This window comes from Labrus bergylta, chromosome 20, assembly GCF_963930695.1.
Source record: "Labrus bergylta chromosome 20, fLabBer1.1, whole genome shotgun sequence".
Lineage (NCBI taxonomy): Eukaryota > Metazoa > Chordata > Actinopteri > Labriformes > Labridae > Labrus > Labrus bergylta.
In genome coordinates this window covers 15,966,220-16,110,398 of record NC_089214.1, presented here as the reverse complement: position 1 = coordinate 16,110,398, position 144,179 = coordinate 15,966,220, and the positions used below count along the sequence as shown (strand labels likewise).

Here is a 144,179-nt window from a genome sequence, read left to right as displayed (position 1 = left end):
AAGGGGGGAGGGGGGGCGGTTGTTGCAGGGCTAAAGTACTTGACTCTAGTTTCCACTTTTCTGCCTTATTTTCACTTGAATGACAGTATTTTACACTAAGGTCTACAAATGTCCTCAAATATGGAGATTTGAGTTTTTTTCTCGCTCCCCTTCTTCAGTTTCCTGGGTCCTCTCATGTAAAAACATGTGGATGTGATGTTCCTCGAGCCTCAGGGTCATTATGGTCTGAGTGCTAACAGGTAATCTGCTGTTTAAAAAAAAAAATACAAAAAAGAGATTGGGGCCAAGATTTGCACGAAGGATTGACGGCACTATCAGGCCTGTGCGATACTTAACACCACAGATCCAGTCATTGTTTGCAGAGTTGAACTTTAACCCACTCCTTGTAAGACATGTAAAATATACAAAATCTTAAATGAACACAAGTGAACAATTTTGCAAAATGGCTACTCTAGATTTGTGCTACTTAAAGTAAATATTTTTTAATTGACAGCATTTTTTATCAGTTATTTGTTACTTTTTTTTAATATTTTTTGGGACGGGGGGGGGGGGGGGGGGGGTACATGTTTGGTACCCAGGTGATCTGACTTTGAAAGGACTAACAGAGCATGGGGGGGGGGGGGGGGTCACGCAAATCAATGGAGCAATGTGCTAGGTGACCAAAATGATAGTCGGGGAAATAGCTCGGAAAGTAGCTTCTGCCACAGCAAAATGCAGGAAACCGTGAACTTTCTTTTGCTGAGGAGGATAAGAAGTGTCTAAATCTACCTTGACATCTCTCCGATGTCAAGGTAGGTCTTTTATACTAGAGCTCAGGAAAATGGGACACCGTTTGTTGTGATCCGATCTACCCTTCTATTGGACGCGCGGTGACATCACACAGCGCCCAAGTTAAAAATGTTTTAACTTCCACGCAGCACACAAGGACGGTAAGAGCGACCTTCGCTTGTGCCACACAACACATAGACAATGAGTGGACTTGAGTGTGGTGCACGGTGCCCTCCGCATCCTATCTGCAAGACCCTTTATAGGATTCAAAAAAACCACGGCAGTGATAAAGATAACTTGACCCAATTAGATAAAGCAAAAAATGACATCAATAAAAATAAGTAAGTGGAGGTAGAATAAATCCAACCAGCCTAGCTCTCCCTGGAAGGAATTTATCGGAGAGCTGAAATCAGAAAAGGCGAAGACGTTGCATCCTTCTACCTTCAGTCAACATCTCTCTGATATTACCTTTGAACATTCGGCTTCTCCAGGTTTAGATTTCATCTCTAAACTATCAGATTGACGTGTGACTTTTGCTGATTCTTATTCTTCCACATTAGCACTGAATGGCATGCCGGCTGTGATAAAAAGGAGAATCTGATACGGGCAAAGTCATTAAGGATTAGCCCTGCAGTGAAATTAGATTTTTTTTTTCTTCCAGCACTATGTTTTTAGGACATCAAATGGAAGTGCCACAGAGCTGATCTGCTTGTATCAAAATCTTATCTGGACTGAAATGTTTGCTTAAGTCTGTGGTGGGGAAAAAAACAAAAAAAACCTTCAAATACAAAAATAAAGTCTTTCTTTCTTGCTGTTGATAAAATGTTCCCCACACACCTCTTTACTCACAGGTTCCTGCAATCAAAACAAGCAGGACGGGTGAAGAAAGCAGACAAACAGTCTGACTAATAAACCGACAGGAAGGACAGAAGACCGGCTGGCAGAAACCATCAAGTTTGATTATCAGACTCTTAGCCCTGATGCCCTTTACCTCTTCCCTGCCATTCGTCTGCGGTGTTTTCTTAATGAAAAGCCGGCGGCTGGGCCAATTCCGGATCTATCTGTAGGAGAGGAGTCCAAGCCAGCGAACACTGACGCTGATCAATAGCCTGCTGAGACGACAGGCAGAGCCCCGGACTCTCAGGGCTTAATGGGAGGGAATGGGACGTGAAGCAGAAAGAGCAGAGGTGTGCTTTTAAAGGCCGGACCAGTAATCTTGGCAGAGATTTAAAAAAAAAAAAAAAAAAAACCCTCAGTGAGACGAGAGGAGTGTTGGTGCAGGCAGAGAGTGGGGGATTGAGGGGAAAATGATGTTTAAATGAGACTAAATGGTTTGCTAAAGGTTGCTGGTTGTAGCTCAGAGGGTTTGACCCGGAGACATGCTGTTTTTATGAGAAACACACTGCCTATTGACTTCTGACTCTCGGAACATAAATCCTGGATTTAGTGGGAAGCTAAATATATGTTTTATGGTAGTACTCCAGAAGAGAAGATTTGAAACCTTGTGAGAATTTAAATCAGAACACAAACTGTTCAAGAATGTAAAGCTCTCACTATTTCTTTTGGAGAATTGAACCAGGAATACGGTCCACCTGCAGGCATTGAGATTTGGATTCTTTTAAAATGCTCGACTGTTATTTTGCTTTGTTGATTAGATCAAATCTGTCTGACCACTGTAACCTGTTAGTTACCTCTTATTGTTGCTGGGATAGAATTCAGCAAGCATTACTTCAGGTGAAAATGAAAAGGTATGGACTTCTATCTGTGGTGGATTCATGTACATTTAGTGCTTTGGTGAGGATTCCTGTTATTAAAAATCTGTTTTGTGAGATTAAGAATAAAAAAAAACTACAGTACAGCCAGTGCCTTTTCATGCACAGGTACTGTCCTTGTCCTAGTATCCAGGCAACCGGGTATAATCTTTATATTGATGGAAGTACGTCAGGCTCTGACTGTTTTCTCCCCGGCTTTCTTCTAGGCATCTATGCTGTTCGCCAGCAGGTCAAAGCCAAACACAGGAACTTTGGAGCATGCTCAAAATGTCTGTGCCAGTTTGGGTGTGACTAAGGTGTATGCAATAGTAAATCCACCCCAAACTACATTATCTAGCTGTGACAGTCCAACTTTGAGAACTTGGACTTGGCACGATTTCATTCAGACCAACATGTTAACGTGTATTTTTAAAAGTCCAGTTTTAGTCGGATAATCTTCTTTTTCTAACATCAGGTAAACATACTTTTGGTGTGTTTGTGCCTGAATGCCATAGTGCTTTGTGAACCAGACCTTAAGAGGGAGGAGATAGCAGGAGAAAATTAGCTATTGGAGCTATTAGCAGTCATTATTCATTCATTCTTAGTGAATCAGGCCCCTGAGTGTGTGTCCAGAAAGCAAATGTCACAGTGCAACACTGTGAATCAGTGATCTGGATGCTCTGTCCTTTCTCAATATTATATTTATCCAATCAGCAAATCAGTCATGGACCAAAAAGAGTATTTACATCCTTGTTAAATAAACGTGTCTGTTCCTCTTTTTGTGTGTTGCTCGTGTTACGAGCAGCAGCTCCCCCTCTCACCAGATGACTCGGGTTTCCTGCTGGGAGGCTCAGGCAGCCTCCTGCAGAGCGCACGGCCAGGAGTCTTTGAAGCCTTTCATAACCCATTTGTTGTGTGGGAAAGCCTTAAATGTCACTAATAGTATTATTATAATTATTAGGATTAATATAGTTATTCTTGTCAATAGTAGTTGAAGTAGTTTCCCAGTTGAGCTGTTTTCCACAGTAATTTATTCTGGATACTTGAATTTTGCTGTTTCAGTCAATTCAAATTTTCGCGCAGGCTTTTTCAGCACCTCGTGTCAGACACTATTTATAGACCCTGTAACTTTTTTTCATAAAGTGCTAAATAAATGGATAACAAAATATGAAGATTTCCCCACTCTAGTTTAGTGATGTCTACATAAAACAGTTCCAATCCAAAAATCCATTTTACAGAGCCAATTCAGCCAACACTAGCAACTGAACCCTGGTCTGTATAGCCACATGTCAGTCATACAGCAGTCTGAGTGAGAGACTTAAAGTAAATGTTAAAGCTGATGGGTCCAGGGAAAAGCCCTGGGGTGTTCTTACCTTCATTTAACAGGGTGTTAGGCGTCTGACACCAACAAAATGCCCCTCTGACTGGACAGAGCTCTTCTCAAGCTGTCAGGAAAATGGCCGCAGACGAGACTCAATCCCTTCCCCGAAGACTTCCACAGCATGGTAAGTCTTGAAGCCTACCAGAAGGATTAAGAAAAGTCCATCAGTCCTTTTCCAGCAGAGCTGTTTGGTAAGAAATGGGGGGGGGGAGTCATGCATCGAATAGTGAAGGGTGGAGGAATATGTCACACTTTATTCCCCTATACTTGGCAGTTCTTTATTAACTCAGCTCACAGGTAAAGTGAGGAGGGATTGTTTGTACATGTTTAACATGTCATTCTTCATGTGTCCATGATCTCTGAGAGTCTAATCAGTGATGAGAGCATGCAGACTCTCCCCTCACCAATATCAGCTGAAGAAAAGACAAGCCGTAAAGCACAGTGTCTTTTAAGAGATTTGGGAGAATGGTGACAATACAGTTTTTTGTCTGGCTGTTTCTTAATTCTAGTGTTTCATTTGTTTCTCTGAATTGAGGAATTCCAGTATTTTAAAAATAATGTTCATCAAGAGGATAGACATTTAAAAGAGCAACAGGAACAGGAACACAACTTTACCCTCTGAGCATTCAGTTACTATTTGACTCACTTGGCACTGATTTTGACAACATTCTGTAAACACAGCTGGACAGAAAGGATTCTTACCATCTAATTAGGTGTAATCTTATGACCCATAGTTTTTCAGAACCTCTTTGATGACATGCCCAAGGCAACTTACTACTTTCATGTAGTATTTCTTTTGTGCTGTTGATTAAAAGCACTGTGTCATGACGCAGCAGCAGGAGGGATATGTGTGTTTTATATACAGTCTCTGACTCTGGAGTGGATGTCGCTAACATGCTGTGATTTGAAACGGGGATGGGGACAGCATTAAGTCTCAACTCTGCTTCCTTGAAAGTCATGTTGAGATATTTTCACACTTTTAACCTTTCTTACAAGAATCTGCACTTGTGGCTTATGTGCATTGAAGAAAACTGAGTAAGCCCATTAGATTGTTTTTGGTACAGTTATCTCAGGGCAGTGGTATAAAGGTTATAGGTATAAAGCTTTTATTGTAGCATGCTTTTACCGTTTGGAAATCTGTATTTGTATGAAAGTAAAGTGAAGCATGAGTTCAGCGGGTGGCTGAGGTGGTTTGCTTTGTTGAGTGGTTTGCCTGCGATGGCAGAGTCAACCAGAGCTGGAACATTGGGAGAGGGATGACCAATAGTTTTAGAGGCATTGGGTTCTACATGGGTTCTAACGTTGTTTTCAAAAAGTTGATAGATGAGAGCGTCTGTTGGCAGCTTTAACGCATTGTAAAATCACACACACTGGGACGCCACTATCAAACAGTGGTGTGGGTCAACAAAGGCGTCGTGGAAAGGTGGAATCTCAAAGTGAAAAGGGCTTAAGTCTTTGTGAAAATTGGCTGTAGACGATTCTCTGTGTCATATGAATATTCGACACACTGCCCCCCCACATAAATAGATGTTTGAATGGTACTGTAGGTTGGCTGTAGGATTTTTCCGTTAGTGTACTTAAGGCTGTGCTTTAATTGCTTTCTGGCTCCAGATGTAGCTGGCAGTGTTTGCCCTGTGGGTGTATACTGGAGATTAGTGTCCTCACAAAGCTGCAAATACATAAAGCTCTGTAGAGAGGGAAAAATTATAAAAATTTCAAACGCAGACTTCGTGATGGCTAAAAAAGTAGAAAAATAAGACGAACTGGAATTAACCTTTTTGCCCTATTCAGACTTCTTAGGGACCTGCTGATACTCAGGAGAGGCTGGGAGGTAAAACACAAAGCGAGAGAGAGACAGAATGAGATTAATTGTAAAAGAAAGAGCAGCACACAGAGAGACCTTGACAGGCAGCAACATTAAAGGTTCAGTCAATGTGTGTGCCTCATTGCTGTAGCAATTAAAGCTAAGACTTTTGTCTGTTCAGAGGAAAAGGAAGAGACAGAATTGATCGGCAAGCCCTCGAGCAACAAGTTAGAGCTTCAGAAATGCCAAAAACAAACACAATATTCTTTCAGCCCAGACACACACACACACACACAGACACACACACACACACACACACACACACACACACACACACTCAGGAAGAGAGAGCCATGAAAAGTGTCCTCTTTCCAGCAAACCTGGCACGCCATGACCTCCCTTTGGAAGTGTCACACGGCGAGAGTGGAGGGTTTAATAAGACAGACATTTCAACAATATGGTTTCATTGTCCCTCAGTTCAGTTGAATTACAGAACAACATTCTTTTCTTTTTTATCTCCAATAAAGAACTGATGTCAATCAATAAAAGGAGGAGTCCATAGTCTTTGTTGTATTTCTAAAGATCACTTATAGTTACTTTTAGGGTGCTCACAATTTTTAAACAAACTATCTTCAATATCAAAAAATGAGGCCAACTTGAAGCTGGATTTAAAAGCCCTTTATACAGCAGAATCAAAGATGTTTGTAGCCTGGTATAAATAGTGATGTAAGTATATTTTTTCTGTATAGCACATTTCACAGATACACATCACAAAGTGCTTTACATTAAAAAAAAACAAGCACACAATGAAACAATATAAAATGGCAGAGATCAATAAAAGCCAGGCAACAACCTCCGGTCTTGGAAAATGAAGCCAATGCGGAAGTGCAAATCCTGCAGTACGTGGAGTGTCCGCTTGAGGCTGTCTCCAGGATCACCAGAAGTCACATACACGTGACTGCAGTATAACCAAATATTGAAGAGTTATTTGGAAATCATTTCAAAAGGTCATTGAAACTATATCGATGGAGATGCCGGTTTAGCTTAATAAGTAGAGGAGATGCCCTAAATACAGAGGCTGCAGTCCTCGACTCAACTAAAAGCAAAAAGGCACCAAAAGGTGGTAGTAGGCGCTCTTATCCTAAGTCCTCGTTCTTATCCAGTTACTTGTAACACATTAGCAGAGTGAGTGACGTCATTAGCAGAGAAGCTAGCAGAAACAGTTTATTGAAGGCTAGCTGTTTTGGCGCCAGCGGAAAGTTTTTTCAAAAGGCCAGGTATAAAATGGCTTTTTGTCAATGGCCCTCAGAATCACACACTCCCCACTTGCCTTACCCTAAACCAAACACTCCCTGCTGTGAGCAAGCTTTCTAGCTACCTCGCTAACTAGCTCAATGGACTAAGGATTAATGCTGCCACAATTCACGGAAAATGGTTTACAACTCATTTGCCATTTTGCATCTTTAAGTTTGTGGTGCGATGAGCTATTTCTGGTCCATCACCTAGTGCACCCAAATTAATGTGTTCCCATTTATGTACATTAAAGATGTTTGCAAATCAAGGGATACGTTTTGTGAGGTAAACCTCCCAGAAAGATATCTTGAAAAGTCAGTTTTTAAATTGTTGTGTTCTAGTCTGCAAAAATTAATTCACCAAAAAAAAAGAAATCAAAAGTTATGTATCAATCATTAGCCAATGAGGTATGAAGGTGGGGTTAGAAGACACACTGGTGCACTTGCTCTACAAGTGATGTGATGCAGAAGCTATTTAGAAAATGTGGATAATTCTGTGAGACATTTTGGCTTCATGAGCCACTGAGCAGCTCTCATAGAAATGAAGAGCTCCCTGCCTCCAATTCTGTATCCAGTTCTTCACATACATGAATTGGACATTGGAAACAGAAAATAAGTCAGGAGGGGAAATGAGTGAGAGAGCAAAGAAAAGGAGGGGAGAGAACCTGTCGAGTGCAGGAGAGGAAGCAGGAAAGAAAAGGCAAGAGCGGGAGGAGAGATTATAAGAGGAGTGAGAATTGAGTGATAAGTAGAAGCTAAGAGAGGGAGAGAGGAGAACAATGTGAGATGAGGAGCCCGAGGAGGAGAGGAAGGGAGGATTGGTGAGAAAAGGACAAAGATGGAGGTGGAAGTCTGAATTTGAGGAGTGAGGAAGAAAGACAAAAGTGAGGAGATGAATGGAAAATGAGATGTGGAAATTTAAGGAGAAAGCAGATGAAGATGCATAGGAAGAGAAAGCAGATGAAGATGTGTAGGAAGAATAGGTCAAAATGTGTTGAGGATAAAGGAGTGCAGAACAGAGTGGGAAAGGAGAGAAAATGCACACTAGGAGATGCATTTCATCTTTTTGCAGCCGAAGTTTCTGATCAGAAACTCTAAAGCACCAATATGTTTGATATCTAACGAATTAAATGACCTTACCGTAACATCAGACTGAGGAAGTTAGTTTCATGTTTACACAGTTAGAGAACATTAGATTCAACAGATGATCTGTGGGGATGCAGGTTAAACCAATAGCGGTTTTAGCAAGCACCCAAAAGCAAAGTGGCCGCCCTGGGTTTGAATCCGAGCTTCAACATTTGATGATGTCATCCCCAACTCTCTTCTCCTATTATTTCCTGTCTCTCATCACTGTCCTATCTAACTAAAGACATGAAGGGCCCAAAAAGGATTTTAAAATAACTTACAATGTGTTCTTTACAGGAGTAAGATAATTTATTCAGCTACTATTGTGTCTGAGTTTTTTTCTTATCTCAAGTAGCTTAAAAATAGTCTATAGCTGCCAGAAAATGAAAAAAATCTATTGGTAGGGCATGAACCTACAACATGTTTAGGCTAAACCCCCAATGTTTGCAACATTTAGCTACGCCCCTGGAGTCTGGTCGAGTTTATACAGGAATTACAACCGATCAATGCAGACATTCAAAAAACATTCTCTCTTCTTTGCTTTCTTTTGTGATTATTAAATACTTTGGAACTATGATTTTAAAACGAGTGCTCAATAAATTGAGTTATGCTGATTTTAAAAGCCTGACTGATTGAACCAGTCCCAATTTTTTTGTCTTCAATGAATCCCTGATTTTAGTTTTCTTGTAATTCTTCACATCAGTTATCGCCCTATTACTGATACTTCTGTTGTTTGTATTATGTTATCTTTCCACACTCACATGAAGGTCTGTCTTTGTAGAAATTTTATTTTCTAAGAACTTTAAGGACTTCCAAATCATGTGAACTTAAAAGCCAGTGTTTTAAATCAGTTCTAAAGCTTTTGAACAGCAGCTAATAAAAAATTGTTTCTCAGCCTTTTATTTTTTATATTACTTCTTGTTTTTTTTTATTTCAGTGTCCTGACAGAAAGCAAGTTTGCGCCTTCCTCTCTCTGTCCACCTGTCTTTCTAACTGCGCACACCAACACTGACACATCCTCCCTCTGTATAAGCAGCCATTGTCCCGCCCCGATGTCTGCCTGGTCCGTATCCTGCAACTATGGTACTTATATCTATGTAAAACTCACTTTTATCCTAAGGTGCTGGAGAAAGACTGCGGCAAACTATTTGTGACAAACCTATCATGCAGAGATATGCACTAGAAGCTGAGGATGAACATGCTAATTTAATTTTTGATTCATGTCATTTTTGTTCCATTTAAAACTGACTTGTTTGTATGCCCCTGCAGCAGCCAGCAAACACATAAGACAAATAACCTGAGCGTCCTGAGACAATTAAGCCCTCAATAGCCTTGTTAATAAAGTTCATTTGCAAATTACGTGATACACAAATATGTAGGGACAAGAAAAGCACCTACAGGGATTGCATATTCTAAAACGAGGTGAGGCACATAAAAGCAACAGATCAATAAGAAGTGCAGCGTACTTCGGCTCACATTATGTTTAAAGAGATTGCTCCATGTTCTTATAATGCTTCTATTATTCTCGTTTATGCTCTTACCTTTCCTTACTATTGCTGCAGCAACAACACAACGTCCCCACAGGGAAATTAAGTTGTTCAGAACAAACCGATATGCACAAACACACAGAGCAATTGTGCCTGCTTGTGTGCTTGTGTGTGTGTGTGTGTGTGTGTGTGTGACAAACATATGGCAACAAACAGGTTATCACACACCGATGCAAGGGAACATGTGCTGTGAGTACACTGTCAGTTCACAACCATGCACACACACTCACTGTCAGCGGAACACAAATGTCCCAGTGTTATTTAAAGAAGTCCAATTAAATGTAATGCTCGACATAATCTCTCTCTCCACTTTCATTAACTTGCGTTTCTATAGAAAGGGAGGCAGAGATGAGCGCTGACAGGGACCTCCCACGCCTCTTGACGGCTCCGGCCAATCACAGCTCCTGCGCAGTGCAACAGCAGCCTCTAGTGGCGAAAAAGACGCTCCGGAGCTGCAGAGTCTGTATTTGGACTGGATTCATCTTGAATCAGGGGGTCAAACATATAGCCCAGCTCTGTGTCAGAGGTTAATTTCACTCTGGTCAAACTTTTTTTTATATATATTTTTTTTTATTTGAAGTCTTTTAAGATGTCAGGAAGGAGCAATCAACTCCACAAATAACTCAGTGTTTGATTTAACAACACAGAGAGGAGCCAAGCACTAGCACTGAAAGGGTTAAGGGTTTTGTTACCAACCAGATGAATTCTAAAACGGATATTTAGAGCTATCAGAGCAACATATTACAGAAACAGTGCTGAGGGTTCTTCATTTATTGTGGAAGATCACAGATTAAAACGACTATTCAACAGTTGGTTACACTAAATTGTTTTGTTCTTGATTTGATTTTGACCGGGTTGATTAATATGGTTTTCATACCGCTGGTTTGTTACTTTTTTTTTTTGCATGCGATTCTCACAGTCTAGTCATGCAGCGCTCATTGGCAACCTCTCTCTTACGTCTGTAATTTGTGAGCAGATAAAGCACTGAGAGATGTACCTTTTGATCATTGATTTGTCAAACAGCTAAAGGCAGGGCGGCTCAGTTGGTAGAGTCCGTCGTCTTCTAACTGGACGGTCGGGGGTTCGATCCCCAGCGCCTGCAGCCACATGTCCGATGTGTCTTTGGGTCAGACACTTTACCCCAAGTTGCTGCTGCTGCTTCTCTGGTGGCGTATGAATGTGTACAAATGGGATTAGTTACATAATTTGTGATAACATGGGATAATCGCTGTGACTGAATTTTGTATTTTAGATATTTAGGTACTTCTATTTTAGAAGCCAATTGTCTTTTAGAAAATTACCTCCATCTTGAGACTTTGACCGAGCACACTCTGACTAATAGAAGGTCAATTCAAAGACTTGATTTAATTAAATAGAGAACTCTTTTGTTTTTCACAAGCTGCTGTCAGATACGAAACTTTGTCTTGAACGATGTCTGACTTCATGTTTGGTTTCTTGTGTAAGCGTACACCACACAGCAGAGTCCGACGTGTAATCCGTGGTGAGGTTGTGTCTGTGCAAGTTCATTTTTATTTGAGTTTAACACATTGAAAGCTTTTTGAAAAGTAAAATCATTCAATACAGCTGTGTGCTTTAGGAAATGGGCAGTAATGGAAAAAATGAGGGAAGCAATAGAAAAATGATTTTCAGAGGACCAAAACTTTTCTCCTTATAGACTCAACACAAATACAACTGAACAAATTCACCAAGATGAAATGCTTGCCTGAAAGTACTTTTCACTTTTTCAGAGCCGGCACCAAATAAAATTTTTCATGGAAACATTACGGTTATTGACGTGTCTTTATGACTGTAGTGCTGTCAATCAATGTAAAAATGTAATCATAGGAGGCTGGGATTAATCATGATTAACTGGCTGCTAACGTTAGCCACACCTGGCTACAAAATTACATTGTTTAACCGCTGACCTTTTTCTTTTTTTATGCCTTTTAATAGTGATACATTTGAGAGCTTCTGTTACCAGTATTTTTAAAAGGTATAATTTAGAAATCAGGGAGAGAGCAGGTTATGACATGCGGGACAGGAGCCACAGGTGGGATTCAAGCTGCGTCGCCCGCTTGGAGGAGCAAAGCTTCCATTCATTAGGCGCGCGCACTAACCACAGCACCACCAGGGCCACAATTGTGCTAATGTTTGACTGTTTTCTGAGTGTTTTATCTAATGTTTAGACTTACCAGTTAAACTCTCTCTTTAGATGAATCTCATGCGTTAACATGTTAACGTTGACACCCCTACACTTTATGCATTCCTGCACCCAAACCTTTCCAATCCTGCAGGTATGCAGACCCAGCAATGGATTTGCGATGGCTCTGTTACAGCCCAACTTCATTTTCCATCCAAGCTTTCATGTGTATATCAAAGCTCTTCATTAAAAATGAATGATTCGCTCTCGAAACTATACACCAAAAAATACAACAAGGTAGCCCTCATTGAAATGTGTAAGCTTAGCAGAGAGCAAAAAGCCAGCGACATGGCTCTGCGGGAAAATAATATTAATGAAGGCCTGAGAGAGCCGTGTGTGTGCGCGTGGTGCTGACCCTGTGTCAGTCCACTCTGATTGACCCCACTGGAAGCTGGCTCAGGACCAGAAGCGCTTCAGTTCATCAGCTCAAAGCATCCTAAACAACACAGGACTGAGGTGGAGGAGGTGTGGGCTGAGCAGCTTGCCTTTCAAATTAACTGCATTGCTGGTCTCAATATTGACTCAACTCCAGATCTGTGTGCTGCTGATTTACTACAACTTTTTATGTGTAGCTTCAGCCAAAGTAATTAGTGAGACCTGGAAACAGAACCTAGGAACAGGTTGTAAATAAGCAAAGAGTGAATGATCTGTACATTCTGCAATAACAATAATGAGGGTCAAATTTTGGCACAAGTGTACTTACATCTGGTTGGAAAGAGAGCATGCTAGATGCTATGATGAATGCCTGGTTTATCTATACAGCGTTTAAGAAACACCTCACTTTCACATTCATCAAGCTAAATGCATTATGCACAATGGCAAATATTCTGCTGTTTTGCAAGTGTGTTTGCCATCTTTACCATGTATTTTAAAGGCATTAGTATGCACACATTATCTTAAATAAAGTTGTGACACTGCAGCTGCTGGGTACTTCATTATTGCTGGTATGTGTCCATAAAACACAACATTGAACAAATACTTTTTTACCTGTCTATCGCACTGGAGGACATGTGAAGTGGTCAACTTGGTTGGGTGGCTGTAGCTCAGTTGGTAGAGTCGGTCGTCTCTCAACTAAAGTGTTTGGGGTTTGATCCCCAGTTCCTGCAGCAAAGTATTCAATGTGTCCTTGGGCAAGACACTTAATCTCAAATTAGTCAGCGGTTTATGAATGTGATTAGTTACTTCTGATGGACAACTTACATAGCATCCACTGCCATCAGTGTGTGAATGTGTAGGTGTGATATTCTGTGTAAAAGCGCTTTGAGTAGTCAGAAGGCTAGAAAAGCGCTACAAGCTCAAGTCAATTTACCATTTACAAAAGTGATTGCATTTCAATTGTTGTAATATTTCATTCTGATATAATTAGTGAGATGACTGACATCTTTCTTTTTTACAGCTAACTGCTAACGTGGATAAAAATGGTGCCAAGCATTGATAGGAGATTTACAATGCCAGCCTCGGCTTGTGTATGCTTCCATTTTATGCAAAATTTTCATTTATTGGATGAAATGGGTTGTAGCAACACTCACATTGTGAGAGGGACTAAAATGGCTATGTGATGATATGTCTCCCATTGTGATGAAGAACTTTATTGATCAATTGGCAATCAGGGGCATACATGAATCCAAACCAAGTTGGGCTTGAAAGCTGTTTGTTGTACTGTTTTGGAAGAAACTAAGTAAAAAAAAATCCAGCTTCCTTCATGAGATGTAATTCACGTCAGCTTCAACCGTCTGATTGCAAATCTGAATGATTCTGTGATCTCAGGGATGAGAGAGGCGTTTTAATTTCCCGGTATAAAGTGTTTAAAAGCATCATTATGCAGCTATCAACCTTAAAATAACAGCTTTAAAACAATTTGATGCTACACTAACATGTATTTGAAGTGTCTCTTTGATTCTCACTTTACATTGAAAAACCTGTTGTTGCAGGTATGATCACGACGTGTGAGGTGCAACACACTCTTTGGGAAGGCTCTCTTGCAGAAACGACTGAAGGCAAATATTAGAGCAAAGAAAAAGAGAAGAGGTGAGTAAATCTCAGACCGATTTTTTTGTTCCTACTGATCAAGGCGGATGGCTTTCCTACTTAGAGCTCATTGAGCATGATGTTACGACCTTGCAGAGGGAAATTTTCTTTGCTTGCTAAAAGTGGAATATTTGGTCCCTGAAAATATCAGAGTACTGTCTCCTCTATATGAAATCAATGTGATCAAAATGTATATTTCTGATGGATTAGATTGACGTGGAGCTGTAGGCTCTTGATATTAAAGGCTGGCCTGTCTTACTGATGCATGCTGTAACTGTCCTTCCTGACAACACTGACATAAACAACCCGGACAGCATAACATGAAAGTCATTTTAATCTGCAATAAAACAGGTTCATTCTTCATGATATTACCCAGTGTGTCACTGAATAGGTGCTGCCCGAGGCCACTCTGCTTGAAGTAGATGCTTGTCATTTTTGATGCTGCAAAGAATACATTTTTAACAGTCAAGTTATACTTTGTAAACACTCAATATTTGCATGTATACAGCATGCAAATTCACAGTTATAGACACAAAGCAATGGCATTTTGCACATGCATATGACTAGCTCCAGATGCCATCAATTGAAAATTATCTGTACTGTCTTCTACTTTCAGTAATTCTCTGCAGCAGACACAGTCAACCTTTTTGATTTAATTGCAAAGCTTTAAATTTTTGGCACGGAACAACCATTTTAGTTCAATCAAGGCAGTGTTGTGTTTTCTCCTCCGTTATTTTTGAGCATGTGGTGCCGCATGCTAATGAGCTAAAGCAGTACTGCTGCAACTGCAATTATGAGCATGTATAGCAGCTAATCCAGGGAAGTGGTGGCTAGCATTTAGGGCTAATAGAACCAGTGCCTTTTAGGTTTGCTCTCCGTAGGCTGCAAGACGGGGAGGGCTGGTAACATCGACAGGTGTACTCATTGTTACAGAATATTATTTCTCTAAGTTGAAGTCTGTTCAAAATGCATTACACAGAAGGAAAGCAAGAACCAAAGAGGAAAATATTCATCCATCTCTGTTTCATTATTTTTGACTGTATTCTGTTGTCCTTTCCCCCCTCCCCTTCTCAATCTTCTTTTATGAACACATCCCCCCACCCCATTACACTGCACCTACATTCTCATATTTGCTGCTGTAGCATGCCAGTCTATCACAGCAAATGGCTGTTTTTATTTCAATTTCACAAAATTGGATTTTAATGAATTCTGCAATGAAAAACCAAGCAAGAAATTATTTTCCAATATCCTCCCATGATATTCCACCATCCCTCTGTATTAGTGGAATTAATACTTGGAGCGTGCTGGAGATGCTGCATCAGGTGATGCAGGATTTGATTACGACTTTAAAGTTTTCAGCAAATCAGGTGTGGGGAGGGGGGAGCACATTCATGTTTTATTTTTTATGTTTTAATCTAGGAAAAAATCCCTCAAGCAGCAGTGTTGCTAGAATTTGATTAGCATACTGGGCAAGTGCCTTTGCCATTTCCTCTCATGTCTGAAGCACTTAATACACAAGCAGCATGTCTGTCTTTGATGGTGGCAGAGCATCTAACATTTGCAGCGTGTAAAGTTGAACTGAATTGCGGCCATTGTTGCTTGTCCTTTCAAGAACCGTTTCTGAAGGTATTGCTCCCTGATTGTTCCACAGTCTGCTGTGACAAGATAAAAGCCAAGTAGTGTGCATAGAAAAAGCAAACAGAGAGCATAAAGCACACGGCCATTTTAACCCTGTGTCTGGTTAGCTTGCTTAGAGTGCTCTGTGTACATACTACATATTTACATTGCTCGATTTCAACAAGATGGTGAAGCGCTCTCTCTATAGGTGTTAAACTTTGGGTTGGATTCACAAATTACATCCCCATCAATAGTAATACCAAGACATCTAAAACAAATGCGGTCTAATAAGTAAGTCCTGACATTGCCCCTGCCTTCATGATTACTCCATATGTTTAGATTTTGTTGACTCTGTTTGAAGTGTGAATGTAAAAAAAGATGTAGATGTTAATTTTGCAAAGGGGCACACAAATCAAAATGCCTCTGGGTACAACTGGATAGACCTACAACCATAATGAGTGACATCATACATGTAGGTAAGCTGTGGTCCTCCAGGGGGACGGCCCGGGTTCGGGGTCCGACCTGTGGCTTATTTCCTGCATGTCACTTCCTGCTCTCTCTCCTCGATTTCAGAATCTATCCACTTTCCTATCGCTCGATAAAGACATCAACGCCCAAAATAAACCTAGACAATATATGTAAATTACACAGTAAAAGCTGGATATTATTGAAGCGACCTTTAGCAAAAGCGTCTCAGAGAGGAGCTGCAGATCAAAGCTGGCGTTGAGCGCGAGGTGGGGACACACCCTGGACATGACGCCGGTAAATCACACGGCTCACAAACTGAGATGGAAACCCAGGTTGCTCTAACCTGCTTGTTGTCACACTTTGGCGAAAAAGGTCTCGATCTTCTGTCTGAAACCTAAAACCATCTCGCTGTAAAGGTCAACAGTGTGGGATGCCCCTGTAGTGTCATCGGGTCGGGTCTGCACTGTTGTCATCTTGGAGGTGTGTCGTTTCATTTCATTTCAAGATGCTTTATAGGCATGAATGGTAACAACTGTTATTGCCAAAGCAAGAACGATTAAAACAATCAACAATAATATAACATCTAAAACACTTAATATGTACATTTTTTAATAATATACTACATATACATAAATATTTGCAAAGATACATTCAATATAATAAAATCAAGTCAATTAAATTATTACCAAAATAGAAAAATAAAGTGAACTAATTGTCTGTTTGGCTCATATATTGGCGATTATTTACATATTGTGCACCTGAATGTATAAATTGTGTCTTTTACCTGTGGATTCCTTGCAGCTCACTAATTAGAGTAACTTCAGAACACCTGGGCCCAGTGCTGCAGTCTCACCCCCCCACACACACACACACACATACATACATACACACACACACACACACACACACACACACACACACACACACACACACACACACACACACACACACACACACACACACACACACACACACACACACACACACACACACACACACACACACACACACACACACACACACGCACACACACTCGCACACACACTCGCTCTCACTCACACTCACACTCTCTCTCTCTCTCTGCTCTGACCCTCACCACAGCTATATTGCATTTTGGTTTGAGCATGTTAGACTAAGGGCTGACACACGCTAAAAGATTTTAAAATCGATATTGAAAATGTCAGACACCCCACACACGACGAAAAATCATGACGGATTAAACAGTTCAGAGTCTCGATCGAAACATGAGATCTCGCGCGGTCAAACGTAACTTCAGGGTAAACAAACATGATGGTCAAGCTAAATGTGGCTAGCTGTTAGCTGGTACAACCACTACGGTAAACATTTTGGTCCAACTCCTTTCCTTGTCAGTTGGATTGTGGCTTTTTTAACATCACATGTTGTATATAACTCGTGTTGTTGCCACAAATCAACAAGTTGGTCCTGAATTTATGACACCCATTTAACTTTATCCTTCACAATTCCTGTTGTTCGCCATGGTGATGTTTGTCGTGCTTCCTGCTTCAGTCAGCTAGCTTCCTGAATGGCTATTGATCTGTTCCATGTGACAGTTCACAGAGGCCGTGCTCGGCCGTCTTCGGTGTTCTCCCCACACAACAGGATTTCTGATCGTAAATATTTAACTCGTTTCACATTTACAATTTGAAATGAGAGCGGCCCTGATCGTCTTCTGAGCAGATCGGGGAGTTTAAAACCAAACCACAGAAGAATCTGGCAAGATAATCTGACTTTTGTCGGAAGGTGGTAATCGGGCCCGAAATCGGCTCGATAATCTTGTAGTGTGTATTGAGTTGACCTTTTGTGATGTTTGCATTGCACACATTTAACTCCACTCATGCACGTCACACACCACTGACTTTACAGACTTCCACCCCTCATGTTGGGTTAATAAAGAGTTGTTTGACTCATTTGGTCTCGGTGTGTTGATAAGGAATTGTTCTGTTATATCATTCGGTCTGATTTGGATGAATGAAGAACTATGTCAACCTTAAACTTTGTGTTCAACATCCCAACCAAGCTGCTCTCTTTACACATAAATCAATAAGAACAGGGAAAATGAATGATTTCATAAAATGACTGGACCGGACATCTCTTATATGACCAGATTGATAAAACTGAAGGTATAAAAAAGAGATATTTCAAGGGGATATAGTCATGGTTTACATCCCCCCCCCCACACACACACACACCTTATTCACCAATAAGTATCTTAGCTCTCTCCAAACAAAGAGGCAGGGCGTCGAGGTCACCTCTCCTTTCTCTTTCTGAGGGCTCCATTTCTTTCATTGCCTCTCGTCGTAATCAAGGATGTAATTAGTGCTTGCCAGACAAGCACTTTCTTCTTGAGAAGAAACAATGGCTAACTGTGATGTGAAAGGATGCTGGGTGAATACACAACTCATCATGCATGCATAGGGAGAGAAGAGGGGTCAGAGTGACAGCAAATTATAATATGAAGAAAAATAGAGCTGTGTGCAAAGGGGTATACATTTTGTGTATTATCTTGTCTTTTCAAATGCTGCTGCTATTGTTCACTGGGACATTGAGATGTAGAGATGTACAAAAAAAAATCTATATTTTTAATTTAGGCAGCCATATTGTAAACATGTCAAGGACTCACTTTTCCTTGTAAGGGTCTCTTTGCCATGTCATCGAGTTTGTCACAAACCGTCAAGTTACAGTACCTAAGGTCATGTTCTGTTCCTCTCCTTTTATTTGAGTATTATTGTTATTTCCTGTTTTATTTTGTACCTACCCTGGTCTTTCAGATCCTGCACCTCGTGTTTCCCCCCTTGTGCGTCCCTGCGCTGATTGTTCTCGCCTGTATCTCGTTAGCCCCTGATTGTCTCTGAATCTATGCTGCATTCAAGTGCTGCTCGGGTGGTCCAACTTTCCATGTCTGGAAGTCGTATTTTCTGACTTCAGTGTGTTCACATGATTTCAGTTTGGAAAGTCAGAATGTTGTAACAACAGTCGATCTAACGAAGAAGATCAGTGAAATGTAACTGTTATAAGTTAAGTTATATTTCAGCAAAGAGTTGATGTGCAATATGTGAATTAAAAAGAAAGGATGTTAACATTAACAAAACATATTTTGCCCCCCAGGTGATGACGAGTCTGACGTCAAGTCGGGCACCTAATTCTTTTCAGAGTTTCAGGCGTTCACGTGCAATTCACAACTCTGAAACTCGTTTTTTTCCTATGTGTACAACACCACATGTATGCACCAATAATCCTTGCGCATGTTTCCTCCCTCTTTTTTACCAGTTTATTCCATGTTCACTCGTTCCAGCACTCTTTTCTCATGAGTTTTTTGACCAGAGCCTGCCCCTCCTGGATTTGTTTGTTTTAGTGTTTTTGAGTTACCTGCATACCGATCTGGACTTTTTAATGAACTGTACCCTGTAATCAACTTCATCAACTTTATTATTATCCCGAAGGAAGTCCGATCTGCAAGAAGACACGACAGATACACCAAAAACATACAGAAGATCCACAGAACAAGTGAAAAATAGGAACTCCAACCACACCGAGCCAGAGGCTGAAACAGTTCAGACACAGCACAGAAACGTGCATTAAGTCAAATAAAGTGCTGTGAAGTCGGTAAAATAAACAGTGACATAGTGAATAATCAAGCTAAAATCGGTATGAGAAGAATGAACCAGGACCAGCAGGAAGGAGACCAAACTCAAAAATAAGAGGGTGTTCAGGACAGTTCATGATATGTTGAGTCTTACTGATCACACTCTTAATTTAAATGTCCTGCAGCTGAGCTTGCTGCACGCAGATCACCTTGCTTCACATTTCGACCAGCTTTGCTCGTCTGTTTTTGCTGGACATTGTGAGACAACCAATCCATGTCACAGTGGTTATTGTACCCTGCTCTGTTTGAGCCTGCATTTCTGGGTCCTTTTATCCGTTTGGTTCTGTTATAGTTGATTGGGTAAAACATTTCCCGGATGAAATTGACAACAAAGGTATCCATGACAGTTGAAATGTATCAGTAAGTCTCAAAGACACAATCAGAATTTTGGACAGAAGTTTTGTACAAATGCTGTGCGACATTGCAACTCCAACATTTCGATGCAGCAGTATTTCAGATTTTCTAATTAAATTTGATTAAAACAAACTTCCTTCTGGGGGGTTCCAATCAACATACATACTTAACATCAGATGTTTCTGATTCTGTGAACAGTGCAATGTTCAAAATGATCCAATCATTTATTTCAGATGATCATTTATTTCAGGTTCTGGATGTCATGCAGTTATTCTTAACGTTCGAGTGTCTTTTCCCTGCATGTTCTCCTTCTCCTCCTTACCTTTTTTATCGTATGGTCTCATTGCACTGCACTTTATCAACAGTTTTCCCTGAGAAGAATCACAGGAAATCCCCAAGCTAAATGTTCCTTCCTTTTTTTTTCCTTGCCTTACCCACCTGTTCAGCCATTCATCCGCATATAAAGGCCTCTTCCCGTCCTCCCTCAGTGAAGGCAGAATCAAGTGAGATTAAGTGACTTTGTAAGTCATCAAGGCCATGTCTTGTAATATTGATCTGGTATACAGGATGAAATAGGGTGATCATTGGAGAAGTAATTATAAAGGGCCTCAGCTCCTGTCTTCCTCCTCACTGTTTATCGGCGCGCTCATTAAAAGACATTGGCAGACAGATGGGGCCTATCTCTCCATTTGCCAGTCGACCACACCGTAAAAGTCGGGAGGGGGGGCGAGGGGGGTGGGGGGGGTCATGGCTCCCGGTAGTGCGATAAGCGGTGTACGCCAAATTGGAGGAGGACTGATTACGTCCCTGAGGAGATGTGTGATGAAGCTATCGGCTCCATTTGAGCCGTCTTCTTCTATTTCATCGAGCACTCCGTCTCTTTTTGTTTACCTCCATCACCGCTCGGTTAACTCTGCCTTCACTGTGTCTGCCACCGTGTTTGGATGTCGGTGTTCTCTCGATCTTACTCTGACAATTTTCTTTTTCATTAATCTGATGGCTTTCAACCAGCTAGGTGAATGCTACCCTTTGATTGGCTCAGCTGAATAAGTGCCATTTAGTGTGACAGGAAGGCTCTGACTTGCCTGAATACCAACAACCTGACATGTTTCCTTCCAGAGGCTAGTTTTATTGCTTCATCGCTTAATCTCTTAATTCAATTCATTTAACCCTTATTGAGCTCTCTTTGTGATTTAAAGAGGACATTTTGTCACCCTTTTCTTCCTTTTCAAACAGTCCCCTGTGGTCTAAATGTAACATCTGTGCTGTGCTTTGGTCAAAATATAACATGAATCATGCACCAGAGGAGGTTTGTGACCCTGTATAAACCAGCTCTCTCAGAACGCTCCGTTTTGGTGTGTGTGTCTCTTTAAATGTAATGAGCCCCCCCCCCCCCCCTGAGTTTTCCTGGTAGACATCACTCCTTTGTAGCAAGAAAGAAAATGGCAGACCTGCACAAACGTTTTGTTCTAGGCTGGGGATGGAGTCCGTGGGTGGAGATACCAGGGGAGGGGAGTTTTTTTTGTTGTTTTTTTTTTACCAGAATCCCACTGTGATGTCGCAAGGAGAGCACATTAGAAACAGACAAAAGTTTGTGGGACTTTTGTCACTCTTAGTTTGCAGTCCTGCGAGAAAGGAAAAATAAACCACCAGAGCCTCAGTGATATAAAGGAGGATTCAGACTTAACTAGCATCAAAGATGACAGAGAGTCCTTCTACTGTCAGACCCTGCCGCTCCTTAATAATGTAGCTGCACCACCTACAGTGGACGCAGTGCTGAGTTGGGTCCCATTTCTTAGCTGGCCACAAAACCCCACACAATATGCCTCAGGGCACTTCAGAAAAAAAGTATCAATTAAACAAGGATGAATTCTCATGGCCTTCGTAGCAAAGCTTCAACACAGAAGTGTTTTCCTTCATAGCAAAATATGGCCACAGGGCATGAAGCCACATGCAGTGACGCAGGCCAAGGAAGTGATGAGGTGGACTTAGTCAATGCAGGACACCGAGCCTGGAAGAAAGTCAACAATGTGAAAACATTTTCAATAAATGTGCAAGATGTCAGAATATGTAAAAAAAAAAATTAATAATGCAATTTTATTATACCACCTGATTAATAAAAATAAGTAATCTCTCATTAATAAAGGGCAAATTAGCGCACAAAATTCAAACATTATATATCTTCAGTGTTGAGAGAAACTCCTACCAGCTGCATGAACGGCTGTTTGACCTCTGACCTTTTCTTTTGGAGGTGGACACGCACATAGACTGTAAAAATAAATAGACGAAGCCTGAGTGACGTCACCCATCTGTTTCTGCAGGGGGATCCGGAGGCTCATCGGCGGCCGCCACCAAAGCCTAACTTTCATTCAACCTGACAACAGGCTAAAAGCTGGAGCTGAGGCCAGTTTTAAGCCTCCTAATAAACCGCTACACCCCCACCCCTCTGTCAATCAGGTCAACTACATGCCTAACTATGCATAACTGGTATCGTTCAAAAAAACCAAAACGGATGTACCCCCACCCTACAGTGTGTGCCCATGAGACTAATCTTTTTTTTTGGCTGTGGTGAGTATGTGACTTCTGGGGCTCTTGGAGCCAGCCTCAAGCAGAGGGGCAACGATGCGGAACCAGGCAAACGAGGTCAGCTACACAACACTTTATATCAATGCTATGTCCAGTTTGACATATTCACAGAATCCAAGATCTTGTAGAAGAACATAATGGAATGCAGTAATAATTAAGCAGATTAATTATGTGCAAAGAGATGGCATTGGTTGTGTGCTACAGTCTATGGTCTTATGTCAATGAATGTCATCACCCCATCCCACTTGCTTGCTCCTGATTTCTACTTATATCTTGCTGCATTCACACATCAGCTCACTCAGTCTTTCTGCGGAAAAATAGGAAGCCGGCAGAAGAAAACCTGGATAAAGTCAGAGTGAAAAAAATTGCCAATTTGCATTCACACATGCAGCTCACCCCAGAACCTTCAGGGCCCGTATTCACAAACAGTCTGAGAATCCTCTCAGAGAGCTCCTAACTTAGCTTAAAAAATCCCATCAAGGAGTCTTAGCTCAGGAGTGATTTAGGAACAATCTCAGAGCAACTCTGAGCAAGGAATGGACAGAAACTTTTATCTTGGAGGAGGCGTGGTTGACCCCGTTGCTAGGTATGACGCATTTTTTCAGAAGCTGTGATTGGTTAACCAAAAAAAACATTGAGCTAAAAAGTAAAATATAGAATCCATCAGACATTGTGCAATTATAAACACTATGAAATTTGCATCTGTGTGATAGACATACTTTAAAAGTATAGAGCCTACAAGGTGTTTGAAATCACATGCTAACTTGTGCAGCAGCTTCATGCTGGTCATTACATCATCAGGTAATGGGTCTCAATTAGTGATTGGATGCACCTGTGGAGGTAACCACATGTAGAAAAACTCAACATGCATGTCTCACTTTGCACTGAATAATGTCATAGATGGATCAAAATGTCTGCATGAATCATTTTTGTCTGTTGGGCTGTCTTTGACTCAAAAAGAGTATTCCTCTTGTCATGTTTGGAGAACATTTTTCCATTTTCTCTTCAGCTTGAGAAACTCTTGAGTCTGTTAAAAGTCCTCCTCACTACTCCTAACAGTTTTACACCTTAGGAGCTCTCTTAAGGGCTAAGATGCTTTGTGAAAAATGTTCATCTTTACAAGGATCTAGTCCTAACTTTAAGGGGAAATTCCTGATTCTAAGCTGTTTTTTCCAGTTCCGATCTGACTCGAGGGACATTCAACAGCAACTGCTTTGACAAACTTTGTCAAAGCAACCGCTTTGAGAAATGTATGAGTTATGTTAAGTATGAGGGTAATTTTTATGTGAGAGCTTTATAAATAAAAAGATGACAATGCATATGACATCGTTCTGTGAGAGAGGACCATCCAACCTTGTTGTACAAGATACAATGATGTGTATCATAGGGGTCACCAGTAATAAATCTTAACACAGAATGGTAGACAGAGTCGAGACGTTTGAGCGTTGTGGCAGGTGCATGCCTATAGATAACATCACCATAGTCCAAGACTGACATAAAAACAGACTCCTCTTCCTATAAGATTATTCATGTGAAAGTTGAATGTCAGTTTTTCATTAATCCACTTGCCCAGATATTTGTATTCTGTGACTCTCTCTATCATTAGCCCATTCCTGGCAACAATCTTGGTATTGTTTTCATACATCTCTGTAGCTCTGGAGAAAAGCATCAATTTGGTTTTGTCAGCATGAAGTACTCGCCGCAGGTCTATTAGGGTATCCTGCAGTACAATAAAAGACTGCTGCAAAGAGTACGTTCTAGACTTTCTTTTTGTCAAGTGTCTTGATATAAGTAAAATTGAGTTGATTGAAAATTGATTGTACCTGCAGCACCCTGGCCATCTGCTGCTGCTGTAAAGGTGACTCCATGGCTAAACAAACCTGTTTGCTCTCTTTTTTTAAAGGATGATAGTTTCCTTCACTGGTGGTGTCTTCTTAGGAGTAGATTGTCTCTAGCCAACATGAACTACTAGTCAGGTCTCAAAGCAATCATTTCCACAATACAGGTCCTGAATATGGACAACTTGGAATGCATGTCCCCCAGGGATGCACAAGTAATTCTACCAGCAGAGGGAGATAAATAGGTATAGTTCAGGGGTCTCAGTCAGACAATCCCATGCAGCTCCCCCTGGGAGCCTCCCCTACCCATTGGATCCAACTCATCACCAAATCACATCTGCACCATACAGCTGAAAATGTGATAATATGAACGCATGCTGGTTTTTTCCCGGTGACTTACTGTCAAGTAGAGCCATCCTGTTCTCCAAGGAACACTCCAACAAAGGATAACCACTCAGTGGTTCATATTCCAACACATGACTGGTGCATCTCACCTATACTGTAACTCTGGAGAAGTTAGGCTCCTTTCCTCAAGTTTCAGAACCAGTGCTGAGTCCCTCCATCACAAAAAAAGGGGATGCTTGAGGCTGAAGATGTCTTTTGCATGTTTAAAATGAAGGACTTTTACCTGTCAAAGATGAAGGGATTATCACAGTGCATCATCATTTATTTAAAGCCCTTATGTGGAGTTTTTATCTGCGTATGAAACAGACTGAAATTAATACTGATGTCTCCTTGTGACCTACAAAAGCAAACAAGACCATGAGCGACAAGATTGACAATTTTTACAAGTTAATTTTAAATGCCTGTAAACGCTGCGGCTGGATCGGTATCAGACTAGACAGTTTACAGCACACTGCACAAACAGCCTTTTCTTACATTTTAGACAGCTCATTTTTACAACAAAACCAGGATGAGAATTGACACGTGCAGGACAAGATCAGCAAAGAGATAAGAAGTACCACTAAGTCCACAGGGGGGCGCCAAAATCGAAACAAACTGAAAGTCCCTCACAGGAGCTTTAAAGGAAATAATAATCTGTATAAGTGAGTTGATGATATTTCTATGGCTCTATATGAGTTGTTGCTGGGATAATTGTTGCTTCAGGTTCCTCTCACTAGAACTGTCACTCTTCCTCTGTTTGAATTGAAGCCACAGATCTGGTCCCAAGACTCCACCAGCTTCATGATTCACATTTATGAGCATTTACAAATCGTAACATCTGAGATTAACCGGAAAGCAAATGTTGGTCGCTCCTCTTTGAGCTGTTTCAAATCAATACAGAGCTTTGTAATAGCTCAAACAAGAAACATTTTAAAATAGACTCGACAATACCATGCCCCACACACAAACACAAAGACAGCTGAATGATTGCATATTCACACTGATTAGCACATAAACTGGTAAACACACCCTGTTGACAGAGAAGCCTTCCTCTCTAACAAGATGATGTCTGAGGCTGATAGTGAGCAGACTTGTGGACAGAGCAGGGTAATGGTGGGGTAGTGGATGGCTGGTGGCAGACATGGGGCTTGAAAGGCCCTTCTTTGGTATGGAAATGTTGACTGCAGAGAGGAGATATGTTAAAATATCTGACTTTCACATGGAATGCCAGGGGCTGTTTGGACATCTGCTGTGTGCTTTGCAGCTATCTGGCCTTCCTGAAACACTTGGGAAATCAACATGCACACATTATTTCGGGCAGCATAAGCATGGCTCTGTTGTCGACCCACACAGTCGCATGTTTAAAGGCGGAATCCACCCCAAAAACAGCGACAGGCGATGAACGATGCATCCTCGAACCATTCTGTTCTTGTTCCCACTGATGACTGGCCAATTATAGCTGATGAGATGTCACGACGAGTCATCATGTTGTCTTCAGAATGGACTGTAAATATCAGGTGTCAGTCCCTTTTAGATTTTAAAGACAGATGTTTTCCGTCTGCGCTGACATTCAACAATCATACAGGCAGGAATCCATCAGTCAAGAGGCAGACAGACCTGCTTCTCCACTGACAGGAGCCTTAATAGACCAGAATGCAATGCAGCAGCCACAAGACATGTTGTGTTTGCCGCCCTCGCTATCCTTACAGCTCTCGCTCTATCCACCTACATGAATAACCCACAGCTGATCAGAAATTCAGTGCAGCCATATGTGCACTATGGACAAAAGGCATGTGAGAACAGAAAGCTGAACTGACTGAACCTGTGTCAGTCATTTTTCAATAAGTGAAGACATTTCATTATCCATGGGCAGAAACTATGTCTTAAAGGAATATTTAATATTTTAACATATTTAAATTCCCTGCATTGAAAGCAGGGGAAACAAAGGTAACAAAATGCATTTACAAACACCGCTATACCTCACTAATCAACACATCATGTCTCATTTGCTTGAGCCATCAAAACCCTGCCTTCAGTTTATCTTTGCCTGGAGCAGTTGCCAGGTAATCAGCAGGAGACTCCAAGAGGTCAGCTCACTGTCAGGTCCTCACTTCTCACTTCTTTTTTTCCCCCTGTAAATTACAAGCTTTAATAATGAGTTTAATTTCTAGAAAATAAATTAGGGGCGCAGATGGCCTAGCAGTTAGATTGCGCCCTGCGTATGGAGGCAATAGTCCTCCAAGCAGGCGGCCTTAGGTTCAAGTCCAACCTGCGGCTCGTTTCCTTCCTTCTCACCCCCTCTTGACTTCTTACTCTATCCACTGTCCTGTCCAAATCCAGGCCAAGGCCCCCCCAACAAAAATCATCTTTAAAAAATGAGAAAGAAAGAATAAAGAAATGCCATTTGGTGTAAATAAGAAGAAAGTACAGGAACATTGCTTAAAGTATTTAAAATTCCAAAAGTGACAATGATTGGTTTTTAATTTTAAGGTTTTGAAGTTTATTTCATGGCATAAGATTAACATTTGATCATGTGGGAGTTATTTTATTTGTGCTGGTTCTCTACAAATCAGTGACATCAATTCTAGTGAAATACCTCCCTCTTTTGTTCAGCATAAGAAATGCATCAAGGCGTAGAGAAAAAGTGTGATTGTGCATGTGTGTGTGCATGTGTATTAAAGTTTAATACCAAAATCCTATTACTGTTGTTTTGAAGTCAATGCAAATCATCAACTGTCTTGCATTCAAATAAATTGTTAAGGGTTCTTTTTTGATACTCTAATTTAATGTTATTTATGTACTATTGCCTCATACATATTAGCACATCTCTGGCTATACACTGTCTACATTATGACAAGTCGACTTCTACCTCTTTGTCTTTTGACTTGTTGGTAACAACCTTGTGTTCATTTGTACTGGTATGTTAACTCAAAGTGAACCCACGTAAAGTGTAATGCTCTGTGGCTTTGAATATTATAGTTATAATTACACACACAGGACTTGATGTCCCAGGTCTGTGTTTCAAAGTTTTATTTGTAAATGGGTTAATATTGGTTAAGTATGCAGTAAAGCTATGTCAATATGGTTACATAGGCACAGCTGTAATGTTGCATACGTCCAGCAGATGGCGCTAAAAGCCACCTCTATGGAGAGTGTAATATCCAGCTGGCCTCTGGTATGCTCAACAAAGGGTTCATGAGTAAATTCATCCAGATGTCAGCGGTTTGTTGGTCCCTTCTGTATGTTACGTGTTCCCCTTCTCCCTTTAGCCAGCTCCATGAGAAAATGGTAATCCAAGTTTGTTAAGGAAAGACTAAATCAGCCAGCACAGAGGTTTAACTTAAACAAATCCAGTTCACTTGAGGTGAAGACCCACTGTGAGCCAGGTCTATTGTGCATTATAATTGCTGATCCATCCATGCCAGGTGTTGGCCATGTTCTGATGCAGAAGTAGACACCTCCAAGAGACAAAGATTCAGAGGAAGAAGGTATCCAGCTTTATTGATAGTTAACCACCAGAGCTGGTGAAATAGTTTTTAGATCCAACAACACTGTATCTGGGAACAAAAGCATCAAGATTTTGTACACAGAACGTGTACACTCAGTCATCAAAAATAAATAGAAAACAAGATAACCGTAGAACAGAAGAAAAAAAATGCTACAGCTGAAACATAGAATGAGGACAGTAGAAGCTGGAGATGAAATGTTCCACTGTAAATGTCTTAAACAATGCAAGAGCAAATGTAGATTTAAACAAATGCACATCTGATGAACACCATCTGAAATTAACTGTTAACATTTTTATTGAGAATCAGAAAACTAAAACAGTATATGATGTGTCCAGAACAAGAGAATTTTTGAAATTGATAGCCAGCTATTAATTTACCTCAACACAAGCTTCTATCATCTGCTCCTCCTACAGAACAAACAGCAAGTCTAATCATCCTTGTCCTTTTTAAAAGAAATATATAACTATGTATCCTGGCGGTCCGCCCGTATCCATATAAGACAAACACACTCATAACCCGCTCCACAATCATCAAGGAAAAGTGGCAAACCCATCCTCGCCAGTTAGAATAATCATCCTTGGTGAAACAAAAACCCTTCGATATGTGGGAAGTATGACATATCTGATGACGTTCTTGGGAGGGTGCACCAGAGATAAGTCATACAAGTCTACTCAACTCAAAGCTCGGCCCTCTGAACATCCTCAGTCTCCATAGCGGAACATTTATCCGATTTATCCCCCCAAAAATAACATACTAGGCTCTGTTCACGTCGATAAGCCAGTTACCAGGTTACATTGTCTGTGTCTGGTTTGTCTGACATCACCAACAGTTATATTTTCATGGAATTATGTATGTATGAATTAACTGTAAGTGAATAAAATCTACTTTAAGTAATTTGTTTAGAGGTCAGAGTTTGCTCCAAAAGATCTACTTGTATATTTAAAGCTGCCATGAGATGTAGAAACAGGGAATTCGGCAGCACAGCAGCCTCAATCTCTCAAGTTAAGGGGATCTCCTGCTTATATAGTATTGCATTTCCATAAATGAACCGTTAAGAGTAGAAGGGATGCTAAAAAAAAGAAGAGAAATCAGGAGATGCTTGTGTATCCTGACTATTAGTACCAGTTAGAAAAAGGGTACAGAAACGCTTGATTTCACATTTCCTCCACTGCATGTCAATCACATCTTTCTTTTGACTCTCTTACTGCTAAATTCCACCAGATACGTGTTTCGCTGTGTGTCCCCTCTACCACGGTAGCAGAGCTGAAAGGTTCTTACTTTATTCAATGTTCGAGTTTCCGCTGGCTCCGCTGCGCTGCGTCTCACAGCAGATCTGCCAAGGCTTCTATTTTTTTTGCCAGGTGCCGGAGCACGACGCATCAATTTACCAGCGAGCAGAACGAGCGGGACAGGAAGTCACACACCGAAACAAGATTAAAACATCCGGTTTATTTTCAGAACGTTGTGTTTATAAGGGGTTTTAGACCACATGCATTGTATTATCTCATGCTTTCGGGATGATTTTGTCACAGCGGGAATTTCTTGAGTTGACACGCAACGCGCACACATATCTGGTGGATGGTTATGCAAACTTATCTGTATTCATTAGGTAGTTTGCTGATTCCAGTCCTAAAAACTAAGACAAGTCTGTCATCACTTTTCTTTTTCTCTGACTTGACAAAGCTCTACTTTTTTGACATGGAGAGATAACTCCTGAAGTCAATTCTGTACAAAAGTCGGAGTGTTCCTTCAAGTAAATTCTTTATTTATTTTATGTAGAGGCATGTTCAGAGGCAGGGAGCCACATGTGACCTGTTTGACGAACACCTCCACTAGCTTAGATGCACATGCTGTAAGTGAAATATGTGAACAGCAATGTGAAACAAATAGTTTTAATCGATCAATATGATGAGCAGATGAAGCTTCCTTCAGCCTTACTGAATGAGGTTCTGCTAAAAGGAACATGTCATTTACTTTTTCTTCATGAGTCTTGAGTAAGGTATCTTCTCACACCACGTCGAGAGCAGAAAGGAGTTTCACAGTCCTTGAATGTGTGACCTATGTATTTGTGTGTGTGTGTGTGTGTGTGTGTGTGTGTGTGTGTGTGTGTGTGTGTGTGTGTGTGTGTGTGTGTGTGTGTGTGTGTGTGTGTGTGTGTGTGTGTGTGTGTGTGTGTGTGTGTGTGTGTGTGTGTGTGTCCTTTAGGAGGTCCAGCGCCACCACGCCACCTTCATGCGGTCCCAGACGGCGTCTACGGAGTCAAAGGCGGGACGTACATCCAGGATGGAGAACTTGTAGGTTTCCTGGTTGATTTCGCCGTCATAGTAGTCGATGATGTAGCGCACCTCCTTCCCACAGCGGTCAACGATCCAGTCGTGGCGGTCAAAAGGCAACTCGTAGCTAAGAACGAGGAGAAGCAACAGCTGTTAATGTCTGAACTGGACGCTGGTATGCGCTTCTTTGAAGCAGCAATGGAAGCTATAACTAATGGGACTGTATGAAAAGGATTATACAATTTAAATGTCGGAAAGGAACTGTAGAAAAAGAAAGTCACTTCATCTGAGTTGTGACAGCGCTGACTTTATTTATTTTTTTTATTGGTGGTAAAACGTCAAACCAAATGTGCAGGAGGCACGATTTGGGGTACGTGTGTGGCAATTAACTAATATGTTGGGTGTGTGTGTGTGATTTGTATTTTACTGTTGCCATCGTTTGCCAAGGGAGACCGATGGAAATTAGCTAGTTAGCTAAACCTGCTACAAAGCTTCTCTTCTCTTCTGAGACTAATGTTTTTGTACACTGTCCCTGATCAAATAAACTAATAATTAATTTAAATAAATAAAATGATGTTTTAATGATGCACACAGCAGCAGCAGCATTTCAATCACAGTGAAATAACACTAAAACATGTTTGACTGTGAGATCTCCATTGAACATCACAGGATGTTTTTATCTGAACAATCTTGCCCGGTGAAGTATCAGATCTGTATAGAAGGTACATATAATGTTTCTATGCTTGAAAACTGGGTTTAAGGAAAGGAGAAGAAGAACAGGAAGTAGAACATTCAAACTTTTCTTCAATAAATGATGTCTAAACATCTAACATCCTGCTTCAAGTGGATTAAAGGTTTAAACGTAAACAAAAATAGTTTTAAGTTTAATGTCTTCGTGTTAATACAAAAGGAATGAAGACACAAATTAACTGTTTCTGAACGTCTTAGTTTTGGGGATTAAAATCAAGGCTGATGTAGTTTGAAGGAGCTCACCCCATCCAGTGACGGACGCGAGCTCTGGGAGAAAACTCTTTGGCTTTTCCACCAAACCTCTTCAAAGACGGCCCACATGGACATTCCCTGCGATCAAAAAAAAAAAAGAAACCATCATTAACTAACGGTCAATACTTCAGGCAGATCATGTACACACTGAGGTTGTGATGTTGTTATGTTTGTTTGATGCTACGATTGATTCTTCCATTGGACATAGTTGTTTGAAAACAGTGAGGGTAATAATAAGAAAGCTCTTGTTGTCGAGGGCCAGTTGTTGTTGACTCACTTTGCATGCATGGCCTCCCATTTCAGGATCTCCTCCCAGGCCTGCTCATTGTTCGTATTGTGGATTTTAATGATGTTGGTCATGTCCTTAGCAGCAAGGTCATCCTCCCGCCAGCGCCACCTGCAGCCCAAACAAGAGAGTGGATCATCATTTATGGCTTTACTGACAAAATGCAACGCCATGGCTCGTTTTATTGTAAATGTCGTGACCATGATCTTCAAGGCCTTGATCCTTTAACGCAACAATCCCACAACAACAGGTATTCAAATTTCAGACTAATATTACTTGTTACACTCAAAAGTAACCCAATATAAGCATCAGTTTCTTCAGGGAAAAAAAAAGATCACATCTCTCTCAATGATCTCTTCTCATCATCTTCATGTGGGTTGCTCCGTCTGTATCTGTCAAAACTCAGACTTTGACTTTGATATTTTCTTATTTTGCCGTGTCTTGGAGGGCGTCAACATTTAGAAAGTGGTTTTGTAGCCTCCAGCTAATAACATCCTGCACCGTTTGAGGTCAAAAACTATAAAAAATATTTGACGGATGGTATACAGGTTTTTAAGCTAAGCTTTTGGTGTCGTGAGGCGGGATGGGGGTTAAAGTTCTGTTCTCAAACCGCAATAGATGAATCTTTTTCATACTGCCTTTAAGATAAACAGACAAATGTTTTGTTTTTTTAAATAATTTTAAATGACGTTACAAACTGGGGGTATGTTTCTGTAAACACCTGCAGTGATGAGCTGACATAAGAAAGGCTGATTAAGGACTGACCCTTTCCGCAGCATGGCGTTCCAAAACATCTGTTCAGAAGGGTAAACCCAGTTCTTCTCAGCGTTGTGGCGAGGTATTTGGGACTCCTCTCTGTTGACAGACAGGCTGAAAGGTTGGTCAGGAGCTGGTGATTGGTTTGGAGGAGGCATCTGAATAACAGAGCAAAACAGAACAAAACAGGATTTAGACGCAGGACCGCATAGTTTAAAGACATACGTAGCTTATCCAGGAGAAAATAAATTCAGTCTGCAAGTAACAGCACAAAAAGGTATGGCCATGATTACTGCTTGGAGAGATTAAAAAAATATGTTTGATGATTTAACATTTATTCCTGATTTGCTTGTCCTCTCACTCTCACTCCCCTTCCCTGTCCCTCAACCCCCCCCCCCCCCCCTTTCATACACCATACTGGTAAAGGTACCATGTTTGCAGGGTTGATGTCGCTGTTCGCGCCTTCTGCACCTTTCATTGGACACTCGACGAACTCATAGGCCCGGTCTTGGTGAGCTGGACCGGCTTCCGCTTTGTGCATTGGACACTCTGGCGGAGGAGTAACTGAAGGGACACAAAAGCAACTGGTTCAGACTTAAGAGGGGACCAAAAAAAAAAAAAAAACTCCAACCATATTAGGCCACAGCTTTAATTAACTGGTAAAGCATTTAAAAAATGAACTTTGAAACAAAACAAATGTGTTGTGACAAAAATAATGAAGAGGCCTGCATGTCATCTGATCTTATAACTGTTACCTTTCACAGGCTGCGATTGATGCATGGGACACTCAGAAGGGGGAGACACTGTGAAAGTAAGATACAAACACATAAAACAACATTATTACATGATGTAATACAGTAACATCATGACGTAATGCTAGTTAGGAGTCTCATAAAGCCACCTTTGACAGGCTTGGCTTCTTGGTGCATGGGGCAGCCCTGAGGTGGGGTGGCCATCATGGCCTCTGCCTGGACTGTAGGGGCAGCTGGTGTAGACATGGAGGCTCCCATCCTGCCTTGTTCTGAAACAAAAACACACAACATTTAGGCTGTCCACACACAATTCACCTAAGATATGCTGGGGTGGAAAACCAGTTAAATCTCTTATCTAAGTTGCAATAGCGAAAATAATGCTCAGCCCCTTAGACACCCAAGAAAGAGCATTTTATTACACAGCATCTATCGTTAGCCTGTTGTTATGTGTCTTTGAGACCTGAGTTCATATGGCTAATGTAATCGTCACATGTTTGGCTGCATTGAGAAGTGTATCCTCAGATAACCTCAATGATTCAGCCTGGAAGCTTCTACACTCAAGCTTTAACAGGCTAGTAAACTCCGGCTACTAGCCTGGCAACAGTGGTAATAAACAATTACACACCCAAACACTGTGATTACAATAAGTAAAAGAAACGAAATGCATAAATCAGCCTGCTATTCACGCTAAGCATTTACCCACATTTACTAATTTTATCCACAGAAAGTCAGGCTACCTAGCGGCTATGCTAACGTTAGCTGATAGGTTGACTACATTCTTTTAAAGATTTAACCTCCTTCTAAAAGTCATACTTCAAAATTACATTTGGGACACCTCTTTCAGTATCCGTCTGACAGGTTTTCAACATGAGGACGACTATGTAACGAGAGCGAGAGAAATAAAGGAAACTCACCTTTGGGAGAAAGTCAGATGAGAAGTGTTTTCTGTCCGGTTACTATCCCCAATGTCAACGTGCAGGACAGACGACGTCACCCAGAAGAAGTTGCACAACTGAGCGTATGTACGTCATCACGTCGTCGTCGACGCTATGTAACGCCCATAATATTTAAATAAATAAAACTGGTTCTCGCACTTTTTCGTTTCAAAGACCCCACAAGAATTAGACTACCGCCCCGTTATGATATTATATTATCCCGGGGATCAAACATATTTTATAGATTTGTGTTTATATAGTCTATATTTACATAAAGTGTACACCTATGCTAGGCTACCCGCAAACGTGTCATTCTGTTAGCCTACTTGGGGATGGAATCAGCCTTTTTCTTCCACAAAGTTTTGTAATACTTTGTGACTACAATGACTCTGATAACATATTTACCCTTCTTTTATACATGTATAAATATAACAGGTTCAAAACGTAAGTTAAGCATTTGGCTTTGTTTTACTCTTATAACAATCTCTTTTTGCCATCAGTTTTGCCAACAATGGAGTGCACTGTAGGATTTAAACCAACTTTCCCATCAGTGTTAAAAGTCCTATTGACATTGTTTACCAAACACGTTCGCACTAATTTGTCCCTGATTTGTCCCTTCACAAGGTTTTCCTGTAGTATATTGGCAAGTCACTAGAGGGAGCCAGAACCATATATAGGTAAAATGTGTGTAGTCTCCACAGTGGCACTGTATCAAATCATGCTGAAGGGTACACTACAGTCCTTCTTACTTAAGGACTTTTTTTTTAAAGAACATTTTGCCAGGTTAATGTAAAAAAAAAAAAAAGTACTATTTTTCCTTAACAAGCATCTCTGCATCAGTGGTTCTCAACCTTTGTTCATATGAGCCCCTCAGGACCCACATGAAAAAAAGTGATACCTTGCTGTTTTAAATGTTTTTATTGAAAATCTCCAAACAGAATAGTCCTACACACAACTTTTCTTACTGAAAGACCAAACTTTCCAGTATGTGTTTTATCATTATTTCAGTTAATACTGTATGTGCATATAGCCTATCATTTGACAACGTCTGAGCCTTGCCGGGAGTCAGTACTGAATGATTATGTTTTAACCACAACTACTAATGAAACAGTAGTGGTACTTTTTGGAAATATATTTCAGTATTTGTAGCCACAAAGCTAATGATTAATTGTTGGCTTCAATAGGGCTTCATCACTATATTCATAATATTGAAAATATGTGTTCTTAAATCAACCATTCAACATTTAATCTACCATTAACTTGGACTGAATTTTGCATAACATGCGACCTTTAAGCCGCATTTGGGTAAATGTTCAACTCATGTAGCTAATAATCAGAAAACTTAATGTCGACGCAGGGCTTCAGCCTACCATAAAAATAAGGGGTTACATGAAGAGTTGTCTGTGCAGGTGAGTTTTTAGTTGCTTCTTGATACTGTTCAAACATTCTTCCGATCTGAAGGTTCTAAAGGACCTAAGTCTAAAAAAGTCCCAGTTATACAAACCTAGTGGCTTAAAAACATGGCACAGTTTTGCTAACCTTTTTTCTGTGACCAAAGCTTAAATTTTCCATTTGTTTTATACAGGTTAAGGAAAGTTTATTAAGCCCCTAAAAATACATTTTCTAAGCATGTATGGTAAGCAAGTTCATAACATTACAATCAACTCACAAGTTTATTCAGAACAATTATCCAGTTGATCCTTGACTTTTTTTTTTATCTACTTTGCACTGTTAAAAGAATTTCCCTCAAACAGCATACTGTTAAAAGTGTGAGTAAAGTAAAGCCCTATTATGCTTGAAGTTTTTGTGGTTGTGAACGCCCACATTGGAAAAAAAGACATTGGGACATTACTTGGACACCAATGGATATTGCTTTGGGTTTGGCTCCATTATTTGTTTGCTTGAGTAATTAATCCGAGTCCTTGCTGTGCCTGGAATGAGAACACAAACTCAGCTCACAGTAACGCTCTCCTCCGAAGTGTTCTGCAGGGAGAATTTGTTAAAGCTGTTTGTGTTAATACAAAACCGTGATCTTGCATAAAGTTGTAATGTTTTATATTCAGTATCAATAAGTGTCAGCTGTCTTAATATTGCAAATCCTTCTCTAAAGCAATAGTTGTAGCTTTGATAACGTGACCTTCCTCTCTTTAGAGAATGAACATTTGCGCCACAGACCAAACCTCTGCAAACCCTGCAGACCGCAATTATTGAGAATTATGTGAAACTTAACACCAGTCACACTGATTAGAACACGGCTGTTCACACAAGTCGCTTCACCCATGTTGAACAGATTGAGGAAGAGTTTCCTAATTTCTTTCAGAAAAATGGAGCAACAGTTCCAGCAGTGCCATGAATGAGACTCTTATCTAATAGTGCCACTTCAATTCATGGAGACTCAATATATGCAAACTTGTGTCTGACCTGTTGTCAATTAGTACTTGTTCACACATTAGGTGTTCAACTCGCTCATGTCGCTGTAGGACACTTCATGTTTGATTCACTGATGTTACAGTCGGCGCTCAACGAGTGTTGAAACTGGTTGACGTTCATATTTGGCCTGTCCCTGTATGTGCAGTGTATCTGTTCTTCTTCTTCTCTCCTTTCGTTAGCTGCTATTGTTTGTTATGTTTGTCAGTGTCTTGTAAGCCCATATGGGCTCGGCAACCTTTGGTGTATGGCACGTTGAAATAAATTAATTAACTTAATAAAACAGCTGTATGTCTATCTGAGGGTTATAGAGATATATCCTGATGAATTGAATCTATTTGTGGATGATGTGTTTTTTTTATAGACTCAATGTGATTGTGATTTCCCCACAGCTGTGATGCATACTACGAAGTTGTTGCAGTAAAAGTTTTATACCCCAAACACACAACCAGCGTTCACTTACAGACATCTGTCATCTGATGATGTGTGTCTCAGGCAAAAAAACAGCTTTTGGACTAACACATACCAAATGGTAAATGGACCTGAGCTTGTAAAGGGCTTTTCTAGTCTTCTGACTACTCAAAGCACTTTTACACCATCAGAAGGAACTAATCACTTCATACCCATTAATACGAGGAGCGGGAGCAATTAGGGGTTAAGTGTCTTGCCCAAGGACACATCGGACATGTTGCTGCAGGAGCTGGGGATTGAACCCTCGACCTTCGGCTTTGATTTGATTCCAGAATCAAATCAAAGCATCTGTTACATGACATGGAGTAGAACATGCAGGAGGTTCACAATGATTAGGTGTCAGCGTATTCGTTTGGACGCATGTAACAAGACTTGGACACGTCACGCTCAAATCAAAAATCAAATGACTTGAGACTCAACCTACAAATTGAATTTGTCTCATTTTTGTTTGCCCTCATTGTCCTCACCTGTGTTTGATTGCCCCCTTTGTTTCCTCCCGTCTGTGTCAGGTGATTGTCACATTTACCCCGTGTTTGTGTGATAGAGTTTCAGCGTGGCTGTTGGTTTTCTATTCTGGAAAAGTGAGCTTTATTTTTTGCATGTTTGCCTGTTTGTTCAAATGAATCATCAGTTTGAATCTGGACTTGGGTTTACCTTTTTTTTTTACCTTTATTTCTGGCTCTTGTGACATAACTGGGGCTTTTTGATCTTGAAATTTAGACTTTTCACATTTCATAAAATTGATAGCAAACTAATACCCATTTAAATTATGTCATTCCACTGTGATGACCCCTGACTTTCAGTGCTCCTCCTGCTTCCTTGTAATTGTGCTGCATTCATGTGGTGTCGGACAAATTGGAAAAACCAGTTTCCGAGTTTTAAAATGCACATGAACACCTGCTCAAGTTGGAACAACAACTCGGAAACTCGGAAAAGAATGAGCTGTCCGACTTCCCGACTTGACGTCATAATCGTCATCAAATGAGGGGCAAAATATGTTTTGTTAATGTTAACATTCTTTTAATTAATTCCGGTATTGCACATCAACTTTTTGCTCAAATATAACTTTTAACAGTTACATTTCACTGACCTTCTTCGTACCATCAACGCTGTTTTGTGTTATTGTTACAACATTCAGACTTTCTGAACTGAAATCATGTGAACACACTGAAGTCGGAAGAACGACTTCCAAACTCGGAACCTTGGACCACCCGAGCATCACATGAATGCAGCATTTCTCCCCACTTAGGTTGCCTTCAGGTAGAGAGGGGCGGAACCGCTTAATTTGATATTGTGCACCTGGGTGGTGCACCTCAGTATTTAAGCTTGCTTCTCATGCTTTAATTTTTCTCTCTTGTCAACTCTTCACACATTCGCCTTTACAACCACCACTGATTTACAGATTGCATATTCTTTGATCAGAATGATTTGCCTTAGTTTGCAATAAATAATATCTTATATAACTTAAAAACTGTGTGCTCTCCCTGTTTGTCCAGCTCACTTGTGACACCACACTCTCGCTCCACTGTCCTATCTGAATAAAGGCCATAAAAGCCCCATTTATTTATTAAACATGTTTTTTTATCCATTATTCATATATCAAAAAAGTGGATTGGATCCTTAATAAGTGTATTGCTTGAACATGGCAGTCTTAGCAGTTTTTACTCTTACCCTGCCACTCAAAACCAACAGATTGCATAATGCTGACAGATCAGGTGTATTTGTGAATTGTCACAGTGTTTAAACCCAGTCTGTAAACAAAGAGGGATTTAGCTGAAGTAAAACAGGCCTCTTCGGGCCTGCATCGCAGACTTTGTTCCTGCTTTGTAGTCCTGATTAATTCCAGTCCATCTACAGCTGGGACTGAAACGATGATGAATGTGTTATTTTCAGCTCGCTGTTTTGAGATGTTTCCTTCACTGGGCCTTTTTATCTGTTTTCATTTCCACTAACTCTGCCTTTGATCAGGCACATGGGGGGACAAGCACGTCTGTTTCTCCTGGACAAACTCGACTGGAGCCTCTATTTACACTATCTGGCCCTTTGGAGGGAGCTCTCATGTGTAGGAGCACAGTTGTGAAGAAAATGACATGCTTTATCTTTACATATTTATGCAGAGTGAACGCCAGAAAGGCCAACATCTGAAGGCAACATTGTTTTATATTTATTCCTTGCCTTAAGACATTATTCGTCTTAACTGGTTTATTTAAATGTGATCATACATTAATGTTGATGGCATTATTCATGTATCAACACTTAGGTTGCCTAATCGAACAATGAAAATATGTTTTCCCAAAAAACATGTTCTCGATTCAGGCTATTTGCCAAATCTTAATCCATAGTTTAGATAAACATTGCCATCCTTCAGTTTAAATTAAAACTGACATCTGGAAACCCATATTTCCTTGAAAAATCGTGATTTATCATAAATGATGTGCACTCAATGGGCGATGACAATTCCAAAATATGATTCCCTGACAGCAAAGTCTAGGGTGTGTAATACAATGTGCTGGGTTGTGGTTACACAAAGTTAATAGCAACGCATTTTTCAATAATTAGCTAATGACTTGATCAATGCAAGGGATGAACTGGGGAGTTCCCATCATGAAATGTTCTGCATTGACTAGCAGAAGAATATTATATATCTCCAAATAGGATGACAAAAGACCAACCAATACCAAAGGTATTAACCATTTACATGTCTCTGATTTCACTTTGAAATTAACTTCATAATGTTTGCATTATAACTTGAATAAATTCATGGAGTTTGCATGACTCTACTTTGTCATTCCTGTTGCTTTTTTAGGTTCTCCGCTGTCTTTTGGAGACATAATAAACATTTCATCCCCTTAGGTGCTGTCCCTTATCAAGCTATGTGACAGCTTAAAAATATTCAGCTGTTGGGGTGCTGGTGGTGCAGTGGTTAGTGCGGTGCCCCATGTATGGGGGCTGTCATCTCAAGCGGGCGGCCCGAGTTTGCTTCCAGCCTGTGGTCTCTTTCCTGCATGTCATTCCCCACTCTCTCTCTCCCTGATTTATGACTGTATCCACTGTCCTCTCAATCCATTAAAGGCACAAAAAGCCCAAAAATAAATCTTTAAAAAAAAAAAAAAAAAAAAATGTTCAGCTGTTTTTATGTTTAAAAAAAATCTATTTCTATTTAAAAAAATGTTGCTAAAGGTTAATAAATATGTGAGAAGGCATGAGACTGTGCCTACTCTGGGCATCAAATAAATGACACTTGGATGCGTCGGTAGTCCTACTGGAGAAGACTTCACACCAATTCCACTGGGCTAAAAAAAACACAAAAAAGTCCACAGGTCAAAAATATGGGTGAAACAGTACAAAAAGGTGGAAGAATTAGCAGCTAACATTTCAGTCCTTCACTATTATCAGAGCTAACTGACATGAGCGTTTACCAAGCGGCAGAATCTCGAACAAAATCTACAGCACATTAAGATTTAAAGTCAAATTGATAGCTTGACTTCCCCACTGAGTGGAACATGTTCTCCTAAGTAAGATAAGATATCAATCAAAATGCCTGAAATCATCCACAGAACAAATAAGGGGACATTTTCATCCTGGTAGAAAGTAACAACACATTTCTTTTGGCTGCAAAGTATGTATCTGCCTGCCACAACCAAAGAGAAGACATATGTGTCTCCTCCCCTAAGCTAGAGCTCTGCTCAGTCATTTTGTGTTTGTTATAGACTTTTGCATTTTGTTATATTGCTTTCTTGTGGGTGTAATGTAATTATCCAATTACATTTACTTTAGCCTTGCCCATTATGTGACTTCAACATTCACGCCAAGGCGCTGACTTGATCTTGACTTTCTTGAAGCAGAAGAGAGCAGCGCTCTATTTGTTGAAGTAAACATGCAGCATTGGTTTTGGTTTATCTTTTTGTTGTTTGTGATGCTAGACTACATCTTCCAGACAAAGCATAGCAATCAACATCATTGTAAAGAGTCCTTTTCTCAGCATGCGGCCTGCAGGAAAAATTATCCCAGCATCAGCAACAAAGGAGAGCACAAATAAAACTCCCTGCTGTGAGGCTCCGCAGCTGCCACTTACCTCAGCTTCAGAGGAGAAGCTGCTTCATAGTGGACCGTCTGTCACGACGAGTGACGGATGAGTGAGAGGAGAATGGGGCTTGAAGGACACCTCCTGCCAAAGGGGGAAAGACGCAGAGGGGCAAACAAAATAACAAATGTCACTAGCACAGAAATCTGGAGACACAGATGTTAGGGCTGTTGTGCAAAAAAAAAAGGCTCATATGAAAGTATGTGAGTGAGCCATGAGGCAGTTACAATACCGCAAGTATAAAGTGCGAAATAAAATGCCTGCCAATAATAACTTCCAATCTTACCCAGGTATCATTGATATTGTCACACTTCTTCTTTTTATTGTCACGCCTTTTTTTTATGATTTGTAAAATCTTTAACCCGTTTTTTGATAACTTATTACACAAATATTAGAACAAATTTAGTCAGTCACGTTGTTGATGTCTGATACATGAGTTACATGAGACATAGAATGAACAAGGTGAGTTCAGTTCTGTAGGTGACATTGTTTGTGATTGACGTTAAATGCAGGGTTGGTCATTTTTTCCAGATACACTTTTTTAAAATTTGGTTGAAATTGTCTTTGGGTCCTGACAGAAATTAATAATTCATGTGCTCTGAAAAAGGATCAAAGAAAATCCATTATCTGTATCAGTTGTAAGCCTGTAAAGACTTTGGCCAATGTCTGCCACGAGGTACCAATCTGATGAACCAATCAGACGCCTCCCTGTCTCCCTGCTCATTCTCTACCCCATGCATGCACAAGCCCACACTCAAAGCATGAGCTGAGGTCCGCTTCTGGACCAATGGCGCTTGAGCATGTTAGTGAGGGGCGTGGCTTTTGAGACATTACCAGCTCAGGCTTGTAGCCTACTGCTTGTCTAAGCGTAAGTGTGAGGGAACTTTCTGCTCTGTGAGATTGCTGAGAGAATCAACTCCCTGCAGTCAGGTGTGTGTGTGACTGATTGGCCTTGATTAAGTTCAGGTGTGGGGAGCTTATATATACTCTTGGACTCCAGTGCTCTGTGCTGACTTATTATCTCACCTTCAGAGGTAGTGAGAGGTTCTCCCTGTGTTTTCTCTTGTGTAAGTCTGGATAAACAGAAACCAACCCTTTCTTTCTTTGCTCTCTGTTGCCAGTCTCTAAGAGTAAACTTCAGGTGCTGGATTTTTTTACTTCTCCAGCCTTTTGTGTTCACTTTTAAGGTCTGCCTGGCAGCCTTTGCATATTGTTTAGTGTTTTCTGGGTGTCTTGGACAATTTTGGTTTTGAGTCAGCTGCTTGGCAGCAGTGTTTTAGTTTATTTTCTGGCATTATTTAGATTCAGATGCTTGTTTTGGCACGGTACGATTAAGGTATTTTCCCCCTCTCCAATCTATTGCTTCAGATTTTTGTGGTTATGCTTCTGGGAAAGCTTTGAGACACCCCTGGGTTTGCAGGGTTCGTTGACCTTTGAGTCTAGTCAACGGTGAATTTCTGTCCCTGACAATAAATGTAAACGCCTGTCCAATATTTGTTCGAGCATTGCTTCTTACTCAGTCACTCTCTCTTTTTCTCTTCTTAGCTTCAGCTGTCACTATCGTCTTTTGTCTCTTAGCCTCAGTAATTTTATCAAACATTAAGATATGCCGTACTAGTTTCTTTTGGCTGAAGGCTGGTGCGTGTCCTGGTGCCATGAAGCCATACGTACTTCTCGCGAGAAAACTTTGGCCACTGCCAAAGTTAGTGCTGAAAAGAGGCGACCGTGATGCTCTGTGGATGGGATGGACACCATTCTCTCTCGTGCTTGAAACTACTATTTTTAAGGTGGAGCGTTACATATTGTTGCTTTAACATGGAGTTAGTATTTTCACATTAAACTCAATCTACTGGATTAATACCTTTTTTTATTTTATTTATATTTTTGGTGCTAACCATACAAGCACAGAACCTTGTGGTACCCCCTCTGATATAGGTTGGTTCGCTGTACAGATCGCCATTGCTCTGCCAGACCAACATTAAATATTCTCCCAGAATGGTCATCAAATACTGACTAAGACCATTTTTTGTATTGTGTACTTTTTTGTCTTCCTTATTCAAAGATTTATCCAGTCCCTTACCAGTTTTAAATTGTTTTACAGCCTTAAACCTAAGGATTCATTCATCAAACATGACTGTTTCATTGTACCGATAACTGCAAACTCTCACGTTATAGTTTATCTATACTCTCAAAAATCTATGTCCTTTTATAAATGTGCTTTGTGCATCATTTTAAGTTCAGTGATGCTGACTGACAGCCGCTTGTATATGTGGCCATCTGATTTGGCTGAAATACATTCACCTTCATGTTGGCAGCTTGCAGTTTAAACATCAGTTTTCTATTCATTTTCAAATGCAGCCTTGAATGCATCTCAGTTAAATATGATGCTGCTAAAAAAAGAAATCCAGTTGTCCAAAATATGCATTCCACCAAATGACCTCCACTGAGAACAAACAAAAGAAGAACAGAAACAGAAAAATACAATTTGTCTAAATCAAGTCTTGGCTTATTTCTGGGTTAGAGCGGCATGGCACAGCCTCATTCCACAAGCTTAGTGCTGGTTTAAATATGCTTTTTTTTCCTTTTACTGCGGTTTGTATCATTCCAGTTTTAGCTCGAAATTACAGTTTATGTGCTGCCAGTGGATGGCAACCCTGAGGACAAGGGTTTGGCAAAGATGCAGTGGTACACAAGCATCAGAGTAACTGTGAGGCATACCTACACTAGTGTGGAAATATAGTCACAGCTATAGTGCATTTTAGAAGAAAACATCAGTCAAATTACACCCCCACAAACCAACAGCTCTGTGAAAGACTGTCAATGTTAGGTTGCAGATTTTGCTGCCAGTAGATACTTTGAATATACACAAATCAATTTGTTAATAATATACAATATTTATAAGACTCCTCGTCATATAAAAGTTGTAACTTGTCGTGTGCATAGCTACAAAATTAGCACCTTTTAGCTCTTTGTTTCAGGGCTTTTAATGATAAAGGGTCCTGTTTTTTTCAGTCTCAGTGAACTCATTAACCCATTTTGAGCAGAGTTAGTCAGCTGCTTCTAAAAAAAAAAAAAAAAAAATTAGCTGCGTCAACAAAAAAAAGGAGACAAACCCCCTGTGCACTAATATGTTAGACAAAGCTAGCAAGTTAACATTTAACATTAAGCAGCTGAAGAGATATTTTATGAGGCACAAGGGCGCAAAGCAGTTGGATTTGGTCCCTTGATTATATGATGGCTACATATGCTTATAGTGTAAAATGAATCAAAGCAATCACAGGGTGCCATCCCACGTTCCCTTTAAGAGCCAGGTGTGCCTGCAGGCTGGCGGGTCGCTATTTACATCATGTCGGATTGAATAACAAGATGGCTGGAGACGAGGAAAACAAAATGCCAAATGTATATATTTTATTTTGTAGCTCTTTTAGCAGATGCATGTTTCCATACCTCTACAGAAAATATGTTTGTATTTTTTTACCTACTCTGCTGTATAGCCCACAAAACACTGGATTTAAGGAATCATTTTAGAGGCAAGGAGTATATACATAGACATTAATCTTGTGCCATCCACACACTGTGCTAGAATGTCTTCCACACAGACGTGCAGCCAGATGTATCCACCCTATTCATACAGTTAGCGTGCTAAATATAGCCACATACAGAGCAGAGAACTGGTAATTGCTGCCATAAAAGTGTCTTTTTATAGATGTTTTCAAAAAGAGGGTGAAGACTCTGTGGCAAGAATTAGTTGCTGCACTGAATGTATATAACACATGCTGCTGATGTCATCTGTTATGATAAAGCTGTAACCGTTTTTTAGGGCTTGAAGGCTAATCCAAGCACCGCTTTGAACCACCTGAATGGATTACAGACACCGCTATGTTTTAGTTAGCTTCAAAGAAAAGGCATGGTACTAGTCATGATACACATCTAAGACCCATCATTCCTCATCAAATGTCAATGGCTGTAGGATAGGAGTCAAAATACAAAATCAAAGTCATTGATATTGTGTTATTTGTGTTTTAGTTTTGGTGATATTAAAGATGAATTAATTAATTTGTTAAATTATATGGCACATCATTTAATCACAACATAACTGAAATCAATTAGGAACATTTTTCACCAACTTTAATTTTTCAGTGACTTTTTTTGACGAACGTTTTGGATATCTCTGCCACCGCTTTTTTTTTGGGGGGATTTTTAGATCACTGTCATTCTGTGTCAATTTGCATATCATCTGAGCTTCCATTAGCCAGCTAACAAACAAGGACAACTTTGTACGGCGCTTGTGCCTAACGGGGCTCAATTATGTTGCGATCCAATTAATAACTCCTTCATGTGAACGCCAGGGGAGGGAGGTTGAAGGTGTGTTGCTGGAGGAGAGCGGAGGCTTCAGTATGGCGGAAGTGTCACCAAACAGCAGTTTGTTTTGGTTTCTTGCTGGTGCGCAAGGGAGACATCTCCTGGATCAAAAAGTCGCACATTCTTCCTTTTAAATTACAAAATCTCAGAAACGGTTGGAAGATAACTTCTAATACTTTTAGAGAGTTGATATTATGTACACAAGATGATGAATTACATAGTTAGAAGCTGTTTGTGGATTTAGGTTTCCAGGGGCTTTTAGGGGTCATCAGTGAGCTACACTTTTTGGAACCATGAATCAAGTATTTTTATAACTCAGGCTACTATAACCTCCAGCTCTTGTATTCATCGCTGGTGTATTGCATAACAGTTTACGATTCCATGCAGTTCATCTCTGTAAATAGAATAAAGCAGTGGACGGCCTCTGATCCCAACAGTCGCCTCAGTTTGAATGAGGGCCATGTGTACGTACATATGTGCTGCCCACATTGCTGTTTTGGAGAGCTGCACGCACATGAAAGGAGGTATTTATTAACGGTGCATACCACACACACACTCACACACACACACATTAGCAGATGTGGGCCTCAGAACATTCAATCCCTCTACATGATGTTCAGTATGCTTAGAGGTTTTCCTGAGAGTTATGATGCTTTGGACCTGCTGGAAACAGTCAAGCAAAGAGGACGATTACCTTTTTCTTTTCTTTTTTTAACACGCTCCTCATGTGTTTTTGCTCGGTTTGAAATCATCCATTAAAGTAGTGTCATTGAAGCTAGCAAGACATTGAGATGGGTAATTCTTTAGTTGAATAACGGAGGCTAGGGTTGTATCTCCACCAGTGGAGCTCAAAATTATAAATAGAGGAGAGACAAACAATACATCCAAGAAGATGATCAGGAATTTGAAAATAGGCCAAACACATGGAAATTACAGGTGAGTAACAAAGGACAGATAGCAACTGGGTGGTAAAGTATAGATTACTCTTTCGTATTTGGAAGAAAATCTCAAAACTTGAATCACTGACTTAAAAGTCCTGTAATTTCAATTTCATCTAGAAGATTGATAAACAAGTTATTAGATCATTTACGTTTGAATGTTAACTTCGGGCGCACTTACACTTAGCCCAGTTGCCCTGTAACTGAACCTCCCTCCCCAGCCCCCAGGTGGCTCACATTGCTGTAAATACGCCATCGCCTCATAATACTGGATAGTCCCAGATTTTCCCTAAAGACCTCAGAGTTCTTGTGGGTATATCCAACGTGAACCCTTCCTACTATGCCACTATTGTTTAAAATGAGTTGACAAGAGGAACGATTAGGATATTCAAATGTCCATGTTGAATCACACCTCTTCCAACTGTGCCAGGGCAAAGGAAGTGTACCCGAGCACTCCCACTAGTCAAACAAACTGGACTTTGCGTGTCCAATGCTGTAGGTCACGATACGGATTGCCTAGGGTTAGTGCGCCCTGAAAGCTTCTGTGACAAACTTTTGTTTTTCTGCAATCTTGGTGAACCCTGTAGCCAGCTGTAAATCTTGTCTCATTTCCCATCATGGCATTGTAGTAAATGGTAGATGGACTTGAGCTTGTATAGCCCTTTTCTAGTCTTCTGACTACTCAAAGCGCTTTTTACACCGCATGTCACACCTACACATTCCCACCGATTCACGCACTTATGGCAGAGGCTGCTATGTTGAGCATCAGAAGTAACTTATCCCGTTCACACACATTCATACACTGTTGATAAAGCAGCGTGAGCAATATGGGGTTAAGTGTCTTTCCCAAAGACACATTGGACATGTGGCTGCAGGAGCTGGGGATCAAATATTTATATGTTGGACACTTACTGGCTGGCAGCTGTAAGCACCATTGTCTTAAACCCTGTTAAATAATAGTAAGTTTAATTTCAGGTGGTTTTATGTCCTTTTGAAGTGAAAAGCTGTTTGTTAGACCTCTAACCTGTCAATTATGACACATTTTTTGTCATATTTACCCTAATGTGGAACCACTCATAATCAACCCAAAACCATTTCTGATTTCAGAAGAAATCAGAAAAGATATTTGGCAGGGTATATTCCATGTAATTTCATAAGGAATTACATCCTTTTGAAAGATCTACACTTTTGGCAGAAGTTTGTCAGAGATTATATTCAGATCACTTCACACAGACGTAAAACAGAAACACTGCAGCTGCTGGAACCAGAACTTATTTTTGAGTGTGTTTTTCCTCTGGGATCAGCTGAATGTCAACTGACAGGGCCCACAAAGAGGGTTAGCCACTTGTTTTTCTGCTCTCAGTGAATGTAATGTGGTCCACATTTTTGGCTGTCTTTCATGAGCCCTCAATGTTTTCAACCCAGCTTCATTAAAAAAAACAAGAAATAGAGACAGTGAAAACAAACATTTGATGGCCCTAATTTTATAATACGATATCACTAATGTATATTTTTGGAGACTCCTGTTTGCTCTCTATTGTTTGTATTTGCGCCATCAACAAAGGTAAGGCATGAGTTTAACTGCAGTGATGTCACAGCAGGTGTTGAGCTGATGGAAAACACCTTCTGTGATGTCATTGACTGGCTTGTCGCCAGCAGTGATGCATGCTGGGTAATCAGCATGTACATAGCAGATCAACAGCTGGGATCTCTGAGTTTAGCTTTGATCATCTGTGAACAAAGTGACAAGTCATTCTTAGACTTTATTTTGTAAACGTTAACTAAGATGGCCTACAGTTGTTTGTTGACTTCTCATTTGCTTATCTCATTTGCTTAGTAGTGATGTTATTGTCATTAGCCTGACAAGTTGTTTTTTTTTACATTTTTTATCAGGCTTTTTGCATTTATCACATCACATCTGTGTGTCGTCCTGTGTCTGCTAGTGATCTTACACAATATAGTTGACTGTGTGTTTTTCTGATGATGTAGCACATTGTGATTGGCTGTTTGTCAGAGAGTTTACAGATGTAGTTTTCACTGGTCTACAGACGGAAAATATGGATGAATGCTATGAATCTTTGGAAAATTTGTAACGTGTCAAAACTGGTGCAAACTGTCATGTGTTTAGGACACAACAAAAAATTAGAGCACATAGTGTACATATGAACCAGGGCCGCCTGCCTGTAGGACCACAGCCTCCCACATGGGTCGCGACCCAACCGCTAGGCCATCTGCACCCCAAAATGAATTATTTTTTAAAGCTCATTGGCTAATGGAGCCCTGCGTTAGTTCAGGCGGAATACGGTAGTCCTGCCTGCGAGCGGCCATCAACTGACATGAGAACTGCCCCAATGCCAACCAATCATTATCACACTCTGACAACGGCGGTCTATTTAAACCATTCTTGCATCACATCCACTCTGCTGCTAGACACTGCTGTGAAATTCTCCTTCCACCACCCATACCTCCACCAGCTTCAGTCAGCACATTTTATACTCTAGGATGAATTGTTCGCTTGTTATGTCTGCAAGATGTCAGTATCATTACATGCGCATTCAGGTTCTGTTCTGCATGTCCCCATGGGGGGAATTAAAGGTTTGCACTCTCAGCAAAATCTGTGGCACTGATACTGCTGAGAGCTAAGAGCAGAACCAATACCGCCAAATAAAACTGTACAAACCATAAGTGCAATAAATGGTTAAATCTAAGGCGAGAGTATTCCTGACTGGAACACATTAATTCATGATAGACACACTGATGGTGTGTAAGTGTTCAGGGAGAGAGAGGAAGGAAATCCCAATAAGCGTATCATGTTGCTTACAGATGTCCTTCTATAATTATCACAGTGCCAGATACCAATAAATGTCACAGGCAGAATTATAAAGTGTTTGAGAAAAAAAAAAGATGGTTTGTCTTATCTAGCAACATTCAGTAAGATGTCACTGATATCATTGTTTTCTTCCTAACTTAAATTCTGCATTCTTGAAGCTGAAGCACAAACTAATAAAACGGAGGGAGACATGCTTTATTTATTAAATTGTCTTTCAACCACATCATTAGTGACGTGTCAGCTGGGAACCGCAAAAGACATCAAATCAAAGGTTAATACATCCCAAATAAGACCATAAACAGGAAGCTGGTGCACATGTGAGTAGACCTTCCATTCACTCTTGCATCAGATGAAATGAGACTCAGTCACAAAGTTCCGGTTCATTTATTGGCATCCTGTAACCACAAAGTACAGAGGCCGTATTATGGTCTGTGGGCGTGGGCGGGCTATACCTGTGTTTGTGTGTGCACGTCTGCGTGGCATTTTTGAGCACATTTGGTTCACATATGGCCTCAAGGTGTGCACCCCCCCACACACACACACACACACACACACACACACACACACACACACACACACACACACACACACACACACACACACACACACACACACACACACACACACTGCAAAACACATGCAAACTTTACCCACATGCATCTCCCTGTGATTAAAGTGGGGAGTTTGAAGTATAAATAGCTCTGCTGAGCCTTTCTTTTTTGTTACCACTAATTTATAGAAATGAACCTTGCCAATCAATAAATACAATATTATAGGTGTAATGTGATAGGTGTCACAGGCAGCATTAGAGAACGATATGCTGATAGACCCATGCTGACTCCACTGTTAGCAGTAAGCTCAATTGGTGGTGCAAAAAACAGATTTCACATGTCAACAGGTGATGGGTTTGCATCATTCAGGTTGCTGAAACTTGACTTCACCCCGACGATAAAAAATTTCCAGATTGGATGGTATAGAAATCTGCCAACAGAGAAAGCTATGGAGGCTTCTATAGCGAGGGATTCCATTGTTATACCGCAAATCTTCAAAACCAGCTAAAGTCCAACATTTACTCTTCAGATGTTTGACTCTGTTTGGCCCAACTCTGGGAACATTTGCATCTCATTAGAAGCTAAATTGCATGCTTTCTATGAGATGTTTTTGGGGGAACAAAATGAAACCCTAATGGACCAATATGGTTCAAATATCCAATTTAAATCAAATATATTTTTACAAATAAATGCACCCTGTCTTTGTTTATTTCAGTGAAGGAAGCACCTCTCGGACTAGCAAGGCGTGTAATTAAAATATAAAATCCAGCTCTAACCTGGAGTGGGAATAACAGGAAAGAGGTGGACATTGGAAAGAAGGGGGCCTGATTTCCTTAAGGTGCGTTGCATTTATCTCAGAGCTGATAATGACGTCTCAGCTGAGTTGACTGCTTTCCAGTTGCAAGTTGGCAAACAAGTTGGACAAGCAACATGGACGCCTCCGGGAGCACCTTTGTTTTGTTTGCTAAAACCTGGCTATAACAACACAATACATGAACATGTCAACAGATAGAACTCGCACGATAATATCGGTATCTCACACCTGGGCGCTAATGCTGACGCAAGCTCATTTCCTTTTTAAGGATAGGAGCACTGGATGTTAAAATGATAACTTTGTCAGGAGGAATTTAGGAATGACACTTGCGCTGCGTGCCAAGAAACTTTGCTCCGGGTTTGTGACAGGGCCCAGTGTTGGTTCAAATGCATTCCCTTTTTAACCTTATTGTTTCTCTAAATCAATCATTTCTTTGTGTGTCTATCCATTTTCACAATTTCCCTCTTTAGTTCTGGAATACGTTTAACACATAACACCCTCAGCTTACGGTCTTTGCTCCATGGCAGACCACAGGTGGCTCATGTTATTTTCCCTTGCTCAATGGCATTGTATGTCATGGTCTAGCTCAGCCATGTCAAACTCAGCGCCTCGAAACCAAGCAAACAGCCCAATAGTGAAAGAGGATTTAGTGAGTAACAATAGCAAACCATATGTTCCTGTTTCCCATCCATCATGGCTGACACCAAACACTGACAGGGCCCCCCTTCTTTTCTTTTTCTCTGCTTTTTCTCCCTCTCTGACATGCGAGGGGACCTCAGAGGTTTTACTGTGTGAGTGTGTGTGTGTGTGTGTGTGTGTGTGTGTGTGTGTGTGTGTGTGTGTGTGTGTGTGTGTGTGTGTGTGTGTGTGTGTGTGTGTGTGTGTGTGTGTCTTTGTGTGCCTCATCAACCATGGAGCTAACACGAGGACATACTGTACATGGGGAGCTATCGTGTGAACCTGACAGATGTTGTTTTTGCTTGGGTAAATGCAGGGTTCCGATTCACACCTTTGCTGTAACCCGGGCCTGAGTGCGTGTTAGTGTTTGTGTGTGTGTGTGTGTGTGTGTGTGTGTGTGTGTGTGTTTGTGTTTCCACGTACTGACAGGTGGTGAAAAGCCATCTAATGCTGCCTGGGGGATGGACACAAAAAACATATCTCTAGAAGCTCGTCTGCACCACCACACACATGCACACACATATCTGTCCTTTAATCGCCTTAGTTACTGTACAGGTGTGAATGGAAACCCCACACACCACCACGTCATGAGGAGTATCGCTGTTGACAAGAGAGAAAATGAGGCTTCCTTCACCATCACTCAAACAAGCCTTCACAAGTCAACACACAGGATGTTACTGAGGTGTTTCAATGGCATTACAAAAAGGACTAATGGAGGGCTTTAGTTGATGGATACACCCTTTAGAGGTCATATTGGCGATCCTCAGCTCTTGTGCAATATGGCTGTGAAAACACAGACAGTAAAATATTGTTTAGGACCGGGGGACAGTTTTTTCGGCATGTGGTTTATTTGAAGGTGAATGTTGTGTTGGAAACCAGAGCATGACAAGTTCAGCATTATGGACTGTTTAAAGTGAAGGACCATCTGTCGGGGGATGATTTGAAGTTGGGAACTTGGAAAGTGAATTTAGCCAGAAAATATATTGTACAGTATGTGTGATGCCTGAGAAACCTGCCTTTTTATTTTGAAACATCCCAATACACAAACTCTCAGATTAATGTCTCTCCATTAGGACACAACCGGGTGCGAGGTTATAAACTAATAAGAACTGAGTTTATCCCCTAATGAGTCTCACTTAAGCCAAGAGAAAAAAACAAACATTTTCATCAGTGGCGCATTAAGGTTAAAACTACAGAATAAACCAATGTGGTTAATTTGACCTCAGTATTCATTCGACTTAAAAACAGAAACAGTTGTTAGCCTGCAGCTTACAAATCGTTTTGTATCTGAAGCCATTGTCACACATTCACTCAGGACAACCTGCGCCTGAAGACGTCTCCAATCCACTAAATCAAATACGTCCCTCACACAGTAGTTTTCCCTGTCGGACCAGAGATGTGGGCGTCTAAGAAGGTAGGACATGACATTGAAAAGATGCTGTGGAAATCCAAGATAGAGGGCGTAGTGAAAGAGTCTGTCACTGTTATGACATTGGTTGTGTTTATATCAGTGCTCTGTGTAATTGGATTTAATGACAGCGTCACTAAATGATTCGAAAAGGACATAAAAGGATATTAAACAGCTTCATTATATCACTCACCGGTCACATGATATCAACATCATCACCCCTCGCGCTCACAGACTTTTCCTGAATATTTCTTTCTGCATAATGATACTGAAGATATTCAGGAGTTAAACCCATAACTGACTGCAATAGCCTTTACACCTGTAACTCTGAGTCCTTCTGCGTCTTCTGTTACTTGACATGAGTTGTGGAAGATGACATTTCAGACCACAACTTTGATATTGTGGTTTTTATGTTGAACTAAGACTTTTTTTTAGAATTTCTCGTCAAAATCCTCAATGTTACATTTTGGTTATTTATACACTGGAAAAAAAAATGTTCTCAAGATCTTTTTATGAATTGACTTATTTGCATTCTCTCTGCTTTGTTCTCTTTTTTTCCTCAAATCACATTTTATTTTGGAGCATGTATTACAGGGTGCAGATTCTTTTTAAATGTGTTTATTCAAATGTTCTGTCATATCTCAAACAGTTCTTTGTTCCATATACATCCTCACATTCACTTAGACACATGAACCATCCTTTTTTTCACTGTCCCAAAGAAATTGATCACAGGTCATTTATATATTAAGCTCCTTCAGATTGGAATAATCTTCCCCCCTCTCTGAAATCCATCACTTCATTTATTTTCTTTCCTTAGGTTCCTTAGATTTGATTACTTATTTATTTATTTATTTGTTATTTTTCCTGTACTACTACTATAATTCAAAGACAAAGCGCTCTATTGCTACACCTTAAATATGTTGTACTTTATTTCTTTACCTGGTCTTGTTCAGCAGCTGAGAGCTGGGGTGGGGTGGGAGAGGCTGAGAGAGAGCTATGAGTGTATTACTTTGTTTTTGTGTTAGGACCCCCCTTGAAAATGAGATAATACATCTCAAGGGGCTATCCCACTAAATACATTCAAATTCAAATATGTGCACTCTGGAAGAAGTCATATAAAGTCGATTTGTACAGACAGACAGACACTTTGTTGATCCTGATTTGAATTCTAGTTTCCTTTCTTGTTACGTTTCTTGAAATAAGATCTTGATCTCATTTTCAGATAACTATCAAGTACATCTTGCTTGATGCTATGGCAGCCAGTTTTACTCAGTACAAACAATTCAGGCCTGATTGTTTTTGCTTGTAAAATCTTAAAATCTGGACTTTTCATGTGAATGTGGCTTTTGTGAAGTGCAATCAGATATTTTTGTATAAAAATTAGACAGAGACATTTGGTAAGATATGAGATTTTGCAGTGCATTTCTGCTGAAAGATAAGTAAATAGAAAATGTTTATTTTTAGTCAAATTGAAATGCTACACCACCACTTTTGATGTATCTATAAGTAGAGCAGAAATGAGATCCTGAAACTGTGAAGGGAAGTTATTGTTTGTTCCATCAGTGATCTGTGTGCAAGCAGGCTGAGCCTCACATTGCTGAGCTCTTGACTTTGAAAATGTGTTTCCTTTATCATTTAGGACTTTAACTCTTTCCCACTCATGAGATTCATTTCACAATATTCTCTTGCCCTACTGACACCTTGTCAGGGGTTGTGTTACACAGATGCTTATATTTTAAATACAATATAATCAAAAAATCATGAAATTATATAAACCACTGCCCCAACAACAGACATTAAGATGAACCAGTGGTGTATTTTTTGAAGGCCTTTCTTAGTTTTTAGAGGTTTAATATGGGGTGGTTTAATAATATAAAATATTTAATATGGCCTAGTGGTTTCCGTGCTCCATGAAAGGAGGCTATAGAAGTCTTCGCTGACTGTCTGGATTTGGGTCCAATCGGTGAATACTTTCAAACATGTAATTCCCAAATGTCTCTCTCAAAAGTTCCTGCTGTATCCACTGTCCTTTCTGAATGAAGGCAAAAAGCCCCAAAAAATAAATCTTTAAAAGAAAGTGTAAGAAGTTTAATAATGATATTTTGACACGGTTCATCAAGTTACCTAAGGTAATATTTTTAGTTTTTGTTTTAGAAGAATTTGGGGCATTTTGGGGGGCTTTAGTGGCAATAAAGGACAGTGGACAGGGATGGAAATTAGGGAGAGAGAGAGAGTGAGGAATGACATGCCAGAAAGAAGCCACAGGTCAGATTTGAACCCCGGGCCACCCGCTTGGAGGACGTTAGCCTCCATACATGGAGTGTGCACTAACCACTGCGTAACCAACGCCCAATGTCTTTTTGTTTTGTCTATTTATTTTGGTTTCATTGATTCATTTTGTACTTACCCTTGTTTCCGTCTTCTAGATCCTGCGCCTCATGTTTTACCGCCTAAGTGTCCTCACCTGCCTTTCATCATCCCGTGATTTTCTGTGTAATCCCTGTGTGTCCTCCTTCCTGTTGCCAGTTTGTTATGCGTTCCATAGTGTTGTTCAGTCAGTACTTATTGTAGGATTCACTAATGGATGACCTATAGCCTTTTTTTGTACCATTGCCATTTTGCATGCACTAATCTGGGCCATGAAATAAACTCACATCTCCCAATCTCTTATCGAACTCTGCCCTGCAGTTTTGGGTCCGTCATTCTTTTTGGTTCTGACGTATATATACATATATGCATATTTTCATTCACGTACATGGCATGAAAGACATCCAAAGGGATCTTTCAAAGGACGCCTTTGAGTTATTTATTAGTTTTATGACCAAGAAGAAAACGTGTAAGTTGTTTTACAGCAGGAAATGAAGTAGTAAGTACTCTCTTCTGACTGTTTAATAAATGAACACATTTCATCAATTAGCTGTTACAGAAAGTAAACATGACTTTTATCACAGATGGTGTTTGTATCAATGAACATGTGGTGTTTTAAACTGCTTGGCTTGGACAAGATAATACTCTTTCAACAAATTCTTAATTTCAAAGGCCAACTTCTACAATATGATAAAAATCCAATTTCCGCTTGGTACATGTTAATTCAGACACCCACACAGTCCACACACACACAGTCACACTTAAGGCAGACATCTGTGGACATCAGGGATCTGCTATACACGTAATAACTGAAATTAAGCATCTGGTTAGCGAGGACAGGCACAGAACTAATGGAAAACAACAACACTGAGTTTATCATGATGTCTAACTACATCTGCCTTGACAATGGAGCTCTGTGCTGAAGCTGGGAGCCAGTTGGGCAGTCAGTGACGGATGGAGCCTCAGGGTTTGTACTGTAGGTCTGACTGCAAACAAGAGACTCTCTCTTCTGCAGACACTTTATTCTTCCAGGATGCCGTGTCTCTGAGCGACTGCTGTAGGCACAAGTGTGCCGGGCCTTTACTGTTTGTAGTGATTTTAAAATCAGGGAGAAACACAACATATTGACATACAAATACATTTAAAAAAAATGCAACAACAAAAGACCCCGCTGCAATTAAGTAAATATTCTTGAATATACAAAGCAAAGCAAAGAACCAGAGCTGTTTAAGACTGAGTGGTGGTGGTGGTGAAGCGTCAAAGAGGGGAATTCCTCTTTTAAAATAATTTCAAAACTTTCGCCAAACCTTAAAAATGCTGTGGTAGTACAATGACATGAGTACTGCAGGCTCAACTGAGCCATGTCCTCCTCCACCCATGAGTTGGAGTGATGTTGGACTGGTAGCTTTCCATATGAAACACAATCATCTGGCTGGGCATCAGGACGAGGTCATGGACTCTTCTAGATGACTTGAAACAAGGAATATGAGTAATATCGCACTACACTTAACTGCAATTTATCACAGTATGTGTTATTGGAGGGTTTTATTTTCAAGATATCATAAGCTTAGTTTTTATATGCATTGACGGAGAATAAGTAAATGTCTGTATTATATTTTTCCATATTTTTTATTGCATCAATAAAGTAATGATGCAGTCAACATGAGACTGAACTTCATCTTGCATCACTTCGACTCCCTGGGGACCTATGCTAGGATCCTGTTTGTGGCTCGGCGTTCAACACCATCATCCCAGATATCCTCCACCAGAAACTCACCCAGCTCACAGTTCTGGCCTCCACCTGTCAGTGTATCACCAAATTCCTGACTGACAGGAGGCAGCAGGTGAGGCTGTGGGGCATCACATTCAGCACCCAGACAATCAGTGCCGGTGCTCCCCAGGGGTGTGTTCTCTCCCCACTGCTCTTCTCCCTAACGACTTGGTGGATTTTGATTCTGAAGACCCTCAGAGAACATTAAAGCTGATTATTATATTATATTTGATAAATAAATAACCTGTCATGTCACAGTTAAGTAGGAAATTAATGTGTTTTATTGGGAAAATGGGAAAATACATTTTATTTTTTAAGTCACGTCAAGTCAAAGTTTACTCAAAGATGTGTGTTTTAAGCAGTGGTTTAAAAGTTTCAGTGAATGTAGCGGTTCTGATATTCACAGGTGAACTGTTCCACAAGTTAGGAACAGCTGCCAACATAGTGGAACATCCAAAAGCATCTGGTGAGTTGACCACATTGCTCTGACTGGATCATGCTAGTAATCTAAATGACATGTTTATAACATGTGAGGAAACAGTATATTGTTTTGAGTTCATACACTTAATTACATCAGAGTATAAAACTTTGTACTACAACTGTGTTACATCAAAATAAAATGTAGTATTTAGGATATAATGTCATATGTTTGAGCTCAAAGGACTATCTATGTATCCCAGATGACCTCAGTGCATCTGTGTGAATAAATGATTCATTCTCCTGCTCTCTGCCAGTGCATGGGCCCTCCTCCCTCGTGGCCCCTCACTATTCATTCCTGTCGACAGAATGATGTAGCCACATGGGGCCAAAGTGCTGACTCCATCCCCTGACATCCTCCTCACTCAGGACCTTTGACCCGTTACAAGAGAGGATGTCTCCCTGGACAGAAATTTTCCTGCTGTTTGACGGCTGTGTGGCAAAAAAAGCCGCCTGGCCCTGTTGACACGGGCATTATGAGGGACAATGAGGGGACAGACTGGGAGCCCCCCCCCCCTTGGAAATCAACACTTCCTGTCACTAGATGAATGTATCAGAAAAATCACCATATCATTCGTATGATTCGTATGATGGTTATCTTCTCAAGCTGTTTTTTTTTTCGCCTTTCACCAAAATAAAATAACTTTTTAACTTTGTTGGCTGATAGTTGAGTGAATTAATTGCATAGATTAATCATTCATTCAGAGAGAGATTTGTGTTTCCTAAGTCCTTTTCGAATATGAACTCCGAACAATTACAAGATCATTTCTAGAAATTAAGGCCCTGACACTATTTGGACTTTTCCCTTTTAGATATGTTCCACACAGCAGGGAATTATCTGTTTTGGATCTGTTCTCTCTTCTGGTAATACTCCAATGGTTTAGGTAAGGGGGCATACTGGGTAAAGTTTTTTTGAGAAAGAGGAATTTTCCGTTACTGTAACTGAAGTATACACAATTTAACCCTAGAATACTAACTAACAGTTTTGTAACACCATCACTAATGTAGTGTATATTTTACCCGATAGAATATACCCAACAAAACATACTTCACATCAAAATGTATTGAAGTACAATAATACATGGCACATTTAAGTTATTTTATTTCCCCCTATTCAAAGTCCAATAAAACGAAAAATAAGTTATCATGGGGGGACCCTATAACAGGTCTCTAAAATTAATGAAAAATTAGGGAATTGTTAATGAAAATTTCCTAAGAAAATAAATAATGGTCCACTTGTTCCTGGGACAAGTGAGCCTTGTCTGGTGAAGTATTACGTCTCTCACTGCATTACTGACAAGTGTGGGAAATATTTGACTCACTATCACTAACGTCGGGTGAAAATCATGGGAACAGGTGCCTGTTGAAAATAAACCAGGGATTGGAGCAGGGAAACATGCCTACCTTCAATGAAGTCAAGGGTCAGCCTGAACCTACCCAAAGACCCACACAACTCAGACAGCAGCAACACAATGACATTCACCTGACCACAGTCGCATGGGTGAAAATAACATTAGTGTTCTAAGGTTAAACGCAATAGTGGAAAAGCAACTTCTGGAAAATTGATGAGAGCATTAAATAAAATAAAACTTAATGCCCACGTCACGCAAAACGACACCTCCAACAGGAAAACTGTGTCAAGTTCAAGCAGATTGGCATTTTGACATGAAGCCTACATGAATAATATCTGGGTTATTGACTCTTTTACACCAGCTGAACATGACCCTATTGTTTATATTTGAGCAGTTATAAGTTCAGAGCTTTAGCACAAGAAGGGCAAAGGTTGAAAACTGGATGAATACTTTATAATCATATAAATGATTATATTATAAATATATCCTACGGATAATTCCTCTTCATTTTCCTTGGTTGACTTTCATTGACAAATTTTGGTTTTCACAGCAATAATTCATAAATGATTTGCAAGGCAACAAGAGTGAATGGTTTTAATCGGGGTCCCCTTAGGGAGATTTCCTACTGTCATTGAAAAATGTGCACATTTTGGGTCACTGCTGTGGTTTACAGACCTACTGGTCTGGGGTCCCCAAGCAGTTGCCTGCGCTACCTGTTGACAAGCAGCGCTTCTGGGTACAACACACTGATCCTTTGATTTGTTAAGGCAGCAAAACATTCATAATAATGTCTCATTGTTGCATTATTCAAAGTAGATTTGTGCCAGTGTGTGATGACACCCAAAATACTCTCTGAAGTCTGATTCAGACTGATTCATGGGCAATCTTCAAGAAAAGAACAGAGGAGAAATGACTTCTTCAAATAAATCAGTGCAGCAGGAACAAAAGCTATGTTGTATGTATAACAGTGACAGAATTCAGAAATATTTATACTGATTGGATGCTTTGTCTCTGTGTGTTATGCGTGGGTGTCCCTCGGGTGCTGCAGTTTTGTGAGTGACTATGTCTGTGTGTTAGTGGAATAGGAACCTGTGCGAAGTGCTTCAAAGTATTTTCTAGCAGCGTAGAGATTGAAGCTCTCCTGTGACTCTCAGTGGAAAAAAGTGTGAATGGAAAAAAAAAAGGTTATTCACTGATTAAGATGTGTGGAAATCCTCTTTGGGTTTTAAAAAGAAATGAAACTATCTTGCTAAACAAGTTCACAGTGATACATTTCAGTCCTGTAAAATCCATGTTTCTTTTATGTTTTTAAACGTGCAATATGTTTATCGCTTTAAAAAAAACCCTACTGTACTTCAGAAAACCTTTGTGGACCGAGCAAACCTAACATCTAAAGAACAACACCAATAAGAAATCTCCTACAGATGATATCAAGTGCATGTAAAGTTGATGCCTGTGATGCATCTTTTTTCAACATCAAATGATACATTATGCATCGCACATTTATTTAATACTATCCCCTTAATCCCTGCTGTTTGTATATGCTATTTACACGAGAAAATGATGCTAATGTAATCCTGTCTCCTGGAGATATGTTTGTTTAAGATTTTGTTGCCAGAAATATTTTTCGGGGAGTGTACTTAGAGCCTAGATTTAATTAAGTGGAAAGATTTGTTTATTGAATTGAATTAAATGCTGTTTGTATCAAGCCATTTGTTTTTAAGGGTAGGGAAAGGTCAGTTTCAAGAAAAGTCAAAATGTCATGTCTTGTGTTAAAGAACACTTCTTTTTTGTGTCCCTAACATTAAAATGCTTTGATTTATCTGGGGATTAGCACTAAATCAGAGGCCAATTTTCAACAAGAAATATCGACAATAATTTTCTCTTCTTTCACATGGATGTGAATCAGTGGCTGTGGATCAGTTGGTAGAGTTGTCGTCTCTAGGTTCGATCACCAGCTCCTGTACATGACACTCAATCATGCATGTGAATGGGATGAGTTACTTCTGGGTGTGACACTGATATGGCAGTAAAAGCTCTTTGAGTAGTCAGAAAACTAGAAAAGTGCTATACGAGCTCAAGTCCATTTACCATGGAGTCTGTATAAACACTTGTTTTTTTAGTTGTTGTTTTGAGACTTTCCAGCAGTTACGTCCGTGAATTTAATTTAATCATGCAAATTGACTGTGTTACAGACAGTCAAAAATGCATTGCAAAATAGGTAAACTTACATCAGTCAATTTAAAAACACTTTCCATTCATTTGTCACCGTTAACTGGTATGGTTTTCCTTTCTGCGCATGTCCTTAGTGGTCCATACGCACACCGGGGGCTGAGAGAGAGAGAGAGAGAGAGAGAGAGAGAGAGAGAGAGTTAACAGGGGATCCATGGAGCGTGTCACAGTACAAGTGTTTTCTATGTCTTCTTGTCCACGATGCACTTTAGGATTGCAATAAGATGCGTGTGTGTTTCCAGATAATCAGTTTCTTCCTCTCAGTAAACTTTTACTCCCAGCCGCTCCGAGCTCAGGGTGAGTAGTCTGTTTCCATGATTCCAACTTCAGAACTGTTCGTCTACCTCACTCTGTGTCCGCTTTCATGCAGTGCTACACTTTTTAAAAAGACAGAAAAGTGAACAGCTTAAGCCTGAATGCCTCTGTTTTGTACGCTTAAAGTTTGGACTAACTTGTTGATTTAGTGACAGCTGGCATCCTGTAGGTACGATAGATTTCGCTCTCATGTTGTGAGGACATCAAGCCAAACTCCACTCAAAACTCTTGGAATTCAATATTCATTTTACTATCAGTGAACGTATCCCCATCGCAGATAATTTATTCAAATGTTTCTGCAATCATTTAAGTCCTTAAGTCAATTCGGGCCACAAAATGTCCAGCAGCCAGTTATTGTATCCAATAAATCATATACATTTGAAGTAGTTTACAACGCTAGCTACCGCCCACCACAGAGTGTCTACGTTAGGTGTGACAGGACTGTGGGAATAACGGGGAAAAGAAACATTGTTAAACTTCTAATGTATCGCCATTGGTTTATTTATTGCACGCCGAATTAAAGACTTCATCCTTGACATTCATTTAAGGTTTCTAGTGTTTATTGTTGTGGTTTTTCCTTTGTTGAAAAACACAGCAATACGTCAGTATAGCAATGACGCTGTGTCTGTCGCTCGACGTATGGGGTTAACATCCTGTGTAACAAAAAACATGTTTGAATGAGCCTTTGAGAAGTTTGAAGTATGGCCTAGTGAATATAAAGTCCAGCCTTTCGGCTTCTGTCGTTGTTATTTGGATAGCAAGGAAAAAGAGCTCGTATAGAGATTTGAGGAGAAAAAAAAAAAAGTAAAAGGGACCGTTACCTCTTAGGACCAACCTCATGTAAAGATGTTTTACAAATAACACAAGAGTCTTAAAAAGTAAAGCGCTACTATGAACAACTTAAAACACATTTTAGGAATCAGCAGACTATTATGCATTTCGGCATAGCCTGCATTTTATAGCCCACTTTAATAATGACGCATTCACTCGCATTAGATACCAGGTAGCCTGTGAAGGTGTGTGTCTAGGCTGCAAAGAACTACAGAGAAAACCTGGAAGTAAAACTGCTTCTCCTTTTAAATAAAATCTAGTCGCTAAAAGAAAGAGCTAAACGTGTGTGAATTGCGACGTGTTTACTTTGAGGCTGCAAATGAATTCACTTGGACTTGTTAAGCGACTCGGACAAACACAGAGGTGTGTTGGTGCTGTTGTAGGACAACTAGCCTTGGAGTTGCTTTCACTTGTTAATTGACTGAGGCGACACGGAGTTGCCACATTCTTCAGCCTTTTGGCTAGGTGTCTTCTCAATAGACCTTCAGCAGTTGTTACTCATTGCTATCATTTTGGTAAGCGTGTATTCAAACGTCCTATAGCGAGTGTTTAAATGGGCTCCATGGGCAGGGTTGTAAATTGGTCTAACATGCTGTTGGGTAGCTCTTTGATCTTCAGTCCACATGGGTGCAGGATGTGGATTTGCTCTGGTTAAATATCACTTTGTACAGATTTTTTTTCTGACACATCTGCCAGGAACATGAAAGGAACAAAGCTCTTAGATCCTCTTTCGGGGTGCACATTGTCTCCGAAAGGCTTGCGACAGTATTAAAGGTCTCAAAAAAAAAAACCCCACAAGAACATGTAATGTAGCACCATGCGGCAAAGTGATCAGACAGTAGTGCCCTAAGGAAGAATACGGCTCTTTCTACAACTTCCTCCCACTATTTTGCGTAGGAATTCCATACATTTTTTTCCTCTACAGAGTTTTGCTAAGTTCTCCCCTTCACTTCTTTCATGTTGCGATTTGGTTATGGAGGCTAGCCGTGAGAGAATGCATCTGGAACCAATTTGACTCCTCAAAGCAGAGGGGGAAGAGGAGGGGAAGTAGGGAAGTGAACGGCAGCCCTCGTCTCTCCATGTCCACTCGGAGCAGGAATGGGCCTGAGTCCCGCAAACTTAATTATAGTTTTGTGAACACAAGATTAAAGTGTAGTACACCCATTTGAATTTCTTGGCCATCCTTTGGTATAGTGATTGTTGAAGTAACTATGAAATATAGGCCTACAGTTTTTTCCAACCAGCAACCCGTTACCCTTGTTTTGTCAAAGCTAAATATATAAAAAGTGAAATACACACAGTGAAATTACAAAGAGTTAGGGTCAGTTCCTTGGTCGAAAACGTCTCATTATGGTCAATTGGGTTCTATTTGGAACTGGAAGGTTTCAGGATATTCTAGTACAACAGGGAATTTTGCTTAGACTGGGGCTGCTGACCCGCTGCGCTCCCTGGAGACACTGAGTTCAAAGTACTTTGCTATCGAAGGCAGCATCAGCAGTCTCGTCATAGTTGAGGTTTACACATGCTAGTAAACAGCACGCAGCAGACGTTTTCAGGACAACAGGAAGACAGGGTGCATGTAGCTGCACATTGTTCAGGCTACATCATATCCAGGTGCAGTTGTAAGGCACAAGCCAACTGCCTGCAACAATCAGTTTAAGATATACTTTACGCAGCTCATTAGTCCTCAACAATTGTGTAACCAGTTCTTATTCAATAAAAGTGATGTTAACTGTTGCATATCTGAATACGCTTGGGGGTTTACTGATAACATTTTGGAATCACAACAGACAAACTCTGCTTTTTACGATTAGCTCCACATTAAGCAGATAAAGTTTTTGTTTTCCTACAATCAAGCACTCTGTCCAGGAAAATAAATCTACTCACACAAAGAGTTTTTCCAAATAAGCCACAAGTCCATGATATTCATTCAGTTCAATTCGATTTATGTAAATTATTTTGGCTTATCAGTCACTCCCTGCTAAGTGCTAAGACTAGCTCTTTAACTCAGTAAAATGCCAAAAAGGCCAACAAAAAATTCAGCCATTCCCACAGATGACTGGAGTAGATCCTGAAGTATGTATTCATTCAAAAATAGACTTTGAATCATGAATCCAGAATAGATTTGAACCGAATCGTGACCCCAAGAATCGAAATCGAATCGTGAGACACCCAAAGACTCCCAGCCCTAATATTCATAAAACTGCTTGGTGCTTGAATGTGTAGGGGGTAAAGACAGCTTATTGAGAATGATGACAGTGAGGATCAGGGTCTGTGTGTCAGTATAATGTGAGGAAGACTCAAAGCTTTATCGTTGTCATTGTTCTTGTCAACTTGTCAATTGTCAACCTCAACTGTATGCCCCACTGATGTAGTTTTGTTGCTTCCTATCTGGCTGAGTAAAAAGAGACAAAGAGCTCTTTTTATTTTTCACATTTTCAGACTGTAATGACATGTTATACCTTTGTTACCCTCAGTCAGTAGACAGAGATGCTTGCACTGTAGTCTGACTATTAAAGCTGAAATACATCAAGGACTATTATTCCCTGAAGTCCTAAAAGTGTAGGGACGTCTTTGCCCTTCAGCTATTTATTTTATTAGATATAAGGAAGATGTTCCAGCATAACATCCTCAGCTAATTTCCTGAAAGTCTTCTTTCACTGCATTTATTGTATTTTATATATCCTATTTATTGCTCGTTCTCTCTGATAAATGAATTGTTTGGAAATTGAGTTCCCACGAGTAGGAATTCAATTAAGCAGGAGCTGTATCTGTTGGACCGACTGGGGAAGGCAGACCCTAAAAAAACAAAATAGATAACATATAGTCCGTCTATAAGTTTATTGTTTGGAGACTTGGAAATTAAAACTAACAGGAAGCGAAGAAAGAAGGATCCCGCTATCTTTTTTTTTTTTTTTTTATTAGATTCTGTCTTGTTTTTGTTTCACTGCATACCCCATGGTATCAAAACAAAGCCTTGTTTGGTTTGTAGAAAATATAGAAAGGTTATAGTTTGGAGCCACTGTTGTTTGTTTTAGATGCTATTGAGTGTGAGAGCCAGCCCCATATAGTATTTAGTCTGCAGCAAGTCTGAGTGAGATGATGTGAGAATGCAGCAGGATATTCTCCGGAGAATTCACCTCCAGTCAATAGCCTGGTCGGCACCAGAATTAGTCAGTTGAACAAATTAAATATTTTTATGTGTTGGCCCTCTATGCCGGTTAAATTGAATGCTCAAACTGTAACCCCCAATTCACACATACTCCGTGCACACCGCGGTCCGTCAGCGCCGCGCACTACGCCGTACTTGGCTGCCACTCTAGTCAATCATTGTGTTCACACAGGGCGCACTGCGGTCTGTCTCCGTGCCACCAATGGCACTACGTCTCTGCTCCGTTTCATATACGCAGTAAGTCTATTTTCGCCGGAGTACGCTGCAGGCACGCGTCAAGCTGGACAGAATATGACAGCCCGGACAGGAAGTCAGACAAGGAAACGCTCAGAGCATCCGCTCAATTTCAAAATAAAACACAATATACGGACTCGCGATCGTATTTTTCATCACTTTATCAACATTACGTCAAAACAGGAACTGAGTTAACAACAATGCATCTTCAGAAAGACAAAGCAACATGTTGTTTGCATGTTTTTCTCTTAAATCCCGCGGGATCTTGTAGTTCTCCTGTGATGTGTCAGAAACGGATCCGGTGTGAATGGGCGCGAGCCGTCCGACAGAGCAAAACCGTGGCGCTGAGGGACCTTGGCACGCACGGAGTATGTGTGAATTGGGGGTCACGCCGCGCAAGCTCTGGTTAGTTGGCCTGCTCTCCATTCTCTACCACCCGGATGTAAACAAGCACAGTAGGAGCAGTGCGGTTTGGCTGTATTTTGGTCTAGAAAATTGAGATAAAAATGTAAGTATGGCTGTGTCAGGTTAAATTGGTATATCGACCAGTGCAATGTGTAATTAGCACAAGAATGTGGACGTCAACATTAAATGAGAACTGAAGGCTGGTGGGGCAAGCCACTGTCAGTCAGAACATTAGCAACAGCAAACACCATCAGGTTGTTTACCAGAAGACACTTTTATATAAATTGTGCTAAATGTTGACTGTTTTCTTAACTTTAGACTGGTCGGTTAATCTGAGTTTAAGGTACAGTTTAATAGTAATAGCTATCTTGAAATTTACCTAGAAAATGTAAACAAACAAAATAACATTCTGTTCTGGAGTTAGTGTGTTAAGTTGGGCTATTACTGGTGCTTTAATGCCATAGAGCAATATTTACAGCACTATCTGGCTCCTTGATTCTTTTGAAGTGAGACTCTATCAACAGTTATGTCCTTTGCCTGAACAAACATTTCTTAAAGTTTTGTAAAGGAGGGTCCTTGGTTGTTGAGATCAGTGCCCAGCATTGCTAACATAAGGCACACATAATTGTACAATTAGGAAAGGAGTCTCACCTTGGTTTTAAGGTTATGTGCTTAATTGGACCAATTTCACTTGTAGTTGTCGTAGACCTGAGCTGAAAGTCATGTTGCATCTTTCAAACCTAAATGGCTGAATGTGACAGAGACACTGAACCTCTCCAAGTCTTCCTCTTTGGTCTCTCCTCTTTGCCACACTCTCTCTGAACACGTGTGTCTCATTATTTCATTTCCCATTACACACACGAGAGAGTTGGTCAGGTCTGCATCCTCCTTTGATTCTGCTAATTGAATATGAAATCAGTGGGAAGGGCAAAATCTGCCATCTGGAGGTGTGTGTGTGTGTGTGTGTGTGTGTGTGTGTGTGTGTGTGTGTGTGTGTGTGTGTGTGTGTGTGTGTGTGTGTGTGTGTGTGTGTGTGTGTGTGTGTGTGTGTGTGTGTGTGTGTGTGTGTGTGTGTTTAAAATCTGCTCTTTCTCTGATAGGAGTCAGGTTTTTTGTATTTGTGTTTGGTCTGCGATTTAGAGTTACACACCTGGTCAGCACTTGGCGGGACTGTCTACTCCAGCGTCTTATAAAACTGTCAACATACTTACACGTCAGAAAGTTACTGTTGATTACCAAACAAAAACAACACAATTTCAAATAGGAAACAAATGATTTTGCTGCTTGTGTTCAAGGCTTTATATGCGATTTTTTGATTCGGCGCCCTTGAGCACCAGCATGAAACCAAAACAACTTGCGGTGCATTGTTGTGTTAGCATGCTAATGCTAGTGATCTTTATTATGCTCGTATCTTCACACTGCATGTAAATTTACCTGAAATGAGCGTGATCTAGAAACGCAGTTAAGTAGTGAGTACAGTATGTTATTCTTCTTTTCTCTAGTCCCTCAATTAAACAACTTTTATACACGAGGGGAGGAGTCAGCTGCCGTCCAGGTGATGTCAACAAACTGAAAATATGACTCGGAAAACTCGGAAAACATCACAGACAGTGGGACTCGGGTGTTACACCCATTGTAGACAGTCATTACTCACAGAGTTAATCTCAGAGGATATACTTGATTTCTATTATATTTAAGTGTGAAAAGTCACATATAAAGCCTTTAATTAAAAAATTTTTTAAAAAAAGATTACATATGGCAAGGAGCAGGAGCAGAATGTAAGGTATTACTTTAATTACCATATTTGGGCACAATCGTAGCAAATGCTAGGTTATAAACAAGTATTAGCGCTGGCTTGGTTAGCAACCTGTATTGGTATTTAATGTATTAATTGGGCGATCTGCTAATCCATCTGGGATGCATCTGGACTTACCAACTGAAACAGGCTTGACCTCATGAATACTCTTATTTGATGTATTAAATAAATATCATGCTGTATTGAAGAAGAAGTGATCTTGTGTGTCTTTGTCTAGTTGTACTTTCTGCAACGATTGAAGCACCATCAAAAAAAATGCAAGTGAAAGGCACTTCAGCAAAGGTGTCCCTTTTTCACAGCCAGAGTCGCATCTATTTATGAGCTGCAGTCTTGAGTGTTATAGTATCAAAAGAAGAAAAAAATGGACACAGAAAATGTGTCATCCCCATTAACTCCCTTTTTCTACAAACTCCTTGCGCGCCACAGTCCGTAAGTGCCGCACACTATGTTGCCGTTGGCTGCCAGTTTAGTCAATGCTTTTGTTTCCACAGCGAGCGCAGCGGTCCATCTCTGGATCGTGCCAGCAGCGCCACAACACTCTGCCCAGAGTCTATAGCTGGACAGAACAGAACGACCCGGACAGGAAGTCGGAAACACACAGAGAGGGGCACGCTGGTGGCGCAATGGTTAGGGCGCGCGTCCCATGTGTTGAGACTCTCGTCCCGCTCTCTCTCCCTGGTTTCCGACTCTTTCCACTGTCCTATCTCTGTATTAAAGGCACGAAAAAGCCAAAAAAATAAATCTTTAAGAAGAAACACACAGAGCACCTGGTCAATTTCAAAATAAAACACAATAAACAGACTCACAATTGTATTTGAAACAGGCACCAAACGAACAACAGATCATCTTCAGAAAGACAAAAAAACATGTTTGGATGTTTTTCTCTTTATTCCTGCGCAATCTTGTAGTTCTCCTGTGATGTGTGTACAGCTGTTCATGGCTGCAGTCTAGTTTGAGAAATGGACCCAATGGGGAAGGTGGCGCGTCGTTGGACGAAGTAAAACCGCGGTGCTGAGGCACCGCTGAGCGCACATAGTTGTGGAAATGAGGAGTTATGCTGCAATCATTTGTGGAGCAAAAGTTAAGCACTGTGGAATCACCTAAGTGGGTTATTGGCTCACAAAGAATGCATCATATTGTTTTTAAAGTAAATTACGTTTTTATCACAGAGGTGACATCAGCTGAGCTGATCATTAGTGGATTAGCAAATAGCCATTGTGCATACCTCTCACTTTCTTTTCACCCTGTCTGTTGTTTCTTTACGTCTCTAAAAGTGGAATTGTGAGATACCCAATCCCACCCCAACCTGACAGGAAAAGTGATGCGTTGAACACAGTTCTGTACATTTGAGAGTGATAAACACATTCACACTAACAATAACATATCCTCTGGGTCCTGTTAATGTCAGATTTTCACAGAGTTCCAATATTTAAACAGAGCAAGACATTGGCTGGTGGGGCTGATCGTATCTCTCTCTCACAGATGTCTGGCAGACGATGTAAGTTCTGTATCAAGAGCAAGTAAAGTTCCATTCATCAGAGTCTCCCATTGAACACTGTCAGAGAGGCTTGAAAACCCTTCACTCTAGAGCCACAAATATTTTTCAGAGTTGCCAGATGTTACCAAACATCAAAGGTAGAATCAGCTGTCTGACATCTGACATATTTTATGAGATATCTAGATCACTTTCAAATCTTACAGTCCCCTTGATGTTCTCCGTGCAACAAGCTCCAGAAATATCTGACCGTCAGGGGCCACACAATCCTGGAAAAAGAATGCATCAGTGTAGTTCATCAACATAATTTTTTATAATTGGAAAGACATTCTTCTGAATTCCTCTGCTTCTCTAGCCCTGTTGATCCTTCAATGCGCCTTCAGCTCCTTATGGCAAATCTCAATTAATCAATTCACAGGAAGTGACCTTTGGCCTCCATCCATTAAACTCTCCCCCACAGAGTCTACTGCGACTCTGAGGAATGCAGGAAGCGAGTAGGAACTCTGTGCATGTGTGGCTCCCCACATACTAACATGCATGTCACTGTGCATTTTGTCTAGGGTAATCTTTAAGCTAAGATAAATCAATGTTTGTTGTTTTATTTACCCTTAACTTTGGTTTAAAGCTAAAAACTGTCATGTAATTTGTCATCTGCATTGGTTGTGTTTTCAGACGTACAGACACATTTGCCAAGGCTGAACTTGTTATCTGTTTAGCCTCTGTCAAAGAGTTCTTATAGTTGTCCTCCTGTCATGGAGTGATCTCTTCCTACCCAACCCCAAAGTTAGTCATGGCATTTTTTATGACACATTTGACAACAGGAGTACAGCAGTAATTTAAAGTGTGTAACTACAGAAGAAAGACTAGCATTCAAAATGCAATCAAGAGGTGCCAGTGTTTTTTCTCTCTCATTTCTCAAATTAATTTGCTGACCAAACAACAGGATTTCCCCACTATGTTTCCCCAAGTCCAAAAGGTACTATCAAAGCCCTACTCCCTGCTCTCAGTGCACAAGGCTTTACTCGTTCTCAGGTGGTCAAAATTAGGTAAGCATTTTTTTTGCTAAAACTATGATAGTTTATATAGACTTCTTTTGGTAAGAACAAGTGTGAGTAGCCTTCATCTTTTGGGACTTTCATCTTCAAAAATAATTGGAGTTGATGTTGATTTTTGACAGCAATATATTCGTTTTGTGGGTCCAGGGTTGGGGGTCATCATCTCAACTAACATTGTTGTTGAAAAATCTTGCTAGCTGTAGCTTGTGGAAGAGTCATCCTACACAAGTTACTTCATGCAGCCCAAAAACAACGATTGGAGGGACTGACATATCAAACGCCTGCAACATCAGCAAAGTCCTTACAATGTAGGAGACCATCTTTAGTGATTGCTGTCGGGAGTAAATGGAATTTAAGCAACAAAGACTTTCTATGAACGTATTTCCTTCCTTAGCTTTACCAAGATTACAACCGGACATGATGTTCTGTGAGTGGGATCTACCTATACTTCTAAAAAGCCACAAGAAGAATTTTTACATTTTGCAGTTAATAAGGTTGCGTTATTAGCCGCTTGTTAGGAAATAAAACCTTCGTAAGGAATGCTCTGGAAAATGTCTGGCAGTGGTGTTTAATATTTATGCACAGCTATAGTAAAGGAAAAAAAAGTGTTTTTATATGAGAAAACAGTCTAAGACTTGCTATGTGTTTGTTGAGAGTTAACCCAGTTTTAAAAACTGAATGATTGAGAATGATAATAGTATAGTATTTTTTATATTTTCTATTGGGGCACTCACTCCGCTCTCTGTTGATTGATTATTCTTGACATTGATTTATATCCTGTACCAGTTCATTTCCTACAGTGCTTTTGATATCTTCCCCTCCCATCCAGTGCAGTTATTCATCACCAATGTCCAATGGCTTTTCAGTCATTTAAACAAAACACCATTTCCTTCTTTTTTGAATCCTGCCAATGCTCTGAAAAAAAAAAAAAAACGAGTGCCAAGCCTTACCGTTACATCCACCTCTTAGCTCAACTCCAACATAAACATACAGGAAACTGGCTGGCAGGAAACCCAGGGTTATGTTACATTTAAATAGAAGGGGGTGCACTTAAATTCCTTCCCTTATCGTCCCAGCAGCTGGCTCCCAGTCAGAAGTGTGGCTGCTATTTCCAGATTGTTTGTCACAGTTGAAAAAGTTCTTTTTGCTCTGGCCATTTGAAGTGTGGCAGCCCGGTGCCTCTAATGGGTGGCACTTGGAAAAACAGAAGTGAAGAAAAAAATTGCTTTCTTTAATAGTCTGCACGCTAAGATGCTGGACTGGTAATAATAAAAACAGAAAAGGCACAATAAAGTTTAAGTGTGAAAAACCCTTCCTTTTAATTCAATCCTGGTTTGGTTCCTTTTCTGTTCTTATCTGTGTCCCATTTTCTTCCTTGTCATAAAGTTCCTGCAGCTTGCATGTGAGGCACACCACAATGTTTTATAGAACAGTCAGACCATGTTCATTAAGGACAAACTGTTACACAATGTAGGGTTGTCATGATACCAGATTTGTAAACTTTGAAACAAATCTAGTGAAAATCAAAGGATACCTCTTTGGTTAACGCGGCAACAAATGTTAGAGATTTTTTTGTTTTTAATTACCAATACGTCTGCAACATGTGATACTGAAACGTTGCCAAAGTAAACTGTTCAATAGGGACTATTCTCTCTCTCTCGGCAGCTTCAGTTCAACAATGACTGAAGATCTGAGGCTTTGAGCGTGTGCTGGCTTACACAAAAAAGAGGGGAATTGGTGTAAATATACATAATTATATGTAGTATTTAGATTTCAGGACATATGCTTCCATGGTCCATGAGATCAATGATAATCCAACTTTCATTTTAGTTTGGCCTTATTTAAATAATAATAATACATTTTATTTAAAGGCGTCTTTAAAAGCACTCAAAGTCACTTTACAAAGCAGAGATAAGAAACAACAAAGTAACAATCACCATCACATCCTGAACACAATATGCGTCTTCTTTTGGCTGACTGAATATTTCTTGTGCCACTTCACGCAAAGAGGCAGTCAAAAAAAAAAGCTTTGCTGTTAGTAGTGCTGTGGCTCAACCAACAAAAAGTTGAAGAAACTTATTTTGACAGTTACATTTTTCCCCCTGACAAAGATGATTAATGATCAGTTAAATATTTAATAGGATATTCTGTGGTTGAGAGGATATAACCCATGCTGTTTGTGTTTATTGCAGTGAGAATGAACAGACAAAGCCAAACAACGCATCTGAAATGTGAATGATGATTCTTTCAGTAATCAGTTTACTAAATCAATTAGACTGTGGTGGACTTGTTAATGCATGCTATAAATTACAGCTCCTTTTCAAGTAGAAGTTTCGACTTAAATTGCTGACTTAGCTCAAACTGTGCTCAACTTCTTCTTCTGCGAAAAAAGTTCCCACAAGGACACAAGGACCATAGGGGTGAGATTTCTGTGTCAAAGTAGGAGGATGAGGTGTGTCTGTAGTTTTGCTGAGATGTTTCTAGAAAAGTTTTGAGTTTTCCAATTGTTCTATCAAGGTTGCAAAATGGATTCATGTAATTTTAAATCAGAAAATTTCAGTTTAATGTGTTTAAAAAAAAATCTGTAACAGGTTACATCGTCAGCCAATGACATGTCACTTTCTGTATCAACTATGTTGTTAGTGTTTTTAAATAAATGTCTGACACCTGGCATATTGTGCCTGTAGCCAAATTTAGTAAAGGCCTCAAAACAATTGTTTTTTGAGTGTTAAAGTAGCCTGTCATGTTAGCCTGGGAAGCTAACGGTAGCTCAAACAGCTGCTATTAAATATAGGGCCATTAAATGTAAATTGATGGTGAAGACGGTGAGTCTAACACTGGTACATCTGTGAAAACATGTAAAAAATCTCAGGGACTAAATCACTAAGAATCAATTGCAGCGGCTTGAAGGTCCAAAAATGGTGCATCGTTTTGCTCCCACCATCTTCTCCATCTTGAACCCTCGACCTTCTCGCCTCTCAACCAGAAGGTCGAGGGCACGATCCCCAGCTGAGCAACATGTCCGATGTGTCCTTGGACAAGACACTTAACCCCACATTGCTCCTGCTGCGGGGAGAAAAATCTCAGGGTTAATTTTCACCTTTAAAAACAAAGCTTCCTCTCTGAATGGAGCAAGCAGGGGCCTGTTAAAATGACAAACAAAAACAACTCTTAATAATAGTGATGCAAAAGTAATACAGACTTTATTTTAAGAGGTCATTTATTTATAAGCCATACGGAGGCAAAATTGTTTTCCTGATCACTGCAAAATTAGCGTGTGAAATCTCTCATAAATGCTGCAGCAGACGTGTTTTTCTCTTAACGTGTGTGTGTGTGGGTATAAGCGCCAGTTTTTGTGAATAAGGCACTTTGCAATGATAAATATTTGCATTAGAAAGGGGACAGTTTTTCCCCAAATGACTGTGTAATTGCACATTCAAATATGCCCAACCAGCACCAGTGCACAAAGACGCTGTTTGCTCTGTTTCCGTTTAACCCCCTTTGTGTGTTTTGTGAACCAGACGGTTTCTTTTTGATTCATTTGAGCAGGTTAAGCGAATCCTTTTGTGAATCAGGCCCTCAGTCTGACATTATTGTCTGAAGGAACTTTGCAGCATTGCACAACTCTTTGAAAAGGCGAAAACTGCGAAAGCCCTGGCCTCTGTGAATGTTCCACTCCACAGGAACCACAGTCATGTTTTCCATCACAGATCAAATATTTATCTTGATCAACACTGCAACGATTCTCTTGCTTCTATTTGGCTCATAAATGGCCCGCAGCTGGCCTCGTTCACCATTATACACCACATTTACGCCACATCCGTGTCCCCATCGACTCCACTGAGGGTTCCGATTCGGAGTTAATGTGGAGTTCTCATGCGTGCTTGTCGACTGTCATTATCGGATGCTCTCTTCTGTCTCCTTTATGCTGCATGGTATGGATGTAGTGTTAGATTCTTTACACATATTGCAATGGTGCAGGCCAACATGAGGCCGAAAAGAGTGTGATTGATGGTGTTATTAGTGGTTTGCAAATTTCACCATAAGGTGCTGAGATGGAAAAACAACGCTAATTCAATTAACAGGTGTTACCTTGAAAACAGACACCTATGTTTTGTCTCACAAAAGACATTATTTACCCCCTAGTGTTTTGATTAACCCCCTACAGATGGGCCACATGTCCCTCCCCAGGAGAGCTCTCACCTCCTGCTGCTGCATCACTTATCTTAAGGATGAAAGTGTGTGTGTGTGTGCTTGTGTGTGTTTTTACTGTCATGGTACATTTGTGAGACATTACAAATGCAACAATGCTGGTTTACCATTAAGGTGTCACTTTTGGTTCCAGGCTCACGCAGCCCACTCCTCACAGTGCATTGATTTTTGCAGTTTTTTATTTGATCATCTTCTTTGAAAGCATTTTTCCAAATGGATGGGTTACCCCTGGATAAGGACTAACTTTAAAAGGTTTACAGGGCCCATGGATAAAATACAATCAAAAATTGGAAAATGAATATTTTTACTCACTAATCCAACATGAGCAGTCTCCGTCCAAAAGCATGAACTTGCTCATAAGCGGTACCCTAGGGGCTACTAAATGTGTTGATTTAACGTGATTGTTCAGTGATCACATTCATTGTACTGATAAATGAACAAAGCATTGCTCTCTCTCTACACTCTTACTGGGGCGGCTCAGTTGTGGCTGCTTCGTCGGCGGCGTACAAATGCGAAAAGAATGGGATTAGACTTCTGACGGTCTCACTACATAGCAACCGCTGCCACCCTAACTCTTCCAAAAGAGTTAAAAAGAGCGTTTGATGTGTGCAGAAATCCAAAAAAAATAGCCGACCGCACATTGAATTGATCGTGTCAGTTAGGCCCATCGGACTAAGTTTTCAGTGGTTGATCTTTTTTGAAACTCATTTTAGGAGCTTCACCTTCTCCGTACTGTAAGAAGACAAGTTGTTACCTTTGAAAAAGGTGATCTTGTATTCTGTAGTTCAACCACAATAGTCTTGTGTGGAAGCAATGAAGGGTACACAAACACTGAGAAAGTGAGAAATGCTTTCCACATGCTGTTCAGTTACAGTAGTTGGTATAAAGTGTCCAGATAAACAGAGAGTTTAAGTAAAGTGATTGTTAAAGTGCCATTTAATGTTTCCTTCCCTGAGGGATTGAATCAGGTATTTCATCGCCTCCCGACCGTTCTGTATTATTCTTTAATAGTACGTTCCTACAGTCCTCTATGTATGAGTAACAATCCTGTATTTCAGGATCCAGAGGGCTTTTTGTGTAGAAGTATACAAGAAACTGTAAAGTGCAATTTAGATGGCTGAATGAAGTATAACAATGCAGCTGAGAGGTTGACTACGCTGTGCTTTATTCCAGCGACTGAGTGTTACAATGTAGCTGAGGGGGAGTTCTTGTTCCTGTTGTGTGTATGCTGAGGCAGAATGGGGCCAGCGCTCATTAGCAGCCAGCCAGGGGCCTCATACTGTACATGACTGAATGGCCTCCATCATCCCTCCCCTCCCCCCTCCCTCGAATTATTATGTCACCTGCCATTGTTTGAATAAGCTGTTTCAGTGTGGGTGTGAGCGACTGAGAGAGAAAGACAGAGAGAGAGCAATGTTTTTTTTTTTCTTCTCAGTTCATTCAGGCCAGAAAGTACGCCGACAGATTAACAAAATCAGCAAAATAAGGTCAACAAAACTTGATATTTAGCCTTGCAAGCAACACAGCTCAAGGGAAGGCATTGCCCGTCAGTTAGTCAGCCCTTTGGTGATTCCCTTTATTGAAATCCCTCAGCAGCTGTTAGATGTGTTGCCAAGAAACTTGTTGGAGGATCGCTAAGCTTTCCAGTGTTCATTTTGAGGGTAATTACAGAAGTGCCATGTCCTTTAATCTTGTACCATTAACATCAAATGATACCTGGTTATCTTACATTGTAGTGCTCGGAGTCTTTGGGCGTCTCACGATCCGATTCGATTTCAATTCTTGGGGTCAGGATTCGATTCAGAATACATTTTCGATTCAAAACGATTCATGATTCAAAGTATATTTTTGAATGAGTAGGCCTATTTACTTCAGGATCTACTCCAGTCATCTGAGAGACTGGCTGAATGTCTTGCTGCTCCATTTGAGTTAGCTTTGATTTTTGGAAGTTATAAATCTATTTAAAATCTCAGAAGATAAAAGTCTTGATTTTTACATAAAACTATTTTTTTCCCCACCACCTATTAAGCAGCTAAAAAGCATCTATATTCCTGGGAGTTAGCAGTTAGCTTTTAGCAAAGACGTCTCTTAGATATCCCATAAACTGAACACCAAATAGATGCTAATGGTGTTTTTACCTCTGCTGGTTGTCTAAATAGACAAAAGCTTTCTACCACAAATCATAGAGATGCTATTTAAGAAGTGTTTGTAGCCACCGTTATTACACTTTTTTGGACTGCTTTTAAAAGAAATGCTGTTGGGAAGTGTTGCACCTTCATTTTAAGGATAACATGTTTGGATGTTTGGGTAAAACTTTATAATAAACATCATCAGTAAAGAGTAAATATATAGCTAATTAAACTGTAGTTATAATTAATAATGTGTGCGAATTATCTGTAATGCTATAAGTTATGTTAACAGTTTATTGTTGCACATTATACCATGTTATACACTATATCTTTTTTATTGATTACCAAATAATCTGTAAACATTTAAGAGATGGTTTATAAAACATCTATAAACATTACATATTGACTATACAACATTTTGTAACAGCACAGTATTTGGTCAAGGTTTTCGGTTCGGTCCTGACGTCCGGCCCGTTGGAGGAATAACAAGGGGTAAAAAAAAAAAAAAAGAAGCTATTATTACAAACCAGTTATTTATTTTACTTTTAAGCGAAACATCTTTAAGACTGACTTGTCTTTGCAGTAAGAGCCTGAAGTGACCTATCAGAATTTGGCATGTTGATGTTGGCTCAATCTTTTATGCCCAGAGTTAAAGCTTTATGAATGAGATCATTTTGTTGTTGATTATATGTCAACTGTGTTATCTGCCTGCTCCGCTGACCCCACATGTCCACCATGTAACTTCTTTGCAATGCAGATGAGACAAACACAGAAAGAAAGGAGAGAGGAAGACAATCCAAATAACTGAATGAGCATACATGATGATCTGCAGAAAATTACTCTTGAATGATGATGTGAAAAACACAAAGAAGGTGCAAGTGTGAACTTAATTTAGTCCATTCTTCTTACACACTTTCCTGTTGTTCTTTAGAGCAAAAGCAGAGATGTAACAGACTCAGTGATTGAATTCAGAAACCCCTGTGTCAGGCGGCTTAAGACACAGCGGTGGAGGGGTTGCTGCTGTGCTGCTTCACACAAACAATCACACACACACACACACACACACACACACACACACTGATAAGAGAGTACAGTGGTGTCATGGTTTTCATCAGACTGTGTCAGGCCTGACAATAAGTACAATCATTTTCCTTTAAGTCTCATAATGTAAACAGTGATTCATACAGACAGGGCGCTGCTGGGTGGAGGAACTTGATTAGTGAAGTTGAAACTGCATCGCTTCGGAACCAGTCCAGTTGCCTTTGGATCAAGCTCCAAATTTACCATAACCTGGATGACTGAGAACCTGCACCTCCACCACTTAAAGGCCAAACATCGAACATATAGTTTCAGTCGTCACCAAACTTTAGTCATCTCTGTACAGTAAAGTAAGGTTTCATTTCAACAGCCCTACGACTCTAGAGCGATGTAGTTGTGAAAAGGCTTCACTGGTTGTATGTTGCAGCACAGAGGGAGATTTTCAAAGTTGACAAACGGGACAAAACCTTAGTAACAAAAAAGAGAAGCGTACTTCCTTTTTTCACTTTTTACTTTTTCCCCTGACTCCTGCCCACAGTGAACAACTCTGTTTATTTGGAAAACAAACAAACAAAAAACACATTTAGCTTTTGTCACAGTGTAATGTTTCATGCTATTAATCCTGTCAGGTGGGAGAAGATTAAGAGCGTATTTCAAATGGAAAACAGAAGAAAAAGTCCTGCTTTCTCTGCTTATCAACACAGTTACTTCAATCAACACCAGTGATAAGTAAGCTACAATAACAAATGTTATTAACCTACCCATCACAATTGTGAGGTTCACCTTATTTTGGGCTGCGGTGAGACAATGAGACAATAAGTGCCCACCTTCCATTATTTGAACTGAGATTCATTTCTGAATCAAATGAAGTAGATTCATTGTTACCTAATTGGTCCTTCACTCTGAAAATACAGTCATTGCCTTATATGTATTAGCCCATCTTATTCTAACAAAGAGCAACATAGTGTACAAGCACAGAGGTAAAGATAACTTCCTGCTCTCTGTTGAGGGTCTGAATGCAGAAGCACAACAACAATCCTTAGGCTTGGGTGGCATGAAGTATCTATCATATGGCTCCATACAGTTAAACATTCTTGTTTAAAAAACTAGAACTTTGCTACATGTGGAAACCACATCTAGTATTCAATGCTGGTCTTAACTTTGGCCATTGCTGAGCTTGTTTATAGTACTTTGTGACCAGAAATGTTGCTTGCCCTGTTCAGGTAAATGTTCATATGAGATTTGATTGTAGGTGTATTTGTATGGATGTGAACTTTGTTTTTTTTAGAATTATAACACATTATTTTGCCGTTAGCATGAGTCTACAAATACTTCTCACCTGTGCTGCTGTTGGACAACAGAAACAGATATAAGATATATGTTCTCTAAATAAATAGAGTTCACTTTTTTAGATGAACTCTGTATTATTGAGCTTCATGAACAAAAGACGAGTAGAAACAGAGAGACTGGACTGATAACAGAAAACTGTTCCATTGAGTGCATGTTTGAGTAATCTTTCTGTTCCTCACTGGAAGAGTGTGGCTCAGTATTAGTGTGTTAAAGTGTCTGGTTTGAAAGTCCACTTTACAAGGAGGGGGAAGCAGCAAACTGAGCAGTTGACAGCAAACTGAGCCAAGTCACTTACTGGAACCCTGGGCTGGGCTGTGGTTTGGAGCCTAGTTGCTAGCCAACATCCCCTGTCTGTGTGTCTTTATTACTCTGGTTTTGCTGTGAGACACGTACATATTATTTATAATGTTGTGCTGCATCTCTGTGTGTACAAACAAGTCTTTGCCACAGTATTTCACATCAAACTACAGTGTGACGCAGTTTGAACAATGATTACTTTTATCCGTTTTTTAGACAGTCATAATTTCTGCAGTCATTTGTGAGTCACAAGTTAATAGTCAAAAAGCAGGGGCTCTCAATCTGTGGGGCATGACCACCAAAGGGAGGCACAGAGACCTGACAGGGGGGATGCTGATGTCTGGGCAGGGGCCAACCCCCCCCAACCCCCCCCGATACTTTAAACCAATGGTAATGCTCTAAAAGTGATGTAACAGCTAACCTGGTCCATCTCTTTGCAGATCCCTCCTGTTGCCACCATGCTGCCGAGTTCTCCCCTTGCAAAGAAGCTTGTGACCAGGTGAAAAAAAACATTCACACACTCACAGACACACACACACACACACACACACACACACACACACACACACACACACACACACACACACACACACACACACAGAAACACTTGAACACACACACAACAGCCAACTGCTCAGCCCATTATGGTCGGCCTATGAATAGAGGATTTTGAAGGGGAGTGGTGTTAAGTTTTTTGTTTCTATGCGCTTTGAAGTGTTGAATAAAAGTTCTGTCTCACTCCGTTTCAATTGGGAGCAGGTGATGCTCTCTCTTTTTCTCTCTCCCCCTCTCTCTCTCTCTCTCTCTCTGAAGCTCCCATGTTCTCCTTTGCGGCAAAGAGACACAAAAGAGATGGTAAAGAAGCTTTGCTCTCCGAACAAACAGGCTGAGAGTTCAAACCTCCCTCCAGCTTTTGAAGTATACTCTGAAGAGGGAGGTTGACCAGAACTTATTGTCCTTTTATTGGCTGACGTCATCGTTTTGCTAGCCAAAAAAAAGAAGAAGGAAACCCAGAAAAAGACATTACATAAAAGATGAAGATGGACAAAAAGATGTGGAGAAATGGGAGGGACATTTTAGAAGAGTGAAAAAGTGGAAGACAAATGAAGAGATGAGAGTGATCAAGATGATAAAGATTGTGGAGAGAAGATAATGGCCTTTTAGAAGTGTAATGGCTTCAAAATAGCCTTCAAAGGTGGTCGTTTGGTTCAGAGTATGGGTGGGTTCTTTGGTTTGGGGTGTAGGGGGGTTGGTGTCACATGTTGTAATCACTACGATGTATTAAGCTCTACTGGAAGCTGCCTTGTGCTTGGTCGCACCTGGAAAATTACCGGGTCTTCAAAGGTTCTGGTGGTTATTTGTTCAACCAAAATGGCCCACATAAGACCTAGTCCTTAAAGGCCTACATGGTGTGGCGCTCACTTGTACATATGAAAAGGGACATAAATGGATTTCTGTTGAGAACATTTAGTAAATGGCTCTTCAAATCAACTCAATCTGGAAAGGATTTCAGTCCAAATTAACACCATTTTGATTTTCCTTGTCAAAATCATATTACACAGCACATTTACAGCCAGGTGTTCCTGCCTCCAAGTCATTTAAAATCTCCTTAAAAGCCTTGGATGAAGCCAGTTCCTTCAGTTTCAGGTGTTTTAATTATTCATTCCTAGAAGTTGGAGGAGGATTGAATAAAGTTACTGTTTTAAAACCTAAGTTCAGTGTGATCAAACAAAGAACTATTTAAGCAAATGTCAATATGAGCCCCTGCAGAGTTATCTTTGAAGGAAAAAAGCTCAAAATCAATGTGGTGATAAAGAAACGAATTAATAACACATCTTTCAAAATTAAACATCCTCAAAGATAAGAAGAAACTGAATTCATACAACGTTACTGTAAGTGTGGACTATGCCAGCAAAATTGCAGCAGTAAAAAAAATTCTCAGCAGAGACAAGGTTCAACAACAAAACTTTGTTTGTTCAGCAAACTGTTTGCCACCACCAGCAGATACAGAGCTAGCATTGCATTATAAGCATTCAGTCATGTGTCATCCTGAGGATTTCAAATTCAATATTTACTCCCAATATCCACATACGCGATGCGGTGTGTCAGCGAGCGCCGCCGTCCATCTCTGGAGCGTGCCACCAGCGCACTATGCTCTGCTCCGTTTCAAATATAGGTGTTTATTTTTTTATTTTTTTATTTAAGATTTATTTTTGGGCTTTTGTGCCTTTAATGCAGAGAGATAGGACAGTGGATAGAGTCGGAAATCAGGGAGAGAGAGTGGGGAATGGCATGCAGAAGGAGGCCACGGGCGGGATGAGAACCCGGGCCTCTCGCTCAAGATGAGAGCCTCATCTTACACCATACATGGTGCGTGCGCCCTAACCATTGCGCCACCAGCGCTCCCCTATAGGTGTTTATTTTTGACGGCAGTACGCTGCAGGCATGCATCAAACAAAAACAACAACTCATTGTCAGAAAGACAAAGCAACATGTAGTTTGATCTTGTAGTTCTCCTGTGGTGTTTGCTGAGCTGATCAAGGCTCTGCTGCGCTCACCTTCCAGAAACGGATCCAGGGGGGCAGGGCGCAAAAAGTCATGTGTCTATTGGGGGTTACGCTCTTATTTCGCCAACTCAGCGACAACAGCTAGTCGCTGAGTGTGTCTGGTTCTTAGATGTAAGTGCACAATGGGATTATTAGAGTCTTTTCACTCAAACCAGCTTGCTCTGTGCTACACCAAACAATACACTGCAATCACTGTAATGCCTAATAGCTGTGGAAGAAAATAGATGATCCACAAAAACACTGAGTCCTCCCAGCAGTCTGAGTGTGCGAGGCTGTAAATCTCACTCACTTGGTTTCATGACTTCACACTTCAGCCAGAGACTGTTGGCAGTGGGTGCATTCTCCCAGGCTCTCGCCTCGTATGTTCACACAACACTTGGATGGCTTGGTGGGTGTGTGTTCGTGTGTGTGTGCGTGTGGAGCCACACCACAAACTTGGATGCCTTGTTGACGTCTAAGTGAGCATATCTCAGAAGTGTTGGGATTGCCTGCACTATCCAAAACTTTCCCATGGCCTGAACACATTCCCATGCGTAGGAAAACAACAGAATACTTGGGGAAAGGTGTAACACACTTTACTCTCTTCATGATTCAAATGAGCATGATATATTCTGCCATGTGGTTATAAGGGTTGGATGTGTGAGGAGCTGCTGGTTCTACCCACTGTGATTTCCAATGTCACTGAGGTATCAGCACAGTTCCTCATCTTAGAAGCGTCGGTGTCTTTAAGGTGATTTGAAGTAGGGCCCGACCAATATGGGACACCAGTATCGATATTGGCCGATATCTTTCTTAGATCTATGTTTCATCTACGTCTGTAGAGATAGATAGATATTGAAATACACATTTATTGTGTTGATCCCTCTAATGCAGTTATCAAACACTTGTGGAATGATACATAATGAAGATAAGATGGTCACTCAACTGGAAAGTGACTGTGCATGTACGTGCATCACTGAGTGACACTCTGTAGAGTGATGACGCTTGTTGTAATCTATATAGCGCCCTCTGCTGGTGAAAGAGAACTGCTAGTGTGATACAGTGATACTCAAATTAAATGCTATTTGACTGGTGAATAAATAAATGAAATAAAAATAGTAATATCGTCAAAATCTGCGATAAAATTAGCTCATACAGATAGTCACTGGATATGCTAATATTGGCCGATATTGGACGTACACCATCTTGTGTAACATCTCTGCTGAACTGGACCATCGGGCCCTACCACGCTCGCTCTACTGACTGTCTATTGCTCCAAGTCCAGCGGGTTTACTCTGAACTTGGAAAGTCTGCTTTTAGCTTCTTTGCTCCAAAAATGTGGAACGATTTACAACACTCTCTCACTCAAGATTGACACTTTCACTTTCACGCAGATTAAGACAATGATCTCAAACCACTTTACCACAGTGTGTAATTGTTTGTAATGAGAATTATCCTGACTTGTCTTTGTTGTTTTATTTGTGCCCCTTTTGATCTGTATCTCGACATCATTGTAAATGAGGGAAACCTCAATGATTTTCGAGGCTTACATAAAGGTTTGAAATGAAATTATCGGCTGGCTGATAAATCATGAATCGGCCTGGCTCTAATACAAAGTTAAAGAACCATTTGTACTGGGAAGAATTAATCAGAGGTGTTTATCAGAGCGATAGAAAGTTTGACCTTTGATCTAAATGCTTCATTTTAAATGTATTTTCAGATTTACAGCAGTGGCCTCATGTTCTACGGTTATATTTAGTTTATAAAGAGGCAACAGTATTTTGTTTCATATCCAGATAAAAAACTCCTCATTGGAGCTTGAAGTTACTTGGCCTACCTGATTCGATCGCATGGAAAAAACCTTCTTGTTTACAACAAGAGGATTGTTAATGGGACAGCCTGAGATACAGTTATGTAATAGATTTTTTAAATGACTCTTATCCCATTGTTATACTTTTTTTTGGAGAAAAAATAAAAAAGTTGAGTTATTTTTCTTTCATTTTCTAATAAAACTAATTTGGTTTTTGAGGAGCTGAAAATTGTTGTTGCAATTATGAAAACTCTAGGGAGCGTCTTTGGTCCAAAATCAGATTTATAGATATTTTTTAGTTATGTTGTTGGAGTGTTGTTAATAAGAGAAAAAAAACATTTGTCCTTTATTCTGGGAGTGTGTGCTTTATTTTTGTGTGGGTTTATTGTTTACTGCATCTAAATTCTGAGAATCTTTTCCTGCGTGACATTACCTACCCTCTCTTTCTCTCCCCACATTTCTGACTCTACTGTCCTATCTCCAAAGAAAAGCTAAAAATAAATCTCTAAAAAAGTCAAATGAATTAAAATAATTTGAATTCAACCCTGCTTTTAGTATTTAAATAAAGTAAGGACCTTGTAGTTTTGTACAGGTTTTCTAAATTTGAGGAAACTAAAATATCCAACCCGTCCTTCAGTTGGATCTGGATCAAAACCATCTCGTACTTGTTCTTCACGTTTTCCATTTTAATACTCCTGCTTAATGAGCACATTAATGGTTTTAGATTGTTTGAATTAATTCTATGTTTTTCTCTGCAGCTCGCTACGATAAAGAGTGAGTCCCGTCTAAAGCATCTCCTCCAGAGGTTACCTGGTTACTGTCCAGAGTCCATGGTGAGTCCACTCCCTCTATCAAACCACACTTTCTATATTCACATGAAGAGACTTTTCCATGCTTTACCTATTATGGATATCATATTTTAGAAATCAAATGGATGCAATAAGATAAATCAATAAAAATCATCAGAGAAAGATTTAAATGGATTCATAATGGAGCCTTGGCTTGTTAAGATTGGATAAGATGTGATGAGGGGTTATCCATGTTGTTTTGCTTTGGTTTAAGTGGTTCATATCAGAAGGTTGTCTTTTCATTTAGGTTAGCTTTTGGTTTCTGGCCAACAATAGTAGGCACAGGATAGCTCTGCGTGTAAGATCTTAAGTAAGAAGCCTTAGGAACAGGTAACTTTAAAAACCACAATAATATGGCAACATCCTATTTTTTTTTTTTTTTTTCACCAACTAATACAGCTAAAGTGTCCAATGATAGACAAACAGAGCCCTGATCATGTCGATGTCTTTCTGACCTATGGTAACATGAAGAATTAGCCACAGGTTGTTAGGAACAAAGTTTTAGGTTAAAGGGACAACCACTAAGATGTTGGAAAGCAAAATTTGGTAAAACATTCTAGGTTTCAGTTCCCTTCTGGGGCTTGTTCTCAAACTTTTCATGATGAGTACCACCTCAGAAAATTGTTGGCTCTCTAAGTACCGCCATTATGGCCAACAATGAAACAAAGTAGCGTAGGTCTTTAAACTACACAGTTTATACAGGAGGCCATTGGATTCCTGATATAGATTATTGATTATTGACGGCACATGGCCGAGGTTCACTCTCTGTGCCACTCCAAAAATAATCTAAACTTTTTAATTTCCGTTCTTAAGTTTTTATGTGTTGTGTTGCTACAGCTAACCCCTTGGCCTATGTAAAGTTAAAACTAGTGTCAACTCTCTTATTAGAGATCTGCAGGAAGTGGGTCGGTGGTTATGGTTACCAAAACTCTAGAGCACCTGGTTAAACCACACAATCTCACACACACACACACACACACACACACACACACACACACACACACACACACACACACGTGTCAACCTTCCTCCTTCCATGGTTAATTATAAAGCAGCGAGGTTGGCTTGGTGCTTGATTCATCTATCTGCAAGCAGCCTATTAGAAGCACATTAGTAATTAGACTGAGGCCGTCTTACATGCTTGTTCTCATTTGAACATGTTTCCAGGTCTTATTCAGCAGCTGTTATTGATGTTTTTACAAAACAAACACAATGCATGACAATAAAGCCACATGTTTTATTCAACATTGGACTTTGTGGCTGCCAAAGAGTTAATAATAAACGTGTTCAGGTGAATCTAAAACAAAACTCTTGATTTTCCATTAACATTGCTTAAACAGATGAGTGTGTATTTAGTTGAATAATTAGGTTTGGTGCTTAGGTTTAAAGCTGCCACACTGTGCTGTTGAGGGGGTCTGTTTCCCGGACCCTTACTGGTATAGATCAGTGGTCCCCAAACATTTCAGCCACTGTCCCTACTTTCATAATTTATTGTAAGAAAGGCGAAAAGTAGAAAACAAGTAACCTACATAAACTTGAGGACTGAGTGGAAATTTAATAAACAAACACTCAGCTGATGTCTGTGTGTATTTTTATTTTTTTAGAGGGCATATTTCAGCATAAATCTTATTTATTGACTATAGCTGCTTTTTGTATTAATGGGTAAAATATTCAATTTTAAATCTTTTTAAATTCTTATTTGGTTATGGAAGGTATCTCACGACCCCCCCTCTCAATTGTCCTATGACCCCACTCACTTTGGTGAGGTGGGGGGGGGGGGGGGGAAATCGAGATTACTTATCTTCTGAGATTTTAGATAGATTCATAACTTATAAATTCAGCCAGTCTCACAGATGACTGGAGTAGATCCTGAAGTATGTGCTAATTTAAAAATAGACTTTGAATCATGAATCCAGAATCGTTTTGAAAAGAAAATAGATTCTGAATTGAATTGTGACCACTCGAATCGAATCGTGAGACAACCAAGGATTCCCAGCTCTACCACTGATATCATCCTGAAGGAGTGGAGCCTTATTGTTTCAGCCATATTCATATAATTTAGTTTCAGCATTAAATAATCACTGTTAATTGGGACTTGTGTTAAGATGCTGACTTGAAAGCAGCTTCTAACAAAATGTTTTAGCAGCTGTGTCGAACAAATGCCCCGTCTCTCTGTAGACAGGAGGGCTTTGGCTAGTCTAAACTGCAACATAACTCTTCTAGTTCGTGTTTTTTGCTGTATTGGCCCCTGTTTCATCACAAATCATGTTTATGCTTCATGTAAAGAAACTGTTACTCCTCGGCCTGCCTCATAAATGATGCCGACGCCCGCTGACGGGAACCTTTGTTGCCCAGCCAAGAGACACGGGTCGGGGGTGTTAACAGTGACGTGTGTTTATTCAAATGACTGTCCTGTAAAAGCGAAAGAGCTGGAAAGGGATTTCTCGTCTCTACCACTCTTATCATTCAATCTCTTTCCACATACATATCGGTGTCTCTGTCTCCCTTACTCAGAGGAGACACCAGGGCCTGTTTGTGATGATTAATCCCACAACATTTCACCACATACCCAACGGAAGTTTCATGGGATTTATTTGTTTTCCTGTTTTTCTACACTGTTTTGATCTGGGGAATGTAAAGCTTGTTCTGTATGAAATTAGAGAACCTTCTCACAGCTTCTTACCAATTTCTCAAGTCTCTTCGACTCCCAGTCGATAGCTGAGTATGATTATTTCCAAAGTGAGTAAGTGCTGGATAATGAGCTTGTCCCTAGCCCCAAAGTGTTTCTCATCACATTCCAGACAATGTTATTCTCCTAACAGAATCCCTTAGGATGGACTTGATATATCTTTTTTCATGTCAGAACGTCATGTAATGACGTATACATCTGAAATTCCATTAAACCTGAGCCAAAACTTCATTGCAAAGCTTAAAAGAGAGCAAATGGAGTGTGTACACAGTTAAAAGCACTCAGTTTGAACATACCCGTGCTCTCTTCCAAGCTGGACTTTCTACTCGATATGCACTGATCGAAATTTCTGTGGCCGATTTGCACTTCCAATTTTTATCTGGCCTGGCCTGACCTGACTTGATACCAATTTTGAGCGATACTGATTTTCTTTCTTTAACAATTGACAGCCAAAGCAAACAGTTCCTGGAAATGTTCTTTGATATGTTTTATAATAAAACACTGAATGTTACTGTTAGTCACGTAAATCTTGAAAACTGTATAAACTGACCATCTCTCATTCTCACTCAGACTGATCTCCACTAGAACATTTTGAGAGTCAAACGATTTATTTCTGTATTCTCCTTTATTTGTATGCCATCATCTATGGTGGAAGTGTGATATGTGAATTAAAACAAACAAAAGGTTTTAAATTACAATAAACATGAACTGATTTCTCTGCATTTACATTTTCACATAGAAAGATTCAAACAGCCATTAATAACTCTCTTGAGTGCAAGGTTTTGAAATGTAACTAATAAATAATTCAAATTATAGAAACAGAGAATTTCACAGCTTCACACTATATTCTTCCTGACTCCTGAAGAAATCATCACATACAGACTCTCCCCTCTCTGCCTTGGTGAGCGTTATTTGTTGTTGTATAGAGTTTTAATCATCCATTAATTATTGATATTAATCTATAATATTTTCTGCAAAGTGATATTTCTCACATCAGGTCAAACTTTTGAATAACTCGCTCATCCACCCTTCCCACGTTGAAGAGAGAGAGAGAGAGAGAGAGAGAGAGAGAGAGAGAGAGAGAGAGAGAGAGAGAGAGAGAACACATACGGGCAGAGCGGGAAAGAGTTTGTGGCCCGCCCAGGTATCGTCTGTGTGTGGGAAACACTGGAGCAACACATGGTTGTTACAATAAATGGTCAAACAAAAGACTAGAAGGAAAATAGACATCTAAAACATTCACACACAGATAGCCTGGACTGTAAAGATTTCTCTTTGATGAAAAAAACAAACACAGTGGTTAAGTTGTGCAATCTAAAGCCAGTCTGTCAATTGTTCCAAGCAGTAGGTGCAGAAAAACAAAATACTTCTTTTCCAATCCAGTACTGACCTCTGGGACAACAAGTTGCACAATGTCGACCGAACAAAGGTTGTGAATTCCATCGATGAGGATTGATTGATTATTTATTGATATGTTCAGTGCACCATGCTACAGACAAACAACACAACATAGTTATGATTGTGAAGTACCATTGGACATCAACTGTATACTTACATAAACTCGTGTTTGGCATGAAGGGGGGAATACCAAAAGATTATTTTGTACAATGCCAATTGTTTGGTGTCATGGCATATCGTGATTGCATGCCATGGTGCACATGTCTTTGTTTGTTTCACATATCTCCTACTGACACTCAGTGAGAAGCATTTACAGATGGACATGAGACAATGTTCTTTAGACAATACAATACTGTTCTTTTTGAAAAGCAGCTGATTGTGTTTGTTGGTCAAACAAACCAAAGGCAAATCAACAGCGGCACAATCATGAACTCTGGTGTTTCAAGTATTGAAGTGGTGGGGTTCAGAGCAGAACACCAGCCGCAATCCATAATTGCTGTGGTTTGTGACTGAAAAGAATGCACTGCAATTACTTAAATCTCTTAATTTTATACATGTCCTTTTGAAACAATCATCTTTATCCCAGTGAAAATGTCAGAAATTGAATTGTGGTACATTACATTTAAGAGCTTATTTGCTTCAATTATGGAAAGTTCAGCTTGTCTCACTCAGCGATGGTGGCTTCACCTCAGCGCCAACAACCAAACTTCCTCCAACTTGAACATTTCTGTTTCAGTGAGGCTTATCAAATCCTCAGTCTTGGGCTTGAATCAATCCTCAAAGATTGTTCATGGAACTGTGGGTGTAGCCATAGTCCCTGCGCCCAAAGCGTTTAACATCCAAGTACTCCATCTGATCATTTGAGAACCTATTTTAAGTCAACAACTTTTGCCTGTTCACTGTTATAACCACACATTTTTACTGGTTTGATCGGAAAGTTGCATTTTGTAGCTTTTCGAACAATCAGATTGTATGAAAAATGAGAAACATTTTACAATATGATACCTAAACATGTTTCAGGAAAGCTTCAATATAAAACTTACAAGTAACATCTGACTTACACCTTTTCATTCCTTTTGTATTCTAGAATGAACTTTGGCTGTGCATCAACTCTACACTCCCAGGTAAGAGACACATTTCTGACTTTGGCATGAGGCCCATGATGTTTGACTTTTAGATCCTCTGTCAACGTCTGTTCAACAGATCATTATTCCTAAGCTAATGTATTGAAGAGTTTGCAAAAAAGTATCTCTATAAGTCCCGTCCTTTTGTGCAAATAGAAATGGTTCTGGTAGATGTTATATGTTGCCAAATACATATAAATCATCCAACAAATCTGGATACTCAATGTCCTGGGCAAGACCCAATATCTACACAAAGAAACAAAGCTATCCAGTATTCAACACCGGCCACTGTAAGGTTGGTCATTTAGATGGATCCCTGACCCACTGACTCGAGTGAGTATGGGTTAGGACACCTCACACCATTGAATTACTGTAAGACAAATTGTTTTCTGCTTCCAGATGGTCCATCATTTTTTGATGGGACTTGACTGCAAGCTATGGCTGGCTCACTTTTAGCCACCAGTTGGGCTCTGCCAACAAACACGTCATCACTGTGTACAAACACCAAAATAGTCCACTGAGAAACAGACAGACCCTTTTCAAGGCTAGATAGATATTTTTCTCAGAAGGTGGTGGAGACCAAACCATAGGTAAAAAGAGAGTAAATAAAGGGTCAGGTATGTGGTTATTTGCAATTTTTGCTTGTTTGTTTGACTATTAGTCAATCACGCTTCAAGGCTTTCATATGCCCCACATGAGTAATGATCAGCTTGTCATGTGGCCACAGAAAAGTGAAAATAATAAATTACTTAAGACAAACAATCAGGTTAGTAGTTCACTCTTTCAATAATGCGATGCAAAGGTTGCAGAAATTCAAGAGGGACTTGGAGGGATTCCTGATTGATCAGATCACATGTATTTGAACCCGAAAAATGCACTTAAAGGGGTCATATTATGCTTTTTATGGTTTTATATGCTCTTTAGTGTGTTTTCCATGTGTCCTGTGGATGTTTATGCACATCTATGTGCAAGTCCGCAGAAACGCAGCTTCTCCTACGTCCTCCTGTTAGCTGTAGCATTAGCTGCATGTAACGCTCGGTTCTAGCCCCCCTCGAAAAAAAATTGTCAGTGTGACGTCTTGTCAGTGTGATATCACTGATCTTAGCCCATTGGCTTGTTGTGGCAAGCCGAGCAGCTCATGTCTGCTTGCCCATGAACTTCTGTAGCACGCCCACGATATGCCGCAGCCTGCAGTAGCACAGTAGTGCTAAGGTGCTAATGTTTTTGCTCCCTTCGGAGACAAAGTGGCTGCATTCCCAATATGGTAAAAGAGGACATTTCCGAGAACCGTGCTGAGTGACTGACCAATTACGGCAGAGCCGACAGGCCGACCAATCAGATCAGACTTGGCACACGTGGGGACTCTGAACGTGGGCACTTCAGAGCCTTAGAGAGAGAGTCAGAAGCGAGCCGGTGCACAGAGAGGCAGTACATGAAAACAGACACTTTTTTAGAAGTTTAGCTATTGTGAACATACTTTAGTAGGTACATAGATGAAATATATGAACCCCAAAAAGGGCATAATATGACCTCTTTAAAATAAATCAAAAGGAAACATTTGGACTCTTAAACTGACATGAAGTATGAAATCCAATAGAAGTTGTATCTACTGTGTAGGTTTGGTTTTGAGGGGATGGTAACAAGTGTAGCTGTTAGAGCTGTGTGGAGTGACCCGAGCAGAAAGCAGGCAGTAGATCAAAGGCCTACATGCTGCTGCCTTAGCTTGGAACAAATGTACCTGTCAGTAGCTTGATAGCCTCCAGATTGGGAAGCATTGTTATTCTTACCTCTCTGTACTCTATGAACACTGGAGTCCAGACAGCCTCAGGAGTCTGTAAAGATTTAACCTGTTAAGAAACTATCTTCCCTCACATCCTGTAAAAGATATCATCAATTCTCTTGAGTTCACTGCATTCCAGCAGCTTTAAGGGATTTACTCTGTTTGTGTAACCACTTCTCCCAACATGCCAACTTCAATTAATGATTTCCTTCACTTCTCAAAATGCCTCCATGCAACTCTTGCACAATATAGAGGATCTTATCAAAGCTCATCAAATTACATGATAACATTAAACTGAAGCTCTATGGCTTGGATTCGTATTATGAACCAGACTTAAAAGTTGGAAGTGTGTGCATGTGCCAGTCATTGGACCACCAGCAGCAATGTTGGGACAAAAATCGGTCTGAACCAAAATAACTACGGCCACTTTTTACTCCAAGTGCAGCCCTGCTGTACACTCTGAGATTTTAGCATATTTGATATAGGTAAGCGAATTAAATTTGATTAGTTTAAAGTTTAAAGTTTTGTCCAAAATCTCTAACCTTTGTAGGGTCTCTGTCCGGTAACAGTTTTTTCCCCCTGGTATAACCCATTTTCTATAAAAAACCAGTGCAGTTCAGTTCAGCATTTTAAGCACTTAGCACCCTAAGCCCAAGAACGTCCTTGTCATTCGTGTTTTTCTTTGTAGCTGCAATTCCCCGTGCTCTTAGTTGAAAAAAGTTAAACTTTTGGATCACCACTTTGCTATTCCATGAGCTAGCAAAATCAAGAAACAGCCGGACTTGTAATATCAACTTTGAGAACAGCAGTGGCAGAAACAAAACTCATTTTACTTGTGTTTAAAAATTCTAGAGCTGCTGCTAATGCCTGAACACGATTCCTTCACATTGTTTTTTTTATGATTTATTGGTGGAATTTCCTTAAAAAAATGCAAATATTAAGCATACAGAGCAATTAAAAATGGACCTTACAGTCACTACCGAGGGAAACCAGAGTGCTGTGATCTAACTTTTGTACCTAGCAACAGTAGGCGCCTCTGAGAAGCGGTCTGAAATTGAAAACCGTTAGTGGACAATAGCTTTTTCAAATATACATTTTTTTAAATGTCCTTTAAAAACAAGTGAATTATCTAATTTGGTTTTCAATTTACTGTAAAACACTTGGAGCCACTAGTAGATTTTTACTAATCTTAGAGTCAATTCATCAGCCTGTTTTGGATATCTGATGAAGCTTAAATGTGTATTCATTTTGTACAGAGTTCAGTGTGTCTTTCTAGATCTGGATGTCCACCCATATTTTAGTGAGTCATCGCACATTTTGTATCCAACATCTGTATCCAAGTGAAAAATCACAACACTTCCAAACAATAGATCTTAAAGATAGAGGAGGTCTTTGTGCTCTGACTTTTCCTTTTCTTTTCCCCTATGAGCCACACTCGCATGAAAAATGTGAAGTTCTAGTAACTATTGAAGTATAAGTACACTCTGCTGCTAGAGAGAAATATTAGAAAGTCAAAAAATAAGATGATTTGAGATGAGTGCAGAAGGCCATGTTTTTTGCCTTTTTTCTTATAAATACACATTTGATTAAAAACATAATCTAAACATTTAATAATTAGAAATTAGTCATTTATCAGCAGTGATGGGTAATAGACCAACCTAAGCACCATTACTGTCACTGTAAGTCAACATTCAATCAATCCGCTTAGATCCTGCCCTGCTCAGAACATGCTGTTTCTGTGTCTGTAGCTTTAAATGTAAGTGAGCTGTGTCTGACCACGCCCCTCTGGTGGTGAGAAGGCAGACTCAAAGGGCAGAACAAACACCTAGCTGTGGGAGTTTCACCCACCTGGGGGAGGGGTTACTGCCTTTTGTGATGCCATGAAGGGGAAATCTCCAACTGGCCTGTTTGAAGACACATTTTCTGAAAAGTGGAGCAGACAAAAGATGGAGAGGATTGACTTTTCTCACTATAAGGGGCTTTGTAGACAGACTAGGGACACATATCGGTGTTCAAAAAAACATGGTGAAGACCTTTAACAGTGGGAAACACAACAGCCAGTGCCAGTGTCATCATTTGGTGTAGAGGCAAACCACCCTTAAAATTGGCACACGTATAGCAAGTTGATTCTGTGGTGTTTGATTTGTCTCCAGGTGTATCCAGGAAGTCAGACGGCTGGGTGGGGCTGGGCTGCTGTGAGCTGGCTATCTCATCTGAGTGTCGCAGGGAATGTAGACAGGTGAGAAAGAAATATCCAGCTTTTTTCTTGACTGTGACTATCCAAAAATAGTTTGACCAAGGCTTTAATAATGTTGTGAATTTCTTATGTGTTTTATGAGAGTTTACCTGTTTTAATGTCTTTTCTTTTCCCCCCTAACAGGCTACATCTAAAAATGACATAACAAAAGTATGCAAAAAAGTCACAGAGGTGAGTACAAGGGTCTTAGAGAAGTCAAATGAATTCAGTGGCTGCATGTTAAATGTCACACTTAAGATGACAATTGAAGAACTTGAATGTCGTCTACTGCACATGTCACGGATGCTTTGCAACCATTGCAAACAGTAACTAGCCAAAGCAGTTATCACACCTGCACTCCTGATCAAAACTTCAGGACAACCTGCAATCCCTAAAAATCTTCCTCGGTTGCTTATTGACCCATGTCCCTCATTGCATGAAGTTTTACCTGTTGGGCAGAGGGGAGCGGTCAGGAGGCAAGAAAGATGAAGCAACAAATTCTAACATTATAATGACAGTTGTTTGCCATGTGTTACACAATTATCGCCCCACTCACGCTTTGCATGTGTGATGTGTCACCGCTCTCACAAACTTGCCCAAGGTTAATTTTTCCTGAGTGTTTCCTGTTGTGTACTCTCTTAAATCAGGCAAAATTTGACTAGGGGGCTGGCATGAAAAAATCTGGGTAATGTCTGGTTGAAAAATGTGGCATTTTGCTTTTACACATGACGCTCACCCAGAAAATTTCAGGATAGTTTCTGTAGTTTTGTGCATACGGGAAAACACCCAAACTGTCATGCTAGTAGTCTCAGTTTTTGCTTCTTCAAACTAAAAAGCAACCCTAGAGTTGGCGAACTGAAACGCAGTCAGCTGCATTTCCAAAAGCCTGCTGACACTGAGGGCTTCTAAAATGCTGTAGAGTGAAAGATGGCCTATATGTAGCTAAACATTTGTGTTATCAAGTGACATTTTTAAATTGGGATGTTGCTTTTCATTAAGACATTTTGAGCGTTTATTAGCCAAAAAGACTGAGAACCCCTGAGGTGGAGCTGTAGTTTATTTGTTGCTTTATTCTATGATGAAATATTGAGTTAGAGTCTAACAGCTGGAGTCAGTATCACCACAGCTTCTCTCTTCTTATTCTAGACATCCCTCTACAGCTGCATCACCAAAAATGAAAGTAAGTTCTTACACACACACACACACACACACACACACACACACACACACACACACACACGCACACAGAGTGAGGAAGCCAACACTTTATTTATCTGTAATGTCAATCCAGCCAAGACATAAATAAGGACCCTTAAGAGCGCCAATATTGTAACAAAATAAAGGCATCTTCCTCTTCCTCTGTCCCTCTCTCTCTTGGTCTTAGTCTCACAGACTGTGAATACACAACATTCACAGATGCACACACACTCATACAGCAGAGTCTTGTTATTTGCTTGGCAGGATGATAGGTCAGTTACTTCCTGTTGAGAGGTCTAATGTTGCTCAGGCAGCTTTAGAAAGAATAATAAAATACATGGAGTGTTTATCTGCCTGAAGGTCAGATCTCTGAAGGTACACACAGCGCACAGGCCAATCCATTGTAAGTGAAAAAATATGAGGAACCAAAAGTAAAACAAAGCTTAATAATAATAATAATAATAATAATAATAATAATAATAATAATAATAATAATGATAGTTTCTGTTTGATGCAGAGTAGATATGCGTCAGTTAAAAGACAGCTGTCAACAGTTAAAGGTATGCTGACATCCACTGACTTTAAATGCAGTGGATGTTGTCCAAAGAAATGCATTCTTTTTTATTTTCTTGCAATCCTGGCATGGACCAAGCAGATAATGTTTTTTATACGTGTGCCTTCTACACAGAGTTAGATAGGGAAAGGGTTATCACTCTGATGTCTCTATACTGAATCTAAAATTGTATCCTACCGAAGCCTAGCTTGGTATTAAGAACAAGTGAGAGGTGAGGGGTTTATGTGCTCAGTGCAGTATTGTTCACTTTTGCATGCATCGTGCATTGTTCATTTGACTTCCATAAGGCTGCACTAGCAGTGTGTTTTCAGGTGAATCTCTCAATATTGGACATTTAAACTCATCTGACCGAGCTTGATGATGGGTTGATAGTGCACTGAGAGATTTATTTTATGTTACAAACTCAACAGCCAATCATATGCCAGTCCTTGGCCTGGTGAAATAATATAGCTCATACGCATTAGAGAACTTAATTCAGCATGTATTCTGTATTTTTCTGTATTTTTTTTCATGTTAGATTATCATCAAAATGTGTCCTTTATTCCGAGCCTTATTTTCAAGTCTTTTCAAATCAAAATGCCTATCTTTTTGCCTATTAGAATAATGTTTATGCCTTTTCAAATAATAGTATTTAACACCTTTTGCAACAGATTTTCAGATCAACATAGGATGGTTTCCTATGAATATGATGTCATAGGCATCATTATGAGGAACTTATGCACCATCATAACAAAAGCAGCAGCATGCTCTGTCATAACAAGTTGTAATAATGGGCAGACTCACCACTGGATGTGTGTGTGTTTGTGTGTTTTAACCTGCGTACATCTTCCTCCAGTGGGCTCCACATGTTGCAGCTACGCAGGGCGTCACACCACCTGTAGGGAGTACTGCCAGGCCATCTTCAGGACCGACTCCACCCCCACCGTGTCCCAGATCAACGCTGTCAAAGAGTACTGCCAGAGTCACAGCACTCAGCTGCTCGGCTGTGTCAGCAACTTCACCAAGTCCTACCCTATACGCAGCCCTATAGACAGTAAGTGCATCAATATTGCAGCCATACAGCTCACACTCCAGGCGTGCTTTGAACAGCAACACTGGATCCCTTAATGCATCACAGGTTCATGTGTTTTTATGCTGTTAGTTTACAGGGGCTCTAGGTTTACCTCGGTGTATTCTGAGCAAAGGCTTTGTTTGTGTTCCTCCAGCTTTTTAGATACGTTTGTTGCACAGCTTACTTTAATCAGTTGCGGCCGGTGTTAATGCGATTCTGTTTGGGTTGCTTTAATCATTTAACACACAATAAAAAACTGACATCATTTCTTTCCAGTAACACCTCTGCTGTTATTTTGGGTAAATTACACAATACATTATCAACACGTTTTATAGGGACTACTTCTATTACTGTCTGGAACAGTTCTTGAACCATTTTGAAAAACCAAGGCCATCGGCATTGACAGTTAGGAGCTCATCGAGGCGTAAGTTGACTGAGAATTAATGTCCAAAGTTCTCCTTAACCTCTTGTAGGCATACTGGCAATTTGTCCCTTTTCATATTTCCTTTTTATCACTTATTAAATTCATCTCTGTAAGTGATTCACTTGGTAAAGACAGCAGATTGGAGCCTCCTACTGGATAATACTGTTCACCTCAGCGGTCTAAATGTACTGTAACTATGGCTTGGAAACTTCTTGATTTTCTATCACTTTGACATCAGAATCAGGCTGTCATTTGAAATGAATATCACAAAGACGTTACAAATATCTTCTAGCCAAAAACTCTGTTAAAAAAAGCATCTCTATCCTGAAGATTATCTACAGAAACATGTTGTGTTTTCACAAGGGATCCATTTTTCTTTTTTCATATGTACATTTACGAGGTGAGAGCCAAATATTTCATGATATATTCCATTTTCAGCTCTCCTCAGCCATCTGTCTCTTCTTTCCAGGTCTGTACTGCTGCGATCGAGCAGAGGCCACACACTGCCAGGTGGCATGCCGGAGGATACTCCGCACCATGAGCACAGAGCACGAGATCATGGAGGGTTTGATCGAGGAGTGTGGCTCCCAGCCTCTCCCTCAGGAGCCCATGTGGCAGTGCTTTCTGGGCAGCGCACACCCTCCTTCCCCACCTGAAGAGGAGACCCCCCACCCTGCTAAGATGGACTGTGCAAAGCTGCACTGCTGCGCCAAAGCTAACACCTCCCTCTGCAGGTACAGCGTGCCGACATCCACTGCTTAGTGTGAGCTAGTACATCAATGTCATATACTCTAGTGAAGGGGTTCTGAACTGGAAACCCAAAAGTGGGACGCAGAGAGGTTTTCAGTGAAGCGCAAATGTGTCCCTGGAAAAGTCTATGAAGATCTTTTTTTTGGTGTTATTTTTCCGGGGGCATTTTGGGTTAGGGGTTTATTAATCTGAAAGCTAAATAGAGACAGGAAATGTTGGGAGGAGAAAGTGGGCAATGACATGCAATCGACCAAGATCAGACCTGAACTCACTGCTGCTGCAATGAGGACCACAGCCTCCGCACATGGGTGTGCCCCACACAACCGCCAGGCCACGCAGCACCCCCTATGAAGTGCTTTTTTTAACAAATTTGTTTTGTTCTGTTTCTTTTGCAAAACTGCATCAATTTCTATGAAATAAATCTGAATGGTTAAAAAATGTCTGTAACTTAGGTCGCAATTTCTTTTGAGGAGTAGGTGGTGGGTCATTGTGCTAGAGCAGCTCAGAACCAAGTGCTCTAGTGTAGAGTCGGCACTGAGGTGAAATGTGTTTTCTTCCACTAACACACACTGTGCTCTGCTCTGACAGGGACATGTGTCAGGAGATCAGCACTAACTGGGGCAGTCAGACGTGGCAGGACTTTGACCAGCTCTGTGAGTACAACCCTGTGGAGACAGAGCTCATCAACTGCCTGGCTGATGTCAGAGAACCGTGTCAGCTGGGCTGCAAGGACCTCACCTACTGCACCAACTTCAACAACAGGTCAGGCCCCTGGACACTTCATACTGGCCAACTGCCATCTCTCTGTGAGGAGACGAGTGCTTTACCCATTACAGTGTCTAGAAATCTAACATGGCAACTTTTTCCCCTACAAAAAAATCAAATTTGGATACAATGCGATTCTTAAATGTTTCAAAATCTTAATCTTACTGTCTTCAGAAGCTTCTTCTTCAAGGCTCAACAGTCAATAAAATGATCCGCTTAACACTCTTAGCAGCAACAAATAACTTCATCCTTTCTTTTGAAAGTAAGGTATTATAAAGAGTATATTAGTATTCGTATTGTTATCAATTGCATGCACGTTTAATGATTTAAAAGATAAACCTTACTCAGTCACTTCAAAGCAGAGGTGTTGACTTGAGTTATGTGACTTGGACTTGAGTCACAGATTTGATGATTTAGGACTTGACAATATCATAAAGGACTTACAACTCGACTTGGACTTAAACTCAGATGACTCGTGACTAAATTTGGACTTGAGCCTAATTACTCGAAAACGCTTGAGATTTAAATTTGTTATTTTAGAGCCCTGTGATTTCTGTGATGCGGAAAGAACGGACGAAAATGTTTTTTGGTTGCTCCTTTTCTGTCTGCATGTTGCAGGGGCGAGCTGAAACACACACATACACACACACACACACACACACACGCACCGGAATGCCAGCTATCAAGCACACCTGTTTACCATTAGCACAACAGAACACAGCCCATGATCTGTACAGACCTTTATGGTCGGGAATGCACATGATCCGGTCAAACGATTGTTTCAACTTTTATCCGCTCACTTTCAATCTGTCTTCTTTTATCTACAATCAGTAACGTAACCATAGTAACGTTATCCCACAGCCTGCTGTAGTCTGTGAACTGTTCCAGACAGACTGTCAATCAGGGGGAGCAAGGTTAGCCTGGGCACTACTACCTTTAAAAAAATAATAATAGGGAATACATTTTTTTATAATATTTCAATTTCCTGAAGTGATAGATTAAAATGATCCATGACTTTAATCTGTGATTTGATTCAATTAAACACATCGTTAAACACAGAATTCAGAAAAATTAAAAAAGGGTAAAATTGAATTTGGGAAAAAAAAAAAAAAGTCACACCGGTGTTGTTGTTTTATTTTAAGAAGTAGGCTCAATCAAATCATCCAAAAATCTTGAATGATTTGTGTTAATATTACAGATTATTCCTTTGTTAAATTGGCACTTTATTTGGTGAAGAGTGCTAATGACTTGTGTAGGACTGAAATTCAAAGATCATGACTTTGGACTTGACACAGGAGTTGCCTGTCTTTTCTTGTGACTTGAATTTGGACCCGAGAACAAAGACTTGAAACCAACTTGTGACTTGCAAAGCAAGGACTTTATCCCACCTCTGCTTAGAAGTATGCTTCCTGACCTATTCCTTCATAGTTTTTGACAGATGAACTGCTGTGTTTACTAAGTGTTAAGTGTTTACTCTTTAGCTGCTAACTTCTGCTCCTTTTACAGTTTACAAGAATTTTACTGTCCCATATCTTCTGCTGACAATACTTGTCAGCCATTTAAGCTGATTTACACAGTTTTTAGCTGGTACATTCACCTTGTAATTTCAGGTCTTTTGAATGTTTCTATTTTAACTATAACTTCATCACATGCAAACAATCCCTATGCAAATCTTTTCACTTTGAAAGCACCTACAAACAGCCCAAACTAGCACTCCTACAGTCTGTAAGAAAATGTACCCACTCTGTTTTATGAATGTATTGATTACAGTCTATCCTCAGTCGTTAGACTATTTGCCTCTGAACACACTCCCTGAGTGGTTACAACACATTAGATTCCTGTGTGAAAATGCACAATTTAGAGCCTGAAGGAAAGAAATCGTGAGAGAGGGAAACATGAGGCAGATTTACACTGAACCCAGTGTGACCCTGGTGTAATAAGAACCACAGCATGTTTTACACACTGACTACAGATGGGGCCAAAAGCCAAATGGAGCGGCTTCAAAGGCTGCACTGGGAAGTCACACTAACACACACATCAAAACAAACAAAATATATTTCACACATACACACAGCAGTCTGCAGGTCACCCGGTGAGGAAGGCAACCACAAACTCCCAGAGCCACTTGAGACTGTAGAGCAATCTGCTGAGATGAACTGTGACCTTTACTGTCTATCTCTTGAAACATAAAGTGGAAAATTCCTGCAGATTAAAAGTAAAGCTGCTGCAAATTTAAGCTTTGCTCTTTTACCCTATTTTATTTATCTGTGGGTTTGGTAGCATTGATTGTCCCTGTCTTAGTTGGTGTTATCGAAATGTTGCTGTATTAAGCTCCAGAAACAACATCTGTAATAGTATGGATGCTTGTCAAGATAATCCTTTTTGATCCCTAGAGGGGAAATTTAGTTGTCACTACAGTACAAAGACAAAAATGAGCCCAGTGTTTCCCACACATACAAGATTACCCTCCAGGTGTATTTATGGCTGCCCAAGTATATTTCTAACCTGTGTTTATTGATTTTATATTTATTCAAAAAATTGTGCATGAAAGAGAGAGAGAGAGAGAGCGGGAGAGAGTGTACAGGCGTGCACAAGGACCTCACCGAGTGCACGCCGCACAGATTTCTAAATGGTGCCTGAGACCTTGGCAGCTCCATGCAACATAACAAAACTCTGCAGCAAAACCAAGAGAGCAGAATCTCATCAGCTTCAGAGAGAGAGAGAGAGAGAGAGAGAGAAAGAGGTCAACTGTCTGTGCATGCATGGGTATATATGAATGATGACAGCACCTGATTCAGGTTTTCTTCCCCATTGCTTTAAAAATCTCTTGGCAATTCTTCTTCCAGCAACCAGCATTTAGACACAGCCAGCCCATACTATTTTCACTCAAGTGTTTACTTCACACATCCTCCAAAGTTCTATTTATTTCTCTGTACTGCAGCCCTTTTCATTTTCGACCTCTCCAGCATTTTTAGCGCTATTTTTGTACCCTCTTGTTTTTCATCCTCCTGGGATCATGTACGTCTAGATGATTTCTTATCCTGAAAAACAAGTGAGAGATAAAACATGTTATTACATTCAGTATTGCAAGCACACACACAAGTTAAATTCTTATATAGTCCCCCCAAATACATATTTTTTCAGATAACAAATGCTTGTAGAAAATTGTAGACTGTTTCTCAGTGGTGGCTGAAGCTCACAGAGCCCTCTCTGTAAGTGAGAAGCTCTAGAGAGGGCTTTTCTCCCCTGCAGTATTTGAATGTGTTGTTCAGCTTTACGACTGGATTTTACACTAAGCTTGCTGTTGTTACTCACAAAGAAAATAATTTGACAAACTGTGGTTTCAGATCGTGGTGTATGGAGTTCACGCTGTGGCATTGTGGGATTTGAAGTCCAGGCAAACAAACTTATGTGTAAGGCTCTTTTGAGTTTCCTTTGATGGGCTCCAGGAGAGGCTTGTATAGATTTCTCGTCCCCCTGAGGAGTGCAAACGCTGAGCTGTGTAGCCGGGAGCAGCAGGAAAGACAAACACTGATCTGGAGGTGGTGTTTCAGGGCGAGGGAGCACGGGGCTGATAACTGTGCATGTATGCGTCACTCTTACTGTGTCTGTGTGGGTGTAAAGCAAACATTCTTGAACCTTAAATTAGAAACCAATGCCTAATCCATCATTGCAGCCTTGATTTAGAAGATGCTCTCCAAAACGTGATGGTCTTTAAATCGCTCCATCATGTCATTTTGTTTTATTCGTTCGTTCATTCAGTCACAGGTTCTTCACCTTACTATTGGTTGATCTATATGCCACTTACATGTTGTTCTGAATTGAATTAACGGCAAATGTTGGAGCGACTGGGCAATGTCCATCGCTTATCACCAACTTGTTGCCCCATTTTACCATCTAATTGTGAACAGACAAGCTGCGAGGTATTGTGTGCAAATGTCTCCTGCTGCATCTCACTGCCTCTCTAAGTGCAAACTCTGTATTTTTACCATGCGAGTGCAATGACAAGTGTAAAAGCACGGGCGCTGGATTCAGAGACTGTGTGGGTGTCTACAAACATGCGTGATATTTTTGTACCTGCATGCATTGCTTCAGAGTAAAGTGGTTCAAAGGCTTGGTGGAGGGGAATATGGATCAGTGGATGTGGTTATTATGAATACTCTAAACCAGTCACAGGAAAGAATCAGGTTTTCTAGTAAACTATAGAGCTGTTTATGGTTCAGAGAAGAACGTTGTGAACCCGCAGTGCAAATCTGCAGCCAGTGGAAGATGGTGGGTCAAACTGCAAATTAGTAGAATAATGATTCAATTAAGTAATTTAAAGGAAAGTTTGGAAAGGTATGATTGTGATCGCATCATTCATGATTAAACCTTTTTCTAAAGATTTATTTTTGTGCCTTTACTGTAGAGATAGGATAGTGGATAGAGCCACCGGTCGGATTTGAACCCGGGCTGCCCACTTTGAGGACCACATCTTCAGTACGTTGGGCGCGCGCACTAACCAGTATACCACCGGCGGCCCCCATGATTGTACTTTTAAATGTAAATGATTCTGTAATATCTTTATGTGTGTGACACAGCAGGAAAAAGAGGCTAAGATTAACTGTGATAATGAGCTCATATGAGTGCATCTACTACCTGGGGACTGTGTCATTAAATCTGTTTGCTTAAGTTGAAGAATGTTGTTTTTCTGTAATAATATTTACATTTCTCGTGTTGAAGGCGTGACATGCAGCTAATTGACATTGCTGCAGAACAAACATTGGTAACGGATGTTTATTCTCAAGTTTCAGACTAAATGTGCTCTAAAATGTAAACCACTCACTTTGCACTTTCTCACAGAGGTTGACAAAGTCTTTTTTTTTTTACGCCTGGAATGTACAAATCTGTAATAGCACTGCCTTGTATTGTTTTTGCAGCAACACAAAAAAGGGTCAGTGTATGTTTTGTGTTTTTCTTTTTTGCAGTGTTGTACTGTGCATACAGTCTGTACATAATGACTTTTCAAAAACAATGAGAAACCTTCATGGTTTGTGCTGCTGCAGTCATAATAAAAACTTCTGGGAAATCACTCCTCTGTAACTAAATTCAGGAGAGAGCTGTCGTGGTTTGCTCTAAATAAGAGTCAGCTGATGGCTACATTTAGTTTTGGTTTGAGGGAGAAAACCAACGTTGAGCATTTTGGGGGTTAAAGAGTTAAGAATTCAGCGATTTACACACACACAGGCTCACATGCCTGCAAAGACACAAACAGACCCAAAAGCACACACCAGGTTTCTTAAAATAAACAAAGCATCCACTCATCAGCAGCAAATGGAATGACGGAACCACACCCAAAACTTCTGCCTGTAACCTTCTTCCTTCGAACCACCAATTAGCTGAGTCACTTGAGACCGAACCCACCAATCAGACATCAAAGACACTTCCTGGTGCAGTGGAAGCGGAAAACACTCTTCACATTACCCAGAGGGACTCTGTAAGGCCTGCAGTGCAGACGGCTACAAGGCCACAGTTTTAAGCAGAACTTATCCCGCAATCAGCAGGTTGCTCATGTTGTATAATGTTCACTTCAAAGCACAAACCCACTTTTCCTCCCCACTGGAGTGTTTGTAAGGTATCATTTTTGTGTCTCCCTCTGCAGGCCGACAGAGTTGTTCCGCAGCTGTAACGTCCAGTCAGACCAGGGCGCCATGAATGACATTAAACTGTGGTCAAACGGAACGATCAAGATGCCGTTAATGAACATCCCTGTGCTCGACATCAGGAAGTGTCTGCCGGACATGTGGAAGGCCGTGGCCTGTTCGCTGCAGATCAAACCCTGCCACAGCAAGTCCAGAGGGAGCGTCATATGCAAGTATGTTGTCCTCCCAGCCCACAAGTGACATGTTATTAACATGTACTAACATGCAGGAGTGAAATTAAACTTTTCCTGGAACTTATATTGACCATTTTTTCTACTTATCCAAACTTACAGTAATTAAATTAACTCTTTAATAGAGACACCTTGAATGCTCTTATAGTTTCACCTTTTCTTTTTCTGCAATGACAAGTCAAATTGTGTGAGACAAAGGTTTTCTAGTGCTCATAGTCCTGGTTGTCTGGACTCAAGTAAGCAAGATTTCCTATACAAGAGAAGCCCCATTCAGACTTCTCTAGTTGAGACAGGGGATTTTAACAGAACCTGCCCTGGTCTGTGATTTTGATCCTGTCCAGAGGGCATCTGTGGGTAATTTTAAACCCCCAAACCAATAATAATTGAAGCTGCAATTACCTGCTGTTTTCCAGGTGATCTCATTGATCCTCCTGTAATTTAAATCCCATCTGCAGCTGCATCTACGTATCTGCAGTTTAAAGCAAATATATTTAATTTTGAAAAAGTGCATGGCTATCTTTTTATTTCTCAGCTCAATAGTACATAAAACTTTTATTTGAAGATGGAGTACCTTTTCAAAAAAAGTCTAACGAGACAGAAACATAAAATCCCAAAGGTACAGGAATGTTTCTGCTTTGTGTTCAGATTTGCAATGTCTTTGCCTATTTCTCTCCCGCAACCCCTGGAGAACTTCGTTAGTTACAACTTTTTAGTTTTTTTTTGGACATTTTTGATAATTTTCTAAAATCACCAGGGCTCATTGTTTTCCTCCTCTCCATTCTTTCTTCTGTGACTGCACAAAAAAGAAACTGCAGTCAGTGATGAGCGATGGGAACATCATTTCATGGGCCTGGGATTTGACGGACAGGTGGAGGCCATGCCCTTCTTCCAAGATCTGCTGTGTCATGTTTGAAGTGTGTGTGTGTGTGTGTGTGTGTGTGTGTGTGTGTGTGTGTGTGTGTGTGTGTGTGTGTGTGTGTGTGTGTGTGTGTGTGTGTGTGTGTGTGTGTGTGTGTGTGTGTGTGTGTGTGTGTGTATGCACTGCATAAGAGTACTCCATTCCCCCTGGGCTATAAATCTTGTTCAGCAGTTTGTCAAGTACAACCTTCCTCTGAGGTTTTAATCTTCCACTTGTCTTGACTGACATTACACCATGACATGTCGTCCACATCCAGCTGCAGTCAGTGGGTTTCATCAGAGCCTCTCTCCCTGCATAGAGCCCGGCCTCGAACCCTCTTCACCTTGAAGTTACACAAGACCACTTTATATCGATTCTTTTTATAGATTTATTTGAAGTATCGTTTTAAAATCTGTTATCTGTGCTCAGGTCAGATTGTGTGGACATCCTGACCCAGTGTGGGGACAGGAAACATTTCCATGAAGGCCAAACTCCAGAGAGGATCTGTGAGCTGCTGTCACCCATCGATGACCCTGAACGCTGCATTCCCCTCCACAGATACCTCAGTGAGTAACAAGGACAGTATTTATAGAAATGGAAATGAAAACTTTATCAATTTCAATATCCTCATTTTCTCAAACAGCCTTTTTGCTAGTGCAAGAAGCATACGTCAACAATTTGTTCAGGACTAGAAAATATGAACAGCTTTTGAATGAATTCTCATGAAATCTTTTATAAGGCTTTCACACTTACAGAAAACTTCTGTAAAACTCCCGATACTTCCAGGAGGAGCTGCATGTGTGAAAGAAACAGCAGAATGTTTCACTCTGACTTTACAGGAGTGAAGCTGATGAGAGAGCGCAGCAGGATATAATCTGGAGAATTCAGCTCGAGCCAATGGGAGGGGATGGTGATGTTTATAAAGTATACTGTGTCTGGAGGCTGCAGTGTGCAATTGACCGCTACGATCTCCATGCATGTAATTAAACGGCTGCATTACGTTTTCTGTTCAACAGTATGTTGTTCTCCATCCGCACTGTTGATATCATGATTCTGTCAAACGACGAAATGTAACATTTATCCAAAGTCTCCCGCTGTGACGTGCATATGTGAACAGCAAGGTCATAAAATACACTGAGCAGTCCTCCTCAAATGATCTAGATATTTTCAGGATTGCATATGGGAAAAAGCTTTACATTCATTTTTGGTCTCCAAGTATTAATTCTAATGACTTATGTGACTTCTCTTGTATTAAAATATCTCAGCACAACTGTATGTTGCATTATCATAAAATGTAATCATACATTCTCAACATACATTTAATTAATTTTATGAGCCCTCAGATTTTCCTCTACTGCCATGACCAGGTCTTAATTATCACACACTCTCTCCAGCTCCAAGTTCCCTTGGCAACAACATTGTGGAGGAGGTGATCCATCCATGCAACCCCAACCCATGCCCCAGCAACCACGTATGTCAGGTCAACAGGAAGGGATGCCTTGATGAGCTCAACTGCCAGCCATACCTCTGTGTTCCAGGTACGATCAGCTCCTACTACAGTTTGAGGAACATCTTTTATTTTTCTTTAAGAACATACAAACTGCAGCATGCTAGTCATCCTGAGTGTGTGAGCATGTGTGTGTGTGTGTGTGTGTGTCTTCAGGCTGTAAACTAGGTGAGGCCTCGGAGTTTCTGGTGCAGCAGGATGCTCGTATCCAGGTGCCGACTCGCGCTGGTCCCGCTGGGTGCTTCGAGGTCTGCAGCTGTGGTCCCAGTGGGCGTCTGGAGAACTGTGGGGAGATGCCCTGTGTGGACACCAACAAGCCCTGCATCGTAGGAGGACAGAGGAAGAGTAAGACCTCCTGTATATCTCTATAATTTAAGTCTTAAGAAGAACAGTAGACATTATGGAAATGGTTATATGAGGTCCCTGGATGAAAAAAGTGGTTTGCTGTTACTTCTTGGGGAGATTAGATTTAGAATGGTGTCTCTACAGCCACACAATTGGAGTATTGCCTCACTCCTGCTTTAATGTCATATTGTTTCATTAAAAGGAAGAAGGTGTGGTTAGCTAAAAGTTGCACAAAACTTGGCTTGAACAGACTCAGACTATTTACCAATCAGTTATTGCCTGACAACAATGTAGTGTCTGGAAATGTCAGGTCATTTTTGGGGGGGCTTCCGTTGTAGCCAGCAGTCAGAAAAAGCTCCATAGCTTTCATTTTTGACAGCACTTGCATGCAGATGTCCGTTTATATGGAAATAATAATGGTAAATCATCATCAGGATCCAAGAATGCATTCCTCCTCTTTTGCATTCCACATGAACTTTCTTTTTTTATATACCGGTGTATATATATATATATATGTATGTATATAAATATACAACCAAAACACTAGTGATCAATTATACCCAATCTACAAATTACAGCCAATAGGCTTCGGATACCTCAACACATACAGTATCATATATTGAACCTATAATCATATTAGATCCCATATTTTCAATGAAGAATCTGTAAAAAAAAAAACAGCTTACCTCTCACTTAAACTGTGTACTTCAGTTAATGACAACGGATCTGACACATACAGTCTCTTTAATGTGCAACCTGTGTGAAAGTGTGAGAAGCACTCACTCTGCTCAGTGAGATTGCTGAGAGAGTCGACTCCCTGCATTCAGTCAGGTGTGTGTGTGTGTGTGTGTGTGTGTGTGTGTGTGTGTGTGTGACTGATTGGCCTTGATTAAGTTCAGGTATGGGGAGCTTATATATACTCTGGGTCTCCAGTGCTCTGTGCTGACTTATTATCTCATTGTCTGAGGTAGTGAGAGGTTCTCCCTGTAGTTTCTCTAGTGTAAGTCTGGATAAACAGAAACCCTTTCTGTCTAATTTGCTCTCCATTGCCCTTCTCTCAGAGTAAACTTGGGGTGCTGGGGAGTTAGTTGCTACTCCAGTCTTTTGCGTTCACTGTTAAGGTTTCCCTGCAGCCTTTGGTTTTTGTTAATTTTTTTCTGGGTCTCCTGGACAATTTAGTTGCGAGTCAGCTGCTTGGCAGAAGTGGTTTAGTTCCTAATTTTCCAAAAGTCCGGATGATTTTCCAGATTTCTCCTTAGTTCATGGGTGAGAACTGCAGTTTGATCTTGAGCAGGTACATTCAGGTCAGAAGATAGTGATTGGATGGATTTCAATGTTGAAGACTTGTGAGTCGTTTGGACACCTCTTTATAAATTGTTAAATGTATTATAGCTCTCATGATATCCAACTTTCAATTATAATCATGACTTGATGGTTGATAGGATGCAATATACAAGTCAATAACATATAAAACGACACATTTTCAATCATCCCTGAACCTCGTTATCTGTCACCTCCTGTGAACAGTGTGTGAGGGGAGATGGTGAGCTCTGTATAAAGCATAAAACAGCAGTTTTATACTGGTCATCATATCTTTGGAAGAGTATTTCTGTGGCTAATAAAGCATGACAAACGTATCCATTTCTGAAAAATGCACCTGTCATGTTTTCATGGAATCGGAGTCGGACACAGATCTCGCTTCTTTGCACATCAGCTTTCAGATGCTTTATCTTTTCCGTCAGATTTTTTTTGTTCCCATTGCAGGACGATGATTTATGGTATCATTACAGATGTATGGAACATGTGCATATCAGTATTTCCGCAAAAAGAACCCAGAGGCACTTGACAATTTCTGCAGCCCTATGGCACAGAGTTTCATCATTTATAACATTGTTCTCATCATAAAATAGAACTGAAAGAAGAATTCATTTCCAAACTAATTTATTTCTGTTTACAAAGACAAATTAAACCGTTTCCATTTCATTACGTGCGTCACCGCCGACTTGTTCCTTCCCCAACTCAGTCCTTCACAGGTTCACTGCTCCTTTAGCCTTGTCCTTTTATGTTTGTTTTTTTGAGCTGCTCTTCTGTTATTGAGGACAGATGCTTTCTTTGAATTGGATTCACACTGTTCTGTTTTCTGTCGAGCCGAACTCCATTGTAAAGTCTGCCAATTTAAAGTCCTGTTGTCTAACAGCAGGCAAGGACACATCACAGAACATCACTTACCTTTTCAGAATCATTTAAAAAAAAAAAAAGAAACTCTTCTGCAGCTCAGTAGGTACATATTTCACCAAGCTTTTCATGGTGGACTTGTTTCTTAAAAAGTGAGGGAGAATTCATGCTCAGAAGGTGGCAAAAGATGACAAAAGCCATTATCCAATCTTGCCAGTTCAATCTTTTGAATTGGATTGCTCCTAGTTACCCTGTTGGCCTTTTACAGGAGAGTAAGAAATCTAGAGAGGGTCATATTTGTACGCTTTGAGTGTTTTCAAGCATTTTGTAGTTTTTAGAACTGCAATTTCCAAGAACACTCACCTTATTTTTTTGGTTGCAGAAGGTAAGAAACAATTCCTTGTTGATTGAAGTACTGCCTGGTGGAGTGTAAAATTTTAACAACCGTGAACCTGTGAAATAATTCAAGATCTTTGGGAATCGATTTGGTGTAGGAGTTATGACACAAACTATCTAAAACATTATTCAGTCCAAGGTATTCCTCTTTCAGATAGCATGCTGTGTGCACAGACGGGAACGCACACCAGCACAAAGCAAGGGCACATAACGCTAGGTGACCAAAAAAATAGTCGGGAAAGTATAGCTACGCTATTTTGAGTATGTCCACGACACAGTAAAAAGCCCTCGTCTTTCTACTGCTGAGGAGGAGACAAGCAGCAAAGAAGGAGAGGGTGTGTGTTCATGAAACCCTCAGACAGGATTTGGGAGAGTTGAGGTTTGTCCAGAAGCTTCAGCTCTATAATGACCACTTCATTATAGAGTGGCTGTGTTTCAGTTGGTAGAGTCATCGTCTCACTTGGAAAAGGTCGAAGGTTCGATCCCCAGCAACATTTCCGATGTGTCCTTGGTCAAGACACTAAACCCCAAATTGCTCCCGCTGCTTCATTGGCGGCGTATGAATGGGATTAGTTACTTCTGATGGTCTCACTACATAGCAACCACTGCCATCAGTGTGTGAATGGCTAGGTGTGAACTGCAGAGTAAAAGCGCTATTCAAGCTCAAGTCCAAGTTTGAACATTTTTGAAATTCAGCAAGAACCGCAAGCGCAACCTTGCCCTGTGCTCATCTCAGTGGGGTACAGGTACGCTCTTGCGCCAATGTAGAAAATGAATGGGTTTGAGAGTGGCATGCAGTGCCCACCGTGTCCTATCTGAAAGGCCCTTCACACTGCTGCCCATTCTAACTAGTCAATTTTTCATCTGTTCTCTCCCCTCTGCTGAAATACAAACGCATGAAATGCCCAAATTAGAACAAATGTGGTTCCAACATGTAAAAAAGCTTACTAAGTGAACCTTGAGTTATGATCATTTTTTGATACTATCTGATTTCTAAATGCTCAACTGACTGAACCGAATAAAGCAAACATTAGCGCTCTTCAATAGTCATGTTCATTCTCAGCCAGCCGAGTTCTTCAAATACAGGTCAAGTTTTGATTTGCTCAAGTTGAAAAATGTCCAACTCTTGATGGAGAAATACCGCTAAAATGATAGGAGGTTTAAATCATTTGAGTGTATTCATATCTTGTTGGAAAGGAACAATTGCAGAGGTTTAAGTAAAATTACCTCAAAATAGAAGCTCAACCCTCATTATAACATGTTTATGTACTCTATCCTAAGGACGAGGTGTTCAAATATTCACCTTATGTGTGTTGAATTTTGACTCAGTGTCTCATAGCTTGGCATAAACCACTGCAAAACAAACAGTGGCAACATGAAAGGGGGGGTGTGTGTGGCCCAGGCAGGGGCGTGGCTGAATGGGTGGCCTGGGCCCCCCTAGAAATCTGATTGGCCACCCCAGGTGCTTAGCCCAAGATCCTAAACTATGGGTGACTATTTTGCCTTGTCAGAAGGGGATTTATGTTAAAATCACCTATTTGGGCTGTGTTGCAACAGGCTGACTGTAGCTTTCTTTGTATGTGTCACATTTCCTTTTGTTTTGAACGCTAAAATGTCACTTTGGACCACAGACTGTAAATATTAATGTACAAAGCCTGAGTGACGTCAGCCATCTGTTACGGCATGGGGCTACAGAGGCTCATCGGCAGCAGCCGCCATGTTGGAAATCCTGTCTCTGCCTAACTTTCAGTCAGCCTAACGTTTTTTTTTGTACCATGGCTGTAAACTTGTTTATTTATGCTGTAAAAACGACTTTTGCCAGTCATGTGTATGTGACTTCTGGGGCTCCTGGACGTACTGCAGGATTTTGCACTTCCGCATCGGCTTCTTTTTAAGACCGGAGATTGCCACTTGCTTTGGACAAACATCTTCAAAAAAGAAAAAGAAATAAATAAGCCTGGAAGATTTAAATGTTTTTTAAGTTAATCAAATAAACACAGGAATGTAAGATCTTTTGGATACTTTAAGATTAGTTTGAATTAGTTACAATTTGAATATAGAAGAGGTGAATGAATGTATCCCTGTGTTTGCACTCACATTTGTAATGGATGATATTTTATAATTTTTATCTGGCCCCTTTAGTTAACATGTTGTTCGGAAGGGAGGGGGAATTTTTTTTTCTCCATCCTAGATTTAATATATAATTTGTTTCACTCATACACAAACAGAAAAATTATTTGGTTTTCACGGGGGGTTATGTGCTGGAATGACTCCTCGCCAAACATCTGTTGATCAATCTGCCAAGTACTCAGGGGTGAGCCTCAGCCTTGGTGCCTTGGTATCTCACATTTATATGTTTTTAAGTCCATGCATCCAGCTGTTTTTCACCTGGGTCAGGCTTTAACTTCCCACCTGCTTTTAGTATTTACAGTAACTTTATTGTCCCTGAGGGGAAATTTGGTTTGCAGCCAGGTGAAAACAATAAACATTGACAGGCACAGACAATAGAAATAACATACAACGTGAACAACGGTTAATACAAGAGTTCATCAGGTTCACCAGGTTAACCAGGTGATAAAGCCAAATGTGAGGACAGACTCCAACATGGAGTTATAAAAATGTGTCATCATTCTACTGCACACACCAAACCAGTCTAGCTTATGGAGAATGTACAGACAGGGCTGTGCTTTATAAACTGCATCTGTGTTCTCACTGCCTTTCAGTCTGTTATCAATAACAATACCCAGATATTTATTACACTGAACATCCACCCCCAGTGAATTTGGGGGGATTTACATTGTGTTGAAACGTATTGACAATTGAAATGATGCAAGGCTATGAATGCTTTGATGTGAAAGCCCTAAATAAGGTCAGGTGCAACCAATTACCTTTCAGTTTAAACATCTGTTTCCTCATGTCTGCCTTTTGGATTGTTCTAGTGTGCGTAAGTTAAACGGTAAAGAAAGCCCAAAAGACATTTATCTGAATTCTTTGATGTAACAGTAAAAGTCTGGAGTGATTAAATAAGTATTCTAATGTAAGCTCATCACCTCAAGGCTCAAACATCCTAGTACAGGGGTTCCCAAACATTTCAGCTCGGGACTACCACGTTAACTATGTTTAGAAACTGGGGACCTGTACTGTCCTGATATCAGTAATTCATTGTATGAAAGGCTAGAAGCAGAACACGTGTAATCTCAATGTAGGACTTTGTGGACAAACAACATTTAAAACACAGACAGTTTGGGCATGTCGGTGTGTACTTGTGTTATTAGGGCACATCAGACACCTTCATTGTTGCAGTTATTTTCAAACTTACATTTTAAAGGATTGTTTTCACAAATCACTTTAATTTAAATCTTACTTAATGACTTAAGTTGTATTTTAATTTCAACAACTTTTTTGTATGTTTTTTTTTTCCACAAAAATGGGTCAAATACACAATTTTAGATCATATAACTTTTTCATTCGATTATGAAAGGCATCTCGCAACCCCCCCTCTCAGTTTCTCACGACCCCCCCCCATCGGGTTTCCACCCCCCACTTTGGGAACCACTGCTCTAGTAAGTGTATTTGAAAACAGAGCCTTCAAACACAGTTTTAAGGATGGAGAACTGCAAAAATCTCTTCTGAAGCAAAGCAAAGAGATATCCTGCATCCTAACAATCCTTATTTAATGCAATACATAAATTACCGGATGATTTAGCCTGATCTTAGTTTGCATGAGAACAGCTCTTTCATTTGCATCAGCAGCTGTTCAGACAAGAATGTGTTTTAAAACAACCACAAATAAGAAAAAAAAAACTGTAATTCATATGAAAACAGTGAAAAGTTTTAGTTTATCCCTGCCAGAGGAAATTGAATAGAGCTATTACGATGCCATTAACCTTTGGCAACTATTTACTTCCCTCCTCATCTAATTGTCTTCTTTCACTTAATTGCAACCAAACTTGGCACCAATCATCTAAAGGACATTAAGAACTTATTGGGGAAGGAAACTTTTTCTTGTGTAACACGAGAATTAGAAGGAGGTCGGCTCCTCTGAGTGCAAATATTCCACAGGCTTGTCCAGAATTTTAAACGGATGAATTACTAATGTGAAAGAAAGGAAATACAGCCTGCGGGGTGGTAAAAGCAGTAATGAATCACTGCTTTAAAATGGGAACATGGTAATTTATAATCATTTTGATAACAATAAAAACACCATATTACATCAAAATTATTGTAAGTCCTATAATACTGGGTTAAGAAGGATTGAAGTGTGTGTGAGTGTGTTGAGGGGTTTGATTGGAGATATTTTCAGTTGATTGGTTTATCCTTTTTTTTGTCTTTTAAAACTTAACACGACACCAAGATAATTTCTGTTTGCCCCAAATTAAGCATTATCCGTCCAGCCATTTATCTACAGCGCTTTTGCCGTTCAGGGTCGCAGGGGGCTGGACTTGATCTCAGCTGTCATTGGGCGAGAGGCGGGGTACACCCTGGACTGGTTGCAATCACAGGGTTAACATATAGAGACACACAACCAGCCATGTTTAAACACCTATGGGCAATGTAGAGTCACCAATTAACCTATTGAGCATGTCCTTGGACTGTGGGAGGAAGGCAGATTACCCAGAGGGAACCCATGCATGCGAGAACTTGGCAAAGGCAAAACAGAGAGGCTACTCTTCGACAGGGATTTGAACCAGAAACCTTCTCACTGTGAGGCAATAGCTCTGACCATTGCACCACCGTGCAGCCCCTATATTTAAAAATCCTAGCATCTCTCCTACCTGGCTGCTGATATTGATGTTAGCTCAAAACTCAGTAGCAACCCTCCAGAGCAGAAGAGCTCGTATTAGCATCAGGGTCAAAGCAACTAAGCTGCCATCATTGGAAGTCAGACTGGGGGTTGCCCTGTCTCATGCAGACCAGCATTGTGCAGCCCTCTGCACCCTTCCCTATTTTTCTTTACAGCTGTTTTAGGGTGGAGGTTATTTCGACAAAACTGGAGTCTCTGGGTCTTCTAGGATGATGACCCAAATCATTGACTTTTAAAGAATTGGCAATGCTTTAACTACCAAACAATTTTACACAACAGCTAGTCAGCATTTTTGGATGCCAAATCATAAAAACACTGAGGCCTTTGCAATTAACCATGCAGTTATGCAGCAGATCTACCTGTAACGCAATCCTTATTTTATCCATATATGCGATTAGATGAATTTTTTTGGGAAATTGATTGAATACCAAATCTGTAATAAATAACTCAGCTCGGGTGTGTTTTTTTGTAACTTAAAACACACCATCGTTCATGTGCAGTACCATTCTATTCATCCGTGCTGTTGTTGTCTTTCTAAAAGTGTTGCTGTTGTGTTTTATCACCAGGCCACGGGACATCTTTCATGGTGGACTGCCACACCTGTTCCTGCTTCGCTGGTGACTCCATCTGCTCCACACGGGAATGCCTGGGCTACGACAGCTCCGATGAGGACCGCCGACACTTCACTGGTAAGACGGCGCGGATGTTTGTTTGTTTGGCACATGCTGTTCGTGCACCTGTCTTTCAACAACATGACAGGAAGTGACATCAACCGGATTTGAACATAATTGTAACTGGAGCTGCTAACGGCCCAGTTCATGATGGCAACAACACTAACTCATTCTCGAACTCTGGCCTGAAATTCACAAGATTTTAATTGACTTCACGCAGTCAGCATGGTGTCCATGGTTACTGTAGTTTCTTTACCGTAGGTTGAGACAGAAAAAACGATTTTTCTAAGAACATGGAAGTCAGTAGCTTTTATATTTGTTAAGTCACGTTTCACTTTTTGGTTTTGTCAGGTTTATTCAACCAAAAAATCATACGTTTGTATGTGTTTTTTACATCTTGTGACATTATTAAGGCAGCATCTGTTACTATCCTGGTTGCTATCCTCGTTTCACACAATCAAAATGGTTACAGGTGTCACTTCAGTCTGTTGCAAGGTTAGCGGAAATGTCACCATTTACTTGTTCACACAGTGACAGTGTCAAAAGAAGTCCTTGAGTTGTACCTCAGGCTGACTCTGCAGAGTGAATACAGTTCTTATTATAAACTCTGTCTTTTTGAACAGACCTGCTCTGCCTCTCTCTCTCTCTTTCTCTCTTTCTCTTTGTTCAGCCTCACATAGCATTACCACAGAAAGCTGTTCTTTCACTTCAGAGGAGCAACCCATTCAGAGCCTGGATTCACACAGAAATACTGTTTTTTTGTCAGGGTGAAGTTTTGAAAGGAAAGACTCAAATGTTAGAGAACGTTGTAATACTTTTTAGATAGGCATGGAAGAGTCTTCTTCCCATTCTGCAGCACACCTACATGTATGTAATGAACAACACGTGTCTGGCCCTTCTTTGGAAAATGTTCTTCCATCACCGGGAGGCAGATTAAAATGGATTACAAGTAATATTTATCCTGGCAACTGCTACCGCTTGTGTTAGAACTATCATCCTCTCCTGTCCTCCTGTCCTCACCAGAATAAAAAAAATGTTTGTCCCCCATCCTCCGCCAGGTCTGCCTTGTAGCTGTCCGGACCGTTTTGTCCCAGTATGTGCCTCAAACGGACGGACCTACCCTAGTGCCTGTGTGGCTCGCTGCATGGGATTCAAGGACCATCAGTTTGTCTTCGGCTTGTGCCGCCTCAGCAAGCCCTGCGCCAACAAACCCTGCCAGAGAAACCAGAGGTAAGCTCAGGTTGACGGGCCACCGTATCAGCTGGTAACAATGAGCTCAGACTCATCAAGAAAAACTAATTACAACATTTTCCCTCCCATCCTTCATCATACCCTTTTCCCCTTTATTTCACTGACAGCCAGGTTGTAGCTGCATGTGGTTATGGTTAAACTGAGGGGGGGAGGTTAACTAACCACAAAGCTCTTGGTTATTCCATTTCAATCACTCATCATCACAATCCAATCTATAAGCTTTTAACTTATCACCCTTGGTCTGACGCAGTTTCTTAGGCTGCACCTGGTTTCTTAGGTTGGTTGCACCTTCCATGCTAGTTTACCGTCTTTCTCTTATTTATTTATATTTATTTCTGTTTTAAGGCGTTTGTTGACCCTTCCGTTCTTGCGGGCTTCCCCTGGGTATCCTATGTTGCACGTCTCAATGCTATGAACTATGGGTAATTCCCTCCCGTTAAGTCTGCAGATATGCCCACTTTTGGACAGGGCGCATAAAGGGCTCGTAAAGTCAGCCAGAGATCCCTCACAAACTTGACAATCCGACATTGGGACGACCCTGAGCCCTCGCAGACTTAGCGGGAACGAGCATCAAAGTCAGTGAGTGTGTGAGGGTGGACATCGACATTGGGCCTTAGTGCATGTGTGCTTCATACGTCTTCCTCCCCGTATTGATACAGCTTTCTTTCCAGTGATCCAAGTCTTTCCTTGTGGCCTTTTTGTTTTAATACATATTTTCAGTTTAGAATCTGCAGTTAGGTCCCACTCCTTGTTTTTCCCTGACATGACACACTGAGAGTTCATGCTGGCCACGCTTTTAACTGTTGTACTGAGAGGTTGCATTAGATACAGCTAAATGTTTGAACCGAAATGAAGTCTTATCTTCCATGCATAAATGTTCCTGTAAGTGTTTCATTTATTTTTCCACTCGGTGATGTGGTCTGGAAGACATTAAAGGCAGGCGCACACGTAAACACACACACACACACAGGCAGATTTACCACCTGCACTCACAGGCCCTTCACGATCACGTCTTTTATCCTACAGCACAAAACTTTCATAAACCTTTTTTCCTGGCCCTCTGTTCAAAGACTCAACACAATTATCAGAAGAGGCATGTGTGGAAACTTGGCGGTTGCTATGGTGACAGGGCAGGCTTTGTTAAATCAATTTGTTCTAATTGCCTTGCTCTTTTATTGGAGTTTTTTTTTTTTTTTAAATGTTCATGGTGTGAATGTGAATTTTATGTGTAATGGTGTATTTCAACTTCCTGCGCAAAGAATACCCAGATACTATTTGTTTTATTTATATAAAGTGATAAGTACAGATATATAAAGACGTATTATGTGTGTGCTTACAGGTGCCTCCCAAAGTATCGTGTGTGTCTGAGTGACTCATCAGACTGCCCACAGTACGAGTGTGTAGGTCGTCCCGGACCCTGTGATAAGAACAGTGTGGAGCCGGCCTGTGATACTGATGGCCTGGTCCACCCCAATCTGTGCCATTTGCAGCAGGCTGGGAAAACTCTGGCCTACATGGGCCACTGCCAGGTAGGTTACACAGATCAGCAGCAGGCAGCGAGAGACAGAGACCGCTGTCCTCATGTTGTTTCTGTTGCCGAATCGTTCTCTTAACCCTTAAGTGTTTCTAGAGCTAAGAAGAACTGATGAGCTCGACGTGACAGACAGCACAAGTGATAACCATACTGCGCAAAAGTTATTCATTTAATCAGAGGGTTTAATCATTTTTGAATTCAGGGTGTATGAATAAGTTATGATGAAAGCTCATATTTGTTGATACAAACATAGCTAGAAGAGAAGACATCGCTGAGTGATACAGAGGAGGTTCTAACAAGTCCTTTACAGTCATCATGCCTTCCAAGTTATTTCAGTCAATACATTTAAATCGACACCATCATCAAGCAGAAAGATCTACCACTTAAACAATGCCACCTCAGTAAAAAAGGTAAAAGCCTTCAGTAGAGGAGGAAGTCTCCAAAGCCATCAATTATTTATAATAAAGGTTATTATAGGACAGGATGAGGACCTTTCAGGCACAAAAGGAAAGGTCAGGCACATGTTGAGAAACAGACGTTTTGATTTACAAGAGTTAAGACAGAAGTGATGATTCCATTGAGAGTTTGTCCGTATTGATTGGGAGGACCAGAAACGTGCTGAGCACAGCCAGAAGATTGGAGAAGGAAATGAGATGATAGTTTGACATAAGTTAAGATATATTTATTGTGACTGTACAAGTACAAAGAAATACTGTTGAAGCAAGCCTGTAGATGCCTAATATCAGTTAAATATAGAAATATGCAAATACAAAAACACAAAATACTAATCCTGACAAAATACAGATGTACAAATGATTATAAAAATACTTAAATCCCCCCCCCCCCCCCCCCAACATTCTCGTTGGGGATGTAGATGAATAAGAAGTTAACACCATAGTTTGATATGGAAAGTAAATGACAAAGCTTTTAAGTTATCTGGTGTTGTGCGCCACATGTACAGAGGCTAAAGTCCAAGCAGGCGGCCCAGGTTCAAATGGACCTGTTGGTAATTCCCCACACTTGCTCTCCCTAATGTCAAACTCTATCCACTGTCATATCTTCAGATGACGGCATAAAAGCCCAAAAATAAACCTTTAAAAAAGACAGCATGTTACCATTTGTAACCTGTCTGCTGTAAAGGAGGAACAATTGTCTGTATTGTACTGTGGAGTTTGTACAGCTATGGCAATAAACTCTTGTTAAAAATCATGAACATATGAAATATTCAGACTATATACGTCATATTAGCAACATATAAACACACTGTATATGGATGCAGGTTTTATACTGTTTGTGTTTATTGTCTTCAGGATGCCTGTACGAAGCCCAAGCAAGTTTGTGGCCACAATGGTGAGACCTACAACACGGTGTGTGACGCCTTCTCCGACCGCGTGGCTGTGGATTACGAGGGCCCCTGCCAAGCTGTAGGGGGCGTGTCTGACATGGCCCCTGACTCTGCATGCAGCGGGATACCATGCCCTCCTCTGTCCACTCCAGGCTGCCTGCCTGTCACCCCCCCTGGTGAGTGTCAAAAAATCTGTCTGAGTATAAGAGGCATGGTTCTTAGTGGTAGAATGGAAAAAAAAAAAATAAATCTCGGTTCGATTTCCAGGAGCCTGCTGTCCAATATGTGCCAGCATGCTGCAGATCCTCTGGAACAAAGAGCAGATGAATACTTTCTCAAAGGTATGGCTTATTTACATTTCTAGAGCTGCTATTTAACCACTGTCAGCTTAAATACTCTAATACTGTATATATGAAACATGTTAAGTACGGAAAATATCAGACACTGTGCTGATCCATGATTGTTGTTGTTTGGTTTGTATACAGGTACAGTCTCATGGAACAGTTTAAGTACCAAAACAAGGCTTCTTAATTTAAGTGACAAAAAGAGCTCACTCTGGTTTAACTGAGGTTTGTCAGTGTTCTCTATGTGGCTGCTACAGATAGTTTGGCATGTAATTACAAGTGTTGACCACTTGGGAGAGCTGTAAATCCAAACAGGTTCCTTATTGCAGCAACATGCAAATGAACAAAGAACACAGTGCTGATACTGAAATAATAGCAATAAGGCAGTTTTTTTAATTAAAGAAAATACTTTCAAATAAGTTTACTTTTGATCATCATTTGTAATGTTTTTTTTAAATGATTTGTCCACTTGAAATCTGATCCATGCACTCAAATCAGTAAACTGTAGAGAAATGAATGCAGTCACAAAATGGATTAATTCAGCCTTTACCTCGACTATTCACTGTCGATTTCCTTGTCGGTCGGTTAGTATTCCACACACTGTGTCACAGATGGAAAAGTGAAAAGAACACCCCTGAGGGTTTGCTGCCAAAACATTTTATATTTCAGTCAAAATGAGGTCCTGCATTTTAGTGAAGGCTTTCCTTCGCTTCCTCGTATCACACACTGTCTCTCTGTAGCACGAAGAGAGCCGAGCTTGAGCTGGTAAAAGTGGGTGCTTGGCCGAGGCTCATGAGGTAGGGCAGGTCATCTAGTTATCTGCTCTTCCAGTCCACATGTTGAGGCGTGAGTGAGTACATGAACGTGTGTGTCAATGGGGTGGAAGTGATGTAGTGTAGAGTGCTCTGAAGTGTTGGAGAACCATCGAGGCGCTGTATGAGTCCAGCTTGTTAACATTTCATATAAATTGGAGGCAATTTTGTTTGTGCACATTTTGATGGACAATAACAGTTTTTCTATCATGTATTACCTGAAGCTACTTTCTACTACTTTCTACTACACAACAGAGGGAACTATTCTACCTTTAGCTTTAAACTACAGTTACTTTAATGATTACACTTTTGACATTAGAACATTTTATATTTATTAGGACAACAATTGATAGGAAAGGAATCTACCTTTATTGCCACGTTTATCTGAAGACTGCTGTTGAGTTCACAATAAACATTTGTGGAGAGGTTTTTTTTTGAGACTAAAATACATTTTTTTAAGAATAACTTGTGGACCTTTACAAAAAGCCCAGACTGGGCTTGGCCCCCTATTTGATCGCTAAAGGGTAAACAGTAAGATTTTATTTCCCTCCCAAATCATCAGCTCAGATTTAAGTGTTGACCCTTTCAAGAGACTCAACTCCTTGCTGTACGCCGGCAACTACTAAGATATATCACGCATTACTAACTGTAAATAAAGTACTTAAAACTGGCTCCTGTGGTGAATGGACTCGAGCTTGTAGAGCAAAAGAATTTTACACTGCATGTGTCCACTGCACCTACACATTCACACACTGAGGGCAGAGGCTGCTATGTAAAGTGTCCATCAGAAGTAATTAATCCCATTCATAGACATTAATATGGCGCCAATAAAGCAGCAGGAGCAACTTGGGGTTAAGTGTCTTCTGTAAGGACACATCTGACATGTGCCTGTAGGAGCTGGGAATCAAACCCCTGACCTTCCGGTTGAGAGACGACCGACTCTACCAACTGAGCCATGGACGCCCTTTTCTATAGTGAATTGCATGATTTTTAAAATTATAATTTGATATTGTTTTTGTTTAATATACTTTTAAAGGAAAAAAAAAACAAACAACTAAACATTGCCAGAAGTACAGCTGTAGCTCAGTTGGTAGAGTCGGGGGTTCGATTCCCAGCTCTGCAGCCACATGTCCGATGAGTCCTTGGGCAAGACACTTAACCCCAAATTGCTCCAGCATATGAACCCCAGCGTATGAATGTGTGCGAATGGGATTACTTAATACCTACGGTCACTTTACTCAGCAGCCTCTACCATCAGTGTGTGAATGTGTAGCTGTGACCTGTGGTGTTAAAGCGCTTTGATTAGTCAGAAGACGAGAAAGTGTGCTATACAAGCTCAAGTCCATTGACCATTTACCCAAAGGTGGCCCATCAGCCTTTGTCCGACATTACATTTTCCAACACACATTCCTTTATACAAGTCCAGTACAGTGTAAGTAGTTGGTTATAATTTGCCTCATGTCTAAGCTACAGTTTTACTTAAGGTGAGATGCTGAAAAGCAGTCAAGTGAAATGATGCAAAGACCATCCCAGTGCCTTTGCTCTGCTGTGCATGTACACCAACATAAACGTTTACTACTGTTCTATAGGATGTCCCCAAAAGGAAACAATTGATCTAAAATTCCTTAAACAATAATTAAGTGCTAATAGTAATAAAGTCCTTACTTCCTTCCACCCTTGTGTCACAGCTTTCCCCTCACATGGCTCCGCTGAGCCTCCCTGGATGTATGCCCAGCCTGTTGAACAGCAGGAGAAGCCTGAAGGCGGCTGATGCCTAAACGCTGACATGTTAGCAGCTAATAAGTCCCTCCGGCATCTCATTCTGATCAGCTTAATCATCAAACAACAAAGCCCCCCCCTTGGCTGTAAATCAAGTTGGCTATAATCCCCCACACAGGCATCATCATCATATTAAGACTCAGCATTAAGCCTGTTAAACCCAAACACAAGCAGAGCTGATTTGATCTGCAGCTGCTAAGATACATGAGAATACGAGTGTAACTCCACTTAAGCTACAGCTCGGCCCGCTGAGAGGCCCCCCTGCCCTCTTCATGAAGCAACAGGCAGCTTTTACAACACCAGCTCTTGCAAGCACCTTTTATTTATTCATTGTGTAAGCCATTAATTCACACCATAAACGCATGACGCCTGTCAACCCTTAGATTGGAGCTTGAACATCAAAGAAGGGTTCCTGGTGTTCGGAAGAAACAGTATTTGTGACAAAAGTTGTATAAAGCTGTTGATGTCTAACAAAAGATTTGTGAAGTATAACAAGTTTCCTCGAGTAATGTCACTTAAGTCAGCAGTAATTTGTACTTAAGACCACAAGATTTGCAATGAAAACAATGGAGCTATAAAGACTTGACTTCCCCAGACCTCTGTAGCATTGTTTTTATTTCTCCACAAGAGTACCGAGCTGATTGGCTGATACCACTAAGTTGGGATTTCCTTGGAAAGTCAAAAGAGCAAAAACGTTTATGTCCCATGTTAAACCAACCGTCTTCACTGACTTAATATTTAATATTTGAACCGAAAGATCAGGGGTTCGAAAAGCCTTTTGAGTAGTCAGAAGAGTAGAAAAGCGCCATGCAAGCTCCATTTACCATTTTGCAAAATGTCCAATCTTCATTCAGTTGTTTTGGTTAAGGCCATGTTTTCTACCATTATTCTGTGTCACAGCTCAGGCGTTGGTTCAAAACGATGTTTTGAAGTTTCTGGAATGTAATTTTTTTTTTTTTTCTTGAGAAATTCCTCTTAAAACATCAAATATTTTTAGTTCCCTCTCTCATGAGGTGGTTGTGTACTTGACAAAATATGTATTTGCCCAAATTAAAATTCAAATAAAGTAGTTTTTTGAAAGTTTGAAAAAAAAAAAAAGTTGGAACATTGTCTAATCCCTCTGCCTCTGTTTAACTCCTGTGTACAGCTGAATAAGAACCAGCCAGTGACGGTGCATGACGTCCTGCAGATCCTCCGGCTTCATGTCTCAGTGCCGCAGTGCGACGTCTTTGGATACCTGAGCATCGACCATGAGATGGTCGTCCTCATTGCTCCGGTGGACCAGCAGCCAACACCACTACAGGTAAAACACTCATACAGAACATTCATGTCCATTCTGATCACTTTTCACAGTATAGTTTGCTCACAGCTACCTTTAAGACTTACTAGTGTATTTGTAAAAACTGTTTGAATTCATGGTCGTCTATTTTAGCAGAGATCAACAGAGCTTAAAACTTGTGCCAATATAATAGCTGTTGAAAGGCGCCGCTTTGTGTAGATTTGTGTGTTACCTTGATAAAAATCTAAAAATTGTAGTTTCTTAGTGACCCAAATGAAAGATGAATGATTTATTATAGTGGAGTTCTTTATGATGTAATTTCCCTTTATTTTCATCTATGAAATGAACACATAATAAATAAGTCCACCTTTATCCTTTCTGTTGGAGAATACATCAGTATGGCTTGTGATTTTTTCACATGTTTCCCATTATCTAAAAATCCTGTTTGTAAAACCAAAACCAGCAATGAAGAACTGTGTTTAGATCCAAAGCATGACATGTCTTATTCCTGTTTGATATGACTGGTTTATTTTTATCGTTTCATCACTGAAAACTCTTCCTGCTGTACCCCCAAATACATGCCAGAGCTTTAAATGTGCTCTCTGTAATTTCAAGGTTGATTTATTTGTTATTTTGCAACATAGTGTTGGAAGATGAAATGTTAGTCAAATCGAGCCCGTCCAAACTGCACACACATAAAGCTTACAGTAGATACGCCGCAATCAAGTTCACATTTATTGGTCACAAACACAATTACATACAACTGAGTAGTACAAGTTTTATATGTATTTTTGGTAGCTGTTCAACCAAGAATTATACACATTACATACATGAAGAGTACAGTAAAATTAAATAAATATATGTATTTAAAGCAACCAACCAGACCGACTTCCATACTTTGGACTTGAACCAGCAGCCCCCCCATTTCCCAACCCAAGTCCCTACAGACTGAACTTCTGTCGACCTTATATACGGATATATGAATATATATAACGATCTGTCAACTTGATTGTGTGGTATCTTCAGTGATTTCAAGGACACAACCTTCTTCGTTGCAAGGATCTTTATTGAATAATCAAATGAAAAACCAAATGATGAGACAATGAGCACTGAAGTCTGCAGAGTGAGTCCAGAACTGAATAATACACACAGACATGATTTTAAATGCATCCTGCCCTCAGTGAACCCAGCATCAGATCTCACATCATCTCATATGCTCCTCAATACGCATTGTACATGTAATATGTATATATGTGTGTTAATATATCACTGTATACATCATCATATTACTGAATGTCATTACCAAACACACCTTTTCTTACTTTAATGCTTGAACATCTGGAAACATGAAGATAGTACCCCACCATTGTTGCATACATTAAGAAACATACTCCCCGCTCTGTATGGATGATTTTCTTAATATTTGAAACTTTCCACATAGAAGTGTGGAAACCAGAAAACACTCTGTCACAATGTAAGTATCTTCATCGGTATCATTGCTTGACTGATGTGAACATGACAGATAATTGAAAAAAACACACTTTGTGTTCACAACAAGCAGCAGCCTCCGATGTTGAAAAAGGAAGCCGATGCTGAAGTGTAAAATCCTTCAGTTCGTCAAGTGTCCGCTTGAGGCTGGCTGCAGCAGCACCGGAAGTTGTACACACCCAATTCAAAGCCAGTTTTTTTCAGCAGAAAAATTACATGTTTACAGCCTGAAAAAACTAAAGAGGTCTGATTAGCTCATCTCTCGATCTGCACACACTGTACAGGGGATGCATTTTTTGTTAACTCCTCCGAGAAGCGTTATAGTTGCGTAGCTGACCTGATAACCTGCTCATAAGATCCAACAACTTTTGTGAAAAGTGAGCCTGTAGTTGTTTTTTCCATAATTCTGTTGATAAACAGACAAACAAACAGCACCTAGCCCTGGGGGCTCCGGTAGTGGGCACTAGAATTAAGGCATCTCCGTTAATCCAAAGAGTCTGTTCTCTGTTTACGAGGAATTCAAAATCCCCCGTTGAGGAGTTAGCAACTCAAGCCTGTAGTGCTTGATTCCAAAATTTTCATCGAGGAGAGTTTTTTTAGAATGCTGAGCTGAAAGCAACAAACAACAGTCCTGTGTAGGTGTGTTTTTTGAGGTGTGTGCAAACATATGAAAGCTCAACAAACCTGTGGGAAAATTGGTGAGCCTTTTTTTAAAGTTTAAAACCAAGGCTTTTTTTAAAGATTCATATTTTCTGTAGAAACAAATGGGCCACAGACAGGGTGGAGGATGTGTTAAAGTATTGTAAGATGGATTCACAGAATGCCGCTTTGGGTCTTTTATGGGATTTATTGTCAGTTAGAACTATTCAGAATAAACCGACTTTATTTCCTAAATATACTGAATGTAGTCGAATCCAAACCCTTTCGATGTGGCTTCATTTGAACTAAACGGTCTCTGACCACATACGTGTACATCTTCCTACTATAATGACTCAAAATGAAAACTTTTTTTGAGTTTTCACTAACATATATTCCTGAGTCGTTTCACACAAGAAGTTGTTTTTCACAGCCACTGTAAAATAGATTACAGTTACCAACTCTGTGGAATAAATAAGATGTACAAATTCATGTGTAGGTGTAAGGAGAGCCAGGATCCTCAGCCCCTTTGACATGTGCTGCGAGCTCCACTGTGTAATCCGATAAACACATCATTATCATAAATAGAATTCATTTATAACCGCAGCAGAAGTTAATTTTCCAGGTTGCGAAGTGTCTGCCTTACAACGGGACTTCTTTCATCTTCGAGTTTTATTTATTTTATTTTATTTTTTGACACATGCACACAAACATAGACACACAGACGTGAGCAGCTCCCAGACACCGCCATGTTTAGCTCTGCTAATTGCCCGCCTCACTCCTTCTGGACATAAATATTCATGCCTACAGTGATTACAGTGGTAAACTGAGGGGGAGGACTCATCTGTCTCCCTCGATGTCTCCCTTCACTGTTTCAACTTCATTTCAATTCTTTTGTTGTCACAGTTGTTCATTATGAACAGTGCGAACTAAATGCGCATATATTAAAAATAAAAACATAAAAACACGACTTATATTGGCTAATTAAGTACAATGTTATGATACGTGTATCATTTTACGATCATTACAAATAACAATAACCATTTATAAACCGTATTTGCTTCCAACACATAACAAGTAAAACTAATAACTGCTCATCATTATCAGATCACTAAAGATGATAAATGCCAAGTGTATCAATCACATGCTTTTTTTACATGTTTGTCGTGTCTTTGGGAGTGTGTGTAAAATAGGTTTCTCTAATAATAACTTTAATTATATAGCACCTTTAAAAACAAATGTTTACAGAGTGCTTTGACAGACAAAGCAAATACATCAACAGACGGGCCAACAGAGAGTATACAAATAATATAAATGCAAAGAACAGGAGTAAGAGCGATACAACAGGCAGATATGAAGAAGCAGTTAATGCTATAAAATAATACAATGAAGGAACATTAGTTTAAAGTCGACCAGGAGAGAACAAAATAATTGAAGGAGTGAGACGACATCACATCACAGGCTCTAAACACAGAATGAAGATAAATAGAAGGGATAAACGAGAGATGCTTAAATGAATATATAAAGCAACAGAGGGAGTAGGAATAAATGAAGACTAAGTATAGGTGCCCCCTTTGTGAACTTGCTTCACGTGTTTTAGATGAAAGTTACAAATGTATAGGTCAACATTTTATTGGTCTTTATCTGATCTTTTATGCTTCACTGACTCAAGCGCATAACTTTTTGCTGAGCCTTAAATTATTTACAAGCGTATAGCTCTTCAATTAGTTTTTGCTCGTTATGATTTTAGCATCTAAGCAATTCGCTCGGTCCATCCTCGTCCAGCCATCAGCACCATGCATCAGGTTTGCCGTGCTCTAACCAAAGACTGTATGAGACATGGACGTAGCCTCAGTGACATCACCCAAGTTTGGCCAAAGTGATGCCTAGCTCTCAGCATTCATAAAATCAAAACTGATTCACAATTAAAAAATATATATATATTCATCCCCTGTACCATTTTAACAAACTAAAGCATAAGCTATAGAGACCAGCACCTTTTTCTTTTTAACCAGTTTGTTAACCTGTTTATTACTGCTGTAAATATCGGGATTTGAAAATTGCGATCTAATGGGGATTCATACTGTAAGAGAGAGATTCCAGCCTCAAGTGGATACTCAAGGAACTGCAGTTTAGACTCTAACACACACACATGTAAAAGGTGTATGCCACCACATGTCTTCAGATCTGTGTAAAGTGTTTTCGGTTGTTAACCACCAGGATCCCTTTTGAATGGATCTTTTAAAATGTGTTTCTTTTCACACTGACATCTGATTAACCACTAAAAATTAATCTCATTAATGATGCTGTCTGGTTACATTTTCTTCTTCATGCACTAAGTTGATATGAAATATCACATTTCAGTTTTTAAGAGTAAAGACATGCATTTATCCCTTTTTTTTTTCTTTTGGGATTTAAAGTTGTACCGCTGATTAAAAGTGACTTAGAGGCCTTTTCAGCCATAAGGCCGTCATGTATAATTACATCATGATTATGTAAGGCTGCTATTTTTGTACACGAGGATGTTTCTACCCTGCTCCGTAGTCTAAACATCCTTCAGCCACCTCTGTATATTGGAGCTGTTTAGCTGTGGTAAACAGTTTACCTCCACAGAGTAAATATCCTGTGATGCTTCAGAGTTCCTCAATCAGCACTGCTCTAGAGTACTCTCTTTATCCGTAAGAGCTTATCTATTGTAACATATAACTCTGTAAGTTTTATCAAATGCCAGTTATGCTCTGGAAATATTTACACCCATGTCCCGTTTCCGAGTATGAGTCACCAGAGAAAAGGTACAGCAGCCTGCACACTGCTCACACTCTACCTCTGTTTTTAATGCACGCTCTTTAGCGTGTTCAATTTGTAGCCTTAGAGAATGGGTTCTCATAATTGATTCTGCTTGTACGTGACACAAAAATTCTTAATCTCTCCTTTGCATATTGTACCCTGAAGCCATGTCGGGGGATCATGTGAGGTTACTCTAATAAGAAAAGGTCTATGTGTGTCACCCATTAAGTGGGTTAAAAACACAGAAGTTACTGCTGCGTCCTATCTGGAGCTGAGACGTCTCCAGGCTGCTGTTTAACTGCTGCTGGTAACAGTCCTATCTAATCTTAGATCAGAATCAGTTCATGCCTAAAATCATGGAACATGCTTCATACAAAAGCTGCTGATAGACTGATACTGTGTGGTGGAAGAGTTGAAGGATGGGAGGAATACATTTAGATAGAAACAGAGATTTGGTGTAAAGAACCCTCCCTGTCATGATCAGAAAGACATCCATGGATTCCAACATCAAAGCCCCATGAGAACCCTTTTCTACGTGCATGTACGTCTATTTGAAATGAAGAAGACAATACGTAGTTGGAATAGATAAACATGTAAAGGCAAGCGTCCAAGTTCTGCTTCTTTAACATCTTCAAACACACACTTGATCAGAGTTCTCAGCCGACCGTATCGGATCGGCCTGTTTGAGCACTCTCTAACAATCTTCCTCACCAAATATTTCTAATTGGCAACTTTTTTTTTTTTTTTCTAAAGGTACACCAGAGTATCCTCTCAAAAGCAAAAAACAGCATCTATTAACATCAGCAGAATACATAATTCACCAGCATCCTCACAAAGGGGAATGTATCATTAAAAGGTCTGTATCGGTCATGACATCTCTGTAGGAATTGTGACTCAGCTCACGATAGCAGATTCATCTTTTGCATGAAACCTAAGAGCCCGTATGCGGCCTGTGCAGGTATGACGTTTACGGTTTTTGTTAGTGTCCGTGCCTTTTTTTAGCTCAAGGTCTCTCGGTCCGGATGCACAAAGGAAAGAACTCTGTGATCTCAAAGCAACAGTATTTCCTTTGAAAGTTCCGTTTGAAAGAGCTATAAATATTCTTTAAAGAGCAGAATAAATGAGAATTAAAATTAAAAGATTGGCCTCATTTATCAGAAAGATTCAAACCTGTCGTGTACCAATGCACAAAGCATTTCAAAATATAACCAGATTTAATTTAGGATCTATGATGACAGGATGTTAAAAAGTTTAAAATTCACAGATGTCTGAAATGTTACTGAAAATATTTTCATCCTTTTTTTTTTAAATTGTACTACTGCGAGATTTGAAATGTAGCCCTTCAGATACATCAGTCTAGGATGACCGGGTCTGTGTATTCTAGTAGAGCACATTTTGAATTCATTGATTGATCGATTCCTTTATTTCAGCATGTAAAAAAAAAAAAAAACAATAGCTGTAGTTAAAAATATGAAGCAAACAAATACAATTAAATTCAAAGCAAAAGAAAGAAAAAGTCAAAGTCCTTCATTTGCTCTTTCCTGCCTAAAAAGGAGTAGGAAGTTCAGACGTATTTAATCCTTTACTCAACTTAAAGGAAGACTGTGAGATTTTTCACAATGTAGCAGAAATGAAGTATGTCTGATGTATATAACTCTGTGAGTCATGACTGTCTACAGTGAGTGTGACACCTGAGTCCCGCTGTCTGTGATATTTTCTGAGCGTGTTTACATGGACGGGTCGGCCGGCCTCCTCCTCCCCTCGCGTATAAAAGTTGTTTAATTGAGGGACTAGAGAAAAGAAGAATAACATACTGTACTCACTGCTCATTTGAATGTTAGTACATTAGCTTCTACAGAAGGGTTGAATCCAGTCGATGGTCACTAGATTGGGAATGCTGTCTCGACATAAGCTTTGATCAACCGGCTAAAGAGGAGAAGTCAAAGTGGGCCTTAAGTCACGAGTCAGTCGGATCAGCCACGCCCCTAACTAAGAAAATCTGTCCACAGCTCTTAGCCTTGATAAAATAAAATGATTTATTTATTGTGTGGGGAATAGAATAAATAAGATATTGAGACTAAAACCATTGTTGGACCTGTGCGGTAAAGATGTTTAATTCTGTTGTCAAAATTGGTATTTTAATATGGGACCAGATGGGGTTTTTATTGGTTTTTCCAGCCAGCCTCAAGTGGACACTTGAGGAACTGCAGTCTTTTTTTTGCACTTCTGCATTTGCACAGCGCAAGTTGTCGCTTGTTATGCATATAAATAGATCACAATTCATTTAACACCAAAATGCACCTTATCGTCCATCTTATTGCAATCTGTGATATTTCCCCCTCTCTAAAATCATCCTGTTTTCAAAAACCCAGTAGTGACCTGGCTCGTATAAAAAGCATAATTATCTACAACACCTAAATCAATCTAAACCTAAGTTAACAGTTATCCTTATTGAAAATTGGCACTGCTATAATTGGTCAACTCTGCAGGCTGATTGTAGCGCGGTAACCATTTATGTATTGTGCCTCATCAGGGAGAGGTCAGTCGATTCAGAGGATGAAGTGCAGCAAAAGTCAGCAGCATGATTTAAACAGGGAGACGCCAAGGTTTGCATGGTCAGCAAATTTAGCCCTCAGGCCTCTTTCAAAGTAGATGTCTTGACATTCATCAACCTCCAATGGCCCACATCAACATCAACACAGCGTACACTGTGTTCTCTCAGTGTCCACTTCTCTTCATTCTTACCCTGACGACTGCTTTTTGTCCCCATGACGTATTTGGAGCGCATTTGTAAGCTAAGAACAAAAAGTCTACTCAAATGATGTCTCCGTGCTGCTGCAGACTCAGAGTTCAGACCAGAATAAGCATTGTCAATGCATTGTGGATGGAATGAAGAGAATTGTCTCAACTTTTTCATTAATGTCTCGTAAAACTATTTTCTGTGCCTCATCGAAGCATTCATTAAGCCTTCACACACTTTAAAGTTAGCTAACTAGCTACACAGCTGCTTTATCCTCTAAGCAGTGAACAGACTTGGCTTGGAAGCTGTAGGAAGTTTGTTAACATTGTGTCCTGCCGTCAAAGGCAGCAAAGCTTTAAGTTGGACTTGAAGGCTCTTCACACCTGGTATTTTTGTTCTCTTTGTCAAGAAACATTATCGGAAGAACTACATAGAATCCATTTCCATTCCTATTACTATGGTTGTGACAGCCTTTTGATCAGATCCCAGTATGTGATGAAGACACCGACTGGTAAAGATGTGGCAAATTAAGCTGGTTAATCCAAGGCCAAGTCGGCCATTCTGTTGATTGTTTTCCAGCAGCAGGCTGGGAGTTTGGTACACTCTGATGTGTTGGGAAGAATTTTGGTCCTTTCGTACAGACTTCATTGAGCCAGACTGAAATTTGATTTCAATAAGAGCGAGATTGTTTCCATAAACATTCTCTTGCTAGTCTGATGCATTCTACTAAAATTAACATTTAAATATCACAAACAGTTTGAAAGAATCTATAACAGGTTGCTGGCAAAAGGAAGGTTCTTATTTTGTGAAAACTATTCTGCTCCTTATGCCACGTTTATTTGTTTCAGCTACATTGCGTTCATCAGTGCGATGAAAACATTTTGGCAAATAGCGTATTGGAGAAGAGTTGTGCAAATTGTTTTTTTTGTGTACTCAGTTTTTCATCCACAAGTTTGCTTCTCGATGCTGGCTGAATATGAAAGTCATTCAAATTGGCTGAAATTGTTTATTTTTTCTAAGGCGCTCATTTTGATATTCAGTCAGGATGAGGAGAAAAACATCTCCACATTTCTCTACAGCAATCTTGTCTTGTCAGTGGAAAAAAACATAACGATACCTGCTTTTGACTTAATAAGCTGTTATGTCGCCACTAGGGACCCTTTTGAATTTGAGAAAATATGAGATTTCAATAATTCTTCTGATTCTTAAAACTCATTAACCGTTGTGGAACAATAAGATTTCAGGAAAATATAAACAGGCGATGAATGGGAGCGAGGGAGCGGCAGAATAAAACTCTCAAAGGAGCAACTGAAAGAGAAGATGAGGATAAACATGAAAAAAGCACAAAGTAAACACAAAGCTTGGTTGCAAAGGGAATCTTCTTCTAGTGGATTTTTAGTCGAGTTTTGTTGTTACTAGGCAACAGCTTATTCCACTTGTTTGCGAAGTAAAGACATTTTCATCCCCAGGTTGATAAAAGCAGTGCCAAAACGAAGTTTCTACATTCGAATCACATCTGAGCACTGTACTGTGAATTTGAAACAAAGAACTGCCAAAGTTTCCTCGCAAAACAACGTGTTTGTTCCCCTCTTATCCGTCGGAGAAGGAGGGCGCCAAGAGTTGAAGGCGGGGGGGGGGGCACAATTAGCATGAAAGATCGCCCTCTCTGTCAGAGTCATAACTCAGTCAAATAATTAGATTCAGGTTGGCTTGCACTTTCCAAAGTCATTATTCCTTGTGTCCTTTGCAAATAAAATGAGATAATAAAGAAATCATAAGGCTAGTCTCACATTGAACAGAGACGCTGTGTATCAACGAATGGGGGTAAAGAACATATTAGCATGCACAAAAGTGTTTGGATCCGCTTCATAACATGCATGACACTCACACTAGTTTTGAACATTGACACTCTCCTCTCAGCTGAGGTACTGATGGCAGCTGTGGCTCAGTTGGTCGGTTATCTCTCAACCGGAAGGTTAGGGGTTCGATCCCTGTGTTGAAACACAGACAATGTGTTGTTTTGTCTATGATCAAAAACGTATTGGGTGCACCCAACAAGTCAGACTTTGAAAAACCTTGTGTTAACCCGACCTGAAGTATACTATATATCAAACATCAAAGTCATTAAATGCATTATTCTAATTTTTTATGACGATTTCAATTCATTTGTTCTGACAGATTCAGAACGTCGTTTCCCCTTTCTGTTTTAATTCGTGCTTCTTGGAAAATAACCATGTGTTGGTGTCCACAGAGGCACCAGTCAACAACACTTCTGCTTTGATGTATCTGTGTTATGGGACTGATTATGAAGTTCATCTGTGCCATAATTGAAAGTACCACTCACTAATAGGAGGGTAGGGACAGTCTTTCAATCACTGACAGGGAGACTCTGGTTGTTACAAAGCTGGTTTTAAAGTTCAGATAAATTAACTGCAACTTTCACATCATTCCTCTTCCCTTCAGAACAACATGAAATCTGTCATGTAGCAGTTGTAAGCCTTTAAAAACTTTGACAAATGTCTGCCACGACGTAGCAATCTGATGAACAAATCAGACGCCTCCCTGTCTCCATGCTCGTTCTCTACCCCATGCGTGCACTGGCCCACACTCAAAGCATGAGCTGAGCGCCACTTCTGGACCAATGGCGCTTGAGCATGTAAGTGAGGGGCGTGGCTTTTGAGGGAGCCCAGAGGGGGGGGGGAGGGGTGCAGACAGAGCTCTGAGGGAAAGCTACTCGAAAGTGACCAACCCTGCCTTTAAAGGTCACATTTTATGGTTACTGTTCTATGAAGAACAACAGTTCCTCTTTAAATAAAGTAACCCAAGTGGAAATGCAGCTCTAGCAGCAGCTTTAGTAGCAAACATTCTGAGAGACTTTTACCACTTTAAATTTAAACTGTCCCTCTCTGGCTTTAAACAAGTGTGTAGTGTGGCACTCGAGATAACAAGGTTTTAGATTAATGCTGTGGAAACGGGAAAGAATACCTACAGGGCTGTAAATGGTGTTGGTGGATTGTGATGTGCTTCTATGGACACTATGGCTCTCAAAGATTTACTTATTTATTTGCATAAAGGAACACAATGTTTAGAGCCTGGTCGCGAGTCTTTCTGCATCATAACTCAGCACCGAAATAAGTGGTGCGTGTGTTTGCTGACTTTTTCTGGGCTTCTTTGTACACATGTGGGTTGTTGTTTGTTTCTACTGTTTTTTTTTATTTATTGAGTTTATTGCAGAGGCAGCTAAATGTGTGGAGCACTAAACTCCCAAGACTAATTTCCCCAGAGAACAAAAAAGTGGATTGTATGGCAACATGAATCAATGGAAAATACACTATATGGTCCAGGGTCCATGCAGAGAACAGATTTTTCATTGCATCGCATCTCATCGTTCTGTTTATTATCCTATCTTGATGTTTAGTATCGTATCCTATGGTATACTATGGCATGTCAATGGAAAATACATCATGCAGTCCTGGGTCCATGCAGGTTTTTATACACATCTTAAAAGTAACATGACAATGACTGTGTGACATCCCGTTAGTGGTAAAGTTATAACATAAACCAAAGTCCACTCAAACTTATCAGAAGTTCAATAAAGAAACAAAGCCTCCTGTGCTGACTCAGAGGGGGATTTGTGGAATTCTGAGTATTAAGCGTGTTCTTGTATTTTCCAGCTCGAAGCCTGCAGCAAGGAAGCCGAGAAGATCGATTCCCTCATCAACTATGCCAGCCCCACTCTGGTCTCCCACGTCCCCCTCTCCGCCTTCCTCACCTCCGAGATCAGAACCTCCTCCATCCACTCTTCTGCGAGCGCTCAGCCTCCACCTCTATCCGCCAGCCTGTGCTTCCTCCTGGGCGTCGTCATCGCCGCCGCAGCGGCCCCTGTCCTCCACCAGCTCTGAGTGCCTCCAAATCCCCACCCAGCCCCTCGCTCACTAACTCCTGAGTGCTTCCAAAGATTCCCTTCTTCTGAGATGACGGGGCTGTCAGGAGGTGAGTGTGTTCGTGCGACGGCAGCGCAGGGAGAAGCAGCGGCGGCATCTTTCGACAATCATTCCTATCGACTCACCTGCGTGTCAAACAATCAAGATGGTGGAAAAGCTATTAACGTTGAAAGCTTTTGTATGAACAGTATTATTCGGTGGACGAGTTACTCACTGGGTTTCCCTCCGTTGAAGCGTGTGTGTGCGTGTGCGTGTGCGTGTGCGTGCGTGCGTGCGTGTGTGTGACCTTTAAGAAGCATTTGACTTCATACCAGCAGTGTTTATCCATTAGTTCCAGCAACAAGCTCTCCTCTGAAAGCTGTTGAGTGGGAATGTAAATTTCATGACTCACTCTGTCTTATTTAGAGGCTTTGTTTGCGTGTGTGTGTGTGTGTGTGTGTGTGTTTGTGCTTTTGTGTATGTCTGAATGAGTTTTGGAGACAGACAAGGACAAAACATCCCAGTCTGGCTGAACATCTGTCTGATAAATTACCCCAAAATTCCCTCGGCCACACACATTATCAAATGCACTCGCACACAAACACTGGTGTCACTCCATCCAGATTCCTCTGCTCAGTTTAAATCCTGTGTCAGATGGAGTCCGATCATTTAGTGTTGTGTATCAAGACTTCTGCACAGTCTGTAGGGCAGTGCATCGTGTATATACATGTGAGGTGTTTATGGACCTATAGTGTTTGAACCTCTAACCTCAGCAGTGTTAGCGCCATGCTCATATACTGAGCCAGCTCAGATGAAACTAATCCAGCCTCCAAAGTTGGTTGGAACTACAGTAATGACCAAACAAAGTGCCAAGAAGTCAACTGAAAAGTATTCATGTAAAGGGAGCCACGTTCTGTTGTGTTTTCCCACAGCGGTAGAGTGAAGCCGAACTAAGCTCAAAGTGTGATCTAGGATCAGAAATAGATGTTGCTTTCTCCTGAAGGCATCAAACTCTCTCCCCGAACAAACCTGGTGACACTTTTATCTAATGTGGTTTTCATAAAATGTCATTTTCTAAATAATATTTTAAAAAATGGATGTTCCTAGTCAAATTTCACTTCCCTTTTTATAATCCTTCCCTCTTTCAACAGGGTAGTTTATCTTCTTCAGGCTTTAGAAATCACAGCTCACTAATCATTGGACACATGCAGCCTGTGACCAGGGCTTCTTAAGGGGATATCGCTTTGCTCTGATAGTCACAAGCAAACCCCACAGAGTCAGAGTGTTTTTAAAAGCATCAAGAGATTTAGTCCCTGCTTGTAGCTTCAAAATACACGATCATTTTACTAAAGATATAAAGTGTTCATTGGGATAAAAGAGCTATCCAAGTTGTTTACATGCAATGAAATAAAAGTGAAACAAAACCTGGAAGGGACACAGTCTTTCAAATCTGACTGGCTAGGTTAGTGTGATTTGTATAGACATCTCTATTAAATCGTTTGAGTGCTGCGGTTCCAAAAAAAAAGAAGTCAGAAGGCTTGCAAATGTATTTAAGATAAATATAATGAATAGCATTGATGATACAGACACCATTTGAATAGCCCCCCGGGGTCAAATAAAGTTTTTTGAATTGAATTGAATTGAACCAAGGTTTGCTGAGTTTAACTGGGATTCTTGTATTCGAGTTATGCAACTTTATGACTATTTATCTGAGACCATTTGCCTTATAAAACTCTGCATCACTCAAAATGAATGCTGCTACTTCAGGATGCACACTCAAACGATACATCCACAGGCTCCTACTCCAAGCTGACATAACCAGAGTAGTTCACATGCTGAGTTATACAATATCATGTTTAAAGATCTGCCGTTAGAGCCAGACCGATTAATCGGCTAGCCGATAATATCAGCCAATATTAGCATATCTAGTGACTATCAGTATAGGCTAATTTCATGATAGATATGCGCCGATATTTTTAGATTCATTCACCAGTCAAAAACCATTTCATTTGAATATTGTATCACACTAGCAGTTCTCCCTGTCACCAGTAGAGTGTGCTCTATGGATTATAACAAGCATTATCACTCTCCAGAGTGTCAAGCAGTGACATGAACAGTTTTCTTCCAGTTGAGTGACCCTCTTGTCTTTATAATATATCTTTTCCAAAAGTGTTTGATAACTGCATTAGAGGGATCAACACCCGGTAGCTATCTCTACCGATCGAACATAGAGCTAAGCGAAGAGAGATATCGGCCGATATATCAGTCGTTTTTTTTCTCCCCAATATCATCAATATCGGCCCCCCAAAACAAAATCACATCTTGGTCGCGCCATAATCACCACATCTTGTAAAGTGCTACCAGGTTTGTTCCCCCGCGCCGCAGGTGAACCATTCTGAGATAAAGCATCTGAAAATCCTAGATCCCCTCCCTCTGTGTGTGCGGCCAGTAGCTCTGGCAAGCATTAAAAGGGATGCTTCCTGTCTGTACATATGAACTAGAAGCCATTTGATAACAAAAGGACAATCACGTAGTCACTACCCACAATCCTCTTTGGGTAGAAATGATTTCCACAGTATGCCTTTGCATATAGTGTCTTATATGAAGTAATAATAAAAATGCAATAACTTTATATTTGTTAAGAAATGTCTCTATATTTGATATGTATCTGATTGAGATGATGATCACCTATGTGCCATGTTTTTTTTATATATATATATTAATATAACAGATAGCTGTTATTCTTATTGCATGATGACAATTATGAAGTGTTTGTACTCCAGAATGTATTATAGTGTGTTGTCCCGTCTCTTTGTGTTCGTCTATCTGCCTGTACAGCACAATGTGTCCCCGTCTCTAACAGTATTACTGTGCTAGGCAGCTCTGTAGCAGGGAACCCTCAACACGGCTCCTCCATCTATTACTATTATTATGTATTATTATGATTATGATTATTATTATGAATATGATAATTTTTTGAATGTTTGTGACCAATGGAGCCAACAAAAGTGTTTTTACTTGACAAGCTCGTGTCAGCGTTTGATTTGATTCCATGTTACTTAAGAAGAGAGTTCAAACTGCTCCTGATGAATTATTTCTCAGATGAAAGAAAAGTTCAACTATTTGAGAGAAAACCTGCCCTTCTTTTCTGAGAGTGAGATGAAAAGATTGAATACTTCACATACCTGTTCTGACTCCAGCGCCTTTTTTTTTTTTTCTTTCAAAACAAAGACATGAATTCCATACTGATGTTCTCATTTCATCATTTCAGAGGAAAATCTCCAGAAAATGTTTTATTATTCATACATTTTGATCATTTTTTTGAAGTCTTGCTGCAACATGGTCCTACTCCCAACTTGTCAAATACAACCAGCTGTTTGACGGCCTTATGCTTCAAAATAAATATGTCGATCTTAGTGAACCCTGACGTGAATAATTAATTTGATTTGATAAGGTTAGATATACTTTGCTTTGCCTTGGGCATTATAGTAAAAGAGACATGCAGCTCTGATCAACATGAAGTTACATAAAAACAAACTCACACAACCATGAATACGAGTCAAGCTTTAAACACTTTGATGGATTACAGTATATTCTATAGAGTTGGGTCACTTTCTTGTTGTGTTGGATGAGTTGGGAGAGAGAAATGTGAGGAACTTCATTTCTAAAAGGGAGCTCATTCATACTTTTCCATATTTTGTAAATGAGGTACTCAATCAGCTGTCCTGAGCATGTGACCCTCAGGATGAGTCAGTCCAATCAGCAGAGCAGGTTTTCTTTCATCACAATGACTGTTGTAACTCATTCTAGGTTTTTTAAGGTTGATTTTTTTTTTTTTACCAAATTGTCCAATGGTTTGTATGCCCTTTGAGTGCTGTCCTCTCCATTTATCATCACTGTGTTTGTCAGGAATCTCAAATAGAAAGAATTCAGCAGGATGCATATTTCATGAAATATAAAAGAAGCAATACCACGACCAATAATGTGTTGATGTTTATTTCTGTGTTTCATCACAAACCGCAGTGAGTCACAATCCCAGCTCAGCATTCACACCTGGAATCTAAGCCTACAACAAACACACAGCTTCAGCAGTGAAAGATGGGATTTGGCTTTTTAATCAGACTCATTGTTGAAGCTTCTGATCCAACAAATGATATTCAGCCACAGTGTCAGTCACTAATGTGTTTCTTCTGAAAGCTTAAGAGGAGGAACACAAATGCATCCCTCGTTACAGAAGCCTCTCATCTTACAGCTCTGAGATTTCAACATATAAGACGTGTGAAGTGTGCTGAAGGAAAAAGGCATTAATATTTCATCTGTGGAGATGCAAACACAACAGGGGAGTGAGGTTCTCTCTGTTTCACATATACGTTCTCAGCTTGCGCATGGTGTGAATGAAACCTTTCTGGTGTAAACTGAGCATCTGCCTCACGTCTTCATGTCATTTTGTCAAGATAAATGACAGGGATGATAAAGGCTTTAAACACAAGCATCGTATGGAGAAGTTAGATCATTTTTGCTAAAGTATCAATTCCTAATGAATCTAGCTTTGCTCCAAGGTATTACATATTTTATAGTGTATTGTATCACTCACTGCATAACCTCAATTTAACTCAAGTTTGGTGCTTTTACAGATATACCAGTTAACTTGATGTCTGTGACAGTATGGTGACGCTACAAAAGGTTTTCTAATATGCAATATTAATCTTTAATATTATGACCCTAAAAACTTCATGCTGGAATCACGTAATACAGGGAAGTAAGAGATGAAAACATTTTAATAATTAAATACTTTAATCATACTGGACAACTTTGCCAAGTGTGTGAATGCGCCCTTAATCTCAATTTGGACCAACATGGTTAAATAAAAAAAATGAAAAAAAATGTTCAAACAACCAAAATGATATGGGTTTGAGTATAAACGGGTAGACAATAGAAGAAGAAGGGACTCAGAAAACAGAGAGATTCATTTTTTAAAAATAGACCTACAGTACATTGAAACCGAGAGTGTTAACTCAGCCAACAAAGATGTGAACGGCACAGAGTCCTCTATTCAAGTGCAAAGAAGTGTAACAAAGGTCTCTAAAGACATATCTGATGATTTTTTTCAGAATTTTTGAGATGCACTTGCATAGGCCTACCTATTTTTTATAGGCTTTATTTGTATATGGAGCTGCTGAATTTAAGTAACCCTACACGTGTTGCATGAGAATATTTTTAGCTTTGTGTTTTGCATAATATCAAGGCAAGGCAAGTTTATTTCTATAGCACATTTCAACAGCAAGGCAATTCAAAGTGTTTCACACAAGACATCATAAAGCATCACGACAGAGGAAAAAAGAAACATTAAAATAGAACATTTAAAAATCACTGAAGTTATTCAATCTGAAGATATGTTCAAATATAAATAATTAAAATGAAATTAATTGAAATAAATAAAGTAAAAATAAAGAGTTTGAAGTTACAGTGCAGAGTTAAAGTTTAAAATTTTATTAAAATTGTTTAATTAAAGGCAGCTGGGTCTGTGTCTGGGCATGGCACTCAATCACACTCCGGCTGCCAATCCTGCGGCACACCTGGGACCCATCCAGTCGTCAAGCTCCTGCAGTATATATACACACTAGTTTTCACCTGATTTCCATTTAATCTGTGTTCATTACGTCTACAAAGTATCTCTGAATTTAAAATTTTGAGGACCTACAAATTTAAGTATTTGTTTTGGGAAGTTAATGTACCTCAAAATAGTGTATCTGTATTTTTGGCATCATGTGAGCCTGCACTACCTGGTTTGGCCACCACGTAAAATTGGCTTCAATGGACGGCACAGTTCCTGGGGTCTTGGCGTACAGCCTCTATGCTAAGCTAGGTCTTCTATGTCCTAATTGAGCTCTCTACCTACAAACAAGAAACAAGAAAGTAAAGCTTCCAAAAATGTTTAAACTGTCTGTTTAACCAGAGAGCAAACTCACGTTTCTCTTTAGCACACGCTGCATCCGCCATACGTGTTATTCTAAAAGCCCTAGTGAATGAGCAAATTAAGCCTGTTGCTGTTCTATTAATTGTATTTTTCGACACATTCTTCATTCTTGGGTTACTTGATCAGTGTCCTGCCAAACAACAACATCCGCTGATTTTAGTTTAGTTCTCATTTGACAACGATATGGATGAGTGTTTTTTTACCAAGTGACACACAAAGTATTTTGATATTGAAAGTCTTAATGGATTTTCATATATCCTGCAGAGCTCCACAAATGCTTCTAGACGGATTATCCAGAGGCATCCGTTTGTTTTTCTGTGAGCAAATATGAGGAGGACAGTAATTATGCTGAGGATCGATGCTGACACCCAAACCTCTAATCTCTGACATTCTAATCACAAAAAGAAAACCCGACGTAGGAATTAGAGAGTGCTCCGTCGACAGGTGGTGGAGATCAGTAATTAAATGTGAAAGGGCTCTGGAGATACTTTGAAGACTACTCTGAAAGTGATTATGTTGGAGAAACTCTTTGACTTCAATTATGCTGAAGAGTGAACAGGGCATCTATTTAATAGTCCTCATATATACAATGTTTTTTTAATCCAATTGTTTCCTTGTACCATGCCATGCTCAATTGTTTACGGTGAGAAGGCAGACTCGGGCTGAATCTCGATGTCCTCCCTAAACCCTCACAGACTTAAGTGACATCACCTGGAAAGTGATTGATTGTACGAGGCTGCGAGGGCTCCAATGGTTAAATAAGAATGGGACAGCGCTTTGCAACTTCTCTGTCACCATGACTACATGATGTCATGTGGCAGAAGCTTGTTTTATGTTTTTTACTTTACTCACTCCTTACTCACACACTTTAAACAGGTTTAAAGTCGGCAGACCTTAACTATCAGCCCTTTAGTGAGATGTTTGTTAATTGTCCAAGAGAGTTAGCGTTCTATCACAGCAGGTAACTGCCCTGAGCATTCATTGCAAACATGTGGCGAGTTGATATTGAAGTGTACTGACTTTTCTGAATGAATCAGTCGGCTGTTTCCAACTCGTAATTTTTTTATTTGGATAAATCTTTTGTATTCATAATGATATCAAAGTAAAAACTGTCATTTTTCTGAGTCCTCTTTGACCTCCTGCATATGGTTCCCCAATGCCACCTATCCTCTAAACTAAACAGAGTTTTACCAGGAGATGAGAACGAGTCTCTCACAGAAAATCTTCCACTGTGTTTACTTAAGACAAAGGCCTAGTGAGGAACATGTCAGACTTCATGTCCACAGTTCATATGTGTAAAAAAAACGTCTGAGTTGTCCCTCTTAGTACCCATATCATCAACTGTTCGAATGACGGATGTTTGTGTCCAAAACTTAAGACCATTTCAAATGACTCGTTTTGATAGATGGTAAAAGTATTGCTCCAAGCTCCCACTGAATGCCAAATCTACTAAATCTGTCCGCCCAGCAACTCACATTTCTTGCAAAGTACCATGGATTAGATGTGATGATTCTTACCATCATCACTGAACATGTCACTGCAAATCAGCTCTAATGGACACCAAATGTTGTGATGTGATGAAGCCAACAGGGTTTATAAAATCTGTACAAATCTTGAGGTACAATGGTGACGTTACCAGACCTGACAGTCTTCATCACTTGGCAGTGCCCTGAGGTTCTGTCCTTTAAAAATCTCAAACTGTGTGACGAGGCACAACCCTTAGCTCAGAGGCAGCACATCGCTCACTTTCCATTTCATTTCCTTTATTGTTATTATTTGACAAGAAAAGATTCAAAGTAACGTTACAAAAGTTACAGTTAAACAGGCCTGACTCAGTTAAAACTCAATTTACAGCAGGTTCCTGTTCTGCAGCACATAAAAAACAAAGATCACATCAGACGACAGAAATAGAAACAGACAGAACAGCAACACTGACATTCAGAACGGAGAAGCTGAAATGAACGGCTACAAGAGAAATCAATGATTGCAAAAGTGTCCTTCCATCAGGTGTCACTTATATGCCTGCTTGTACTTGAAAACACAGAAAGTTCAAGTAAAAAAAATAGGCCTCTCTTGGACTCTCTTGGAATTTTGAGGTTCTTTTTTTCTATACACTCAATAAAAACATCACACAGTCAGAATCAAACTGGAGGTTGAACATCATTTGGTACATAATCTTGTTTCATGGATTTTTTTTGTCCTCTCATTCGATACAGACACTTATGATTGATGGAAGGAGAATATCTTTTTTGACTTTATCATTATTTTGTCACAAAATGGCAACAAAAAAAAAGCGCGGAAAAAAATTGATTACAATTATTTTTAAATAAATTAAAATTCTATTCTATTCTATTAAAGGATGACTTGTCATTAGTTAATGGTGAGCAACGGGAATTAATTAGCCTAATAATGGCTTTATGTTTGATCACAGCATGATTTCAATTAATTGAATTTGTGGACTTTTGGGACCAGTGGCAGATGGTCAGTAGAGGGCGCTAAGGCACCACCCATCCACTGCCCATAAGGATAATTACAGACCTTCACTGAATACTATTTGTTTTCAATAAAGACTACCAATACATACACCTTTCCCTTTCAAATGTGTATGTTATGTTGTTATTGAGTAAATCGTAGAATACAAATGTTCGACATGTCTAAAGTTGTTTGTTGACGTGTTTCCGATCTTGGGCGCTAGACTCCAGCGCTTCGTGCCTCCATTGACTCAAGATATAAGTTGCATGTTTTCGCCTCTTCAAATGTGCTCATGACCTCATTACACACAAAAGTAGGCAGCGGAGGGAAATGTCCCATGAGCTGAGACATAAAGAGCGAGGCATGCAGTGTCACTGGATCAGAGCATTGACTGTTTAGGAAGGTAGATCAGAGCAGCAGATACGACTAGCATGAGTCAGCAGATTATTTTTTATTTGTCTCCAAAGAGATTAGGAAACAGAGGCCTGTACGTGTAAACATCAAGCTAACAAACTACATCC

The 144,179-nt window shown here is 40.2% G+C and overlaps 2 protein-coding genes across 2 annotated transcripts; one reads left to right on the top strand and one right to left on the bottom strand.

Annotated features, from left to right (window-relative positions):
• Nucleotides 1-28,281: 28,281 nt before the first annotated feature.
• hccsb (holocytochrome c synthase b) lies at nt 28,282-34,403 on the bottom strand. Its single transcript, XM_020639816.3, has 8 exons — nt 34,300-34,403; nt 33,535-33,654; nt 33,389-33,436; nt 33,064-33,197; nt 32,643-32,791; nt 31,869-31,988; nt 31,583-31,669; nt 28,282-30,716 (listed from the first exon to the last, which is right to left on the bottom strand). Exons 2-8 carry the CDS (start codon nt 33,641-33,643, stop codon nt 30,518-30,520), a joined length of 846 nt encoding a protein of 281 aa, XP_020495472.1. The 5' UTR covers nt 33,644-33,654; nt 34,300-34,403; the 3' UTR covers nt 28,282-30,517.
• Nucleotides 34,404-61,188: 26,785 nt separating this feature from the next.
• On the top strand, nt 61,189-138,427 carry reck (reversion-inducing-cysteine-rich protein with kazal motifs). Its single transcript, XM_020639815.3, has 21 exons — nt 61,189-61,379; nt 79,872-79,930; nt 84,546-84,620; nt 89,810-89,846; nt 93,780-93,865; nt 94,007-94,054; nt 95,009-95,042; nt 96,469-96,666; nt 97,578-97,842; nt 98,447-98,620; nt 104,265-104,477; nt 105,823-105,959; nt 106,788-106,931; nt 107,057-107,245; nt 115,187-115,309; nt 116,350-116,521; nt 117,882-118,071; nt 119,387-119,597; nt 119,689-119,762; nt 123,504-123,659; nt 134,961-138,427. Exons 1-21 carry the CDS (start codon nt 61,307-61,309, stop codon nt 135,186-135,188), a joined length of 2,886 nt encoding a protein of 961 aa, XP_020495471.1. The 5' UTR covers nt 61,189-61,306; the 3' UTR covers nt 135,189-138,427.
• The last annotated feature ends 5,752 nt before the right edge of the window (nt 138,428-144,179 follow it).

Coding starts and splice junctions, on each gene's coding strand:
- hccsb (XM_020639816.3), bottom strand. CDS start 33,643: ATGGGAGCCTCCATGTCTACACCAGCTGCCCCTACAGTCCAGGCAGAG. Junction 33,198..33,388: donor TCAATCGCAGCCTGTGAAAG/GTAACAGTTATA, acceptor GTGTCCCTTCAG/TTACTCCTCCGCCAGAGTGT. Junction 31,670..31,868: donor TGGGAGGCCATGCATGCAAA/GTGAGTCAACAA, acceptor TTTTGATCGCAG/GGAATGTCCATGTGGGCCGT.
- reck (XM_020639815.3), top strand. CDS start 61,307: ATGCGTGTGTGTTTCCAGATAATCAGTTTCTTCCTCTCAGTAAACTTT. Junction 105,960..106,787: donor TCCCCTCCACAGATACCTCA/GTGAGTAACAAG, acceptor CACTCTCTCCAG/CTCCAAGTTCCCTTGGCAAC. Junction 118,072..119,386: donor CCTACATGGGCCACTGCCAG/GTAGGTTACACA, acceptor TATTGTCTTCAG/GATGCCTGTACGAAGCCCAA.